The 144,179-nt window shown below is 38.3% G+C and overlaps 1 protein-coding gene across 1 annotated transcript; it reads left to right on the top strand.

Annotated features, from left to right (window-relative positions):
* Positions 1-41,342: 41,342 nt before the first annotated feature.
* On the top strand, positions 41,343-139,970 carry LOC308350668 (membrane-spanning 4-domains subfamily A member 8-like; the record flags this gene model as incomplete). The annotated part of the gene is made up of 7 exons (XM_080816179.1): positions 41,343-41,409; positions 45,840-45,904; positions 133,391-133,504; positions 135,834-135,893; positions 138,268-138,405; positions 139,571-139,684; positions 139,866-139,970. 7 exons carry the CDS (start codon positions 41,343-41,345, stop codon positions 139,968-139,970), a joined length of 663 nt encoding a protein of 220 aa, XP_080672305.1.
* Positions 139,971-144,179: the final 4,209 nt, after the last annotated feature.

Here is a 144,179-nt window from a genome sequence, read left to right as displayed (position 1 = left end):
TATATATACACACACTCTATGTATATCTAGAAAGAGAATATATATATATATATATATATAGTCTCACCCCATCACCTGTCTACAACAAGGTCCCTCCCCTCCCTCAGGGTGGTATCAGGAGGCAGCTAAGTGGGAGGCTAAGCCTTCAACATCTCTCAGCAGGAATGAGCCCCCTATCCCAACCCCCAGGGTCAGTAGAGGTCACATGGAGAGGAAATAATGTGGCAACTCTACCTCAACGAGCCCTGGTGATATCCTCAGAGGCTTAGTGGGGAACCCTAAGGTGCCCCTCTCCCCCACAGTGTCATTGGAGGCTCAATAGGGTATCAAACTGCCACCTAGCAGTGGCCATGGGTGGCCATGCCCCCATATCCTTGCCACACAGTACAAAAGAAGACTTGCTGAATCAAAAGATTTAAGTGATATGTTTTATAAACTGTACTAAAATACATAAACATAAAATTTACCATCTAACCCATTTTTAAGTGTATTGGTTCAGGGGCATTAAGTACATCCACACTGTTGGGCAACCATCACCACTGTCCCTCCACAGAACTCTTCCCATCTTGCAAAACTAAAACTCTATACCTGCTAAATAATAACTCTCCTATTCCCTCTCCCTCTCTGTAGCACTTAGCAGTAACAATTCTACTTTCTGTCTCTATGAATTTGACTGCTCTAGTACCTCAGATACGTGGAATCATGTAGCAAATGTTCTTTTGTGATTAGCTTATTTCAATTAATACAATGTCTCCCAGGTTTATCCATAATGTAGTTTAAGTCAGAATTTCCTTCTTTTTCAAGGCTGAATAATACTCCCTTGCATGTATAACTACACTTTGTTTATCCATTCATCCATCAATAGACACTTGGCTATTGTGAATAATACTGCTATGAACATAGGTGTAAAATGTCTCTTTGAGTCCCTGTTTTCAGTTCTTCGTGTGTGGGTGTGTGTGTGTGTTTGTGTGTGTGTGTATGGAAATGCTGGGTCATATTGTTCTATGTTTAACCTTTAAGAAACTTTCCATAGAAGTAGTAGCATTTTACATCCCTACCTATAGTAGGGTCCAATTCCTTCACATCCCCTTCAACGCTTGTATTCTTTTTTGATGATAACCATTCTAATGGGTATAAAGTGGTACCTTACTGTGGTTTGATTAGCATTTCCCTAATGATTGGTTAGGAGGTTGAGTATCTTTTCCTGTTCTTATTGCCCATTTGTGTATCTTCTTTAGAGAAATGTCAAGTCCTTTGTCCATTTCTTAATTGAATTGTATGTTTTTGCTGTTGTTGTTGAGTGATAGGAGTTCTTTATATCTTCTGGGTATTTACTCCTTATCAGATACGTAATTCACAAATTTCTCTACCATTTTGTGGGTTGCTTTTTCACTCTGCTGATTGTATTCTTTGATGCACAGTTTTAAATTTTGATGTACTTCAATTCATCCATTTTTTTCCAAAAGTCATTACCAAATCCAATGTCATGAAGCTTGTCTCCTCTATATTTTCTACTAAGAGTTTGTTGTGTCATTCCAGCCTATTGTTACTGATTTGGCGGCGGGGGTGGGGGAGTGTACGGTAGGAAACATGTTTTCTGCCTGACTTAGACATTATACCAAGGTCTAGTTCATCATTCTGATATTGTACTATAAGTTACATGAGATGTAACCATTAGGAGAATCCATGTTCAGCACAGGACCTCTCTGTACTATTTCTGAGAATTCCTGTGAATTTATAATTACTTAAAAATAAAAGTTTTTAAAGATCCTATATCCTTCACTAAACTCAGATTTCAGACAAATTCATCATATTCTATGAAACTCCACCACCTATCTACCCCAATGTCCCCTTGCTTCCTTCCCCAGACACAACCTGTCAGAAATGCCACCAAATGCATAGTTATATGTTGCCTGGAAGGCAGAGTACTCTCTAAATGAGAGAAATATCCCACCAACTAGCCACATCTTCATTCGCCTCATCATCACATGCCAGAACAGAAGGTTATTGCAAACTTCAAGTTAAAGTTATCTTGTATGAGGGGATCTGTGAGAAAAAAGTTGTCAGAGTCCCCAGGCATCATAGAAATATGAGTAAGGCAAGAGATGCTAGTTTCTGAACTCCAATATAATTCCTTCAGTTTTTTTTCCCAGGCTAATTCCTGTGTTTGGGTGGTAGGGATACAGGCAGGGGTGGTTTATTCAGCTGTGCCAGCAGGAAGCACACCTGAGAAACATCTATCTGAAAACCAACTCAAAGTCCTTACAGTGAGTTGTCACTTTATGTAGTAAGCTTTTAATCTTCCTCCTCCTTTGACTCAGAAACTACCACAGCTGGTCTGGCTTCAGTGGGCAGAGATCCTCCTCAAATTCCACACCTGATAATGGTTCCTAGAAGAGTTATAGGAAACCAGGAATCCCAAGGTTTCACTATCTTTCTTTGACTCTTCTTTGTAAAGGACAGAAGACTCTGCTATAAACCATAGTTACAAAAGACTTGAGGGTCGGTAGAACAGAAGGAATCAAATTTTGGGAGGACAAGAGAAGGGCAGATAAGGTCAGAAATACCAAGCCTGATAGAAGAGCTGTGTCTGTAGATGTGGATTGTTGGCCGCATAGCCACTGATGAATATTGAGGGAGATCAATTCCTCCCGGGCTCCAAGGCTCATGCCATATGACCTCTTGAACCAAGTAGATAAACAAACCTCTAGTACAGTTTTATGGGGCATGAAAATAGTCACTGAATCTTAAAACTGCTCTGAAATGATAAGAAAACCTCCTCATTTGAATTAAGTGTTGAGAATCTTAAAAAGTTGTCACCTTCCTTCTCCATCTTTACTTTTTCTTGATGTTTGCCCCTTTCAAAGGTTGGGCCTGAAAAGTAGTAAGTAATTAGTGGCATTCTTTTCTTCCAGGCCATAGAAATAATGACTGGTCTGAATATTCATGGCGTGGGACTGCTCTGGACATATTTGTTTCTCTCACAACCTTCTGCATTTGAAAAATCATATCTTCCTCTCTCAGCAGTAACAGGGTACCCATATTGGTCATCTGCATGTGTAAGTGAATAATCTGATCCCTGGTTGTTATTCATTAATTTATTCATCATATTTAATAACTGTTTCTGAAGCAAGTAGTGTGTCAGAACAGAAAAAATTCACAATCCCTATTTTCAATGAATGAATTCTTATATCTAGTTGAAAAGGAATAAATCAGAATGAAAAAAACCTAGATTCTTACCAGTAACATTCTTTCATAATAAGAACATGTCTTTATTAAAGAGACACTTTTTACATGCTCCTTGGATAAGGGGTACAATAGTAAGATGCACAGGGGGCATTTGGGGAAAATAGAAAATGGTTGATGACTGTTCCACTACCCATAGATCATTTATTTTGCCAGTGGGACAAGTAAAATGAGAAAGCATAATTGCTAGGGAAATATGGAACATATAGAATTTAAGTAGGGAAAGAAAAATGAAATCTTTTTGTTCTGTTGGTCCAAGAAGAATTTGGCAGAATTAAAGAGAAATCTCTAAAGAAAATTTTATCTGAGAGTATGGTGGATGATGCAACATTGTCCCCACAAAATCCTGAGTAAAAATCTTAATAATAATAATAATAATAATAATAATACACTTGAAATTTAGTCATTCAGCCAGTACTTACTGAGTACCCACTATGTGTCAGATCCTATTCTTGGTGCCTGAACTATAACAAACAAAACAGATCCCAGAGCTTTATTTTAGCAGGGATAGTGTGTTGGAAGATGATAAGGCTATAGAAGTAAAACAGAAAAAGTAGAGTAAGGGGGAGTGAAGGTTCTGGGAAAGCAGCAAAAGCATACAAGTTATTTTTTTTTAATTGGATGTTAGAAGCAGTCCTCATTGAAAAAATTACTATTAGTAATCTATTGTTATAAAGAAGCCATGACAAAACTCAGTGGCACACAACCAAAAGTACAGTTGACCCTTGAATAATGTGGAGGTTAGGGACACTGACCCCTGTGCATTTTACTCAACATAGTACTGGAAGTCCTAGACACAGCAATAAGACAAGAAAAAGAAATAAGGAGCATCCATATGGGTAACTAAGAAGTTAAACTGTCACATGATGATATGCAGATGATATGATCATATACATAGAAAATTGTAAAGACTCCACCAAAACCTACTAGAAGTAATCAATGAATTCAGTACACTTACAGGATACAGAGTTAATAGCCAGAAATCAATAACATTTCTATATAATAATAACAAAGTAGCAATAAGAGAAATTAACAACACCATTTACAATTGCACCAAAAAAAAACAAAAACAAAAAACATAAACAAAAAATACCTAGGAATAAACTCAGCCAAAGAGGTGAAAGACCTATACTCTGAAAACTGTAAAGCATTGATGAAAGAAACTGAAGACAACACAAACAAATGGAAAGATATACCGTGCTCATGGATCGGAAGAATTAGTATTGTTAAAATGTCTATGTATTCAATGTAACCTAGAGATTCAATTCAATCCCTATAAAAAAACCAACAGCAGTTTTTACAAAACTAGAAACAAGTAATATTAACATTTGTATGAAATAACAAAATACCCTGAGTAGCCAAAGTAATCCTGAGAGAGAAAAACAAAACGGTAGGTATCATAATCCCAGATTTCAAGATATACTACAAAGCTGTAGTAATCAAAACATTCTGGTGGTGGGTATTATGGAGGGCATGTATTGCATGGAGCACTGGGTGTGGTACATAAACAATGAATTCTGGAACACTGAAAAGAAATTTTAAAAATAAATAACAATTTTTTTTAAAAAACAGTATGATACTGGGGCAAAAATAGACACATAGATCCATGGAACAGAATAGAGAGCCCAGAAATAAACCCATGGTTGTATGATCAATTAAGTTGTGGCAAAGGAGGCAAGAATATACAATGAGGAAAAGACAGTCTCTTTAATAAATGGTGCTGGAAAAACTGGGTAACTACATGTAGAAGAATGAAACTGGGCAACTTTTTAAAAATAAAGTCAAAATGGATTAAAAACCTAAATATGAGACCTGAAACCATAACAATCATAGAGGTGAGCACAGGCAGTAATTTCTCTGACATTGGCTATAGTAACATTTTTCTAGATATGAATTCTAAGGCAAGGGAAACAAAAACAAAAATTATTCAGACTACATTAAGATAAGTTTTTCACAGCAAAGGAAACCATCAACAAAACTAAAAGACAACCTACTGAGTGGGAGAAGATATTTGCAAATGATACATCTGATAGGGGTTAATATGCAAAATATATTTTAAAAAATACATGAATCAACACCAAAAAAAAAAAAGCAATTTGATTACAAAATGGGCAGAGGACCTGAATAAAGAAGACATACACATGGTAAACAGACACATGAAAAGATGCTCAACATTACTAATCATCAGGAAGACAGGCTTAATCACACAGGAACATTCCAAGCCCCGGCTTGGCTCACATCTGCTAACATCTCAGCCAAAGCAAATAAAATGGTCAATTTATAAGTTGGGGGACAAAGAAATATAGTCCAACCACCATGAGACCATGGCAAGTGTATGGAGATATGTTACTATCTGGAAGGAAGAATTGGGGCCAATAATTCAAAATACCACAATGATAGTTGAACAAATATTTGAAAAAGTGAGTTTTTGCCAAATCTGGAGAACATTCTAGGACAGGAATCAGCCAGAACAAAGTCTTCAATGACTGATGTGCCTGCAACACTTCTTAAAAAAGTATGGCCAGGATTGCCAAAGTTGAGTGAGAAAGAACAAGAGTAGCAAAAAAACATGTCGGAAAAATAATGGAGGCCAAATAACATGGATTCCAAGAGCCATTGTAAGGACTTTGGCTTTTTAGTGTATGTGAAATCAGACTTATTGTAGTGTGTGATGAGCAGAGTTAAATCATCTGGCTTAAGTTTTAAAAGGATCACTTTGACTGCTGTGTTGAAAAGATAATGAAGGGGGCAAGGAGACTTTTTAGAAAGCTACTGAAGAAATCCAGATGAGACTCAAACTGGGTTGGTAGTAGTGAGAGTGGTTAAAAATAACATAATTTTAAGAGTCAATTGACTATCCTGATGGATTGGTGTGGCATATAAGAGAAAGAAGTTAAGGGGAATGCTCAAGTGTGGGTTTAAGCTAACAGAAGGAGTGGATTGTCATCAACTGATAAGGGAAGACTGTGGGTAGAGCTGGTTTTCAGGGAAAACCTGTAGAGTTTGAAATATCTGTTTAATTCTCAACTGGAGATCCTGAGTAGCTTGTTAGCTATGGACTCTAGAGTTTAGAAGAAAGAGCTAGGTTCCAGGTGTGAGCCTGGGAGTCACTGGCAGGTAGATGTTTGAAACCCATCAAACTGGTTGAGATCACCCAGGAAGTGTGTGAAAATAGAGAAGATGACCCAGGGCTAGAGCTGCACTGTCTAGTACAGCAGCCACAGGTCACAGGTAGCTACTGAGCACTCAAAATGGGCCTAAACCACACTGAGAAGTGCTGTAATATAAAATATATACCAGAGTTCAAAAACTTAATATGCATAAAAAGAATGTAAAATATAGCATAATTTTGAATTGTGAAATGATAGTATTTTAGATCTATAGGATTATATAAAACAAATTATTAAAATAAATTTCACATGTTTATATTTACTTTTTTAAATTTTACTTTTATTCCTTGACATATTTATGTAAAATTAAACCTTTGAAACAATCACTTTATTGCTATTTCTTTACACTTTTGTAAATCTTTCTATTCTTTTATTAGTGAAGTATAATTGACATACAATGTTATATTAGTTTCATGTGTACAACATATTGATTTGACAATTCTATCCATTACTCAGTGCTCACCATAATTGTAGTCACCATCTGTCACCATGCAACATCATTACAGTATTATTGGCTATATTCTCTATGCTGCATTTTTTATCTTTGCGGCTCATTTATTTTATAACTGGAAGTTAGTTTCTTTTAATCCCCTTCATCTGTTTTGCCCATCCCCCACCCAACTCCCCTCTGGCAACCACCAGTTTGTTCTCTGTATTAAAAGTCTGTTCGGTTTTTTGGGTTTTTTTCTTTTGTTTTTTAGATTGCACATATAAATATAATTATATCTATTTTTCTTTCTCAGTATGACTTTTTTCACTTAGGATAATACCCTCTATATCCACCCATGTTGTCATGAATGGCAAAATATACCATTTTATGGCTGAGTAGTATTCCATTGTGTTTGTTTGATGTGTGTGTGTGTGTGTATGTACGTGCACATGCACAAACATATCATTTCTTTATTCATGTATCAATAGATACTTGTGTTGCTTTCATATCTTGGCTATTGCAAATCATGCTGCAATAGACATAAGGGTGCCTGTATCTTTTTGAATTGGTGTTTTTGTTTTCTGTGCGTAAATACCCAGGAATGAAATTACTTCATTCTATGGCTTTTTTTTTCTTTTTTTTTGAGAAAACTTCATACTATTTTCCACAGTGGTTGTACCAATTTACATTCACACTAACAGTGTGCAAAGATTCCCTTTTCTCCACATCCTTGCCAACTCTTGTTTATTTCATTTTACTTTTCTTAGGGTGTACTGGAAAACTTAAAATTCCGTATTTTCCCTGCATCATATTTCTATTGGACAGCCCTGAACAATAGTATTCTGACTGAAGATAGTGCCATGGTTAGATTGTTTTACTGTCATCATTCTATTAGTAGTAAGAGATTAGATCTGAGAAAGCTAGGAGGCCACCATAGCTCAGATAACAAAAATGAGCACCTTAATTCAATTTTAAAAGTACTAAATATTAAGGTTCTAAGTGAAGAACAGTAATCAATTGTAATAATATCTCAAATAATACTACAATCATGAGGACATTAGATCACTAATACTTGCATGAAGTTATTAAAACATTGACTCAAAATTTCAATGAAAGAAAAAATTTTAAGTTTTGTCACTCATTGTAAGATATTCCAAAAGGAAGTTGCTGACAGTGAATTAGATTTGGTACATTAGCATCTATATTAATTCTCTGAATTATCTAAGGCTGTTAGAATTTTTGTGAGTTAGGTGTTATTGTTTGTTATCCTGTTTTTAAATTTTTAACATATAAATAAAACATACATACACCAAAAACTAAAATCTTAATTGTACATCTCAGCTACCACAAAATTGTTATATCAATGTATCAACACCCAGGTCAAAAAAATTTTTTTAGAAAAAATTTTAGGATCTCAGAAGTCCCTCTCATGTCCCTTCTTTCTCCCTCCTATCCTAATCATTAACCTGATTTCAGATATTATATATTACTTTTAAGTGTTTTTAAACTTTATATAAGTGGAATCATAGAGTATGTATTATTTTGTATCTGGCTTCTTTGCACAATTGGGGTCATGAGTCCCATCCTTGTTATTGATACAGTGGTTATTCATTCATTATTATTGTTGATTAACATTCCATTATATTAATCTACTATGTTTAAATAATCTAATGGATGGACATTTAGGTTGCTTCCAGTTTGGAGCATTATAATAGTTCCAGGGGCCACATAAGGAAAGGAAATCTGAAAAATACAGTTCTGAGCCTCAGGTGCAAGCAGTAGGACCAAGCTGGCTATAAATAACTCAGTGAATTCTTCTATATGTAACGAGTACAACAACAACACAGTAAGACAGAAAGGTAGAAAAATACAAATCCCCATTTTACCAATGAAAAAAGCAAAACTAATGAAAGGGTAGGTAATTCCTACTGAGTCACATAGAAAACAAAGTGCAAATAATTCAAATTCAGATCCTCCAGACACTAAAAGGCTACTTAGTATTGACATGTTAGTGGCCGCATTTTTTGTGGGGCAAGAACATTCCTTCCCTTTACTACTAACTGAATAGTTAATTTTTTAAATCTGTGGGAAGTTTCCATGCACGCATAAAGCTTCATCAATGAAAAAAATAAGTTTCTGATATACCCTGTCATGTTTCTAACAAGTTTTAGAAATGATGAAAATTTTCAGAACAAGCTACTCACAGAAGACATTATGTGATCTTATATTTAAATATGTAAAATGAAACTTAAATATTTTCTGAGTTATATTTTCCATTACTAAAATATTTTAACATTATATTAAAAGTACTTGCATGTGAAATCACCAAAATATAATATTGTCTATTAGTAAATCCATTAACTGGATATATTTTCTTGTAATTCACCTTATGGGATCAATAAATTATTACTGACAAAAATCTAGTAAAATTTGACACTCTTTTTGCCCTATGAAGTCAACTTGAGGTGCCCATAGTTCCATTTCCAATGCACGTGTTACATTACTGAACAGAGACTTTATGCCTTCTCCATCTCTGTACTACAGAACCTTTGAATTATTTTCTGAATGATTGTCTCAATGGTCCCACTAAAGAATTAAAATGATATCTTTCATGTTATAGTATTCCATAATTCTCTTACTGTTTATACATAAACATGGCTGGGTATTAACAAACATGATTTTTGTTTCCAGTTTATCTTCTCAGGAGCCCTTGCAGTAATAGTAGAGAGGAGGCGTACAATGTTCCTGGTAAGTCAGAATGTTTGTAACAACTCTAGAGATAACAGTTTTATTTACCAAAAGAAGGAGGATCGGTAAGGAGGTAGCATTATCTCCGAGTCCCTTGAGAAAGAACAAAGCTGGAGGCATCAAACCTCCTGATATCAGATATACTACAAAACTATAGTAATCAAAATTGGATGGTGCTGGCATAATATAGACACAGACCCATGGAACAGAATCAAGAGCCTGGAATTAAATCACTGCACTTACAGTCAGCCAATATTCGATAAGAGACTCAAGAATATTCAACTGGGAAAGAATAGTGTTTCCAACAAATGGTGCTGGGAAAACCAGATACACAACATGCAGAACAATAAAATTGGATCCCCATCTTACACCACTGTTATTTTAAAAACATACTTCTAAGAAGAAGTTGGAAAAGATATATTTCTTGTGAACTTTAACTAAGAGAAGACTATATTAATATTATACAGAGTAGGCTTTAAAGCAAAAATTATCAAAGATTTTTATTAGAAAGGGACACTGCGGGGCACCTGGGTGGCTCAGTGTGTTAAAGCCTCTACCTTTGGTTCAGGTCATGATCCCAGGGTCCTGGGATGGAGCCCCACATCGGGCTCTCTGCTCCGTGGGGAGCCTGCTTCCTCCTCTGTCTCTTCCTGCCTCTCTGCCTACTTGTGATCTCTGTTTATCAAGTAAATAAATAAAATCTTTAAAAAAAAAAAAAAGAAAGGGACACTGCATAATAATAAAAGATTGAGTCCAACTTAATGTATAAATATCCTAAATATCTGTTCACCTATTAATGTAGCTGCAAAATAAGACAATAAAATTGAAGAAATTAAAAAGAAAAAGAAATCTACAACCATATTTGGAAACATTATGCAAATTTCTACCAGAGAATAGAAAAAAGAAGGTAATACCTCCCAACCTATCATGAGGATAGTATATCATTGATCCTAAAACTCTACCAGGATCTTACAAGAAAAGAAAACTACAGACCAAAATCTCTTATGATCATAAATGTAAAAATACCAAAACATATATATGTATATATGCAAATAAAATATAGACTATTGTGAAAAATACAAATAGAGTATTGTGAAAAATACAAAAGAACGATACATCATGTCTAATTCCAGAAATGCAAATTTAGATTAACATCAGTGTGGGAGCACCTGGGGGACTCATTCAGTTAAGCATCTGACTCTTGATTTTGGCTCAGGTTGTGATCTCATGGTTGTGAGATCAAGCGCTGTGCTGGGCTCCACACCTGGTGTGGAGACTAAGATTCTCTCTCTCCCATGCCTCTGTACCCCTCTCTCCCTCTCAAAAGGAAGAAAGAAAGAAAAAGAAAGAAAGAAAGAAAGAAAGAAAGAAAGAAAGAAAGAAAGAAAGAAAACCATTTGTGTCTTCTTGACAGTGATTTTTTTGGATTTGACATCAAAGCCAAAGGCAGAAAAAGTGAAAATAAACAAATGGGACTATAACAAATTAAGAAGCTTCTTCACAGCAAAGAAAACCATCAACAAAGTGAAAAGCCACAATGGTTACAAATCATATAACAGATAAGGGGTTAACATCCAAAATATATAAAGATCAAATATAACTCAATAGCAAAAAAAAAAAAAAAAAAAAGTTTAAAAATGGGCAGAGGATTGAAATAGACTTTTTTTAAAGTTTTTATTTAAATCCCAGTTTATTAACATACAGTGTAATATTAGCTTCAGGTGTACAATATAGTGATTCAAAACTTTCATACAATACCAGGTGCTCACCACAAGTGCACTCATTAATTCCTATCCCCAATTTTTTTTAAAGATTTTATTTATTTATTTGACAGACAGAGATCACAGGTAGGCAGAGAGGCAGCCAGAGAGAGAGGAAGGGAAGCAGGCTCCCTGCTGAGCAGAAAGCCTGATGCGGGGCCCGATCCCAGGACCCTGGGATCATGACCCGAGCGAAGGGAGAGGCTTTAACCCACTGAGCCACCCAGGCGCCCCTCCTATCCCCAATTTAACCCATCTCTCACCCACCTACCCTCTGGTAACTATCAGTTTGTTCTCTAGAGTTAAGAGTCTTTTTCTTGGGGGCACCTGGATGGCTCAGTGGGTTAAGCGTCTGCCTTCAGCTCAGGTCATGATCTCAGGGTCCTGGGATTGAGCCCCACATTGGGTTCTCTGCTCAGCAGGGAGCCTGCTTTCCCCTCTCTCTCTGCCTGCCTCTCTGCCTACTTGTGATCTCTCTGTCAAATAAATAAATAAAGTGTTAAAAAAATTTCTTTAAAAAAAGAATAGTCTTTTTCTTGGTTTGCCTCCTTCTCTTTTTTCCCCCTTTGTTCATTTGTTTCTTAAATTCCACATATGAGTGAAATCATATGGGATTTGTCTTTCTCTGACTGACTTATTTCACTTAGCATAATACTCTCTAGCTCCATCCATGTTGTTGCAAATGGCAAGATTTTATTCCTTTTCATGCCATTATATAAAAAATGTCACATCTTCTTATCCATTCATCAGTCGATGGACACTTGGGCTGTTTCTATAATTTGGCTATTGTTGATAAGGCTGCTATAAACATCAGGGTACATGTAGCCCTTTGAATTAGTGTTTTTGTATTCTTTGAGTAAATACCTAATAAATACCTAATAATGCAATTTCTGGATCATAAGGTAGTTCCATTTTTAATTTTTTGAAGAACCTCCATACTGTTTTCCAAAGTGGCTGCACTGGTTTGCCTCCCCACCAAGAGGGCAAGAGGGTTCTCCTTTCTCCACACCCTCACCAACACCTGTTGTTTTCAAAGGAAACATACAGAAGACCCAGAGGAACATGAAAAGAGGCTCAGCATCTCTAAACACCAAGGAAATGTCTATCAAAACCATAATGAGCTATCACCTCACACCTGTCAGAATGGCTAAAATCAAAATAACAAGAAATAACAAGTGTTGGTGAAAAAGTGGAGAAAAGAAAACTCTCATGTACTGTTGGTAGGAATGATTGGTAAAGTCACCATGGAAAACAATATGAAAGAGCCTCAAAAAATTAAAATGGAACTACCATGTGATCCAGCAATTCCATTTCCAGGTATTTATCTGAAGAAAACAAAAATACTAACTTGAAAAGGTATATGCATCCCTATGTTCACTGCAGCATTATTGACAACAGCCAGGATATGAAAATAACCTACATTCCCATCGGCAGATGAATGGTTAAACAAAATGTGATGTATATATCACCCCCCCACACACACACACACTCAATGGAACATAATTCACTCATGAAAAAGTATGAATTTTGCCATTTGCAACAACATGGGTGGACCTCGAGGGCCTCATCATACGAAGTGAAATAAGTAAAATGGAGAAAGACAAATACTGTCTTATCTTGATCTAGAAAAATCTAAATCTCTCTCTCTCTCTCTCTCTCTATATATATATATATGCACATATGTGCTCACACACACACACACACACACACACACACATAAAACCTATAAAAAGGGGGAGACAAGATGGCAGGGAAGTAGGAGGAAGTGCCTTTTCAACCTGTACCCTAAAGTGAGCTGATTACCTACCAAAGAACTCCGATCACCCATGAAATCAGCCTGAGATCAGAATTATACACGTCTGGATCTCTACGGGGGGCAGAAGACGCCAGTGGGCAGGTAAAGTGGAGTGGGAACGTCGGACTGATATCGGAAGATAAACAAAAGGGGGAGGGAGCCACCAGAGGCGACCGATTGGAAAATAATACCCCAATACGAGAGTGCCCTGCATCTGGGGACCAGCATTAACTTGGAGTCTGGTTGAAAGCACTCAAAAGAGCAAAGGATCGCGGGGGGAAATTGTGGGAATCGGGGCGGCTAGGGACAGGGGCTTAAGTCCCCAGACCCAGGACAGCCTCCCCTGGCGCTGAGCCAGAGAGTGCGGCGGAGAAACCAGGTCTTGGTCCCTGAGCCGCCAGCGTGCCCGAGAACGAGTGGAGTCCGGCTCCCGTGAGGGGCTGGGAGCCACACCAGACGGCAGAAAGTGCACCTTGCCTGAGATGCCCGCGTGCCTCACCCTCCCCTGAGAGAGGTGCAAGAACGCCCAGCCTGGTGTTCTGGGACCCACGCCACGATAGAGCCGATAGAGCCGATAGAGCCAGAGACGCCCGTGCCCCAAACCCTCCCCTGGGAGAGGTGCGTACAAGCCTGGCACTCTTAGACCTGGAAAGACCAGGCAGTCCCAGCCCCGGCCAGCGGGAAAATCTCAGTGTGCGATCGCTGCTTGGAACCTCTCTGGCGATCTGGAGCTGCCCAGACAGCCCTCCCTGCCGTGGTTTTGCATACAAGCAGGAGATCCTGCGTCCCCAGGGACCGCGACTCAGAACCTGCTCTGCCAGCGGCCCAGCGGCTGCAGCACCTGCAGGGGAGCAGACTGAGGCTTCTCTCTGAGAGGGAAGTCGGGGTGCAGTTTGCTTTCCTCTAAACCTCCAAAAACCATCAAAAGCTGTCAAGGCGAGAGAAAAGAAGTGAACAAACATAAAAACCTCCAGAGAACAAAAGCCTGAAAAAACTGTTTTCCTCAGAGCCCACCCCCTTGAGGGGGGCTGGAGGACTTAACTCAGGGAACATCATTGACTGAAAACCCACGTGGCAGCCCCCTCCCCCAGAAAACAAATCAGGAAAGAAAAAAAAAAAAAGAAAAGACTACAAGAGAACAACCACCACTACTTCATAGATACAACTTTTATTTTTCATTCATTCCCACTATTCTGGTTCATTTTTTTTTCTTTTTTTATATAGATAATTTTTTAACCTATTTACCATCACAGTGAGATGTCCAGTACATCAAATTCCATAATAAACTTCTAACCTGAATTTTTTGATACATACACATGTGTTTTTCTTTTGCTTTTCTATTTTTTTAATTTTTAAAAAAAATTTTAGTTTAGTTTGGTCCAGTTTATTTTTTATTTTTATTTTCTAATATTCATATAGAGTTAAACTTGAAGGTAACCCCCTTTCTCCAATCAATGCTACCTCTATAGGTAAACCAATTTTTAATCCCCCTTTTTCTTAGGAAAGTTGAGTCCTTTAACAAAGATATCAAGATACATCCAGGAAGAATCAAAATAACCTTCCTCGCCCACACTGAGAATCTATAACCATGCTCCCATATTTTTCTTCTGCCAGTGTCTCTGTGTATTTATGTTTGTCCTGATAGTATATAAATATACTTGGGGTTCTTTTTGATGAGGTTCTTACTTTTTTTGCATATATATATATATATATATATATATATATATATTCTCTCATCATATACTTTTATCAGTCTTTTTGTTTGTCTGTTTTTGTTTGTATACATCATAAATCTTACCCTGGGGCCCATTTGGGCTGAACCTTCTCTTTTATCTTCCCTTTTTTCCCTGTCTCTCTCTCTCTCTCTTTTTTCTTTTTCTTTTCTTTTTTCTCTCGTTTGGGTGGAGAATCCTAATCCTGAGTGCTCAGAAGCGTTCCAGGGTGCACCTTGACTGCACCATGGTCGATACATCCAGCTACATCTGTCCAGTCATCTCTCACCAAAATGACTAGGAGGAGGAATCCCCAACAGAAGAAAAATACAGAGGATGGGCCTTCTGCAACAGAGCTAACGGCTATCAACATAGACAATATGTCAGAAAGAGAATTCAGTCTAACAATTATCCAGGCAATAGCTAGATTGGAGAAAGCCATGGATGACCAAATGGAATTGATTAAGGCAGAATTGAAAGCCACCAGGGATGATGTTCATAATGTTAGGGCAGAGCTGAAGGCCACCAGGGATGAGGTTCACAACACTCTCAATGAGTTCCAATCTAATCTAAATTCTCTAAAAGCTAGGGTAACTGAGACAGAAGATAGAAGTAGTGATCTGGAGGACAAACAGATAGAAAGGATCAGGAGGAAGCCTGGAACAAACAGCTTAGAAGCTACGAAAACAGAATCAGGGAAATAAATGATGCCATGAAACGTTCCAACATCAGAATTATTGGAATCCCTGAAGGGGAGGAGAAAGAAAGAAGTCTAGAAGATATAGTGGAACAAGTTCTTCATGAAAATTTTCCCAATCTTGCGAATGGAACAAGTGTTCATGTACTAGAGGCAGAAAGGTCTCCCCCCAAGATTATAAATTCCAAAAAAACATCCAGGCACCTCATAGTAAAATTGAGGAATCATAATTGTAGATACAATCTCTTGAAAGCCACTAGGACAAAGAAGCTCCTTACGACCAGAGGAAAGCCCATCAGAATAACGTCCACAGAGACCTGGCAAGCCAGAAAGGGCTGGCAAGATATATTCAGGGCACTAAATGAGAAGAACATGCAGCCAAGAATACTTTATCCAGCAAGACTGACATTCCAAATGGATGGAGAGATAGAGTTTCCAAGACCGGCAAGGCTTAAAAGACTATGCAACCACCAAGCCGACACTGCAGGAAATATTAAGGGGGGTTCTATAAAAGAGGAAAAATCCTAAGAATAGCACTGAACAGAAATATAGAGAAAATCGACAGAAAGAAAGACTTCAAAGATAACACAATGTCAATAAAAACATATCTCTCAATAATCACTCTCAATGTGAATGGCCTAAATGTGCCCATAAAACGACACAGGGTGGCAGATTGGATAAAACGAAAGGACCCATCCATATGTTGTCTACAAGAGACCCATTTTGAACCTAAAGATACACCCAGACTGAAAGTAAAGGGATGGAGAAGCATCTTTCATGCCAATGGGCCTCAAAAGAAGGCCAGGGTAGCAATTCTCATATCAGATAAATTAGATTTTAAACTAAAGACGGTAGTCAGAGATACAGAAGGACACTACATAATTCTTAAAGGGACTATCCACCAAGATGATCTAACAATTGTAAATATCTACGCCCCCAATATGGGAGCAGCCAATTACATAAGAAAACTATTAATCAAGATAAAGAGTCATATTAATATGAATACATTAATAGTAGGAGATCTTAACATGCCTCTCTCAGAAATAGACAGATCATCGAAGCAGAAAATCCATAAAGAAATAAGAGCATTGAATGACACATTGGACCAGATGGACCTCATAGATATATACAGAACTTTCCACCCTAAAACAACAGAATACTCATTCTTCTCAAGTGCACATGGAACCTTCTCCAGAATAGACCACATACTGGGTCACAAATCAGGGCTCAACCGATACCAAAAGACTGAGATTATTCCCTGCATATTCTCAGATCACAATGCTTTGAAACTGGAGCTCAATCACAAGGAAAAGTTCAGAAGGAACTCAAACACCTGGAAGCTAAAGACCACCTTGCTTAAGAATGCTTGGATCAACCAGGACATCAAAGAAGAACTTAAACAATTCATGGAAACCAATGAGAATGAAGACACTTCACTCCAAAACCTATGGGATACAGCAAAGGCGGTCCTAAGGGGGAAATACATAGCCATCCAACCCTCTCTCAAAAAAATTGAAAAATCCGGAATACACCAGCTGTCTCTACACCTTAAAGAACTGGAGAATCAACAACAAATCAAACCAACTCCACACGTAAGAAGGGAAATAATCAAGATTAGAGCAGAGATCAATGAGGTAGAAACCAAAGATACAGTAGAACGTATCAATGAAACTAGAAGCTGGTTTTTTGAAAGAGTCAATAAGATCAATAAACCATTGGCCACACTAATCCAAAAGAAAAGAGAGAAAGCCCAAATTAATAACATTATGAATGAAAAGGGAGAGATCACAACTAACACCAAGGAAGTAGAAACAATCATCAGAAGTTATTATCAACAGTTATATGCCAATAAGCTAAGCAACCTAGATGAAATGGATGCATTCCTGGAAAACTATAAACTCCCAAAATTGAACCAAAATTGACAACCTGAATAGACCAATATCTAGTAATGAGATTGAAGCAGTGATCAAAAACCTCCCAAAAAACAAGAGCCCAGGACCCGACGGATTCCTTGGGGAATTCTATCAAACTTTCAAAGAAGAAATAACACCTATCCTCCTGAAGCTGTTTCTAAAAATTGAAGCAGAAGGAAAACTTCCAGACTCTTTTTATGAAGCCAGCATTACCATGATCCCCAAACCAGGCAAAGACCCCACCAAAAAGGAGAATTTCAGACCAATATCACTGATGAATATGGATGCTAAGATTCTCAACAAGATCCTACAAAACAGGATCCAACAGCACATTAAAAAGATTATCCACCATGACCAGGTGGGATTCATCCCTGGGTTACAAGGATGGTTCAACATTCACAAATCAATCAATGTGATAGAACAAATCAATAAGAGAAGAGAGAAGAACCACATGATCCTCTCCATTGATGCAGAAAAAGCTTTTGACAAAATCCAGCATCCATTCCTGATTAAAATGCTTCAAAGTATGGGGATAGAGGGAACATTCCTGAACTGCATCAAATCTATCTATGAAAGACCCACAGCAAATATCATCCTCAATGGGAAAAAGCTTGCAGCCTTCCCGTTGAGATCAGGAACACGACAAGGATGCCCACTCTCACCACTCTTGTTCAACATAGTATTAGAAGTCCTAGCAACAGCAATCAGACAACAAAGAGAAATAAAAGGTATCCAAATTGGCAAGGAAGAAGTCAAACTCTCTCTCTTCGCAGATGACATGATTCTTTATATGGAAAACCCGAAAGACTCCACCCCCAAACTACTAGAACTCATACAGCAATTCAGTAATGTGGCAGGATACAAAGTCAATGTCCAGAAGTCAGTGGCTTTCTTATACACTAACAATGAAAATACAGAAAGGCAAATTAGAGAAACGATTCCATTTACTATAGCACCAAGAACCATAAGATACCTCGGAATAAACCTAACCAAAGAGGTTAAAGATCTGTACTTGAGGAACTACAGTACACTCCTAAAAGAAATTGAAGAAGACACAAAAAGATGGAAGACCATTCCATGCTCTTGGATCAGAAGACTAAATATCGTTAAAATGTCTATACTGCCCAGAGAAATCTATACTTTTAATGCCATTCCAATCAAAATTCCACCAGTATTTTTCAAAGAGCTGGAGCAAATAATCCTAAAATTTGTATGGAATCAGAAGAGACCCTGAATTGCTAAGGAAATGTTGAAAAACAAAAATAAAACTGGCGGCATCACCTTACCTGATTTCAAGCTTTACTACAAAGCTGTGATCACCAAGACAGCATGGTACTGGCATAAAAACAGACACATGGACCAGTGGAACAGAGTAGAGAGCCCAGATATGGACTCTCAACTCTATGGTCAAATAATCTTCGACAAAACAGGAAAAAATATCCAGTGGAAAAAAGACAGTTTCTTCAATAAATGGTGCTGGGAAAACTGGACAGCTATATGTAGAAGAATGAAACTCAACCATTCTCTTACACTGTACACAAAGATAAACTCGAAATGGATAAATGACCTCAACGTGAGACAGGAATCCATCAGAATCCTCGAGGAGAACATAGGCAGTAACCTCTTTGATATCAGCCACAGCAACTTCTTTCAAGATATGTCTCCAAAGGCAAAGGAAACAAAAGTGAAAATGAACTTTTGGGACTTCATCAAGATCAAAAGCTTCTGCGCAGCAAAAGAAACAGTCAGCAAAACAAAGAGGCAACCCACAGAATGGGAGAAGATGTTTGCAAGTGACAGTACAGACAAAAGGTTGATATCCAGGATCTATAAAGAACTCCTCAAACTCAACACACCCAAAACAGACAATCATATTAAAAAATGGGCAGAAGATATGAACAGACACTTCTCCAATGAAGACATACAAATGGCTACCAGACACATGAAAAGATGTTCATCATCACTAGCCATCAGGGAGATTCAAATCAAAACCACATTGAGATACCACCTTACACCAGTTAGAATGGCCAAAATTAGCAAGACAGGAAACAACGTGTGTTGGAGAGGATGGGGAGAAAGGGGAACCCTCTTACACTGTTGGTGGGAATGCAAACTGGTGCAGCCACTTTGGAGAACAGTGTGGAGATTCCTCAGGAAATTAAAAATAGAGCTTCCCTATGACCCTGCAATTGCACTACTGGGTATTTACCCCAAAGATGCAGATATAGTGAAAAGAAGGGCCATCTGTACCCCAATGTTTATAGCAGCAATGACCACAGTCACCAAACTGTGGAAAGAACCAAGATGCCCTTCAATGGATGGATGGATACGGAAGATGTGGTCCATGTACACTATGGAGTATTATGCCTCCATCAGAAAGGACGAATACCCAACTTTTGTAGCAACATGGATGGGACTGGAAGAGATTATGCTGAGTGAAATAAGTCAAACAGAGAGAGTCAATTATCATATGGTTTCACTTATTTGTGGAGCATAGCAAATAACATGGAGGACAAGGGTAGATGGAGAGGAGAAGGGAGTTGAGGGAAATTGGAAGGGGAGGTGAACCAGGAGAGACTATGGACTCTGAAAAACAACCTGAGGGTTTTGAAGGGGCGGGGGGTGGGAGGTTGGGGGAACCAGGTGGTGGGTATTAGGAAGGGCACAGATTGCATGGAGCACTTGGTGTGGTGAAAAAACAATGAATACTGTTATGCTGAAAATAAATAAAAAATTTAATTAAAAAAAAACCTATAAAAAATCCAGGATTTCTAAAAATCTAAAATCCAAAACACACAAACACACACACCCCAATAAACAAACATTATACACCCAGGAAACAGATTGGTGATTGCCAGAAGTGGAGGTTGAGGGTGTGTAAAATGAGTGAAGGGAGTTCAAAAGGTGCACACTTCCAATTGTAAAACAAGTCATAGGGATGTGTGATAGGGCAATTACATTATTACTAATACTGTATTGCATATTTGAAAGTTGTTAAGAGAGTAAATCTTAAAAGTTCTCATCACTATAATAAAATTTTTTAAACATTTAAAATTCTTTTTCTGTGTATACACAGCACATTAATTACTTATATAAGCAATCACTGGCTGTCCAAAAACTGAGGGAAGCTTCATTCTAAATATAGCAACAACTGTTTATTCATTGGTAATAAATTGACACCCTTTATCAAAACTTGGAATCCAGCACTTGTACAAAAATCACCATGCTGGCCTATAAAATTTTAAATTAATATATATGATAAAATTTTTTGTAACTATGTATGATGATGGATGTTAACTATACTTATTGTGGTGTTCATTTTGTAATATATGCAAATATAGAGTCATTATATTGTATACCTGAAAACAATATAATGATGTATGCTAATTATATACCTCAATTTAAAAGCTGGTATCATATTTTCTATATTATAACATGTATGAGTAAAATATTTTACAAAATAACACTAAGGCAAGAATTAAAGTACCATAAATTTGTTACATTCTATATGAAGTGGGATAATATTAAGTAAAATGTGAAAAATTAAGGATATATACAGTAGAACCTAAAATATTCAATAATACAAAAATATGCAGATAAAAAAGCCCACAGAAGAAATAAAAATTTAAAAACTATTTTAACCCAAATGCAAACAGACGCAAATGTTCATGGATGGAATGAACAAAAAAAAAAAAAAATAGGACAATAATCGTATCACATGTAAATAGACAAACACTCCAATTAAAAGTCCAGACTGGATAAAAAATAATGCCCAACTATTCACTGTCTGTAAGAAGCTTGTTTTTAATATAAAGACAAATGTAGATTGCAATTAATAATAGGAAAAAGTACATGAAAGAATGTATATACATGAGCATAAGGAAGCTCATGTGGTCACAATAATCAAAGACCAATAAATGTCAAGACATAACATGTAACTAGAAATAGAGGCATTTTAGTGTAATAAATGTTAATTCATCAGGAATACATAACTCCCAAAAATGTATATGTATCTAATATTAGAAACTTAAGATAAATGGTGCAAAAACTAAGGAAATAAAAGAGGAAATAGAAAAATCCACAATCATAATAGATTTTGACATGTCTCTCTAAGTAATTGATAAAACAAGAGGGCAAAAACCAGGAATAGAAAATTGAAACATTTGACCTCATTTACCTTTGTAAAACACACTACACAAAAGGACTGTAGAACACATGCTCTTTTAAACTGTACATAGTATATTCATCAAGATATGACATACACTGAACCAGAAAAAAAGAAACAACAAATTTCACAAGATTGAATGAAATATTGTAGAATAGGTTTACTATTCTTACTACAGGCAACCTATTGAATGGAAATAGAAATGACTTAAGAGGAAATAGAATTAAATTAAAAATCAATTATTAAATGTCCAAAAAGAATCTAAATATTTGGAAATTACACAACACATTTAATCACAAAATTTAGAAAATATTTTGAACTGAATGATGAAAACACTATATATCAATATTTTTGAGATAAAGCAATGCTTGAAGGAAATTTACAGCATTGAAAGTATATATTAGAGGGGTGCCTTGGTGGCACAGTTGGTTGAGAGTCCAATTCTTGGCTTTGGCTCAGGTCATGATCTCATGGTGGTGAGACTGAGGCCCACGTTGGGCTCCGCGCTCAGGGAAGAGTCTTCTTAGGACTCTTTCTCTGTCCCCCAGCCCCTCCCCCCCCCACTTCCTGCACGCGCGTGCACACATGCTCTCTGTTGCTCTTTCTCTAAAAAAACTGGATAAATCTTTTTTAAAAAAACACATAGAACTATATATTAGAAAAGATGAAGTGTTTAAATCCAATTTCCAACTTAAAAAGCTAGAAAAGAAAGCACATATTTAATACAAAGTAAATAGTAAGAAATAATAAAGAGCAGATGTCACTAAAATGGAAAATAAATAATAAAGAAACTAGCAAAGCTGAAAATTTGTTCTTTGAAAATATTAATAAGTTTGATAAACCTCTGGTAAAACTAATCAGGAAAACAATAAAATACAAATTACAGTATCAGAAATGAAAGATGGAATATCACTACAGGTGATATTTACTAGAGACAGTAAAAAAATAAGGAAATGTTACAAATGACACTATACTAAGAAATCGTGAAAAATGAACTTACAAAACAGAAACAAGAAGAGTAGAAAACATAATTATCTCTGCATTTGTTAAGGGAATTATATTAATCATTAAAAATCTTTCCATGAAGAAAATTCAAGACACATATGTTAAGCAATACATTTATCAAGGATTTAATAAACAAATGATATCACATGGTATGCAAGAGATTTCAGAAAAGAAAGGGGAAGGAACATTTCCCAACTGACTTTTTAGAGTCCAACAAGATCCTGACACCAAAAATTTGCAAGAACCTTAAAGGAAAAGAGAAATAGGAGATCACTATCTGTAATGAATGGTGATGTCAAAATGCTTAAATATCATAAATCATGTTCAGTGATATTTTTAAAAGCAAAATGGACTGGAATTTATTCCAGGAATGCAAGCTTGGTTCAACATTCAGAAAACAACAGATAGAGAGATGAAGGAAAATCACTTGAAATGTTTGAGAGTTTTTTTAGGGGTACCTGAGTGACACAGTCAGTTAAGTGTCTGATTTTTGGTTTTGGCTCAGGTGGTGAGATCTTAGGGTCATGGGATCAAGCCCCACACTGGGCTCCAAGCTGAGCATGGAGCCTTCTTGGGATTCTCTCTCTGTCTTCCTTGCCCCTCCCCCTGCTCTCATTCTTTCTCTCTTTCCCTCTCTATTTCTCAAATAAATAAATCTTTTAAAAAAATTTTTAAAGCTCTTATGAACTATTAATAGAGAGAAACATCCTCAACCTGCTAAAGGACACCTACCAAAAAAAAAAAAAAAACTATAGTTAGTATTATATTAATGGTGAAAGACTAAGTGGTTTCCCTTTGGATCAGAAGCGCTGCAAGAAATTATTATTTCACCAAATTTTTAATATTGTGCAAGAGTTCTTTTTTTAAGGTTTCATTTATTTATTCATCAGGGGGAGAGAGAAAGCTATTGTGCAACAGTTCTTGTCCAGTGCAGTAAGTCAAGAAGAAATAAAAGATATAAGTTTAAAAAGTTAACAGTAATTCCTACTTTAATCATAGACACCCTTATACCATCCTAAGAAATCTGTGGGAAAAAAAATTCAACTAATAAGAATTTATCAAAATTGAGGAATCCAAATTCATATAAAAATCTATTGTATTTCTATGTATTGGAGATGAAATTTGTAAAACACCTTTATAGTCACACTCAGAAATTATACACTTAGAAATTATTTTCCCTAAGCATTAACAAAATATTTCCAAGACCTCTCCATAGAGAACTACAAAACATTGCAGAGAGAAGCTGAACAGTATCTAAATAAATGGGTATGTTCATGGATGGAAAAAAAATGTTTTCCAGATGTCAGTTTTTCCTCAAATCAGTTTATAGACTCAATATAATCCCAATCAAAACTTTAGAAGGATTTTTTTCTCAGTATTGGTAAGTTGATTTCAAAATCCATTTCAAAATAGCCAAAAAGGAAGAGAGTATAAAACTTTTATTACTTGATTTTAAGACTTACTATATAGCTACCACAATCAAGACAATATTACTGAGTGCATGTGTGTGTGCACATGTGTATTTAATCCAGCATGTACACTGGGAAATGTATACATATACATATACGCTGGGATATACATATACGTGTGTGTGTGTGTGTATATATACATATATATATGGATGGATATATATATACATAAAGGTCAATGAGGTCAAATGTTTCAATTTTCCACTCTTCGGTTTTGTCCACTTGTCTTATCAATTACTTAGAAAGACATGTCAAAATCTATTATGATTGTGGATTTTTCTATTTCTCCTTTCAATTCTTCATTTTTTGCTGGTAGAACTCTGTGCTGCGCAGAACACCTGCTCCCCGTGGCCTTACCTATGTATTTCATCAACAAGGGTGTCTCTTTTTCTATATACTATTATTGTCCACGACCATTTGTTCATATAATTAAAAATCTATGAAATATCTCATTTGAAAGATAAAATTACATTTAGATACTACAATTTACTAACCAATGATGTTGGATGTTTAGGTTATAAAAATGAGCTAATGAACATTTTATTTTAATGTGATTATCTCTCTTTAAGGGAGAATTATTAAAAGAATAAATGAAGATCACTGTACAACAAGGAATAGCATATAGACAAACATATGATTTATCTAGGGAAATAGGTTTCAGAATCCAGTTTAAGTTTTCTTATTTATTATCTAATTCATGTAAGATAGAAAGAATTCTACTGGTGCAAATGAGAAAAAGGAAATAAGTATAAGACAAGGATGTCCCCGAAAATCTCCGCTCTGACATCATGTATGGACGAAGTGTAATTATGCAACAACATTATATGTATGTGTTGTCCCAAATACATAGCCTGACAGGAGTGTGACCTAAAAATAGAGCAGGCATTGCCAGCAATGTTGTTCCCCACCATCTTCAAGATAAAATCCTAAATATTTACCTAGATATCACCTGTCTCTCCAACAAAGTTCCCTATGACTCCCCTTCTTGCACTGTTAAATGAGCCATGGCAAACTCCTAGAATATTAGGTCTCTGATGACCAGAACTTGTACGGCACTGTGAATTTGCCTATATTGTTAGCATGTTTGTTTTGTTGCTGTTGTTAGCAATTTTTTACATTCTTTTCGTATTTTCTTTAAAATTTTTATTTATTTATTTGACAGAGAGAGAGATCACAAGTAGGCAGAGAGAGAGGGGAAAGCAGGCTCCTCGCTGAGCAGAGAGCCCGGTGCGGGGCTCGATCCAAGGACCCTGAGGTCATGATCTGAGCCAGAGGCAGAGGCTTAACCTGAGCCACCCAGGTGCCCCTTCTATTTCTATGTAGTATGCACTTGCTTGCCTTCCCCAGTAGTCTTCCTTGAGTGCAGAGACCATTTCTTTTCTCCCTCTTCATCTAATAAGACAGATGAGAGTTTGCATGGTACAGAATTAACATTTAATAATTATTTGTCAGGGAAGGAATAAACATATGCATGCTACATCAAAAGTCTTATTTTTTTCTGAAATTGTTTAGTTCTCTTGGGCTCTCTGACGGTCGTTTTAATGACCTTACTATTCAGAAAAGGTCAGAATATACATAAATCTTCTACTTGAATATACTTGGCAGTGATATATATGGATAACTTGCAGTGACCAGGTGACTCTTTTTATCTATTTTAGCTATCCTATACCATAATACTGAACATCATAAGTGCCTGCATGGCAGTGAGTGGTCTGCTTTTACTATCAATTGAGTTTATTATATATAGTCTGAGTACATACGCTCCTATTTGGCCAGAGGTAAGTACCAGGTTTCTGTGAAAATCTCACCACAAATTTAGAATTAGATTTAAATTATTTGATGAGTGATCCAAGTATTTAAGTATTATGCAAGATATGACAGTGGCCTTTATCACATCCTTGTGACCTTTAACATATCTGGTGCATGAACATACTACAAATGTGGTTCAAACTAGAAGTCGTATTTCTCAACCTAGGATCGCCCAAAGTAAGCCAACGGAATGTATTATAAATATTAATAGATATATTTTGAGTGATTTAGCATTTTTTCAGTTCCGGTCTCACCTGGTATCCAAGATCTTTTTACAATAGGCAGGTCAGTTCTCTCAAGGTCACCGCACCTCTGAGGCCAGTTTTCCCAGGCCTTAATTGATCAATTTTATTATAGCATGATTTGATTTTCAAAGAGGGAGAAAACATCCTTATGTACTTGTGACACCTAGGGCTTTATGTTCTTCGGGGATGTAATCGCCAGAGCGAATAAATCTGGACTCCATAGAGGTATATAATTTGGAATGTATGTATATCCAGATCTGTATACACATGACTATACAGACATTTTTGGACTACCTGCTTTGGGTCTGTCAGTCTGCCCGTCAGCAGGTCTGTGTGAGTCTGTTTAAGTGTGTCCGTGTTTGTGCTTCAGAATCTGTATATATTTCTGTTTCTGTCCATGTGGAACTGTGGATATCTGTGTACTTCACTATATAGGTTTGTTCATGTGCAGGGGAGAAGAAGCTAGGAAGTCAAGGAGATGAGAATCAGTGCTAAGCAAGTCGAGTAGAAATTAAGACCATAAGTTCTAAAGCCTTTACTGTGGATTCCTCTCTTTCTGTTCTATCTATCTACCCAATTGCTTGACAAAGGTCGAAAGAGCTGGGCCTTTGACCAAGACCTGGAAACCAACTTTCCTTTCTCAATTTCTAATTGAGCCCTTTGGAGGTTGCCGGTTTTTAAATTCTTAGCCTAATACCGCAAGCTCCCCTTCCTTCAACATCCCGAACTCTTGGTCAATTAGCTTGTTCCAAAGCATATGTTGGTTTGCATTTTGCTGATTTTTTTCTTATTTCTACATAGCTTTGAGAATGATTTTATAGCAAGTGGGATTGTAAACTTCCCCAAGGAATGATTTATGTCTCTGACCCAATTAAAGAAATAAGCTAAGAAATGTTAAGCTGCTTGTTCAGGGTCAGAGCTATTTACTTGCAGAACATTCATTTTAGTAAAAAATGCTCTAAATTTCAAGTTATTTCACTACACAAAATTGAGTTCTAACAGAAATCCGTTATATGACACAGCAAAGAGCCATCTTACTGCTGCAGGGAATGCTAATATTTTAGGACACGTACCCTGAAGGATACCTTAAAGTAAAATCTTAAATAAAAATAAACGTCTAGATATTGCTTAAGATTATATTTGCATAACAGGAATGTCTCATCTTACTGGGTTGGAGTGCAATTATAATCTTGATTCTTTCATTTTTCCAATTTATCTCTTAAACCACCAATGTTCGTATTAGCAAGAAATCCGAGGTCTTCCTCCTGAGGTCATTTCTTTCCTGGTGATCCTCTCAAGTTACTCAAGAACACTAAGAACCAAAGATTCCATATGGACTTCAGACCCCTAGTTGCTACAATCCCAGAGCATCTCAATGGCCTACCAGCATACCCATAATTTCACTTACTATTATATGGTGTCAGGATTGAAAACTGGTCCCAGTAGCCCTTGGTGGCCTTGTCACAAAAGTGCTTTGGGTGTTGCAGGCTTCCAGTATTCTATCCTGCAAATATCCAGCTATCCTGCAAGGATATAGGTCTATTGGGGCGTATAGTCAGAGGCACAATCCCAGGAGGAAACCACCTCCCCAGAAGACGTGTAAGCCCTTCGTTGAGCCTGAGTCACAAACCCAGACTTTTTTTCCTTCACTGTAAGTTCTTCTATATGGCCCTTTCCCAGAAGAGGCCTAATTCTGAACATCTCTCTGTTAGATTAGTTCTGTAATACTTGACCTCAAAAGTATCTAGGTTCCACCTTCTCCAGAGGCTCATTGGCCTCAGTGAAAATTCGCTTTCCTTATCCACAACAACACCCAGGAAAACACAGCTGATGATTCTCATTATCCATTTGGCAGAAATTTGTTGGCCTAATCTAATTGTCAATAATTATCAGTTACCATTATGATCAAGGAAAGTATAAATAAATACCCATGGCGTTAGGGGATGGGGATCTATTGAGTAGTTTTTCTCTTTTATTTTTCATCTTCCTGCAATTGTACAATTCCTTATTATTTCTAATGTGTTAATATATAAAGATCTGTAAGGAATGTATATTTTATTTTTGGAAACAGAGAAGTGGTAAAATTCTTTCAGAATATCTGTTCCTATTCACCTTCCTCGAGTTGATTTTGACGTGTACAGTGGTCCATTGGGGATACAAAGCAAAATATCACAGATAATAAAGACTTGGTGAGTATCTCATTTCTCCCTTGGTGAATTAGAAGATAATGGCTTCTGTTATGAACCCTGTTTGAGGAACTGAACTAAGGTTTTGATAAGAATTTAGTGTCCTCTCAAAGCTGTGTTATAGGTAGCTGAAAACACCCTGCACTCCTGTGTACTACATGGGTTTCTCTACAATTGAGGGCAAATAATTTGCTCTAGACAAAGGTGTATCATATTACATAATATTTTTATGTTCACACCTCATGAAAGAACAAGATAGAAGATGTGTGATTTGCCGGCTCGAGTCTGTTTAGTCTGAGAGACATTTCCACCGGAAACAAAAAAAAAAAAAAAAACAAAAAACTTTGTGGAGGTTGTGACCAGGTGCAGGAATTTGGGATGCTAAAAAAAAAAATCACAGTTTTCAAAGTTTGAGAGAATATGTTGGGTAGCAAAGTGCAGAACCTTAAGTGTTTTCAGAAACCGTGATTTTGACATAACTGGAAAGGTGCAAAAGATGGTATAAATGCCATTTTTAGTAAAAGCCATCCTCCTACTTCCTCCACATCAGCTACTTCAAGTCTAAAGACAAGCTTTATCTCCAACTGATGTCAACATCACTGAATCTGAGAACTTTAGTAAAAGATACATCTGTCCTTTCCTCCCCAGTGCCCATACCAAAGGTCCAGGCTTCAGGATTAATACAATTATAAGAACAACCCAGAAGGAGCACTGAGTTAATTGTAAAGGAGAGAGTAATTTGTCCATAAATTCTAGACCAGATACATAGAGAGATTCAGGAAATGACAAGCAGGAATCAGAATGTCTAGGACCTGGGGGTCTTGGACAGATGTAGAGAAAATATTTGAGAAAAAAGAGGGAAGGAGACCCTTACAGATTCTGTTTTCAAATATTCTTGGTCCTAAGACTTCATAAGTACTTGGATGAAGCCACTGCTACCCAGATAATATCACCCTCCACTTCAAGCATCTGCTAAGGATAGGCACTGAAACAATCATACTGAAGTACAAATGACTGAGATCAAGTCAACCATTGTTCTGATAGAAGTACAGAAATACAAATTGCCCAAATAATGTGGGAAAAAAATGGAAGAGTCCCAAGGAAACATTTGATCTAAGCTATGAGGTGAGGAAGAATGATATGGGTAAAGCCCAGCTTTGAAAGTTATACCCAAGACTGTTAAGTTTTATTCCTAGCAAAAGTGTCCTGTGTGGAATGTACGATGATGGAAATTATAGAACACCAGAATATGCGAAAGCTTCCTCAAGCAACATGTTTCTTGGGATATCAAAAACTAACAATGGGGAGGAAAACTTTACAGAAAATTTACTGAAAGGAAATCAGGGACCCAGCTATCAGGTTTTCAATACCCTAATTTCTGTGGAATGACATCTTACTCACATATTCTCAAAAGGAATTGCCTTTTGCAGTAAAAATGGAGATGTAGCCTCTGAGTATCGAGAGAGTAGAAAATCCAAAGGGAGAAGTTTTTGCAGATAATCCCATCTCTGTGCCTAATTATCAGATTAATTCAAAATAGAGATTATTTTAGATATTTAGATAGATATTATTATAGAGATTATTTAAGCAAAGCAATCTGCAGATTCAGATGATAAAACAAGGCATATTTATGGAATGGTAAGTAGATTAATGTGTATGGAGTATGATCTGTGTGGCAGTCAGTGGTGGGAAATGGGAGACAAGAAAGAATCTACTTTCTTGAGTCTAAATTCTCTAATTCTCTAATTTATTATTTTTATATCTAGATATCTATATCTATACAGATCTATATTGATATAATAATATATTGATATATATCTAATAATAATAATTAGATATATACCGATATAATAATATATATTGATATATATATCTAATAATAATTATTATTATATTATATTATAATATAATAATATAATATATAATATAATATATAATATATATAATATAATAATATTATATAATAATAATAATAATTAGATATATATCAATATAATTGATATATTGAAATATCAATATAATAATATATATTGATATAGATATCTATATGTATATATCTATATAGATATCTAGATTTAGATATCTATATCGATATATTATTATATTGATATTTCAATATATCAATTATTATATTGATATATATCTAATTATTATTATTAGATATATATATCAATATATATTATTATTTCGGTATATATCTAATTATTATTATTAGATATATATCAATATATTATTATATCGATATATATATATCTAATTATTATTATCTAATAATTATCTAAATTATTACAGAAATGAATGTTGTGCTATAAGATCAAACTCTCATTTTGTAAGTGTTGCCTGCCTAAACTTTAATTTTGGGAGATGGAGGAAAGGAGGATATATATATAGATAGATAGATATAAATATCTATCTATTTATCTATAAATATCTAGATATTTATATCTATCTATCTAAATATCTATATATCTATATATCTATATCTATATATATCTATATTTAGATATAGATGTAGATATCTATCTATATAGATATAGATATATCTATATCTATATATATAGATATAGATCTATATATATCTATATATCTATATATCTATATCTATATAGATATAGATCTATATAGATATATATATAGATATATATATAGATATATATAGATCTATATCTATATAGATATAGATATATAGATATATAGATATATATAGATCTATATCTATATATATAGATATATCTATATCTATATCTATATCTATATATCTATATACCTAAATATCTATATATCTATATATAAATATCTAGATATTTATATCTATCTATATATATATATCTCATATCAAAATGATTGTCAATTTTTTTTTTCCCATTTGAGAGAGCTTCTCAGCAGCCTGGCCAGGGCAGTTGGGTCATGATTGTGCTCTTAAATGGAAGAAACGACAAAGAAATGATTTTGTGGGTGAGATGATAAGTTCAGTTTGAAAAATATTTGAAGTGCTTTGGGATCATATAAGTTGAAACCTCTAGTAAAAGCTGGAAATATAAGCCTAGAACTAGAGTGGTCTAGGATGAAGATTCAGCATTAGGATTGCTATAAATTTATAGGTGGTTGACCAAGCTGTAGGTATAAATGCTGTTGCCCATGGAGAAACTGTAGATCTAAAGCTGGAAGAGTCAAGGGTCAGAATAGGAGCATAAGAAGATTAAGGCCCAGGTAAAAAAGCCAAGTTAAAGGTCAAGTTTGTGGGACCAGAAAATGATGGCCAAGTAGTAAAATGGGGAACCATAAAATGAGGAGAAGTAAAATGGGAATGCCTTTTGTTTTCTCTAAAACCATTCAAACTAAGAATTTAAAAAAGAAATTATGGTTCTAGCCAAAATGAAGATAAACAGACACACACATGCACATACGTGTGCACACACACATCAAATTCATAATTCTCTTATGAATAAATTGGAGGGAAAAAAGAGGAAAAAGTACAAATTGAACATGTAAGAATGGATAATTTTCTATTCAGAATTTAAACTGGTAGGTATTCAACAGTACACTAAATAATGCAATTTAGTTTGAGTAGAAAGCTCTATGTTCTTACGTGATCAATCAGTATTTAGGGATCTATCTATTCATGTAGCATTGTTTTTGGCTATCAACCTAAAGAAACAAAAAAGAAGGAAGGGAGAAAGAAAAGGAAGAGAAGGAGAAAGGGAGAGAGGAAGAGAAGGAGGAAGGAAATTTTTTTAAAGCAGCAAAAGCACATGGATTAATTTTTAAAACTCAAGGATAAGAACTTTCCAACGAGCATTCTTTCTAAATTCTACTCAAAGTCCTGAAGTTCTTTATTTTGGAGTATGTTAATGATTCAACTTACTAACATCCAACTTACCTCAGGTTCATGGCAGAAGGGGATCCTTTTCCTACATATTAAAGAACCATTATGACCTCAGTCAAGGAGAAAAGTTTAGTGGTGAATGAAGAACTTCATTTTGTTCAAGAGACTTCTTGGAAAATGCATTTTAATTAAGTCCACCTCAGCATATCCTTTCCCCCATTTCATTAATAAAAATTTAAATTGATAAATATGGTTTTCCTTCTGTGTGGGGTGGTGAGTATAAATTAATCTCAAGTTGAATCTGGTCAGAGATTCTCCCATACAAGAGAAATTCTAAAAATGGATACATGTTTCTGGAGTGAGATTTAGATCTAATATTATAGGATGATATGCTAAATGCTGACTCAAGGAAATCATTTCATTGTGAAAAGGAAATTAAATTATAAAAAGTTATCCCATTGCCTTTGAAGGTCTCTCAACAGATTAGCTAGAAACACAAATTCTAATTATTTCTTACCAGATGTTGCTGAAATTTGCATAGCCTACCTAGAGCAGAGAAATATATTATAATTTAAAATCTCCTTACATTATTGAAACTACACAAATGAACATCTCCTGGATTTTAGTTTTTCTAGGAAGTCCAATTCCCAAAATGTTACACATTTTTGTCCACAAGTTTACTTTATGTTTAATCACACTTTGAATTTTATAAACATTTTAGGTGCATTATCTTATTAGAAATTTTTATGTCTGTAAGGATTCCTCTACTTTTAAAAAATACCTTACCCCATATCCCATACCCCACTCCCACTTCCCTCCCTCCATGAGCAACTGTCCCATTGTATATAACGTGCATATTTTTAAGTATTTCTGGACAATGCATGGTATTGTACTGTAGGCATGTATTTGTAATTTGTGGAGCTTATACACATACACACATGCACGCATACTTTTTTTCTCTCAGCAGTATGTTTTTAAAATCCATCCACGTTGCTATCAGTACATCAATCAATGGATTTTAAATGCAGCCCAGTAGTCACAGCATGCATCCAGAGCATTTTACACACTCACTTTCCCAGAAATAAACATCTATATTGCCTACAATTTCTTTGGGAAATGAGTGGAATATCTGTGTGCTATATGTATACATCATTTGCTCATGAAGTGCAAGAATTTCCACCATTTAGAAGAGTCCTCTGTTGCAGAATCTTTAAGTTATGCACTGTTTCTTCAGTTCCTTAGGGATTCACATATTATAAATCGACAATAATGTCACTTCCTATTTTCCAGTGTCGCAAGGGATTTTTTTTTATTGGAGTTGATATGAGGAAGAAGGTTCCTCTGTTCAGCCAACCCTCATGAACTAGAAACTACAACTATTGGAGAGACTTGAGTACATGCATAGGTTAAGAGGAAATGTAAAATAGGGAGTAAGGGGTGAATATACTGGGAAGAAAACAGTAATTGTTGGGATAAAGATCACGAGCCCATGAAAGGACATGAGGCCAATAGGACAGGGATATGTAGACATACACTTTAGAACAGAGGGAGAATACCTAATTCTCAGCAAGTGAACATGGAATAATTGTCATAATTATAATTAGTAATTATAACTGTTATAATGGCGAAATACATATATTGTGGAGAGATAAGGAAAGAAAGTGATAGGCTTTATTTTCGCTTCAAAAAAAATGGTGAGGCAGTCATCTAAGAGAGAAGGGTGGTAGTTAGTAAAGTACTTATTTGGGTTAAGAGGTATAGGAATTAGATACAGAAATGATCAAATCAGAGTCAAAGAATTGATGAAAGGAAGAGGAAGCCAGTGAGATTTGAGACCATGGTCAAGTACAATTAATTACATATGTATGTATATATGACTATAGATATAGATATATAGACACATATGTCTATATGTTCCTGTCCTATATGTACTTACATGTAAATATAATATATTTAGTGTTATATTGATTTCAGGTATACGATATAATGATTCAGCAATTCCATACATTTCTCAGTGCTCATCAAGATAAATGTATTCTTAATTCCCTTTATCTCACCCATCCCTCTCTGTATTTAAGAGTCTGGTTTTTAGTTTGTCTTTTTTTTTCTTCATTTGCTCATTTGTTTGTTTTTTTAAGTTTTTAGGAGAATTTATACTGTTTTCCAAAGTAGCTATACCCACTTACACTCTCACTAACAGTATGCAGATGTTCCCTTTCCTCCAAACTCTCACCAACACTTGTTATTTCTTGTATTTTTGATAACAGTCATTCTAACAGATATGAGTTGATATCTCATTGTGCTTCCGATAGGCATTTCCTTGATGATTAGTGATATTGAGCACCTTTTCATGTACCTTTGCCAAATTTTTAATTAGATTTTCTTTTTTATTGTTCAGTTGTAAGAGTTCTTTACATATTCTCTATGCAAGTCCCTTATCTGATATATTATTTGCAAATATTTTCTTCCATTAAGTGGGCTGTCTTTTTGCTCTCTTGTTGGTGTCTTTTGCTACATAAAAGTTCTTAATTTGGATGAAGTCAAATTTATCTATTTTTTTTCTTTTATCACTTGTGCACTTAGTGTCATATCTAAGAATCTGTTACCCAATTCAAGGTCATGGATATTTGTACCTATGCTTTATTCTAGGCATTTTAGAGTTTTAGCACTTCCATTTAGGTCCTTGGAAAATTTTGAATTAACTTTATATATGTTGTAAGATAGGAATCAAACTTCATTCTTTTACACATGGATATCCAGTTTTCCCAGCATTTGTTGAAAAGCCTATACTTTCTTCCATTGAATTGTCTGAATAGCATTGCTGAAAACTGAACAGCCATAAATGTAAGGGTTTATTTCTGGAATCCCAATTTTGTACCATGGATTTTTATATCTGTCTTTATGCCAGTATCACACTTTCTTGATTATTGTAGCTTTGTAGTAAGCACTGAAATCAAGAAGAATATAAATCTTTTTTTTTTTTCAAAATCACTTAAACTATTCTGAGTCCCTCATATTTCCCTAATTTAGGATTGGCTTGTCAGTTTCTGCAAGAAATTCAGTTGAGATTTTGATAAGGATTATCAATGTGAGGATTCCTATCCTCATAAATAGTAAGTCTTCTGATCCATAATGTATGTATATAAATGCAGTTAATTTTATGTATTGATGTGTTTCCTGCCAGCTTGCTGAACTTATAGTTTTAATCATTTTTGTGGATTTTTCAGAATTTCCTATATACAATGTCTTTCTATATATAATATCATCTGTGAACAAAGGTATTTTTACTTCTTTCTTAGTTAATCCAATGCTTTTTATTTCTTTCTATTGCCTAATTTCCCTGGCTAGAACCTTCAGTATGACTTCAAATAAAGAGGGGAGAATAACCGTCCTTGTCATCCTTGTCATCTTCATCTCTTAAGGAGAAATAATTTAGTCTTTCTCCATTAAGAATGATGTTGGTTGTGGATTTTTCATAGATGCCCTTCACCAGGTTGAAGAGTTTTTCTTCTAACCCTATCTTATTTAGTATTTTTATCATAAGTGTTTGTTTGTGTTTGTTTCAAATGCTTTTTTTAAAATTTTTTATTTCTTTTCAGCGTAACAGTATCCATTGTTTTTGCACCACACCCAGTGCTCCATGCAATCCGTGCCCTCCCTAATACCCACCACCTGGTTCCCCCAACCTCCCACCCCCCGCCCCTTCAAAACCCTCAGGTTGTGGGGCGCCTGGGTGGCTCAGTGGTTTAAGCCGCTGCCTTTGGCTCGGGTCATGATCTCAGGGTCCTGGGATCGAGTCCCACATCGGGCTCTCTGCTTGGCAGGGAGCCTGCTTCCCTCTCTCACTCTCTCTGCCTGCCTCTCTGCCTACTTGTGATCTCTCTCTCTCTCTCTGTCAAATAAATAAATAAAATCTTTAAAAAAATAAATAAATAAAACAAACCCTCAGGTTGTTTTTCAGAGTCCATAGTCTCTCATGGTTCACCTCCCCTTCCAATTTCCCTCAACTCCCTTCTCCTCTCCATCTACCCTTGTCCTCTATATTATTTGTTATGCTCCACAAATAAGTGAAACCATATGATACTTGACTCTCTCTGCTTGACTTATTTCACTCAGCATAATCTCTTCCAGTCCCATCCATGTTGCTACAAAAGTTGGGTATTTGTCCTTTCTGATGGAGGCATAATACTCCATAGTGTATATGGACCACATCTTCTTTATCCATTCGTCCGTTGAAGGACATCTTAGTTCTTTCCACAGTTTGGCGACCATGGCCATTGCTGCTATGAACATCGGGGTACAGATGGCCCTTCTTTTCACGACATCTGTATCTTTGGGGCAAATACCCAGGAGTGCAATTGCAGGGTCATAGGGAAGCTCTACTTTTAATTCCTTGAGGAATCTCCACACTGTTCTCCAAAGTGGCTGGACCAAGTTGCATTCCCACCAACAGTGTAAGAGGGTTCCCCTTTCTCCCCATCCTCTCCAACACACGTTGTTTCCTGTCTTGCTAATCTTGGCCATTCTAACTGGTTTTTATCTGTTAAGATGATCATTTGCTTTTTGTGCTTTATTCAGTGAACAAGTGTATTATACTGACTGATTTTCAGACATCAAACCAACCTTGCATTCCTAGGATAAAACCTGCTTGGTCATAGTATATAATCCTTTCTATATGTTGCTGGATTTGTTTTGTTGAGGATTTGTGTATATATTCATAAAGCATGTTGGTCTTTAGTTTTCTTTTCCTTGACCAATGAATTCTTTTAGTTTTTATATGCCTGGGAATTTTTTAAGTTACTTTTACTTTTGCTGGATATAGAATTCATTTTGATATTCCTTTTCTTTCAGGACTTTGAGGATACCATTCCATTGTCTGCTGACATCCGTGGTTTATGATAAGTCAGATGTTTTTGTTTGTTTGTTTGTTTGTTTGAGATAAATCAGATGTTAATCTTACTGAAAATTTCTTGAACATAACTTGCTTTTCCTCCTGCTACTTCCAAGATTCTCTTTCTGTGATGGCTTTCAACATTTTGACTTTGATGTGTCTAGATATTGATCCCCTTGAGTTTACTTGGAATTTGTTGTGATTCTTGGATTAATATTTTTTCATCAAACTTGGGAAATTTTTGGCTATTAGCTTTTCAACTATTCTTTATGTCCCTTTCTCTCTCTCTCTTCTTCTCACTTTCCCATTATGCCTATATTGGTATGTTGGATGTTATACAGATCACTGAGACTCTGTTCATTTTTCTGTGTTATTTTTGTTTCTCCTCATTGGACTGAATAGTTTCAATTAACCTAGTATCACGTTTTCTAATTCTTTCTTCTGCCTGCTCAAATTTGTTGTTGAGCTTTTCTAGGGAATTTTTCATTTCATTTATTGTACTTTTCCACTCCAGAGTTTCTATTTGGGTCTATTTTTACAATTTCAGTTTCTTTACTGATATTCTCTATTTCATGAGATGTTCTCATACTTTTCCTTTTACTCTTTAGATATCGTTTTCTTTAGCTCCTTGAATATATTCACAATAGCTGATTTAACTCTTTTCTTTTGGGCTTATCATCCTCAGGAACACTTCTGTTATTGCCTTTTTCCCCCCAACTATGGCCCATATTTCCCAGTTTCTTTGTACATCATAATTTTTTGTTGAAAACTGGACATTCTAAACAATATGAGACAGCTTGGGAAATCAGCTCCTGAGAGTTTTTATCAGAGTTCTAGTATTTGTTGTTGCTGTTGTTTAGTGGCTTTCCAGGGCTAATTTTGTAAATTCTGTATTTGTCATGTGTAATCACTGAATTTCTGCTTGATTAACTTACTGGTCAGCTGATGACTGGAATGAGACATACTTAAGTTGCTTGAGGCTACAGGTTTCCCACTCCTTACTGAAAGGATCTGCAAGTTATCAGAGAATGCCTTCAACATTTTGGGATCTTAAAACTCTGCCTTAGCCTTCACTTCTTATTCACACACAGCCTCAAGGTCATCCAGAGATTAGAGCTTTCTTAGGTCTTTCCTTGGCACTGCACAACCCTGCACATGCATGAGGCCTACTAGATGTCAAGGGATATATCAGATCTTTACAGCATCCTAGATTTTTACTTTCAAGTTTTTCATCCAATCTGTTTTGCTGATATTATTACTTGTATTGCTTCCAGGTAGCTGGTGTTGACAGTTTTAAGAAAGCTACCTATTAGTTTCACAAACACCCTGGAATAGAGCTTTTCTCATTGAACAAGCTCTGGGCCAGGTCAAATAAAGATAAGCACTGTGAAAAGGGTTTTTCAAAGGAGCTGCTATACTGATCAAGTAGTGGCAATTCTATGGGAGGAGGACTTTTGAGAAAATTCTGCATCTGTTCTGCCCTCTCCAATGGCTGTTTGGCTGCTGGTTTTCACAGTCACCATGACTCTGAAACTGAGTTTTTAAAAGCTACCAGGAAAATGAGAGTGGAAACAGGTAAAATTAAAATACCACAAAGGTTGTTACCGAAAGTCAGACATTTTTCTTGAATAAACACTTTTCAGATTGTTGCAAGTCTTTGATTAATTTCCAGAATTCTGAAAAGTTGATTTTGACAATTTTTTTTCCAGTGTCTTCATTGCTTTTATGGAGAAGCAGATTTTTGGAGGTCCTTACTATGACATTCCAGAATGCCTTTGACCTTCGACTTTCTTATACGAACTACTTTTGGAGAATCAAATAATTCCTCAAAGGACATTACTCTTTTCAGAAGAATATCAGACAATAAATTAAGGAAAATAATAAGATTAAGAAAACCATGATTGTGGAATCTCCAATGGTATATGAATCTAAGTAAATATCTCAATAGATTACCCCTGAAACAAATAATACATTATATGTTAATTTAAAAAAATTAAAATAAAAAAAATTTTTTTAATTGATGAGCAAATGTGTAGTGGGTAAATCAAGACAGAACCTAATTGCACTGGTCAATTTTTATCACTAAAGCAAGGCAATCAGTCAATCAACTGTCTCTCATGGTGATACAAAGGAAGTACATAGCTCCAGCTATCCAGCATTTTGCCAGAAAATCTGAACCTAAATCTAGTGAAGCCTCTACATATGACTCCTAGTTTATAGGATATATGAAGAATAGAGAAACAAGTTAAATGACACCACCTAGAAGCAATTAGATAAATTCAGAATGTGGGAAATTATAAGGGCCAAATGATCTAGTTACTTTTTTCAGTAAATACACAGCATTTTAAAAGGGAGGAAAACTGAAAGTTTTTAGAAGACTTAAAACATAAAGCAATCAGGGGCGCCTGGGTGGCTCAGTGGGTTAAAGCCTCTGCCTTGGGCTCAGGTCATGATCCCAGGGTCCTGGGATCGAGCCCCGCATCGGGCTCTCTGCTCAGCAGGGAGCCTGCTTCCCCCTCTCTCTCTGCCTGCTTCTCTGCCTCCTGTGATCTCTGTCTGTCAAATAAATAAATAAAATTTATCTTTTAAAAAAAATAATAAAGGAATCAGATGCAGTAAGTAGACCTTATTTGAATAGTGATTCAAACTAACCAACTACAAAAAGACATTTTTAAGACAATCAGTGAATTTCAGTATGAATTAGATATTAGATAAGATTAAGAAACTATTAATTTTATTGGGTTTAATGATGATATTTTCTTTTTAAAAAACTCAACTATTAGAACACACACTGAAATATTTAAAGGTGAAATTATATGTTGCCTGGACCAGAAAAAAAATAAACAACAAGAAGGGTTGATAAAAAACAAGGTTGCAAAGTATAATTGTTGAGGCTGGGTGATGGCTCTGTGAGAGCATCATATTTTTTTTCCTACATATTTGAAATTTTCCATGATAAAATATTAAATGTAAAACTTTCAATAGTATCTCATCCTTCTCACGGGTAAAGCCAAACTCCTAATAAGGCCCTGTATGATCTGGCTTCCTTATCTCACTCCCTCTTCTAGCCACACCGTCTTCCTTGAGCAGTGTCAGACACTATCCTGCTGCCTTTCTTTATCCTGGACACCTTCTCTTCCAGATATTTACAAGGTTCTCTCCTTCACTTTCTTGGAGCCTTTGATCAAATGTCCTATTCATAAGGAGGACTTTTGTGAATGCCCTACTTTACATTTCCATCTATACACATACCCTATTTTCCTCTGTACTCAATTGTTCTCTTTAGCTTGGTTAATTTTACAGTATAAATTTTCCTTATAGATCTTGCTTATTATTGGTTTCCCCCTTCTTAATACAAGACCCCAACTGGGCACGGTACTTCAACTGTTTTCTTCATTGCTGTATCCCTCGCATAGAGAACAGTGCCTGGCACATACTAATGCACAGTGAAACCTTCTTGAATTAATTAACTGATAAAACACCAAACATAAAGGAATTTGACAAATATTAGTCCCGTCTGCTATTCATAATTAGCCATGTGATGCAAATAATTTAACAATTTAGGCTAGACTTGGTAGTCATTGATTTGTTCCTATCATGTATTGGGACAGTTGTTAAAACACTGAGCATGAAAAAATAATCTATCGAGAAATAATCTATCGGGTCCAGCATGAAAGTACACACACACACACACACACACACACACAAACACACTTATTCTATGTTTGTAACAATGGAATATGTCTGTAAAACAACTTGGTCTTCAACGCTGTATGTGATGAGCCTGTGAGGTACCTGTGCTGATATTATCTACACTTTACAAAAGAATAAACTGAGGACTATAGAAATTGTATGCACCACATCTTAGAGAAGATTCTTGGTTGCAGGGGGCTTCTGATGATGAGGCTTCTTCCAAGGAGGGATCTCTGCAGTTAGGGATAGGACCACCAGAGGATCAGTCTGTGCATAGCTTCAACCACAACCACTAAAGACAGAGTATAATGTTGACACAACCAATGAGGAACGGCATTGCTGTCATCCCATTACCCCGCCCTCATCGTGGGAACTTGCAGCCTTCGTGAAACTGCAGGGATCTTACCACGGCTGTGGGCGTCCACGCGGGGCTCCTCGCGCAGTGGCCCCTGACGCCGAGCTCTTGGCCACAACCGCAGAGTTGGAATCTTGCGACGGAGGGCGAGGGCCTCAACCGAGGAAGTAGCGCCGGTCCATATGTCGGAGCTACGAGACCCTGAATCAAGGACACGGCTCATCCAGATGTCGGAGCTGCAAGGCTCTGAACCAAGGTCACCACATGGAATAATACGAACCAATAAGCCTACACGTGAGTGTAGGGAGCCTTAGCCAGGTTGTCGCTGTTGCCAAGAATAAAACTACCCTAGGGGGCAGATATTCCAATGACCCCTTAGTCAGAGTGCTTCCCAAACACAGTTGGGAAGAACCCCGATTAATACACTATTCTACTTTCTGTGTATTCCTTTCAATACCCCTTCCTCCACTGTGTGTCTCCAATAACTGACCTGTTTTACACACACAGCATCCTCTCAGAAGAAGGTAGGTTGACTAATTTACAGAAGGAGAACATAGAGTGTAGTGACTTGGGGATCCCAGGGTCATGGAACAAGTAGTGGCAATACTGACTCCTGCCCTCCACCTTTTGCTCGTATTCCCATATTCCTTGTGGTTTAGTAGGAGATGTGCACTAGATTTTGCTACAGAAAATATATAAACATCATATTCTTAATGATAGGAATGATTGATTTTCAAGAACTGTGAGTTAAGAGTTTCTCTGTTTGTGTATCCTTTCCTGGCTGGGTTGGCAAGTATTACTTGGGAGAATGTTTAATCATGATTAAATAAGTAAATTCTTCCTTTGCTCACCTGGAGCAAGCCACAGAGAGTTCTCCATGTGAGAAGTGACTCTTCTGGGAATCACTTTCTGCAATCCTTATGCTCTGCCCATAGAAATTCAGTCTGACCCTCAACATCAAAACCAGAGCTCATTGTCCATACCTAACATCCATATGCCCTGAGCAGCCTGTTCTTTTTTTCTTGCATTCCCATGCTCTGGAGAATGACTCTATTTTTCCGATAAAATTAACTCAATAGGGACGCCTGGGTGGCTCAGTTGGTTGGGCAGCTGCCTTCGGCTCGGGTTGTGATCCCGGCATCCTGGGATCGGGTCCCATATCGGGCTCCTTGCTCGGCGGGGAGCCTGCTTCTCCCTCTGCCTCTGCCTACCACTCTGTCTGCCTATGCTCGCTCTCTCTCTCTAACAAATAAATAAATTAAAAAATAAAAAAAAATTAACTCAATAAAAGCCAGAGAATCTATGCTTTAAGGCTGACTTCCCAAACATATGTGACATGACTGATGTAAACAAATATGTCCACTTATACATAATATGGTTGTGTGGTTGATCAATAGATAGAAATTTAATCTTATTGGCAGATAGATTTAGCAAACAACTATCAAGTTCCAACAATTTAAAAATACATTGCTAGAGCCAGACCTTTTGACACTGTGAGGTTTTATAGCAGCAAAGATGTATATGGGAAGACACTTTAAAAACATGAGTTAAAGCCACATGATAATAATGTCAGTGGTCAAGAATGGATGGCATACTATGTGGGGAGAAGGAAGTTGAGGCAAATCCTACCCAACTCTAATGTGCCACATAAAAGCATGTTCACTGAGGCCTGAAGGCAATAAGGAGCCAGTGAAAGATTTTGAACATGTGATTTCCACATTTCATTCTCAGTTTAGAAATGTCTTTTTGGTCACAGTATAGAGAGTGGACTTAAGGATTTAAGTTCCTCAGTTGTGTCTGAGTTGTGTCTGGATTATTGTTTTGTATTTTTTTATTCTTTAGCAAGTTGTAGTTATGGGGGGATTTCCAATTTCGACCATTGGACAGTTGGGGGTCATGAAGCTGCCACAGTTGCACGGAGGGCTCAAGAGAAGCACCTGCTCGAGTTGTAAGGCAGATGCAGGCAGACAAAGCTCAATCTCCCAGCCTGATAGAGCCATAAAGATGGCAGAAGCCACTACAGTGTTTGATGGGTTGTTGTTTCTAGACACTTCCCATGAGTTGGATTAATTTGGAGGCATGCTAGAATTGTCCATGCTAACCTGTACTAAACTCAAGAGGTGAGTACCATATCTTTGAACATTTTTTTTTCTTATTCATTGCTAAATTGTGAAAGCTACATTTTCAAAGTTGAATCCAAAGAAGTTATATTCCCCAGCCTCCCCTGCAGTCGGAGGATGGTCATGTGGTCTACACTGCAAATCACTTACTCTTGCACTAGAGTTCGATTTGGAAGAGAATAACAAAATAGACCCTACACTGAACTTCAATTTTGCCTACACAGATGTTGGCCCAGGGAGGCAGGAAGGTTTGACCATCTGCAGTAGAGTGCTGGGGTGGGAAGTAGCAAGGACACCTTTTCCTCAATCTAGATCAGTGGTTTCCCTCTGGGCATTGACTTACAAACTTAACTTTACCAGTGATTCTTTGAGCTTACTAATATCTGTTTTGCTTAAACCGGCCAGATTAAATTCTGTTGTCTGCCTCTAAGAATCCTAAGGATTCTCAGAGTGACTTTAAAGTTCATAAATGATGGATAAAATCTAATAAGAGCATTCGAGTTCTTAAGAGGCCATTAGCTATATTCAAGAGAGCATATCAATGGGTTTATTTTAAATTATTTCAGAGAATTGTTGAATTGTTTCATTGTGAAAAATTAGAAAATGTAAGAATAAATTTCTCAATAAATTTTAAGTGCCTTATCCAACAAAGTAATTATTTATTCTTTTACATTTTGTTCTAAAAATATATTCCATTCATTCTCTCTATGTTTATGCTGTATTTTAGGTCATATGACATCATCCCACATTGTGTTGAAAGAAGAAACCAGAATGTTGGGGGTAAGGACTAAGTGCTACTTAAGTGGATAAATTACTTTGATATTGCAAGTTCCAAATATTTTTAAAAGAAGACAGTGACTCCTCTGCCTCAACATCCTAATGAAAGAAAACTGATGGAATGAGTTCCAACAATCCTACCCCTATAATTTTCTTTTGTCTAAGTATGCTTATGATTTAAAGTAAATCTGAGACTGTAGGTCCTAAAGAAGATGATGAGGTTGGGGGTATATTCAAGAGATAATCTAGATCACAGGGCTTTGTAGACATTGATCATCTCACAGCATTGCGTTCTCGGCACACTTGTACATTTATCTTGGGGAAAGTGATATTCTGGAGCACTATTCCTACTCCTCTGCCCCAACCACACCTAGCATGCTATATCTTTCTCTATCAATTACCTTACCTAGTGGACTTTTGAGTCATTTTAAAAACCAGGACTGTAAGTTAAATCTTGGTTTAGGAAAATGCCAAAGACCATTGGGACCAGAATCTTAGGATTCAGCAGGCATGGTTGCAAGTGATCCTCTCATGGTGCCAAAAGTCAAAATTGCTAATGGAAGAAAATCATTGTCACATTATCTGGTTGAGGGGGATGGAGGTGGTAGAAATGTATCAGAAAAAAGAACTGGCACTGAGAGTACCCAAGAAGAGGAGGCAGAATGGCCTGCAGAGACTACTGCTCTCTCAGAACTAGAGGGCGCTACGTATCTGCATTCATAAATAAGTCCCTAGACACCTTCATTTACTTGAAAACAACCACACCTCCACAAATTGCTAGGAAATCCTCATGAATAACCCCTGTATGAGGGTACCTGTAGAGAGTCCAAGCACTTCTATGGCTGCTACCTTTCTCCATTACCTTGGCTTCTCCCCAGTTTTTGTAATTTCTAGAGCTAAACAGAAGTAGTGGCAGAGACCCCCTATGATTCAGAAACACAGAAGCTGTACTCCACCCATGCCCTTTCTATCATCCAATTTATAACTCTTTTGAAATTTTATATGTCTGGGTAACTGATTGTGACATTCTTTTCTTACAGGCTGCCCAAGTAATGATTGGTCTGATCCACTGTGTTCTGGGATATTTCTGGATATACTTATATGTCAGAGAACTTGATTCAGTTTCAATAAATTACCTGCCTATAACGTTGATGTCAGGATACCCGTTTTGGGCATTCTTGATTGTGAGTAAATTATCTCACTGATGATCATGCATTCATTTATTCAATGTATTTGTGCCAGTTTCTGCAGCCAGGTAGAGATACCACCTATGAAAATATACAATTCTTGCTGTCAAGAAATTCATTCTACTAAAGCTATTTTAAGATGATAAATTTATTTATAAAATTCTTCTATACAAAAATTCTATTTAGTTGAACGAATATTAGGGACAAGGAATGGTAAGTTTCCTCAAAGGGCATTTAAGATAGGTAGTAAATGTTTATTTATAAAACTCATGTTTGCCTATAATATAGGCAAGCTGAGAGCCAGAACTTAATGGTTGGGGCAATAGAATGAACTTTGAAAGTAGTTTGGCAAAAAGGTAAAGAAAGAGCAGGGGGCTATTGACCCAAGAGGAATTTGGAAGACTTCAACAAAGATTTCCGAGGAATGTATATTTTCTTATAGCATGGTTTAAAATGTTCCATCTCCTTCTGTTTTCCCACAAACTTCCAGAAAATACCTGCCTATATCACAGAAATATTTTTCACTCACTTGGCAAATATTCACTACCTCATGGAGGCTAAGCTCTGTTCTAAGTATGTCAGTTACAGTAGTGAATGAAAGAGACCAAGAGTCCCTACCCTTGTAAAGTTTGCCTTCTAGCAAATGATAATGTATTGAAAGAAGAAAAGGACTGTGGGAAAAATGATGTAGAGGAGGAGAAAAAGGTATAAAGTTGCAATTTGTATAGGATATTCAAGCTTCATTGAGAAAAGATATTTGAACAAAGACTTGAAGGAGATGAAGTGAGAAGCCACAAAGGATGTCTGAAGAAAGAGTGTACAAGAAGAGCAGACCCTAGGCTGAGAGCAAGCATGGACCATTTACTGAGCAAATGGCCAGTTTGGATGGAGAAAATTGAGCTAAGAGAGATTGGTAGGAAAAGAGGTCAGCTATATGATAGGAAGTATGTTAATCTAAGGACCCGCAGTCATTGTATGTAGTATTACTCCAAATAACACTGAGAGCCATTGCAGGGTGTTGCAGGGTGTTGAACAGAGGAATGACTTAAATATTAAAGAACCATTAAAAGATCATAAAGGAGCAAACTTTCAAGCAAGGAGCCTTTTAAAAGATCTGATTATAGTTATGCAGGTGAGAGAGTATAATGGCTCAAACCAGACGGGTAATAAAAGGAAAAGTTAATTCTGGATATATTTTTATATTAGAGCCCCCAGAGATTTCCTGATGGGTTGGATATGGGATGAGGGGGCAGGGGGAATAAAGGAATCTTCAAAATAGTGAGTCAAGCAATTAAAAGAATGGATTTATCATTGACTGAGATGGGTAAGTCTCTGAGTTTAAAGTGGGTGGAATTTCAGGTGTTCCGTTTGGGGTATATTGGGTTTGAAATCCCTTTTAGGCATCAGAGATGTCTTAGACATTAGAGATACCAAGTATCCTGCTTGTACACATGAGTCTGGAGTTTGGGGGGAAAAGTATAAATATAAGGTCATTGGCATACTGATAGTAGGCAATGAGACAAGATGAAAATTCTAGCAAGAAGTTGTTCTAGCAAGAAGTTATCTTATTTGTGGAGAGGAGGACTATGGCCTACTCAGGCCATCTGATACTGGGGCATCTCCAGCATTAGGAATTCAGAAGAAGAGGGGCAAACAAAGAAAACTGAGAAAACAAAGAAAACTGAAGTCAAATGAAGAAGGTAGAGTCAAAGAGGGAGCTGTCAACTCTCAATGACTATAGATAGGTCAAGTTGGATGAGATAAGAGCTAAAATTGCCATTGGCTCTTGCAACATTGAGGTCATGAGTGATCTTGACAAGAAGAGGTTCATTGTCAGGTGGCGCTAAAAACCTGATTGAAATTATTTTTAAAAAGAATCAGAAGACAGAGCCTAAGTTTAGAAAACTCTTTCATTGAGTTTTCCTGCAAAAAAGAAAAATAATGTGGTGTTAGCTGATGGAGCAAGTGCAGTTTATGCTTTTGTCCTGATACAGTGATTAATTGAGTCTGTCCTCAGAGTTATGGTGATAATCCAAGAGGAGGTTGAGAGCATTGGTCACCCAACGTGGTGAGCCATGCTTGATTTACATATAATTACATGCCCTATTATTATGTTACCACACAGTAAGAAAGCCGCCACTAGCTCAGAGTCAAGAGTGAAGACGAGTTCTGTCCAGTCCTTTGATTGTTCAGAGACCCACACTAGAATTTCACTGGACTAAAATTACCCCCGGCCTCAGCTGATTAGGTACTCTTTCTATCCCCAGTGTCTTTACCTACCAATGATTTGTTTATTAATTTTTAAACCTAATGCCTGCATTTATGCAAGTTATCTAAATTCAATTTTGAACTAAGGGGGGTTTAAATAAATAAAGAGGCAAATGAATAGGTGTGTATTTTTTTTTCAGCATATTTGAGAGTTATTAGGGAAACATGGACCATAGGTACTTACAGTATCTGGCCATTAACAACTGGGAAAGATGAGGGAGGATTTGCAGAGTGAAGTGCCCTTGCACTGAGGGTTAAGTCCTTTGCAGGAGCAGTTTCTTCTCCTAAAGACAATCATCCCCCAAGTTTTGATGCTTATTGTCAGCTTCAATGTCACCTTCTCTAAGAGAGTTTTTTGAAAAACCTCTTCAAATTCACCCCCAAGGTATCCTCTATCATATCATACTATTTTATTTTCTTCGTATTTTGATAAGACATGAAAGTCTCTGATGGTCAAAGGCCCCATGTTTCTGAGGAAGGAACATGCATGGCTGCCCTCATTACTGACTGTGGATAGACTTTTTTTAGAAAGGTTGCATGCATACATGCAGTTTATACCAATGAGGGGGGAAAAACCATTCTTGATGCACAACTATGCACAACAACTATCTTTTTAAAAATTATTTTTAATCAAGTATAATTAACATACAGTGTTATATTAGTTTCAGGCGCACAATATAATGATTCAACAATTTGATACATTACTCACTGCTCATCACAATAAAGGTACTTTTAATCCCCTTCACCTATTTCACCCACCTCCCCTCTGGTAACTACCAGTTCGTTCTCTATAGTTAAGAGTTTGGTTTTTGTTTTTCTCGCCTTTCTTCATTTTGTTTTCTTAAATTCCACATCCTTTGTGATGTGAAATCATATGATATTTGTCTTTCTCTGACTGACTTATTTTGCTTAGCATTATGCCCTCTAGATCCACCCATGTTGTTGCAAATTGAAAGACTTCACTTTTTGAATGGCTGAGTAATATTCCATTATATGTTACACACCACTTCTTTACCTCATTCTTCTATGGTTGAACACTTGGGTTGCTTCCATACCTTGGCTATTGTGAATAATGCTGCAATAAATGTAGGGGTGCATATATCTTTCCAAATTAGTGTTTTCATATTCTTTGGATAAATTCCCAGTAGTGGACTTATAGGACCATATACTAATTCTATTTTTAATTTTTTGAAGAACCTATGTACTGTCTTCCACAGTGGCTGCATCAGCTTGCGTTTCCACCAACAATGCACAAGGGTTCCTTTTTCTCCACATCTTCACTAACACTAATTGTTTCTTGTGTTTTTTATTTTAGTCATTCCGACAGGTGTAAGGTTATATCTCATTGTGATTTTGATTTGCATTTCCCTAATGATGAGTGATGTTGAGCATTATTTCGTGTCTATTGGCCATCTGTATTTCTTCTTTGGGACAATATCTGTTCATGTCTTCTGCCCATTTTTAATTGGATTACTTGTTTTTTGGTGTTGAGTTGTGTAAGTTCTTTATATATTTTAGATATTAGCTCCTTCTTGGATATATCATTTACAAATATCTTCTCCCATTCAGTAGGCTCTCTTTTTGTTTTATTGATGGTTTCCTTCACTGTGCAAAAGATTTTCAGAAACAACTGTCTTTCCAACCAATGTCAGAAAATAATAAGATATTCAGGATAGGGGGCGCCTGGGTGGCTCAGTGGGTTAAAGCCTCTGCCTTCAGCTCAGGTCATGATCCCAGAGTCCTGGGATCAAGCCCTACATGGGGCTCTCTGCTCCACGGGGAGCCTGCTTCCCTTCCTCTCTCTCTGCCTGCCTCTCTGCCTACTTATGATCTCTCTCTGTCAAACAAATAAATAAAATCTAAAAAAAAAAAAAATATTCAGGATAGGTGACTTTGGGGTGTTTCTTACATTTCAGAAATTAAACTGCAGATTAAATGCTTTTTAAATGATATTTTCTGTTAATAAAATAGTTTTTAATAGCATTCTATTAAACATTCATGTGAGTGGACTCACTATAACAGTGTGTATTTTCTAGTAATAAAAGCTCATGCACTCAACAAGAAGTTTCTTTGTTTTTTAGCATGCCAAGCCTTTTATTATGGAAAATTTCAAACATTAAAGAATATTTTTAATAACATTATTAAAAATAACAGTATATTGACACCTTGGTATCTAGTTTAGACAATTATCAGCTCATATTTAGTCTTGCTTCATACATCCTTCCATTCACTTTCCCTGTTTTACTCAGATTATTCTGAAGCAGTTCCTAGACATCACATAATTTTATGTGTAAATATTTCAGCATGCTTCTCTAAAAGACAAAGACTCTTAAAAATACAGATAACTTGGGGCACCCAGGTGGCTCAGTGGGTTAAAGCCTCTGCCTTTGGCTCAGGTTGTGATCCCAAGGTCCTGGGATCGAGCCCCGCATCATGCTCTCTGCTCAGTGGGGAGCCTGCTTCCCCCTCTCTCTCTGCCTCTCTGCCTACTTGTGATCTGTCTCTCTGATAAATAAATAAAATCTTTTAAAAAAAATACAGATAACTTTGCAATGACCTGGATGGAACTACAGTATATTATGCTAAGTGAAATAAGTCAGTCAGAGAAAGACAAACACCATACAATTTCATTCATACATGGAATTTAAGAAACAAAATAGAGAAACATAGGTGAAGGTAAGGGAAAATAAAATAAGATGAAAACAGAGAGGGAAGCAAACCATAAGAGACTGTTAACTATAGGGAAAAAACTGAGGGTTGCAGGAGGGGAGGGGGATGGAAGGATAGGGTAATTGGTGATGGGCATGTTATATGCAACTAATGAAACATTGAACTCTCCCTCTGAAACTAATAATACAGTATATGTTAACTAAGTTGAATTTAAATTAAAAACTTTTTAAAAATCGACAAGAAGTTCTAAATGAAACCAGTAAAATTGTATCTATCCTTCATGACATAAATCACATTAAAAAAATATTCCTTTATTCCATCCTAAACACAAATGTAACATTAACCCAATAATGGTTCCCTCCCTCTATCTCTTTAATAGAAAACCACGGATTTATTACTACATGATTTTTCCAGGGACTACCATAGGACTATAATAGGAATTTTGGTGTTTCAGCCAAATTATTTTCAAACTTCAATTGCTCTTTGGATGAGAAAATAAAAAAGGAAAGAAGAAAGGAAGGGAAAGAAAAAAGAAGAGAAAAGAGAAAGAAATTAACCCAGGTTCCTCAAGAAAGAGGAGGACTTTTTTTAAAATATTGAAAACTACTTTGCTCTTTGAGGAATCTAAAAAATAATTGGGACAAAAGTGGGGAGAGAGCCCCCTGATGTATAATAGAGAATTTGGCTGGCTTTGACTCCCTGACTCCTGGGAAATTTCCCAAGTGATATGAGTGTCTTGGTTATTCCTGGGCCCCTTGCACCATACCTGGGTGTTCAAGAGCTGGTTATGCCTGAAAGACCAACCACAGAAACATAATGTAACCCCATAATGAAACTGCAGAAACTGACGCTCAGGTAGGTTTCCTGGTTGATGATATACATTGATGTGCCAAGGAGGGTGATGCGTGCTGAGAACATGGAAGCTTCATGCTTCAGACCATTCTAGACCTCACCCTTGGCATCTCTTTCATTTGACTGGTCCTGATGTGTACCTTTTGTGATAATATTGTAATTGTAAGTACAGCACTTTCCTGGGTTCTATAAGTCACTCTAGCAAATTCTCAAACCTGAGATGGGTAGTGGGAAACCTTGTATTTGTAGCCAGTTGGTCAGAAGTCCAGGTGGTCTGGAAATCCCCAAGCTTATGGCTGGGGTCTGAAGTGAACGCAGTCTTATTGGAAACTGTGCCCTTATCCTGTGAAGTCTGAGCTGACTCTGGGTAGTTGGCATTACAACTGCATGACACTTGTAGAGACCACCAGAACATCACCAGGAAAGTGAAGGAGCTGAAGGCACAGGAAACGTTTAGGAATTTTAGAAATTCGGGGATTTTGCCTCACACCTCATCAAACCTACTTAAATGGTCTCATATCCCCATATTAAATATCATTTTGCTTTGAAAAATTAAAAGTCTTCTTATGATTCTGTTTTTAGAAAATTATCTACAAATAACTCATTTAATGTGTTATCAGATATACCTTCTCCGCAATCATTGTGGATACTTGGAAAATCCAAAGTACTGAAAAATATCTAACTTACAAATTATTTTCTAATGTAATAAAGTTGTTATGGATTCTAAATTTAGCAGTAATGAAGTAAACATAATTACATTTTATAGACCTTTCATTAAACTTATTATTAATTAAAAGTTGTCAGAGGAATTTCTTGGGTGATAACAAAGTTGCTTACGAGTGCCTCTTTTTTTTTTCAGTTTATCATATCAGGAATTTTTGCAATAGAAGCAGAGAAGACACGTTCCCCAAAATTGGTAAGAATAATTGAGGCAATTTCAAGGATAAAAATTTACCTTGTCAAAAACAAGGATACCGGTAAGGAGAGGATATCACTGCCTCTTAAACAGTAGAAATTTATTCAAAATACTAAAATGTAGGGGCACCTGGGTGGCTCAGTGGGTTAAAGCCTCTGCCTTCAGCTCAGATCATGATCTCAGGGTCCTGGGATCGAGCCCCGCATCAGGCTCTCTGCTCAGCAGGGAGCCTGCTTCCTCCTCTCTCTCTCTGCCTGCCTCTCTGACTACTTGTGATCTGTCTGTCAAATAAATAAAAATCTTAAAAAAAAAACTAAAATGTAAAATATTGTCTTATGATACTTCACAATTTTTTTAAATGGATGGACCCCAATAAAATTCTTTGTTAATTTCATAAAACATTAAAATAACACAGAATGCATGAAGCAAACCAGGAAATCAGAAGTGAAAATTTAAATAGGCTATGTTATTTTTTTCAAATTAAATATCAAAGATGATAGAAAACTTGTAAATGGATACTTTGAAGCAGTGTGAGAAAAAAAAAATGTGATTAAAACAGTGTTAAGATGTTTTAAATGGCTTCTATGTCCCAGATGCCTCACTCAGAGTTTTTCTCTATGACCTCACAACAAACCCTATCAGGGTGGATTATATTATATACCAAGAGTATCCACAACCATCTCTAAAGATAATTGACTTTCTATGCTTGACTTTTTTCACTTAGCAAGATCCCCTCCAGTTCCATCCATATTGATGCAAAAGTTGAGTGTTCATCCTTTCTTGTAGCTGAGTAATATTCTATTGTATATATGGACCACATCTTCTTTATTCATTCATCTGTTGAAGGGCATTTCAGCTCTTTCCACAGTCTGGCTATCATGAACATTGCTGCTATGAACATTGGAGTTCATGTGGCCCTTCTTTTCTCACTTATTTGTGGAACATAAGGAATAGCATGGAGAATATTGGGAGAAGGAAGGGGAAAATGAAGGGGTGGGGAATCAGAAGGAGAGATGAACCATGAGAGACTATGGACTCTCAGAAACAAACCAAGGGTTTTGGGGGGGGGTGTGGCTAGCCTGGTGATGGGTATTAAGGAGGGCATGGATTGCATGGAGCACTGAGTGTTATATACAAATAATGAGCCATGGAACACTACATCAAAAACTAATGATGTATGGTGACTAACATAATAAAAAAAAAAAAAAACTACCTCTAAAGATCTAGATTTATTTTTAATTTTTTATTTAAATTCCATTTAGTTAACATATACTGTATTATTAGTTTCAGAGGGAAAATTCAGCGATTCATCAGTTGCATATAACACCCAGTGCTCATTACATCATGTGCCTTCCTTAATGCCCATCACCCAATTACCCTCCAAAATGGATTACATTATCCATTACATCATATAACATATATTGCTATAAACATTGGGGCACATGTGCCCTTCAAATCACTGTTTGTATCCTTTGGATAAATACCCAGTAGTGCAATTGCTGAGCCATAGGGTAGTTCTATTTTTAACTTTTTGAGGAACCTCCATACTGTTTTCCACAGTGGCTGCACCAGTTTGCTTTCCCCCCGACAGTGTAAGAGGGTACCCCTTTCTCCACATCCTCACCAACATCTGTTGTTTCCTGACTTATTAATTTTAGCCATTCTCACTGTGGTTTTGATTTGTATTTCCCTGATGAAAAGTGATGTTTAGTGATTTTTCATGTGTCTCTTGGCCATTTGGATGTCTTCTTTGCAGAAATATCTTTTCATGTCTTCTACCCATTTCTTGATTGGATTATTTGTTTTGGGTGCGGGGGATGTTGAGTTTGATATTTTCTTTACATATCTTGGAAACTAGCCCTTTATCTGACCTGTCATTTGCGAATATCTTCTCCAATTCAGCAGGTTGCCTTTTAGTTTTGTTGACTGTTTTCTTTGCTGTGCAAAAGCTTTTTATCCTGATGAGGTCACAGTACTTCATTTTTTGCATTTGTCTCCCTTGCCCCTGGAGAGGTGCCAGTAAGAAACTGCTGTGGCCAAGGTCAAAAAAGTTTCTGCCTGTGTTCTCCTCTGGGATTTTGATGGATTCTTGTCATTTTGAGTTTATTTTTGTGTATGGTGTAAGAAAGTGGTCCAGCTTCATTCTTCTGCATGTGACTGTCCAATTTACCCAACACTGTTTCTTGTCTTTTTTCCATTGGATATTCTTTCCTGCTTTGTCAAAGATTAGTTGACCATAGAGTTAAGGGTCCATTTCTGTTTTCTCTATTCTGCTCCATTGATCTATATGTTTGTTTTTGTTCCAGTACCATACTGCATGGTGGTTCACAGTTTTGTAATACAGCTTGAAGTCCAGAATTGTGATGCCTCCAGCTTTGGTTTTCTTTTTCCACATTACTTTGGCTATTCGGGGTCTTTTCTGGTTTCATACAAATTTTAGGATTGTTTGTTCCAGCCCTGTGAAAAATGCTGATGAGGATGGCACTGAATGTGTAGATTGCTTTGGGTAGCATAGACATTTTTTAATGATGTTCATTCTTTCAATCCATGAGTATGGAATGTTTTACCATTTCTTTGTGTCTTCCTCAATTTCTTTCATTAGTGTTATATAGTTTGGGGGTTTTTTTAAGATTTTTATTTACTTATTTGAGAGAGAGAGAATAAGAGAGAAAGAGAGAGAGCAGGAGGAGCAGGGAGGGGCAAGAGGGAGAGGGATAAGTAAACTCTGCTGAGCAAAGAGCCTGATGCTGGGCTGGATCCTAGGACCTTGGGATCATGACCTGAGCCAACCAACTGAGCCACCCAGGTGCCCCAAGTGTTCTATAGTTTTCAGACTACAGATCCTTTACCTCTGTGATTGGGTTTATTCCTAGGTATCTTATAATTTTTGGTGCATTGTAAATGGGATCAATTCCTTGATTTCTCTTTCTTTTGTCTCATTACTAGTGTATAGAAATGCAACTGACTTCTATGCATTGATTTTATATCCTATGACTTTGCTGAATTCCTGTATCAGTTTTAGCAATTTTTTGGTGGACGCTTTGGGTTTTCTACATAGAGTATCATGTAGTCTTCATAGATTGAAACTTTGAATTCTTTACTGATTTTGATGCCTTTTATTTATTTTTGTTGTTTCATTGCTTATGCTACAACTTCCAGTACTATGTTGAAGAACAGTGGTGAGAGTGGACATCTTTGTTGTGTTTTGTGTTTCTGACCTTAGGGGAAAAGCTATCAGTTTTTTCCCAGTGAGGATGATATTTACTATAGGTCTCTTGTATATGGCTTTTATGATATTGAGGTATGTTCCCTCTATCCCTACAGGGCAGAGAGTTTTTATCAAGAAAGGATACTATATTTTGTCAAATGCTTTTTCTGCGTCAATTGAGAAGATCATATGGTTCTTGTCCTTTCTTTTATTAATGTGTTGTATTACACTGATTGATTTGCAGATGTTGGACCACCCCTACAGCCAAGGAATAAATACCACTTGGTCATGGTGAGAAATCCTTTAATTGTACTATTGGATCCTATTAGCTAGTATCTTGGTGAGAATTTTTGCAGCCATGGTCATCAAGGATATTGGTCTGCAATTCTCCTTTTTAGTGGGGTCTTTATCTGGTTTGGGGATCAAGGTTATGCTGGCCTCCTAAGAAGAGCTTGGAAGTTTTCCTTCCATTTCTATGTTTTGAAACATTTTCAGAAGAATAGGTATTATTTCTTCTTTAAATGTTTGGCAGAATACCATAGGGAAGTCCTCTGGCCCCAGACTCTTGTTTGGTTGGAGATTTTTGGTTACTGCTTCAATTTCTTTGCTGATTATGGGTCTGTTCAATTTTTCTATTTCTTCATGTTTGGGGTTTTGTAGTTTATAGGTTTCTAGGAATTTACCATTTCTTTCAGATTGCCTACTTTTTTAGCATATAGTTGCTCATAATATTCTCTTTATTGTTTGTATTTCTTTGGTGTTGGTCATGGTCTCTCCTCTTTCATTCATGTTTTTATTTATTTGAGTCCTTTCTCTTTTCTTTTTGATAAGTTTGGCTAGGAGTTTATCAGTCTTATTAATTCTTTCAAAGAACTATCTACTAGTTTCAGTGATCTGTTCTACTGGTTATTTTTAAATATCTATATCATTGATTTCTGCTTTAATCTTTATTTCTCTTCTCCTGTGGATTTAGGCTTTACTTGCTGTTCTTTTTCCAGCTCCTTTAGGTGTAAGATGAGGTTGTACATTTGAGACTTTTCTTGCTTCTTGAGGAAGGCCTGTCCTGCTATATACTTCTTTCTTAGGACTGTCTTTGCTGCATCCCAAAGATTCTGAACTGTCATGTTTTCATTTTCATTTACTTCCATGTATTTTTAAAATTCTTCTTCAATTTCCTGGTTGACCCATTCATTCTTTAGAAAGATGTTTTTTAATTTCCATGTATTTGTGGTCCTTCCAAATTTTTTCTTGTGGTTTACTTCAAGTTTCATAGCATTGTGGTCTGAAACTATGCGTGGTATGATGATTTCAATACTTTTGTACTGGTTGAGATCTGGTTTGTGACCTAGTATGTGATCTATTCTAGAGAATGTTCACTATGATTTTGAGAAGAATGTGTGTTTTGTTGTTTTATGATGAAATGCTTTGAATATATCTGTTAAGTCCATCTGATCCACTGTGTTATTCAAAGTCCTTGTTTCCTTGTTGATCTTCTGCTTAGGTGATCTGCCCATTGCTATGAATGGGATGTTAACAGTCCCTGCTATTATTGTATTATTATCAGTGTGTTTCTTTAATTTGTTATTAATTGGTTACATATTTTGCTCCTCCCACATTAGAGGCATAAATATTTAGATCTTCTTGTTGGCCAGACCCTTTTTTTAATTTAATTAAAATTTTAATTAAATGAAAGCCTAACAGCATTTCCATGATAAAATACAACCACAAGAGTCTTTTAACTAAACTGAGGTTGCTGGAGAGGGAGATGGGAGGGGGAAGGGGTAATTGAGTGCCCAGCATTAAGGAGGGCACAGGATGTAATGAGCACTGGGTGTTATATGCAACTGATGAATCACTAAATTCTACCCCTGAAACTAATAATACACTATGTGTTAACTAACATGAATTTAAATAAAGTCTTAAAAAAATACAAGTATTTCATGTTTAGTCATCTTTTCTTCTGTTCTTCATTAACTTATCGCTGTAGATGTTTTGTGTTTTAATAATAGTCTGCCCGTGGTATTGGAATGAATGGAAATAACACAGCAGCAGGGAAAAGAGTAGGTAAGCTGCTGATAATTTTGAAAATATAAGCCTAACAGTCATTTCATTATGCATGCTGTTGTATTTTCAGAGAGACATAAGAAAAGAAAAACATTCTTTGTGGTATGTATGGAGTAAACTCTCCCTAAACTTTGTTCCACTTAAGAAAATGCTTATGAAAACTGACTGTAGGACATATTTGAAGAATAAAACAAAAATTAAATTGAGGTCTCTGTTGCCTGGGAAAAGATACGGTCCATGTGAAAAGACAAGAAGAATGAAGAACTAACATGTAGTTCCCAACCCTCTCAGTTACTGGCCACTCTGCAGCCATTCTGGGCTGCTGGGTGGGCTTTGTGAAAGTATCCTAGAGAGGTGTCTTAAAGGCCAGACCCTTTTGTTATGATATAGTGTCCTTCTTCATCTCTTATTACAGTCTTTGGTTTGAAATACAGTTTTCTGGCAAGGATGGTAACTCCAGCTTTGTTTTGATGTATTAGCATGATAAATGATTCTTTACCCTCTCACTTTCAATCTGGAGGTTCTTTAGGTCTAAAAGAGTCTCTTGTAAGCAGCATATTGATGGGTCTTTTTTTTTTTTTAATCCATTCTGATACCCTGTCTTTTGACTGGAATGTTTAGTCCCTGAACATTCATAGTAAGTATTGAAAGATATGAATTTAATGACATTGTATTACCTGCAAAATCTCTGTTCCTGTAGATTGTCTCTTAAAGACCTAGATTTAGATGTAGATTGTATGTGATAGAGTTGAACTTTGAACCCAGATAGCTTAGCTCAGAATCCAAAATTGCTTAGAGGATATGGCAGGAGGAACAAATGCTTAGGCTACAAAGGCTGGAGGTAAAAATCAGAAGAGAGAGTGTGAGCAGCAGGTCCTGATTTAGGATAAGATAATATGCAAGAATTCCATCAAAGATGAAATTCTCTACATCTACATCTACATCTATGCAATACTCTACAAAATAATGCATCCTTTTTATTTAGACAGATTCACTTATCTACCCTTTGTTTCTTTTCATTTCTTCTTGCATTTCAACATTTCAGTTTGGAATTCCCTTCCCCCTGGCTGAGAAACTTCCCTTAGTATTATTTCTTTCAACACAAATATCCTGAACAATATATTCTCCCAGCGTTTGTCAGTCTGAAAACAACCTTACACTACTTTTGCTTTGAAAGATTCTTTCACTGCATATGGATTTTAGATTGACATTTTATTTTATTTCAACATTTTTTAAATGTCAGTCATTGTGTTCCACCTTCATTCCGTCTTTGACGTTATGAAGTTTCTGTGAGCCTTAGCTATGCTCCTTTAACATGATGTGTCTGTTTTTCTCACACTACTTTTATAATGTTCCCTTTATCTTCAGTTTCCAACAAATTCTCTATGCTGTACCTAGATGTATTTTGCTTTATATTCATTTTATCTGGGATTAGCCAAAGATATGTATTTATAAGGGCTTGAATCTGAATTGATACTTTTCATCAACTTTGGGAAATTGTTGGCCTTTTTGTCTTCAAATATTGCTTTTGCCAAATTGCCTTCCCCTTCTCTACTTTTGGGACTCCAGCTAAAGGTAGATTAAGTATTTTCACTATGCCCACATGTTTCTCACAATTTTTTTCCTTTTTCTTTTATTATTTTTTCTCACTCTACTTTTGTTTCATCATTTTCTATTGCCCTTCCCTCCAGGTCACTGATGCTGTTTACTTCTGTGTCTAATATGCAGTTATGGAGTTTTCTCTTTCAGTTACTATATTCTTCAAATATAGAGCTTCCATTCAATTCTGTTTTTAGGTTCTAATTCTTCTGTGAAATTCCCTGTTTATCTGTCTGCTCCATTCATTCCTATTTTCTTGAACATATTAATAGTTGTTTTAAAAATTGTATCAATAATCCCAATAACTGAATTACTTATGAGACTATTTCTATTGGATTTTCCTAGTCTTTAAAAAAAAAAAAAAGATAGGATCCTGTCTTTTAACCTATCTAGTAATTTTTTATTGAGTGCCAGAAATTGTGTATAGAAAAGTATAACAATGTCAAGTGATGTTCAGTCTTTCCAGAAGGGTTCACCCATTCCTCCCCTCAGCTGATAAACAGTACTGAGGCTGGATGGCAATATGGATAAGAATACATATACCTCTCAATCATCTTCTACTTATGGTGTAAAGCCCTCCAGGCTTTGCAGTAGAGAACCTGATATGTTTATGAGAAATTGTCTCCTAGAAGTCCTAATCCATGTTTTGACAGCACAATTACGTGGCCAAAAATTCTTCTCTACTTTTCAGATGCTTTCTTCTTATGCAACTTACTGACCAGCAAAACTTCAAAATCTGACTAACATCTTTTTTTTTAAGATTTTATTTATTTATCTGACAGAGAGAACATGCGCACAAGCAGGGGGAGCGATAGGCAGAGGGAGAGGGAGAAGCAGACTCCCCAGCTGAGCAGGGAGCTGGACGTGGGGTTTGATCCCAGGACCCTGGGATTATGACCTGAACCCAAGGCAGACACTGACTAGCATCTTAATAGAGTAATTGGTCACATAGCTGGCTCATTTCTTTGGCTTTCTCTTTCCCACAGAGGCTGCTTTCCTCAGTTTTACAATTTTATCTTTCCAGTCTGCAAGAACACCAAAAGCTATGATGATTCCTCTCTACCCTGGCAATAACGTTCTGCTCAGGCAAAATGTGAAACCTCAGCCTCTTGCCCTAACAAATGCTCCCAAGGAAAAATTATCTGTAGAACATCTACTCACCTCTCTGTGGTCTTCTTTCTCAGCATTCTTGGCCCCTTTATATTCTTCAGTGCCTAAGCACTGGTGGTTTTCTTATGCTATTACCTAGACAAAATACTTGAAGTATCGTATCCTCTTTTTCTAGCTGTTGTCAGAAGGAACATTCATCTGCCAGAGCTTTATCATCATATCAAAAGCAAAAATCTTCTCAATGTTTTGAGGTTCATAAGATCTTATTTTCTTGTATTTCCAACATTGATCATTTTGTCGTCTCTTTTTCTTAGCCAATCACACTAAAGTTACATTAAGTTTTTTATTTCAAAGAACCACATTTTGGGTTTTTTATGTATGTTTGTTTTCTATGGCATTACTTTCTATTTTTGTCTTTATATTTCCTTCTATTTTTATAGCTTCATCAGATTGATGCTACATCAGATCTGTTGCATCTCTCAAAATTTAATATGTGGTAATTTCAGCATTATTCAGTTAAAATATTTTACAATTTTCAACGTTATTTTTCCCCAAATATTACTTTGTTGTTTGACTAACCAGTGTTTCCTGAAGTTCAATAATTTATTTTTTTGTTTTTAAACTGTTAAATTGAAATTTAGCACAAATACAGAAAACATATGAAACATAACTATCCATATCAATGAATTATCAGAGGGAATGTCCAAGGAACTCCGTTTGAAACCAAACATATCAGAAGCTCCCTTCACGTCTTCTTTCAGAAACTTTACCCTCTCTTCTTTCTAAAGTAAATTGTGGCATATAAATACAATACTGCTGTATTAGAGTAAAAAGGAATACACAATAGTGACTACACTACAGTAAGAATGAATAAGACAGTGTTGAATGAATGAAACCAGAAAGATAATAATTAATACACATTGTATTATATGTGTATAATTAATTATATTTAAATTTTTATATAATACATACTGCATAATTTTTTAAAGTTTAAAATTTACCTCACTGTCAGAAATGGAAGTTTTTACAGGATTTTAAAAATTTCATATGGGACATCTGAGTGGCTCAGTCAGTTAAATATCTGACTCTTGATTTCAGCTTAGGTCTTGATCTCAGGGTCATAAGTTCAAGACCTGTATTGGGCTCTGCCCTGGGCATGGGCATACTTTTTTTAAAAAAGTCATTTTACATGTATGGGCTTAAATAATTAATTAATTAATTAATTTTGTTTTTCTATAATGAAGGTATATTGGTTTTTGTTTGTTTCATGTTTTTATTTAAATTTCAGTTAACATATCATTTAGTACTCATTTAGTGGTAAAATTTAGTGATTCATCACTTACATACAACACCCACTGCTCATCATAAGTGCCCAGGTTAAATTTATTTAAAATGTTTTGTCATTGATGATGAAAATAGAGAAAATTGGCAGATTTGTAGGTATACATAAATGAATAAGGATTCTATATGACACTAAAAACAGCATTTTCTAAATTCCAAATTATACAAAGGAGCTGAAAAATAATGAAAATAATGATAATAAAAAATAATTAAAAAATAAATAAATAAATAAAATAATGAAAATAAAACACAAAAATAATGTATAGGCTGAAATAGATGTAGAGGGAAATGGTCTAAGGTCTTTGCATTGTCTAGAAAAATATTAAATTACCAATCATTATTATGCTTCAGCATTTAAGAATTTTGTACTAATGGAATGAATGAAATGCATGCATGCAACATCAAAAAAAAAAAAACTGAGTCCTATTTGGATCCTGGTAAATTTGGAGAATAGGGAACCATAGAGTAACGTGAGATTCTGGAAAGGTTAGAAATGATAATAAATCGTCCCCTTTAACATACTTGCCAATAAAGCAAACTAACTTCATTCCAACTTGTTTGTTCCACATATAACTAGTTGGCATTTTGTATCTATTCCAGTTGAGGTGCACCATAAGGACAAATACCTACAGTTCTACCCTTGTAATGATTGGCCTATTTCTAATTGGATTTGAAATTACATTCTTTTTAATGAAACATGAAAAAATTGTATGGATCCAAGTAAGTACAAGATTGTATAAATTTTTTTTCACAATCAGAGATTTATACGTTAAGTTTGTTTGTAAATGAGCTGAGAATATTTTGGTTTTGGACAAATGTGGAAGTGGTAGAAATTATTTACATTCGGTATGACCACAAATGTGGATTCAAATCACTGAATAGGGCTCTAACCCTATGACCACCAAAAATTCAAGAAATCAAATAAAGGACATTACATAAAGTAAAATAACTAATATCTACATTAATAAGATTCAGATAAAGGATACTGGTGAAGACAGAAAGACCTTAAATAAGTAGATAGCTTTTAAGGATAGATCTGAGATTGATAGGCTCATTGACTCCATGTCCTAGATATCTGTGTCTCCCCAATGCCTATTACAATGCCTGGAAATTAATAGATGTCTAATAAATGCTAATTGAATGAATGAATGTTCTTTATTAAATATTCATCTGATGGTATTCCAGGTTAGCATATAAAACATTCCTGAGAACTGATAATCAGAAGTTCTCTAGACACAATAATCAGATAAGTCCCAAGTCCCCTGAATATGCCATAAATTCACCTTTTCCTGACACAGCACTAACCATTTACTTTTAAACTAAATATACTGGAAATGTAAATTGAAATGGAAGAAAGACCAACATACTGATCATTGGCTAAATTTGCATAGGATTCCCAGTTTCTTAAAGTTCTAGAAGTATTTGTATTAGTACACTAACTTGTCAGGATTTCAAAGACCTGGTGAAATTAGAAACAAAGAAAGAAGTCTGATTCTTATTCAGCAAATTTTCAAGATGACAGGATAGTCAGGGCAAATAGTCACAATCCAAGATTTTTCCTATCATAAACATTGTTAGCGTTTTTGTCATCTTAGGGCTTGATTTACATTTTATGACACCATGTGTATAATATCCCTTAAAGAATAGGAACAAGTCTTTAAGAAGTATACCTGGGGCCTATCAGGTGTTTATATTTCTTTTTCAGTGTCCTGCCGACATATATGTCAGTTCAGTACATACACGGAGGTTCTGTTTTTACTAATAGGAATAAATAAGAACATTTTAAAATATGTGATCGAGAACCTGGTTGATAGGTCTTAGAAGGTACCACTTGTATGTGCAAAAGCGCAAAAGATCTGGGGCAAAGCTGTAGAGCATGGTACACTCAGAGGTCAGCCTACCACACCCCCTGGAAGTCCATTAGGTTTTACTCATGGTGCCTGAACCCTGTGAAGAAAATTAAAGACAAGAATGTTTGAGATCTGGTGGCTTTTTATGCCTAAAACTATTATAGAGGTGTTGTAGGAACCGAAACCCGGTAGGGGCAGACAGGGCATAGAAAAACCTCTAGTGTGAGTGGTCAGATGTTTACCCCTGAAAGCCTTCTTTCACTACTGATACAGAACATGCCATACAGGAGGTCATAGGGTGTGTTCTCAGTTGCTAGCATCAACATTTGTGCACAATAGATTCATTTCCAAATGCCTGAAGTCGCAGACTTCATAAATATGTTTGTTGTTCAGGGCTGCTGCGTCAGACTTGCAAGCTCTGAGGCTAGGAGCAACCGCCGACTTTCCCTTAGGGCAGACCCATTTGGAAACCACAGGGTCTCCTCTCCTCTCCCAGGAGGCTTCCCTATGAAAACTTGCCCACATTATCCCCAGCAATCAGCTCTGATTACTGGAAGCTACCAAAACAAGCAATTTTTGTTAGGCACTCTGCACTTACTCTCCTAAAGAAGCCATTCAAATGTTCCAACAAAGAATCAGAAAATATCAGTAACTTACTGACTTTCTAGACAAGGAAAGGGCAACAGCTTGTCTAGGTAAAAAGTTTCAGTTTCTTTTCTTTCTCCATAGGCACACAGCTAGATATTTTTATACTATTTTTGACTGAAGATGTGTATATAATAATATATATAATATATGTAACAAATTATAAATGAATTACTTACTTTTTAATATTTGATTCGATTCCACATAGGATTTGAAAGCACTTAAATAATATGTATAGAAATGTAATTAAAATAAGTTTAAAATGAGTATTACAGAAATATGTACTAGCCTTCATTGCTATAACTATATAGTATACTCATATATTAGTTTGAACTGTATAAAATTGCTATTAGGCTGTTTCTGACCTAAAAAATGTCAGTTTCAAATGGTTAAATCCAATATATTAAGCTATTCCAACATATGCAATTTGGAACATGCTCATTATGAAATCGTTAGGAAAATAATGATGTTAATATGTAGGTTTTAGGATCCTCTGAATTACCAAAATTGAGTCACAGTTTTTGCTCTAAGCTTTCTAATGAGCAAATGTGAAAAGGAAACTCAACCATTACATGATTATAATGACAGAATGGCCAGGCAGAAATGTTTCAGTGTGTCATAGATAAACTGATTCCTAGAAAAGTACTTTGCTCTGAAATCAATTGCTTGTGTAGTGTTTGGTAAAATATTCTGGAGTTCAGTATAATAGACCTTATGTCATGAAGTGGAAAGATTCATGAAGCCTATAGCGGTGTTTGCCTCAAATAATGCTGCATCCCCAGCATCTGGGACAGGACTTGGTACAAAAGAGGCACTCATTACATGTATGTTAACTATACACTAGCTGTGAATAGTCAACATTCCTACAGCAAAGGCTAGACCAACTTCCATAAAGCTATATCTTATTTTTTTAAAAAACTTATAAAGAAATACTAGGGAAAATCTGTAAGAACCATTTCTGTAAAGAGCCAAGAAATTGTGAGCCAAGAATGGTTCAGGCTATAAACCTGGGGGTTAATGAGATTGCATACACCAAGAGTGAGACGCATACAGGCTATAGACCTGAGGGTTAATGAGATTGCATGTATCCAATAGTACTTCATAAATAAATCTTAGCTCATTGGTAAGAATTGGTTATCACCCCATTCTCAAGTATATGTTATTCTGGAATTACTGAAACTTGAAGATATTTGTAACAGCATGAGGACTGTAAAAATTAAATAAGCAGATAATAAGTGTTATAGTCTTTAATCTTACTTGAAGACCAAGATTTTCATACAGGTGAATGGCCAGGCCTCATTCACTCTGAAATAGTTACAGTTATAGCTGAGACTTTTTTTTTTTTAAGTCTACTCCAGCACATAAATCAGGCTCCAAATACTTTACACCATAAATCCTGTTTGAAAATGTTTTAACTGGAATATTTAGGGAAAATTATTTTGCCCAAACCAGTCTTAAGGAAATAAAAACACTCTTTAAAAATTTTTTTTAAATTTAAGGTTCATAACTTGCTAATCATCTCACTGGGAAAACTGATTATTAATTAATCAAGATTAGTCAAATTTTTAAAAATTAATCAAAATTTAACTAGAGAGTGCTCATTTCATTAGCACATATACTAAAAAACAGTAACTAAAGAAACTGATACTTGGGAAATGTTATGAGATTATTAAATAAGAACAATGAATTTGAGGAACATTTAGTCAAATTAATCTTCTTGTTTTAAAATAATTTATATCAAGTATTCTTAGTGGTAGTTGTTATTTAATACAACTAGTTATCTATGGAGGCCACTCCTACTTTGTAACAATTGAACAATGTCATTTGCATTTAAGAGAATATCTGTCCTCTGCTCTAGGCAAATTATGCCTGGAGATCTTCCAGAAGGTATTCCAAATAGAGTATCACTTGAAACCCAAGAGAGACTATATACAGCCCATTTTATGACAGTCCGTATCAGATCCTGATTACCTATTTGTCAGAAGATCAACTTCTGCTCATCCTTATCTCCATATTCCAATGAAATTTTTTCATTAGGATCACTAATTGTGATAAATACATGTATAATCCATATTTGCTCCAATTCACAGAGAATGAAAAGAAACCATAAGTAATTCTCTTCAATGTTAGCTCTGATAGAGTGACATGAGAAATACACGTGGAAAACAATTTGTTGGTATTTTCCATAAACCAGGTTTCTGGAAATCCACTTTAATCTTCTGAAAGATGGAAAGAGTTATATGGACCAAAACTGTGTAGCAAACTTAAATAAATTGTATTTCCACTTAAAGATTATGTAGACATTGAGTATTATAATTATAAAGATTACATATAAATGTAAAATAACATTTGATTTTAAATGAGATGAATAGAATATACCTTTTACAAATATAACAGTATTATAGAAACACATGTTGGAGAAAACAGAGATCATGAAGCTGGGAGTCTGTCGGAACTCAAATGGAAGATCCCAAGAGTCCAAGACCAAGAGTGGGGTAAGAGAAGAAGGGGGACCAGGAAGCAAGTTCTGAGCAACTCTAATATTCAGTAATACTAACTTTGTTATTTTTGCCATCCCAAGTCCATTTTTCTCTATTCTAAGATAAAAATAACAACACCACCTGCACAAAATGTTGTTGAGTGGACTCAATAAGATAATGTATATAAAACATTTAGCACAAATGCCTAGCCATAAAGTAAGTGCTCACTAAATATTTGTTGTTACAATTATTATCATGTAAACAAGTAAAAATCATCACAATTTTATTATTAAGATGGTGGGAAATTATAGATAGTTTTCTACTTTCTAAACGGTTTGCAATTTTATATTATCTTTATGATGCTAAGAACTTTAGAAGTATAAAGATCTGTAAGACATGTAGATTTCTTTTTTTTATTTAGCAAAGTGGAATGATGCTTTCTGGGTATTTGTGGCTATTCTCCTTGTTGGAACTCTTCCTGGCAAATATAGTGAACAGTTGGATGAACCAAGCATTTTATCATGGCAGTAATCTCATATAATGTGAGTATTTAATTTCTCTGATGAATTAGGAAGTACTGTATTGGCTTCTGTTGTGAACCCATGCTAAAGAGATTAAAGTTTCAGTAGTAACTGGTTTTAGTGTTGCCTCTACACACTGAATATGAGTTCAAACAGTTTGGACAGCCTATGTCTATGTGCAAATGCAAATAATTCTCTAAAGATAAAATTTTAGGATTAAAGAGATATATATTCATATCCTCATGAGAAAATACAGTAGGAAATAGATCATTTTCTGGCTCAGGTCTATGTCATTTAAAGGATAATCCTATGGAGATCAATCCATTAGGTCTCCAGCCTCTAGTTATCAAGTAAAGTATAGATCCCTTGGATCTGGGAGCCTTGGAGCAGCAGGAAGATCAAGGATGCTGGGAGGAAGGAGAAATGGGTCATGACACATCCTGTTATCAAACACCACTGGTCTTGGAAGAAACCAGTGATGCCCAAGTAATTTTCCAACCATGGCCTGTGAAATAGGCCAACAGCAGCCACAGCATTAAAACTAATTCACAAATGACTTAAAGTGGGTTAACCTTTGATCTGATAGGAGAGAAGGAAAGGAAATAACTGAAATTGGGTGAATGAGAGAAGTGCAGGGAGCCTCAGGTCAGAGGTGTTTATGGGTGGCTGGAATAGAAGGAGTAAACCCTGGGTCTCAGCATAACCAAACCCCACCCAAGACCTCTGGAGTTTGACTGATGCATATTAAAGTAAGCTGAGAGAAAGGAAAACTTCTCGAAGGGACACTTAGCATATGACTAGAAAAATTATTGACAGTGAGGATAAAAGTTTAAATAACTTAATTTAAAAACCCTCAGTGAGCAAGAGATCTTGGATCTCGAAGCTCCATGGTCTCTGGAATGAAATTCAATCCACACATTCTGAGAAGAGAAAGTATTTTTTGCTGCGTAAATGAAGATGCAGCCTCCAAACATCAAGGAAAAGGGGGAAATAGCTGAGTCCCTACCCAGAAACAAATGTTAACGTCTGACCATTTTTTCTCTACCTACATTTACCAAATATATCAGGTTAACTCAAAATGGAAATGATTTCATTTTTAAAGTATTAATAACAGAGGAAAATCTAAACAGGGTAAGGAGTTTTGTGAGGCTGAATCCCAGTGTTTGGAGGGAATGAATGAGAGGAAATTAGTCTGAGTAGTCACATGTTGTGCTAGTGTACCAGAGACTCTCACACTATACATGATTTCTGCCTCAACTAGATTAGGTGGGGGTGGGGGGGTGGGGGAATGGGATGGAGAAAAAGAAAAAAGAATTTAAAAATGTTTAGGATATTGCATCTAAAGAATTCTTTGGTCATTTCAGTTTGAAAGTAGTTTTCAACTCCCCGGCCACAGAAATCAAGTGATGGGTGATGGTGCTCTTTTTTTTTTTTTATTAAAATATATTTGACATATAACGTTTTGTAAATTTAGGTGTACAACATGTTAATTTAATACATTTAGGTACCCTATGATTGCCATTGAAGCAAAAATTAGCACCTCTATTTCATATCACATAACGATCATTTCTTTTTTGTGGCTGGACTAATTCAAAGGTAGTCTCCATAGTCATTACTCAAACAGTCAAGGGCAGAAATCATGCTCTTGCCAAGAGCAAAACAAACAGCATATACACAGCAACAACAAGTGCCCAAGTCTGCCAGCTAATTTCAGTCTGTGGGTTCCTAAGTCTTGACCCTCTGCTGAAAAGTTGACCTTCTGGAAGGAGAGGACCAACAGAGAATGGAATGTGGGAAAGAAAGGAGAAAAGAGTCATCAAGAAAACTTGGGACATGAAATTATGTTTTGTGTATCACTTACAGACCTACCATAGCAAATGACAGTGGATAAAATACAATTTTATGTCAACCATAACGAAGTAATAACCTACTTCAAATGTATTCTAAATTCTTTCATCACATAGTAACCCATTAAGCATAGGTTTAAATTTTTAAGTCTGAATTGTATTAGTTTCACTAGAAAACAAAACATTCATGTTTGTTTAGTCTGGGTGCTTAGTGTTTATGAAGCATTGTCACTACTTTCTAAACTAAAAAAAAAAAAAGAAAGAAAGAAAGAAAACATCAAAAGCAAATGTGTTGTTGATTCCTGAGGGGAGGAAGTAAGATGAGGAGGGTCCTGGATGGTGAGAATATTCCTATTAACATCCCTTCCAAAATACCCACTCAAAATCCTGTGGTCTGACATAGCCAGGGCTCTTTGATCAGTTTCTCAGATACAACTTGTCTGCCTAGAGAAGAGATGACTCAAGAAGAGGTGTGATATCTCTCAGAGTCCAAGAATTAATATCCTTATTCAAGAATAACCTGGGAGGGGCACCTGGGTGGCTTAGTCAGTTAAGCGACTGCCTTTGGCTCAGATCATGATCCCAGTCTCCTGGGATCGAGCCCCATGTTGGGCTCCTTGCTCAGTGAAGTCTACTTCTCCTGCTCCCTCTGTGTTCCCTCTCCCTTTTTCTCTCTGTCTCTCACTCTCTCAAAGAAATAAATAAAATTTAAAAAAATAACCTAAGAGAAGAGTAGAGAAGAAAATATGCCAAAATGAGGAATGTTTATTTCAACCTGATTGTGTCCTTTCTCTGAGTCCCTGCATGTTATGTCTCTACCTACCAAGTCAGAGTAGGTCTTTAACTGGGAAGATTTTGGAAAGTCATTTAGTAGAAAAATTCAATGACATAGATAGAATAAGACCACTTTTTAAAATGCATTAATGATCAATTTACTAATGCTCCACTTATCTCAGGTTCATGATACAAGAGAATGCTTTTATTACATGTTAAAGAACAGAACCATCATGGCCTCAGCCCAGAATGAAAATTTTAATGGTGAATGAAGGAAGAGCATCATCATTTTGTTCAAGCAACTTTCTAGAAACACATTTTTGTAAAGTTTGTCCCAATGTTTCTTTTTCCCAGTTCTGTAAATAAAAATTAAAATGAATGACTCTGGCTATATTTTCTGTATGGAGGATTTTGAGTGTAAAGGGTCCTCAATTTGGATCTGGTTGTCTTGAGTTAAGGAATTATTTTACTTCTTTATTTCAAGAAAACACAAGGGGCCACTGCCCAAGGTGTGCCCAGGACCTTCCCCCAACAGGAGTCCCAAAGTGAAAAGCAGATACATCTGGAAAAGATGCATTTAGAAGACCCCACCAGATTCTGTCCAGAGGAAGAAAGAGAAAGAACAAATATCTTTCAGCAATCAAAACCCCAGGTAGGACCAGAAAGGAGGCTTTCTCCTTCTGCCTCCCCACCTCCACTCCTGCTTTCACTCATTCTCTCTGTGTCTGTCTCTCAAATGAATAAATCTTTTTTTTTTTTAAAAAGAACCTGTTTCTTGGTTTGTCTTTCTCTCTTTCTCTCTCTCTGTGTCTTCTGTGTGTGTGTGTTTTTTTTCCTTTGTTCATTTGTTTTGTGAATGAGATCTTGCCATTTGCAATAACATGGATGGAGCTAGAAAGCATAATGCCAAGTAAAATAAGTCAGTCAGAGAAAAGACAAATACTACATGATTTCACTCATATGGCAAATTTAAGAAACAAAACAAATGACCTTATTCCACTTTTTAAAGGTTAATTTAGTATTCATGAGCCTTTACTCCTTATACAAAGTTTTGAGTTAATTTATCAAGCTTCTCAAAAAATTGAACTAAAATTTTTCAATAAATTAATATATTAATTTTGGAAGAATTGACATCGGTTTTATATTGAGTTATCCCATCCAAGAGCATGGAATGTCTTTCCCTTCATTCAGGTCATCTTAATCATCTTCTGTGTCTGTTATTGAAGTTTTAAAGTTTTCTTCATAAAGATTTTATATATACTTGTTTAAATTAATCCCTGGAAGATTTATAGCTTTTATTGTTATAAATGTTGTTTTATTCTTACTACATTTTATAGTTGGCTATTAGTGGTGTAGAAAAATGATAATGGTTTTTGTAGGCTGATTTTGGACCTGAAAACCCAGATAAACTATTTTCTTAGCTCTAATAGTCTTTTTGGCAGATACAATTGCCTTTTCAAAGTAAATGATCATATCCTTCATATCATTTAATCGTCTTCATTATGAACTTCGCTACTTAATATTCTTTTCTTTTAGCATTGACCAGTTCAATGATAAATAATAACAGTAATAGTGGACATCTTTGGATTCTCCCAAACTTAAAGGGAATAAACCTCAAGTTTCCCCATGTTGTATAATGTTTGGTGTAAGTTATGGTTTTCACTGTTAAAAAAATTTCCTTTAGACTGTAAAGACATGTCTTGGCCAGAGTCTGGAGAACATTCCGGAAATATAGGAATTTATTAGGTCAGCTTCATTGGCAAGGGGTGACTTATCCCTAAGTTAAAATGATGTGTTAGCTCAAGCACCTGGGAATGACTTCCTAGTCTGTCATTTACTAACTGGAGCCTGGCTTGCAGATCAATGGCATTTGATATATTAGAACTTTCTTTGCGTATGTTAGAAGAAGGAATCTGAAGATTCAGGAAAATGGGGACATGCAGTGAAGCTATTCTATACAACAATCCATCCTAATGACATCCTCTAAGAGGTTTCAGAAGGCACCATCTTCACCAGGGTATTAAGTCACGCACTGGTGAAAAAGCAGTGACATACGGAAGAGTTCTGAGGTGGCTGTCATTCGTAAGCCCAAGACCTCAGTGGGGAACATAGCAACAGGCTCAAGTACCCTGATCTCAGTGGGAATTATGAGATCCCCAAGTGGCAGAGGGCTAATGTTGTCCCTTAACTATCAGAGACACTGTGGGTAAAATTAAATTCCCTTCCCACACACGTTCCCCAAACTCCTGCCAATACAGATTGTTGCAGTCTTACAAGTTCTCAGTGAATAGACTAACTAAAATTAGAGAGATGAGATTAAGAAGGATGTCATCTTGTGTTTGACACGAGGCTCCTGTGCTGCCATTATTTTTCCTGAGACCAAACTTGGAAGTCTTGCACGTGTACTTCTTCAGTTTAATAATAAAAGATATATTATGGATATTGGGTGGGGGGGGTGCTGTGGTGAGTGCTGTGAAGTGTGTAAACCTGACGGTTAACAGACCTGTACCCCTGGGGCTAAAAATACATTATATATTTATAAAAAAAAATTAAAAGTAAAAAATAAAATAAAATAAAAGATATATGTGTATTCACCACTTATTGGGCATTAACTGTGTGCTAGGGAAGTGCTTTACCTGCATGCATTCATTCTGTCCTTTCTTTTCTTGGAAAATTATGCAATAGGGAGTCTATTCTACCCCCAAAACAATCTATACTCTTCCCCCTGGGTGTTCCCAAGTGGACAGAGTATGATGCTGACACAACCAGTTAAAAGTGGCATGCTGTTAGCCCACTCACCACCCCGCCCTCATCCTGGGAGCCTGCGCCCTCAGCAGAACTGCGGGGGTCTCACCACACCCCAGGGGTCCGCACGGGGCTCCTCGCGCAGCAACCCCCGCAGCCGTTCTCTCGGCCACAACCACCGCGTTGGAACCACACGCACGAGGCAGGGGATGAGAGCCACAACCAAGGAAGCAGTGCCCACCCGGCTGCCCGGGCTGGAAGGCCCCGAATTGAGGGCACCCCTACAGGATCACGCTCCTCTGGCCGTGCGCCCAGGGCATGACATCCGTGTAGGGAGCCTACGCTGGGTTGTATCTAGGACTCAGACCCGGTCACCCTGAATCAGAGGTTGCCGGGCCCTGGCTCCCCGGATGGCCTCATCCTGGGTTCTCCCATCGCTAGGAATGTTTCACTGGTAACAATACTTGAATTGAGAAGATCCATGCTCATTCTACGCGTTTCAGCCCAATTCAGACGGCTGGGTGGCTTACCAAGCATTGCCTGGGAGAATCTTGTATCACCTGAAGTAAGGAACGGCCTGAGGGAAAGAGGACCTTGTAAGTGACAGCCTCATTACAAACCCAAGCCTGAGTTCTCAGCATCCCCCCAGCTCGGGTTCCTATTTGAAACCGTTTTCTCTTTTTATCCTGATGCTTCAAATCTCCATGTGAGATGGTCTTGAGTGTGGATTTCAGTTATTTTGTATGATCAGTGTTTATTACCTTGGGGTGTGTCTCCAGGGTCCCCAAGGGGAATTTTGTGTATTCACATAGCTTCGATTGAAGTCATTCCGTTCCAGACTTTCCATCCAAATTTGATGAAAGGCTATCTGGAATTTGAGTTTGCTTTTTAGGACTGCAGTAATAATAATGCAATCATGGCTATATTTATTGTATACTTACTGCATACCATACTTTTCTAATTTCTTTCTCTTTAATATTGACTTCATGAAAAATGAAACAAGATGGGATCAGGAGGGAGGCGAACCATAAGAGACTCTTAATCTCACAAAACAAACTGAAGGTTGCTGGGGGCGGATAGGGATGGGGGGATCTGGGTTGTGGACATTGGGGAGGGTATGTGCTGTGGTGAGTGCTGTGAAGTGTGTAATCCTGATGATTCACAGACCTGTACCCCTGGGGCAAATAATACATTATATGTTAATAAAAATTTTTAAAAAATATTGACTTCTTGAATGGCATAGCCCCTGTATTGTATACTGAGAACTATCACCTAAAATACCATGAAATGAAAGCCAATTCAGTTATGTTTGACGAACACGTAGAAATTTGTTTGTATTATACCCTTATTCAATAATCATTGAGCTCCTAAAATGTGCCTTATCCTGTGCTTAAAGTCTATAGTTAAAAGGTCAGTATGATACAAACACACCAAAAATATATATATATATATGGCTTATTGATGGAACTGAAACTAATCAGAGATAGCTGGATTGTTCTTTGAGAAATCCACGTAGTTGCAGATAGCAAGATTTTTTTTTCTTTTTATGACTAAATAATATTCCATTCGTATTGTGGTATTGTGGTATTATGGTACTGTGGTATGTGGTATTGTGGTAAATGTATATACCACATCTTCTTTATCCATTTATCTGCTGAAGGACATTTAGGTTGTTTTTCTCCATTAGCTTTTGTGAATAATGCTGAAATGAACGTGGGAGTGCAGATATCTCTTCAGGATTGTAAAGTGGGATGGCTGGATCATGTGGTAGTCCATTTTTTATAATTTTTTTAGGAGCTCGCATACCGTTTTCCATAGAGGCTGTACCAGTTCACATTTCCACCAACAGTGCGGAAGAGTCGCCTTTCTCCATTTCCTCACCAACATTTATTATCTCTTGTCTTTTTGATAAGAGATACCCTAACAAGTGTGGTGTGGTATCTCACTGTAGTTTCAATTTGCATTTCCGTGATGGTTACTGATGTTGAATATCTTTTCATATATCTGTTTGCCATTTGTATGTCTTCTTCAGGAATATATCAGTTCTGGTCTTAAATTGAGTATTTTAAATTGAGTATTTGTTTTTTTGCTATTGAATTGCAAGCTTTCCATATATAGTTTGGATATTAACCCCCTGCTGGATATATGGTTCCCAAATATTTTCTCCCTTGTTGTAGATTGTCTTTCGTTGATTGTTTCATTTAATGTACAGAAATTTTTGAATTTGATGAAGTTGCACTTGTTTATTTTTGCTTTTATTGCTTGTGCTTTTGGTGTCAGACCCAAACAACTCATTGCCAAGACAAACATCAAGGAATATTTTCTCTATGTTTTCATCTAGAAATTTTGCGATTTGGGATTTTATGTTTAAACCTTTCATCCATTTTTATTTGATTTTTTAAATATAGTGTAAGATAAGGGTCCAATTTTATTCTTTTATATGTGAGTATTTAATTTTCCCAAAACCATTTATTGAACAGAATATTCTTCTCCTATTGTGTATTCCTTTGTCAAAATTGCATAGATTTATTTCTAGGCTCTTTATCCTGTTCTATTCATCTATGTGTCTGTTTTTATGCCAACACCATAACGTTTTAATTATTATAGTTTTATAATACAATTTGATATCAGGGACGATGACGTTTCCAGCTTTGCTCTTCTGGTTTAACATTGTGTTAGCCATTCAGAGACTTTGGTAGGTCCATACAAATTGTTTTGTTCTGTTTCTGTGAAAAAAAAGTCATCAGAATTTTAATAGGAGTTTCACTGAATCTATAGATTGCTTCGGGCATTATGTAATTTTAACAACACTAATTCTTATGATCCATGAATATAAGACATCTTTCCATTTATTCATGTCTTCTTAAATTTCTTTCACCAACATCTTGTACTTTGCTGTATATAGATCTCTCACTTTCTTGGTTAAATTTATTCCTAAATATCTTTTTATACTACTGTAAGTGGGATTGTTTTCTTTATTTTTTTCAGATACTTCATTGTTAGTGTATACAAACAACTGATTTTTGTATGTTAATTTTTAATCCTCTGACTTTACTGAATTCATTAATCAGTTTAACAGTTTTTTGATGGAGTCTTTAAGGCTTCCTATATGTAAGATCATATCATCTGCAAACAGGGACAAGTCCTCTTCTTCCTTCTAATTCAGAAATCTTTTCTTTCTTTTTCTTGCCTAAGTGCTCTGACTAGGACTTCCACTACTATGTTAAATAGAACTGACAATGTTGGGCACCCACGTCTTATTCCTGATCTAAAAAGTTTTCAGCTTTTCACTATTAAGTACATTTGCTATGTGCTTGTCATATGTGGTCTTTATTATGTTGTGATACATTCCTTCCATACCTAATTTGTTGAGAGTTATTATCATGAAAGGATGTTGACTTTTGTCTAATGCTTTTTTGCATCAATTGGGATTTTTTTAATCCTTCATTTTGTAAATGTGATGTATCATATTTATTGATTTTTTTAATTAAATTTAAGTTTTTTCAGTGTTCCAAAATTCATTGTTTATGCACCACACCCAGTGCTCCATGAAATATGTGCCCTCCTTAATACCCACCACCAGGCTTACTCAACCCCCCACCCTTCCCCCCTCCAAAACCCTCAGTTTGTTGTTCAGAGTCCACAGTCTTTCACGGTTTGTCTCCCCCTCCGATTTCCCCCAACTCACTTCTCCTCTCCATCTCCCAGTGTCTTCCATATTATTCCTTATGCTCCACAAGTAAGTGAAGCCATATAATTGACTCTCTCTGCTTGACTTATTTCACGCAGCATAATCTCTTCCCGTCCCGTCCATGTTGATACAAAAGTTAAGTATTCATCCTTTCCTTTTTTTTTTTATTTCTTTTCATTGTTCCAGAATTCATTTTTTATGTACCACACCCAGTGCTCCATGCGATACGTGCCCTCCATAATACCCACCACTAGGCTTACCCAACCTCCCACACCTCTCCCCTCCAAAACCCTCATTTGTTTCTCAGAATTCAGTGTCTCATGGTTCATCTCCCCCCTCCCAATTTCCCCCAACTTACTTCTCCTCTCCATCTCCCATTGTCCTCGTGTTGTTCCTCATGCTCCACAAATAAATGAAACCATATGGTAATTGACTCTCTCTGCCTGACTTATTTCACTCAGCATAATCTCTTCCAATCCCATCCATGTTGCTACAAAAGTTGGGTATTCATCCTTTCTGATGGAGGCATAATACTCCATAGCATATATGGACCATATCTTCTTTATCCATTCATCCATTGAAGGGCATCTTTGTTCTTTCCACAGTTTGGCAACTGTGGCCATTGCTGCTATGAACATTGGGGTACAATGGCCCTTCTTTTCACCACATCTGTATCTTTGGGGTAAATACCCAGTAGTGCAATTGCAGGGCCACAGGGTAGCTCTATTTTTAATTCCTTAAGGAATCTCCAACTGTTTTCCAAAGTGACTGCATGAACTTGCATTCCCACCAACAGTGGGAGGGTAAAAGATGGTTCCCCTTTCTCCATATCCTCTCCAACACGTGTTGTTTGATGTCTTGTTAATTTTGGCCATTCTAACATTTATTGATTTTCATATGTTGTATCATTCTTGCATCCCAGGGATAAATCCCACTTGATCATGGGATGTATTTCTTTTAATGTGCTATTGAATTTGGTTTGCTAATATTTTGTTGAGAGTTTTCACATGTATGTTCATCAGGGATATTGGCCTATAATTTTCTTTTCTTATAGTGTCATTATCTGGCTCTGGAAATAGGCAAATGTGGGTTCATAGAAAAAGTGTGGAAGCCTTCCCCCCTCTTCCATTTTTTTTTTTTGAAAAATTTTGTATTCTTTAAATGTTTGGTAAAATCAACCAGTGAAGCTATTTTGTCCTGGACTCTTTTTTTTGGGGGGGGGTGTTGATTACTGATTCAATCTACTTATTAATACTCTATTTATATTTCCCTCTTCTTTATGATTCAGTCTTGGTAGATTGTCTCTAAGAACTTGCCATTTCAGAGTACTATCTCATAGGGTTACTGAATAGTCTATAAGAGTTAATAGAGGTATAGAACATCTGCCCAAGTAAGCACTCTGTCATTTTTAGCTTCCCTTTTCCTTTATATTTTCTAGGGTAACAACAGCAGTTTTAACAGATCCTGTAGTGGTTTTTTTTTTTTAATTTTTATTTTAGTAATCTCTACACCCAGTGTGGCGCTTGAACTCACAATCCCAAGATCAAGAGTCACATGCTCCACCAACAGAGTCATCCAGGTGCCCCCAGATACTGTTTTTTTTTAAAGATTTTATTTATTTATTTGACAGACAGAGATCACAAAGAGGCAGAGAGGCAGGCAGAGAGAGAGAGAGAGGAAGCAGGCTCCCCGCTGAGCAGAGAGCCCGATGCAGGGCTCGATCCCAGGACCCTGGGGTCATGACCTGAGCCGAAGGCAGAGGCTTTAACCCACTGAGCCACCCAGGCGCCCCCCCCCCCACTGATACTGTTTTTAAACATACTAAGGTTGCAAATAATCTTATCAGACCCCCCAAAAAAATGAATTTTCTCATTCCAAGCAAGTTTGCAGTATATGGGTTGTCTGATCCATGGATTGTTGGTGGAGTTTTAGAACCTGGTTCATTCAGCAAACCAAGTTACTCGTATTTGAGCACTGGTCATCAAACCGAGTCTCTTTGGAAACTGAATCTCTGTTACATCACAGAACATTTAGTTCTTTTCCTCTCACATGAAAAAGAAAGGTTTTCAGTTTTGCCTAGCCAGCACCTCTTACCTACTCCTTTATCCCAACATTACAACATAATGACCTGGCTAACTAGAATTATTGGAAATGCGTGAATTCCTCCTTAAACTTTTAGTATAATGGGGTTTACATTGAATAAGTGATGGCAGACTGAGTCTGAGCAGTTAATTCTCCTCTGTGGGACATTTGGCTAATTGGTCATCCTGAAATGTAGTGTGGACCAATCTTTAAATTAGTGATTGTTTGCACATAACATTCAGGGCCAATAGCTACCTGTATTTTCTACCTGGCAAATGAGTGAAACCTGTAGTGCTAATCAACTCTTGGCTGCCCCTTATACCAGAAATAGCCACCAGTGGACCATAGAACTTACTCGTAATATTTAAGTCCATCTTTCATATTTATTCCTGTAAATATCCATATCTTTATACACTTATTTATCCTTTACAAATGGATATCCACTTAAAGGAAGAAATGAAATACACATATGCATATTTACACTTTCCTACCCTTCAAATCAATGAAAAATAAAATACATCCTAACATGTTCACATTTCATGGGCAGTATAATCACCATTATTAACATTTCAAGTCTTCCCTTTCGTGTATCATGATGAATTCATGGCTTTTCGTAGACCAATCATTTCAAATGGTCATGATTTTTCTTCTTTTTTTGGTTATTCTACTTGTCTCAACTCACCCAGTGAAGACCCCATTAACCTGGTTTCTTTGTCCTTTGTGCACTGTATCTAATATTCTCGACAGCATTCTTGCTTTCTTTCAAGAAGAGGGTGTCCATATACGTTATGCTTTTCTTCAGTAACTACCCTCCTGCTTCCTTGTGAAAGAAAAGACAATTAGAGAACCAAGCATGGACACCAGGGTTACACAGGAGATTTAATAGTGAGGAAAAGCTCTACTTCTGTTGGGCAAATTTTGGGAACCAAGCTAGAAACATTTATTTTGGAGGGGTCTGAGTTCACATGTATTCTTATGGTTTGAGACTTTTGACTATCAAAACTCTCTACTCTATTGATTTCATCTAAATTCATAGAATCCAGCCATATTCCTAAATAAAGGAAGAGAGAATAGGAGAGAAATTACATGGAGGGAGTGATTGCTTTAAAAGGGAAGACCAGTCTACAGCCATACCACCCTGAACACGCCTAATCTCATCCGATCTCGGAAGCTAAGCAGGGGTGGGCCTGGTTAGTACTTGGATGGGAAAAAGGGAAGACCATGGGGTGTCTGGGTGGCTCAGTTGGCTTAGCATCTGCCTTTGGCTCAGGTCATGATCCCCAGGTCCTGGGATAGAGCCCAGTGTCGGCTGCCTGGTCTGTAGGGAGTCTGCTTCTCCCTCCCTCTCTGCCTGCTGCTCCCCTTGCTTGTGCTCTCTCTGTCAAGTATATTTATTCTTGTTTGATGCTACAGGTCAGCTATGGGTGTGCCTCCATGTGTCTTCATTCTGGACTCTACACTAAAGTACAGCAAAATCCTGGGAAATGATATCCTCACAACAGAGGAAAATGATAGAAACTTACAATACCTCATCAGGTCTTGGCTCAGGCTTGGCATGTGTCATGTTCCTCACATTAGACCGGTGAAAGCATGGTCCAGGGTCACATCCAATATCAGCAAGATATAAAGATATATTCCTTCCATGGAGTGGAGGGAGGACACTGCAAGTCACAAGGTGACATGTGAAGGTGTAGAACTCTGTAACAGAGAAAAGGGCAACAATAATCGGGGATAGTAATTCAACTGACCATAGCTACTTCTCAGAACCCTCATCTACCAGTAAGCCCTTGGAGAAAGTTACTAGGCACAACCTCTGACAATTTTATCAACTTAAGGTACAAAATACTGCCTTTTGTCCCAAGTTTTTTTAGTACCTAGCCATTATTCTGGAACATTATGAAAATTCCCACTTGACGTACATCCTCTTACACTAGTTTTAACTGAAATAAAGGGGAATTTGTCTTTAAAAATGCAGACAGATGTGGCTTGTAGATAGGTCTGAAAAAGCAACTAGAGTCAGAGAAGTGAGAACCATTAGAATCTTTAGGTAATACTCCCTCCATCTCTATACTCCAGGGGTTCCATCACTCTTCTTTTCAAGTCCAAATTGGGACTATATTGTCTTAGTGCTAAATATAATTTATTGGGAAGGGAACTATGATTGCCTCAATTACATAAGATGCCCACAACTTTTCCAAGCAACTGTGGCTAGATTGAGAGATATTCTTGTGAAGACCAAACACGGCAACCAGGATCCCAAACTTGGGTGACCCTAGGGATTTATGGGAGGAGGTAATTCTTGGAAAAAGTGAAAATAATGAGAGTGGGGCACTTATATCAAAAGATAACTACTCAGTCTCATTTAAAGATCATGATGGCATCATAAAACCTGAGAAGTAGCTCTTGGTTTTTGACAGAACGTTATTGGGTATGTAACAGAGTGTAATATCAGTGAGTTGACTCAAATCTTCTTTCAAGGAAAGTAGTGGAAAACCAGACGCTGCAATATAAAGTGTCTTATCTCAAAAATAATCAGTTTAACTTTTCTCTGTATTTCTCTACAGAAAAAGGAGTCCATTTGTTATCTACAATTTCTATACCATATCTTAATTAAAATGCCAAGAAGTTATACCCTAAGACTGGAGACCAGAGCATTGGGGGTAAGAACTAAATGCTATTTAGGTTAATAAATGATGAGCATTGCATCTTCCTAACATAAAAGGGAAGGCACTGGCCACATCTACAGTGAACTCCCCAAAAGAAGGAAAGTTGATGAAAGTACTCTGAGTCGATAGTTAATTGGACACAAATTATGGATCCACAGACTATTTCTGAATAGTTCAATAGCATCACAGTCTACCGAGGGTTTTAACAAATACATTCAGACTGGTTATGAATCTCATAGGCAATGAGAAGGTCCATTTTCTTCTTTTGTTAGTAAACAGTTTGAAACAAGCCTATAGATCATAAATGAGGTGGTCAGGCTCAAGCAATGGACCCAAAACCAGAAGGGGATGGAGACCCTGGGGCTCTGTGGCCAGTGGCCATTTGATAATATTGGGCTCAAAACATGCTCCCCCCATATTTATCTCTAAGATCATATTCCATATCAGTGTTCTCCCTCTCACCTCTCCTAAACCTTAGAATGCTGTACCGTTTTGTATTAACCACTAGTATTTGTGGGGGCTTGATGCACACTTCAATATAAGCCAGCAAAACTAAAACTTGTCCTCAGAAAATTCCCAATATAACAAATCTATGATTATGTCCTGCTGGCTGGTAGCTATTTGGTCCATGGCTAGAATTCAAGGCACAACATCTTGCAACAGAGCCTCAAGTAGAGCAGGGGCAGGACACTGGTATTTTTCTACCTCATCCCCCATCGCCATGGTATTTTACAGATGGATTGCTTTATCCTTGTCTCTTTCTGTGCCCTGGACAACAGTCATGGCAGTGTGTGTGTGAAAAGGGGTAGGCCAGGGGCGCCTGGGTGGCTCAGTGGATTAAAGCCTCTGCCTTTGGCTCAGGTCACAATGGCAGGGTCCTGGGATCGAGCCCCGCATCGGACTGTCTGCTCAGCGGGGAGCCTGCTTCCTCCTCTCTCTCTGCCTGCTGCTCTGCCTACTTGTGATCTCTGTCTGTGAAATAAATAAGTAAAATCTTAAAAAAAAAGAAAAGAAAAGAAAAGAGGTAGGCCTGTCACTGGCCATCCACAGGCCTACCACTAAGATCCACCACCTCAGAAAGGATGAAAGGTTTAGGATCTCCTACCGAGTTCCTCCTACTAAGCCCTGCTGAGTCCTCTGCTGAACTCAGAGTAAGTCAGTGGATTCATGGCCCAGAGTTGACTCTGAAGACTGTGACAGTAGTGAGCAAGTCCATTTGATCCCATCCCAAATGGCCATCCCCCATGTGCCAGATCACAGCATGAGTAACATGCCTTGTAATAAATGCATGCTTTTGTGTTGCCTCAGTGTTAACTTTAAGGGAGAGGAGTCTTATCACCCAATAACCACTTCATGTCTCTCTGTGACAATTAATTTTATGTGTCAACTTGCTTGGACCACAGGGTGCCCAGATAATTGGTCACATTATTTGGGGTGTTTTTGTGAATGTCTTTATTTTATTTTATTTTATTTATTTTTATTGAAGTGCAGTTGACACACAATGCTACATTAGTCTCAAGGGTACAACATAGTGACTGGGCAAGTCTAGACCTCATGCTATTCTCACTGCAAATGGAGCTACCACCTGTCACCATGCAACACTGTTATGATACCATACATGGTATTCCCTATGCTGTACCTTTTATCCCTGTGACTTACTTATCCATAACTGGAAGCCTGTATCTCCCATCCCCATTGCTCCATTTTGCCCATCTTCCCACCCCCTCCTGTGAAGGTGTTTTTGAGAGGAGATTAACATTTAACTCAGGGAACCTGAGGGAGGCAGACTGTCTTCTATAATGTGGATCTCCCTCATCCAATCAGGCGAAGCCTTGGCTAGAACAAAAGACTGACCTTCCCTGCCTGCTTCAGTAGTTGCAGACACCCTTGTCACTGGTGTGTGTCTGTGACTCTATCCAATCTGGAGAGTAAGGCCCGACTCCTACTGGAGAGTCTTCCTTCTTGCTTTTTTGAATAAAGTTTAGGGCTCTGGTCCAGAGTAGAGTTACAAAAGACAGAACAGAGAATGATAGTGGGCAGAGCAAAAGGAAACTGAAACTCAACTCTCAAGACAAGAGAGGATGAATGAAGGCAAGGTCCAAAAGTACCTTTTTGGGTCAGTGGTATAGAATGAGAACACACCTGCTGGCCAGAGTTGATCTCGCAGATCCAACAGTATGAAGGAGAGGGATGTCAAGGCAGAGCCTGAGTGATCCTCAGGGCCAATGGCCCTCCTTTGGGTCATGTGTCCTCCTGAACCAAACAGACAAATAGGCCTCTGCTTTTTATTTAACCAGAGCCAACTAGAAAATTAGATATTAAACATCTCTGTAGATGTCAACGAAACAAAAGCACATATTCTCTGCTTAAATAAACGTGGAGACCTCACCATCCATTTGTGGCTGCCCTTTCTTTATCCATCTTGATTCTTCCCTGACATGTAGTTCTTTCATCGCTGCTTCAGAAGTAACCAGGATAAGCTGGATATGGCCATGACATTTCAGTCACCATATTGTAATCATCTGTGATAGATTTTACTTGAGTAATCACGATGGCTCTCTCTTCTCACAGACTGCGCAAATCATGAACGGAGTGATTTACTATGCGTTGGGGTATCTCTGTTATGCATTATTCCTCCAAGAAGAGAACCGAGAAAGTACCGGTTATATCCCTGTTATTGTTACACTAGTTCACATATTTTGGTCATCGCCGTTTGTGAGTAAACCATGGTGTTATTGATTTTAATTTATTTTTTTTCTAACTTGTCCAGTAAATTACTCAAGAGATCAAGCAATGGGTAGAGACCTAGTGTCTGAGTCTATGGAGCTCATCTTGCTATGGAAACAGCCTTCACAAAATGGTGGGTGGGGGGTAGAGAGTATATACTTAGGAAAAGTCTTTTTATGTTCATTGCATACTTTGATGAGTTCCTTGAGAAGGTGAGGTGTTCATGCAGAAGTGATTTTGAGAGTGTATGCTTGAAGAGCAGTAAAGAGAGTGGCTATCTGGATAACTGCAAGGCTTTCTCTTTTTCTTTCCTTCTTTCTTCTTCCCTTCTTTCTTCCTTTCCTTCCTTCCTTTCTTTCTTTCTCCCTTTTCTCTTTCTTTCTTTCATTCTTTCTTTTTCTTTTTTTCAGAGTGAAAATCCAAAGGCTTGACTGAGCTTAATGTCTGGGGCTATAGTAGTATTTTTAGAGCAGTTACATAATGAAAGAGAAAAGAAAAGACATGAGAGGGCAAACAGGAATTTGGAGAAATGAAACCAAGATTTCTGAAGTGGATATTTCAAGTAAGGATATTATAGTAATTCCATAGGCATAGTTGCAGAGGTGCGGTGCCTAATAGGGACATACCCAATTATAAGGCACTACACTCAGGGAAGCCCAAAGCCATGGCTTCCCACAAGTTATTATTTTCTCATAGTTACATCCAATCCAGAAGCAAATTGTCCATCAAGGGTCATTATATTCACAAGCAATGTGACCTAGTACACAACTGATATTCCAAGTGTCCAACTGAACATAGCTAGAAAATTAACCCAAAGCCAAATGTCTCTTTGGGGGAGAAAGGGTTTTATTAGTTCCTTACCCACCCTTTTGCACTCCTCAACCAAAAACAGGGCTTCAGGGAAGAAAAGACTTAAATGTAATAACTTTTTGTGAAAGGGCTCTGACACATAGTAATAAGTATTCTGGATGGGAGACATTTCCTTAGAGGCTTTCTTACAGTGTGAGTCAGGTTGAGGGCATTTACCAACACTGAGAAATTTCTGGAAAGAATTGTATGTCATAAAGAGAAATGCTTTGAACTGAAAGGGTACAATGAATCACCCGTTATAAGGCACCGAGAAAGGATCCAAGTCCAAGATACAGAAAAGAAGCTAACAGCAGAAGTTAGCCACAAATAGTAATTATTCAGTTTCATACTAATGTGTATCGGGTACCTTCCAAAAGCACTTTGGGTTTGTTGCCACAGCAACTCCATGATCGCTATTATTGATTCCCATTTTACAAATTAGGAAACCGAGACTTAGAAAATATATGTAACTTCTACAAAGTGACCCAGACACAAAGTGTCCATGAAAGGAGGGGTTATTTTCCTGGACTGCAAGATTCTCAGTCCCCTTCAGATGAGTCATCTTTTGTTAGGCTATGGGCAGATAGAAGGCAGGTATAAGGTATACCATTGGGGAAAATAATTAAATTCTTGATATATCAGAAACAATGATTCTTTCCACTGTTGCCAGCTGGGGATGTTAGTGCTCAGGACAGGATGTTTGTGGAAGACAACCTTCATTCTTCAGATCAAATGCTTTCCTATTGATGAAATCTTCTTTCTACAGCATTGGGGGGGGAAGTTCCTGCAAGTGAGAGCTGCCCCACTGGCCAGTGGAGGTTACTTTCTAACAATTTATATCATGAGCAAAATAAATGACAGTCCTAAGAAGTGATCTACCTACTGGTCATTCCTCATAAAGTCATTGTGAGGTGGCTAAGTCCCATCACCAGCACGAAGGCTCCTTAATGACCAGAGAGGTTAAAAACGTCTTCTCATCTCTGTAACGCCGGTTAACAGAGAAATAGTGAATCCATTTTGTAGAGCGTCAGCTACTGGTCATCACAGAACTGAAGTAATTAAAACCTCTTTCTTCTGAGAATTCTGTGATACCTTAGATCTCAAGAATGTCATTGGCATTGCGAAAGTGCTTGTGTAGGGGACCATGAACAGGAGTGGGTGTTTACAAATGCCTGTTTCTTTCTCCAGTTCATCGCCTCAGGATCCACCAGCATACAGGCAGAGAAGCATCCCACAAAATACATGGTACGTTGAAATGCTTTGGAGCAATGCCAAAGATAAAAAAAAAAAAAATCACCTGGCATAAACTGAAGAGAAGAAAATATTACTTCTGAGCCAGCTTTTTGCAGGGGGGGAGGATAAAATTTTTCCAGATGTTTGTATAGGAAAGAAGTCATTTAATTTTTACAGGGAGGCACTCTGATGCGTATTTTAAGAATGGGTGTTGCGGAGGGTGCCATGTGAAGAACAAGGTTTCTCAGGTGTCAGGTGTGAGGATTTTCATGGAATAAATTATTTCTAGCTATCTGAAGGAGTATATATAACCAAACAAAACTGACCTGGGAGTCAGACCTGAGCAGGGAGGAACGGCAGATAGGGCCAGCTTAGGATACCCACGTTACGTTAGGGAAAGGGCATAGGACAAAATGATGTGTGAAAAGAGAATTGCTTTTGGCAAACCCAGGGCTAGAGAATATCACTGGAACACAGATCAGGCCTTACTAAAATAACATCCAACAGAGGAAGCACATTCCCCTTTAGAACTTCTCCCACTGTGGTTGGGATCACAGTTCTAGAGGTCCGTTGCCTGAATTCAAATTCTGACTACCCTGCTACTGACCGCGTGAACTGGGGCAAGTTCCTTTCTGCTCTGTGCTTCACTTTCCGCCTCTGAAAAACATGGGGCTCCTCCAACCCCCCACACCCCGACCTCGAAGGATTGTGGGGAGAATTAAAGGAGCCAATAAGCAGCAGCCCTGGCCACACAGTGAGTTCAGTTAGTGTTAGCTCCCGCTCACTAAAATCTACCGAGGAGGACAAGGTTCTTCAGGGGCTGGAGACAGAAGAAACTGAAGACATATTGTTCCATAATTCAGCGAAATGTCGGCCTACCTTCCCACCACCTCCCAAAGCAGCTTGGTGGCTCTAACTATGGGCATTAAGTTTTTATACCTTTTTTTTTTTAATGTCTACCTCTGTTAACATCGGTTTTTATCCTATGCTTTTTCTAAGCTTTTCAATGTATTTCCAGGGTGTACACGTGACCCAGATGTAACATGGCATTACTTTTACCGCAGGGATGTAAGTACAGGTTGACCTCAAAGCCCGTGAAGTGCCCTTAGTTAGGATTTTGCAAATCCCTGGAACAAACACTCTCCTGCCTCGGTTTCTGTATTTGTGCATACTGACTCAATTTTGCTCCACAATATCAAAACAAACAACAAAAAAACAAAACAAACCAAGAAAACAAAACCAAAACCAAAACCAAAATAAAAAAAAAAAAGCATGTGTAAACAAAATTGGCCTCTTGCTTGGTTGTCACAAAAACTCACAGAAGGTTTTTTGGGTGTTTGTTTGTTCGTTTGTTTCTTTTTACTTGAGGGATGGTGGGGTAAGATTATGACTCTATTTTCTAAGTTCTAGCCATGATCTGACTCCTGCTGTGACTCTTTACCCAACCTCTAGCCTTGCTGTTTTCTGCCCTCCCTGTCCCTCACCTCACTCCACCTCGAAAAAGCAAAAATGAACTCCTCTTCCTGTCTCACATAGAGCACTTGACATCACTCCTCACAGAAACACAGACTCATCTACCTCAGGGATACTTGTCCAGGAATTTCCCAAGCTAACGTGTCTGAACTTCACAAGGAGAAATCAAATCGTTACTTATCAAGTCATGAAAAAAATGCTTTGGAAAAACTGTTTTAGTGGCAACACCATATTCTGTCTACTTAGGTGACAAAATGCACCTAACACACCCGATACAGGGTGCTCAAATTCCAATAATTCAATCAAAAGTATTTTCTGAGTTTCGGGCATGTCCTGGGTGTGTAGGGTGTATCAGTGAACACACAGACAAAGATTGATTACCCTCATGGAGCTGATATCCTAACAGGGGACTAAAGACAGTAAACATGACAAATAAGGAAATAATATGGTGTGGTTCACAAGGTGAAAGCTAGCATGGGAAAAAAAGAAAAGGTGAAAGGGGCTCCACTGGGGGCTGTATAAGCAAGATTTTCCAAGTTAAGTCTTATTCAGTAGGAGGCATTGGAGCAAAGGCTGAGGGAGAAAATCAGCCATGCAGATAGCAGCACATGGAACAGCGTTCCCACCAAAGGGATCAGCCATCAGAAAAGGCAGAGTGAAAACATGTCTGGCATGTTCTGGTGTGGAGGCCAGTGAGGCTCAGCTTCGGAGCTCCGGATGTGGAGCCCTGATCCTGTAGGGCCTCTTAGACAGGCTTTCACCCTGAGGAAAACATGGAGAGACTGCAGTATTCTGAGGAGTGACGTGATGAGGGTGTGTCTTGAAAGGATCATTCTGACTGAAATTCTCTGACAACAGCGTGTGGGAGGCACCAGGTTAGAGGTGGGGAGGAGAGTTCCAGGGCTCTTTCAGTCAGCCAGGGAAAAGGGGACAGTGGTTTGGACAGAGTAGACCAAGTGGAGGGGAGGGGAGGTGTTTGGCTACTGGATGTGTTGGAAGGTGATGCCAACAGGGGTTCCTGATGGGTGTAAGGTGTGAGAGAAAAAGAGAGGAATCAGGAACTAAAGCAAAGCTTTTGTCTTGAGCAATTAGAAGGATAGAATTGGGAATCTTAGGTATGAAATAATATTTAACATGTTGAGACTTGTTAAGGTCTCCAGTGGAAAGCCTAGCAAAGAAGAAAAGAGAAACAGGACCGAGCCCTAGGGTGTTTCATCCTGAAGACTAAGAAGAGGAGAAAATGATATTTTTAGTAGAAAAGTTTCTATGTTTAATGTTACTTCCTAAAGAATGTCAATGTTCCTTATATTTTATTCATGTGTATCCTTTTGATTTAAAGCAAAAAAAGAATGTGGGGTATATGTCTTCTGCATGAACATTTTTTTTTAATGAAATGCTTTAAGTGGCCCCCTCATTCAGGTCCAGATATTTGAGTTCAACAATTTTTTATTTTCTAAAAACATACCTATTCATTTTCATATTAACCTGGAAAAGTCTGTAACTGCTTGGGTAAATATATACCACATTCATCAATTCTGGTTTTTTTAAGTGTAATTCAATTTTTTTAGTGTATTCGCAGATATGTGCAACAATCACCACAGTCAACTTTAGAACATTTTCAATACCACAAAAAGTAATCATGCACCAGTTAGCTACTGCTTCCCATACCACAACGCCCCATTCTCCTCAGGTCAAGGAAACCACTAGTTTATATTCTGTCCCTGTAGATTTGCCTATTCTGAACATTTTATTGAAAAAGCAATCATTAAAAAAAGGCAATCATAGAATATGTAATTTTTATGAATGGCTTCTTTCACTTAGCTGAATGTTTGAGTGAACCTTGCAAACATTCAGCTAAGTTATTATAGTGTATGATATAAGAACTTCGTCCTTTCCATGGCTAAATAATATTGCATGGCACAGCTATGCTCTATTTTTTTTATCCATTCATTGGTGATGAACATTTCGGTTGATTCCACCTTTAGCCATCATGAAGAGTGCTGTGATAAACACTTGTGTGCAACATTTTATTTGATATGTTTTTAATTCTTTGTACTATATAAGTAGGAATGGAATTACAGGGTTGTTTGGTAACTCTGCACAACGATAGAGGAAATGACAGACGATGTTTCCAAAGAGACTCCACCATTTTATATTCCCACCAACAGTGTGTGAGGATTCCTACTTGTCCATATCCTTGCCAACACTTATTATTACCTGACCTCTGACGCTAGCCATCCTAGTGGGTCTGAAGGCTACACATCATGCATCTTTTCATATACTATTGGCCATTCATATGTCTTCTTTGGAGGAATGTCTGTTCAAATCTTCTGCCCATCTTAAAATTAGTTATTAACCTTTTATTATCATTCAGTCATAAGAGTTTTTATGTAGTCTACATACAAGCCCTTATCAGATATATGATCTGCAAATGTTTTTCCATTCTATAGATGGTATTTTCGCTTTCTGAATAGTCCTTTGAAGCACAGGAGCTTTAATTTTGTTGAAGCCTGAACTACTCTATTTTTCTTTTGATGTTCTTGTTTTGATGTCATGTTTAAGAATCAATTGCAGAAACCAAAGACATGAAGATTTATGCCTGTTTCATATAGACATTTTACAGTTTTAGCTCTTATATTTAGGTCTTTGATCCATTTTGAGTTAATTTTTGTTGATGATGTAATGTAAAGGCCTTCTTTCACTTTTTGCATGTGAATATCCAGTTGTCCCAATGTCATTTTTGAAAAGACTATTTCTCCCCCATTAAATTGTCTTGGAACCCTTGTGAGTTTGTTTCTGGACTTTGAATTCTATTTCATTAGTCAATATGTCTATTCTTAGCACAAGTACCACAAAGTTTTGATCACTTTGTAGTACATTTTGAAATCAGAAAGTGGGACATAGGGAGATGGAGAGGAGAAGGGAGTTGAGGGAAATTGGAAGGGGAGGTGAACCATGAGAGACTATGGACTCTGAAAAACAACCTGGGGGTTTTGAAGGGGCGGGGGGTGGGAGGTCAGGGAAGCCAGGTGGTGGGTACTAAGGAGGGCACGGATTGCATGGAGCACTGGGTGTGGTGCAAAAACAATGAATTCTGTTATGCTGAAAAGAAATAAAAAAAAAAGTGAGAGTCCTTCAATTTTTGCTCTTCTTTTTCAAGATTTTCATTTGCTATTCTGTTCTCTTTCAATGCCTATGAATTTTAGGATCAGCTTATCAATTTCTATAAGGAAAAACAGCTGGGATTCTGATAGGGATCACACTGAATCTGCAAGCCAATTTGGGGAGTATTGATCTTAACAGTATTAAATCTTCACATCCATATGAACATGAATATTTTTTCATTACTTTTTCACAAATGTTTTTTAGTTTTCAGGGTATAAGTTTTGATCTTTATAAATTCAACTTATTCCTAAATAGTTTATTCTTTCTGATGCTATTATAGATGGAATTATTTTCTTAATTTTACTTTCAGATGGTTCACTTCCAGTGTAAGGAATGCCATTGATTTTCGTACATCAATCTTGTACCCTGTCATTTTGCTGAACTCATTTAGTAGTTCTAATAGTTTTCAGTGTTTTCCTTAGGATGTTCTGTAGAAAAGAACATGTAATCTGTGACTAGATCCTTGACCAATCTGGATGACTTTTGTTTCTTTTTATTGCCTAATTGCCCTGGCTAGAACCACTAGTACATTGTTGAGTAGAAATTGTGAGAGCAAATGTTCTTATCTTTTTCTGATCTCAGGAGGAAAGCTTCCAGCGGTATGCAGTAAGTAAGCAAACCAATAAGTATGTTCGTTATGGGTGTTTCTTAGATACCCTTCCCAGGTTGAGGAAGATGCCGCCTAGTCTAGTTTCTTGAGTGTTTTAAACATGAAAGTGTCTAGGATATTTGTCAAACGCTTTTTCTGCATCTATTGAGATGATCATGCAGTTGTTTTTTATTGTATTGTGGTGTATTACATTAATTGATTTTTGGAAATTTTGGCCTTCCATTGGTGGAATAAATCTCATTTGGTTATGGTTTATGATGCTTTTTATACGTTGCTGGATTAAGTTTGTTAGCATCTTGTTGAAGGTTTTTGCATCCATGTTCAAAGAGATGTTAGTATACAGTTTTGTTGTTGCTGTTGTGATGTCTTGGTCTGGTTATGGTATCAGGGTAATACTGGCCTCCTACAATGAGTGAGGAAGTGTCCCCTCTTATTCTATTTTTGGAAGAGCTTGTGAAGAATTGATATTAATTCTTCTTTAGATATTTTGTAGAAGAGATCATTGAAGTCATCTGAAACGGGGCTTTTTTTAAAATTTTATTTATTTATTTGAGAGAAAGGGGGAGCGTGAGTGGAAACAGAGGGAGAAGCAGAATCTCCACTGAGCAGGGAACCTGATGCAGGGGCTCCATCCCAGGACCCTGAGATCATGACCTGAGCTGAAGGCAGACACTTAGCTGACTGAGCTGCCCAGGTGGAACTGGGCTTTTTCTTCACGGAAACTTTTTTATTATTATTCCAGATCTCTTGGTTTGTTACAGATCTATTCAAATTTTCCATTTCTTCTTGAGTCAGTTGTAGTGGTTTACCTGTTGCTTAAGAATTTGTCCATTCCATGTGGGTTATCTAACTGTGGCCATTAAATTGTCCCTAGTCAGGCAGACCTTCCTTTACTTGTTTAATCATTTACTTTAGATATATGGCATATTTGTAATGACTACTTTGAAATCTTTGTCTAATAAAGATTGCATCTGGCCACTCTCACAGTTTCTGTTACCTGCTTTTTTTTCTGGTGTATGGGTCAAAGTGCATAGTTGTATACACACTTCTGTTTCTTTGTCTCATAAATTTTTTGTTGTGGAAACTAGACATTTTAGATAATATATTGTAGCAACTCTGGGCCCTCATTCTCCACCCTACAGCTTGTTTTTTTATTTTTTTTAAGATTTTATTTATTTATTTGAGAGAGAGGGAGAGGGAGTTGGAGCAGGGGCGGTATGGAGGGGCAGAGGGAGAAGCAGGTTCCTGGCTGAGCAGGGAGCCCAATGCAAGGCTTGATCCCAGGTCCCTGGGATAATGACCTGAGCTGAAGGTCAACACTTAACTGCTTAACTGACTGAGATACTCAGGTGTCCCTAGGATTTGTTACTGTTATTAGATTTTTTTTCTTTTTAGAGGCTGGCTGAAATAATTTAGTGGAGTCTATTTCTCCCCCTCCGTGTCAAATTGCTTCTCAGGGGTGGGTGCAGCTTTAGGTATACCCACAGTCCCCCTAGGATGCCTGTTTCTCCCCCAGACAAAATCTCTGAGCCAAAGCTCTGGTGCTAGGATGGAGGTGGGCACAGGGACAATGGAGTGCTTCTCTCTGGGTGACACCCCTACTTTAATAACTGAGGGCTTAGAGCTGCCCCAGGTCTCTGTTTGCCTCTCATGCTGTGGAACGCCTACCCCTTAAACAAGGGCAAGGGTGATCATGGTCTAGTACTCTCACTGGCCCTGCAACCAAGATCGGCCCTCATTCCACAAGTGGGGGCTAGGCAAAAGAAGAGAGTCCCCCTCTCTTGGCTGCACTCACTGCAACTTGGCATCAGTTGCAAGGAGCTGGAAGCAAGATTAGAAATGCTCACTAGATGACCTGCTCCTCCAAGGGCGAGAACACTAGCCAGCTCTCTGAGTGGGATCTGGTGGGAAAGGATCCTGCACAAACCCAGACTGGTCTTGCTCACTGGGAAGGGGGCAAGTGGGCATGGCTCTTGGTCCAGATACCACAGATCCCTACGGTTTTGATGGAGCTTTAGTAGATTTTCTTGAATAGGTGTTTCTTCATTTGTCATAGGCCATTAGGACTATTTCCAGAAATTTTTAATGTCAGGGTGTTTGGTTTTTGTTTTTTGGGGTTTTTTTTAGTAATTTTCACAAGTTTCGCTGAAGAGTTGATCCATGGAGTTCCTCACACTATCATGACAAAGGCAGAACGCATCAAAAATAATAATGTTGTAGATTTAACTCAAATGCTTGACTCATTTTTGGAATATAAGAAAGAGCACAGAGGATCATAGGGGAAGCGAGGGAAAATTGAATGGGAAGTCATCAGAGAGGGAGACAAACAATGAGAGACTCTTAACTATAGGAAATAAACTGAGGGTTGCTGGAGGGGAGGTAGATGGAGGGATGGGGTGATGGGCATTAAGGAGGTCACGTGATATGATGAGCTCTGTTATATACAACTGATGAATTATTGAGTTCTACATCCGAAACAAATGATGTAATACTATATGTTGGCTACTTTAAATTTTTTTTAAAAAGGAAAAAAATGCTTGATTACTATTTTTTTGGAACATAAATATCTTTCTCTAGGTGATCCTGGTTCATAAGCCACTCTGACCTCATAAACGGTCATAGGGTAAGTGTGCAGAGACATTGTAAGTGTGCATTTGCTTGAGTGTACCACACCTGGCTTTGTACTAAGGAGGGGCTCTTCTAGCCGACACATTCAGTGATAGTGTTCTGCACTTCAAAAAGATAAAATCGGAATTCTTAGCACAGCATACTAGATTCCTCGTAATCTATCCTCTGCCCACTCCTCCAGCCACACTATATCCAACTCCCCTTCAAGCCCTGCGTTCCAGCCACACCGAAAACTTCATTTTCCTGAAGACCTGCTTTCCCATGCTTCTGAAGTTTTGTATACACTGTTCTCTCTTCCATAATACATTTTTTCAATTTTGTTCACCACAGTGAACAGAATCTGGCTATATCAAGGAAAGACAGGATCTACTAGAAAGAAGCCAGGGCCATAGCATCTAGGAGGTGAAGGATCAAGCTTAGAAAATACACAGGATCTGAGAAAGTTCCAAAGGCCAGAAACAGAAAGTCCAAAGTATCACAGCTATTTCTTTCAGCAAAGAGAGTCTGGCCAGGTTGTTACCTTCACTAGACATCATATTTTCTGTCTAACATCCAAAGGTCCCACTGCCCCCACTACATGACATCCCACCTGCCAGTGATAGGAATGAATTCCAGTCTTTTGTTCATCTTTAAATTACTTGCTCAAGATTCACAACCCTTAGGAGTAACATTTCACTGCCAATGTCCTGGCTCTGCCTCCTATGGATTGAAGAAAGGGAGGTAGGTCCTTCCTCTTCTGGCCATTGTAGTAAAGTCTGATAAACTTCTTTTATAAAGACCAAACCTTGATGTAATGAGCTCTGGGCATCATACACAAATAATGAATCATTGAACACTACATCGAAAACTAACAATGTACTATATGTCGGCCAATTGAATTTAAATAAATAAAAACTACATCAATTGAGAGGACCATGTGGTTCTTCTCTCTTCTCTTATTGATTTGTTCTATCACATTGATTGTTTTGCGAATGTTGAACCATCCTTGTAACCCAGGGATGAATCCCACCTGGTCATGGTAGATAATCTTTTTAATGTGCTGTTGGATCCTGTTTGCTAGGATCTTGTTGAGAATCTTAGCATCCATATTCATCAGTGATATTGGTCTGAAATTATCCTTTTTGGTGGGGTCTTTGACTGGTTTGGGGATCAGGGTAATGCTGGCTTCATAAAAAGAGTCTGGATGTTTTCCTTCTGCTTCAATTTTTTGAAACAGCTTCAGGAGGATAGTTGTTATTTCTTCTTTGAAAGTTTGGTAGAATTCCCCAGGGAATCCGTCAGGTCCTGGGCTCTTGTTTTTGGGGAGGTTTTGATCACTGCTTCAATCTCGTTACGAGATATTGGTCTATTCAGGTTGTCAATTTCATCCTGGTTCAATTTTGGGAGTTTATAGTTTTCTAGGAATGCATTCATTTCATCTATGTTGCTTAGCTTATTGGCATATAATTGCTGATAATAACTTCTGATGATTGTTTCTACTTCCTTGGTGTTAGTTGTGATCTCTCCCTTTTCATTCATAATGTTATTGATTTGGGCTTTCTGTCTTTTCTTTTGGATTAGTGTGGCCAATGGTTTATCGATCTTACTGATTCTTTCAAAAAACCAGCTTCTAGTTTCATTGATACGTTCTACTGTATCTCTGGTTTCTACCTCATTGATCTCTGCTCTAATCTTGATTATTTCCCTTCTTACATGTGGAGTTGGTTTGATTTGTTGTTGATTCTCCAGTTCTTTAAGGTGTAGAGACAGCTGGTGTATTCCGGATTTTTCCAATTTTTTTGAGGGAGGCTTGAATGGCTATGTATTTCCCCCTTAGGACCGCCTTTGCTGTATCCCATAGGTTTTGGAGTGAAGTGTCTTCATTCTCATTGGTTTCCATGAATTGTTTAAGTTCTTCTTTGATCTCCTGGTTGATCCAAGCATTCTTAAGCAAGGTGGTCTTTAGCTTCCAGGTGTTTGAGTTCCTTCTGAACTTTTCCTTGTGATTGAGCTCCAGTTTCAAAGCACTGTGATCTGAGAATATGTAGGGAATAATCTCAGTCTTTTGGTATCGGTTGAGCCCTGATTTGTGACCCAGTATGTGGTCTATTCTGGAGGAGGTTCCATGTGCACTTGAGAAGAATGAGTATTCTGTTGTTATAGGGTGGAATGTTCTGTATATATTTATGAGATCCATCTGGTCCAATGTGTCATTCAATGTTCTTGTTTCTTTATTGATTTTCTGCTTCGATGATCTGTCTATTTCTGAGAGAGGCATGTTAAGATCTCCTACTATTAATGTATTCATATCAATATGACTCTTTATCTTGATTAATAGTTTTCTTATGTATTGAAGAGACTGTCTTTTTTCACTGGATATTTTTTCCTGTTTTGTCAAATATTATTTGACCATAGAGTTGAGGGTCCATATCTGGGCTCTCTACTCTGTTCCACTGGTCCATGTGTCTGTTTTTATGCCAGTACCATGCTGTCTTGGTGATCACAGCTTTGTAGTAAAGCTTGAAATCAGGTAACGTGATGCCGCCAGTTTTATTTTTGTTTTTCAACATTTCCTTAGCAATTCGGGGTCTCTTCTGATTCCATACAAATTTTAGGATTATTTGCTCCAGCTCTTTGAAAAATACTGGTGGAATTTTGATCGGAATGACATTAAAAGTATAGATTGCTCTGGGCAGTATAGACATTTTAATGATGTTTATTCTTCTGATCCAAGAGCATGGAATGGTCTTCCATCTTTTTGTGTCTTCTTCAATTTCTTTTAGGAATGTTCTGTAGTTCCTCAAGTACAGATCTTTAACCTCTTTGGTTAGGTTTATTCCGAGGTATCTTATGGTTCTTGGTGCTATAGTAAATGGAATCGATTCTCGAATTTGCCTTTCTGTATTTTCATTGTTAGTGTATAAGAAAGCCACTGACTTCTGGACATTGACTTTGTATCCTGCCACATTACTGAATTGCTGTATGAGTTCTAGTAGTTTGGGGGTGGAGTCTTTCGGGTTTTCCATATAAAGAATCATGTCATCTGCGAAGAGAGAGAGTTTGACTTCTTCCTTGCCAATTTGGATACCTTTTATTTCTCTTTGTTGTCTGATTGCTGTTGCTAGGACTTCTAATACTATGTTGAACAAGAGTGGTGAGAGTGGGCATCCTTGTCGTGTTCCTGATCTCAACGGGAAGGCTGCAAGCTTTTTCCCATTGAGGATGATATTTGCTGTGGGTCTTTCATAGGTAGATTTGATGAGGTTCAGGAATGTTCCCTCTATCCCTATACTTTGAAGCGTTTTAATCAGGAACGGATGCTGGATTTTGTCAAAAGCTTTTTCTGCATCAATTGAGAGGATCATGTGGTTCTTCTCTCTTCTCTTATTGATTTGTTCTATCACATTGATTGATTTGCGAATGTTGTAATTGGCTGTTCCCATATTGGGGGCGTAGGTATTTACAATTGTTAGATCATCTTGGTGGATAGTCCCTTTAAGAATTATGTAGTGTCCTTCTGTATCTCTGACTACAGTCTTTGGTTTAAAATCTAATTTATCTGATATGAGAATCACTACCCCAGCCTTCTTTTGAGGCCCATTGGCATGAAAGATGCTTCTCCATCCCTTCACTTTCAGTCTGGGTGTATCTAAAAACTAAACCAGTGAGGAGAGTACCTGGAATGAAAGGAGGCTGCCTGCTAGACAATCAAAAATGAATATGCCCACTTAAGTTCTTTCTTTGGTTGACCGGCATCAAATCACCTCCTTCCTCCCATTATTAAAAAAAAAAAAAATCCTCTTTTAAAAATCCCATGGAGCCCCTTTCAAAAGAGCAGAGTTTCTCTTCACAGGTCATGCAAGTTCCACAGTGCCGTTCTGAAGAGAGCAGATGCTATTTTGAAGGCAGTTGGGAACTATGGAAAGGTATTTGGTAGTAAGGTGACCTTACTGGGGTAGGAATGACACTGGCAAATCCTGGACCTGAGGCTAATTCATAGCATGACATTTATGAAATTTTATTGAATGAAACTGTCATCTTGTCTCCTCCGTTTGATTGTGAGATGTTTGAGTAGAAGCCTGGGTTTACCCCTAGCACAACATTTAGCATGTTGCAGGCACTGTTTAATTATTTGTTGAATAAACTTTAAAAAAAAGAGTTTTTTCCTGTTGGGTTCCAGACAAATTTGAGACAAAGTCCTGATATCAACCACAGTAAGATTCCAGAGAATCAGATAAAAAATTTCCAACTTGAATGCTCTAGGGCAGACAACAGACTGATTGCTTCATCAAAACCTGTTCATACTGCCCATGACCAGTATTCTTTGTCTTTTACAGCTTATTTATAGCCTTGTTATGAACATCTTAAGTGTTTGCTTTTCTATACTTGGTATAATAATACTAAGTATTGCCTGTTTCACGTATCATGCAGACACCAACGAATACGTTTGGACACATGTAAGTACCAAGTTTAGTAACAACAGGATCCAAATTTTAGATATAAATGAAAAAACTATGGTAAGTGATGTATGTTGCAGTTGGCAAGGTATGGAAAAGGCAGCCAAATTTGACAATCATCTTTGGTATAGAAATATACAAACAAACTGTGTCTCCTCCAAATTTTTACCGTGGGAATATTAAAAAATCACTTTTAGTCCAGCTAAAGAAACACTAGAAGCCTCAGAGAAAGATCAGAACTATCATTATGTGAAGATAAAGAGATAGGATACCTAGAAAACTCTGAAGACTCAGCTAAAAAACCACTGACACAAAACAGTTTAGGAAAGTATCTGGGTAAATAAAAATGTAGACAATTAATACATTTTTTTAGAGAGAGAGAGGGAGAGAGAGAATCTTAAGCAGACTCCATGCCCAGTGCAGAGCCCAAAGTGAGGCTTGATCTCACGACTCCGAGATCATGACCTGAGCTGAAATCAAGAGTTAGACGCTTAACAAACTGAGCCATCCAGGCTTCTAATACATTTTCTTTGTACTAGAAATCACCACTTTAGATACTGAAGTAGGAAAAACAATAAATGCCTAATCAAAATAATAGCAAAGCTATAAAAACATAATGGGGACTATAAAAAGGAACTGAATACTATTGAGAAACTACACTCTTGAACACAAATTCATATCATAAAATTGCAAGATTCTGCAAATTAATACATAAATGTGGTGCAATTCCATTTAGAATCCCAACAAAGGGGGCTCCTGGGTGGCTCAGTTGTTAAGCGTCTGCCTTTTGTTCAGGTCACGATCTCACGGTCCTGGATTCGAGCCCCACATTAGGCTCTCTGCTCAGCGGCAAGCCTGATTGTTCCTCTCTCACCCCCCCTGCTTGTGTTCCCTCTCTTGCTGTGTCTCTCTCTGTCAAATAAATAAATAAAATTTTAAAAAAATAATAGAATCTCAACAAAGCTTTGGGAGGGAATACAATAAAACTACTGTAAAATGTGTATGGATGGGGAAAAGATTGTGGGAAAAGTGCCAAGAAAGTCTGGAAGCCACACAATGGTTGGGGAGGGACAAACAACTTGCTGAACCAGATATGAAAATATGTGATTAGGCCATTATGATACAAATGGTATAGTATTTATACACTAAAAGAAAAACTGATCAAAGTACAGAGAGCTGAGAAATAAATCCTAGTATAGGCAAAAAATATTATTTTATGGGAGATCATTTTACCGGGCAATATGGAAAAGGTGAAACTTAATAAAGTAACATTAAATCAATGAGCTCTCCATTTCAAGGAAAATAGTAACGGGCTCTATTTTCCCAATGTGTAAAAAGAAATCACAGATTACATGAATGAGCATAAATAAATAAATAAATAAGCATTGAAAACCACTGAAAATGGGGACATGGACATTGGGGAGGGTATGTGCAATGAAGCGTGCTGTGAAATGTGTAATCCTGGCGATTCACAGACCTGTACCCTTGGGGATAAAAATACATTATATGTTTATTAAAAAAAAAAAACACTGAAAAATGGTGTAAAATATAGAATTAGTACCTCAGTTACAAAAGCAAAAAAAAGAAAACCAGGAAGTGTTCCTGGGTGGCTCAGTCTGTTAAGTGTCTGCCTTTGCTTGGCTACGGTCATTATCCCGGGGTCCTGGGCTCCCTGCTCAGTGGGGAGTCTGCTTCTCCTTCTCCCTCTACCCTTCCCCTCCATTCATGTTCTCTCACTTGCTCTCTCTCTCAAGTAAATAAATAAAATCTTTTTTAAAAATTAAATAAAATAATAAAAAAGAAAGCCAAAAATTAAAAAGGAAAAATAAATGCCTTTCATGTCACAAATATTTACATCTTTCATATGCTACAGTCTGAGATAAGAATAGTCTAAAGAGCGGGACCTCAGCAGGCCCTGAGGACACAGCATGGTGCCACACACGATTATTCTCAAGCCTTGAAATCTAAACAGTTGCCCGGTTGGGTTTTGAGCTTGCTTGGAGCCCATGACCCTTTTTTCCTCCTTATATCTCCCTTTTGAAATGGAAATATCTATCCTGTGTCTGTCCCACCAGTTATGTCTTAGAAGTAGATAGCTTGTTTCCTGGTTTCACAGGTCCACAGATAGAGAAGCATTTTGCCCTGAAATGAACAATTCTATGAGTCTCATCCGTAGCTAATTAAGATAATTTAGATGATGAGATTTGGGGCTTTTTGACCTGAGGACATTTAGGTCATTGGAGTTGATGTCAAAATGGGTCAAAACTTTTGTAGATATTGGGATCAGGTGAACATATTTTGTACATGGGAGGGACATGAATGTAGAGGCAGGACAGAGACAGACTGTTATGGGTTGAAATGTGTCCCCAAAAAAGATATGTATTAACCCACAGTACCTCAGAAAGTGACATTATTTGAGAACAGAGTCTCTGCAGGTGGAATTAGTTCAGATGAGGTCATGCAAGAGTAGGGTAGGCCATTGATCCAATATAACAAGTGTCCTTATAAGAAGAAAGAAATCTGGACATGGAAGGAAGATGGCCATATAAACATAGCAGCAGAGGTTGTAGTAATGCTACTACAAGCCAAGAACACTTGAGGCTACCAGAAGATGAAAGAGTCAAGGAAGAATCCTCCCCTAAAGACTTTGGAAAGAGAATTCTCTTGCTAAGGCCAATGCATTCTTTTTGGATTTCTACCGTCCAAAACTATGAGACGATAAATTTCAGTTGTGTTAAGCCACACAGATGTGATGCTTTATTACAGCAGCCCTGGGAAACTAATATAGCAGGCCAGTGAATAGCCACCCACTTTTCTCCTTTCATGCTCCAAACCAACTGAGATAAGATACAAGAAATCAAGCAGATGTAGATGAAACTATCAGCTTTACTGTGATTATTATAGTTGGAGAGTAAGTCTTAAATCTTTGACCAAAATGAGCCTGCTGATACCTCCTTCCATGAATTAAACTTATCAACCTAACTGCAAATAAATGATAGGTCTCCCGGTGCTGGAACCAGACAATTCTCAGAATCTGGGGTCATAAAGACAAACAGTCCTGAAAAAAGAACCCAGAAAGGATAAAATCACCAAGTAGATAAATCTCTGCTTCTCAAATGGGGAATTTTAAGTAATAAGCACTGAGACACACTAGAAGCCACTCTTAAAGCTGAAACTCCTACTTCAGGCCATAGTAGAAATGTGGGAAGGGAGGGAGATTGGCTCCACCTAATACATGTAATAATGCCTACAACATGGGGCTCAAAAGAAAATAGAACATGCAAATTGTATGTGCACTAAATGGAAAAGCATAAAACACAAGTCATGCCATCAGTCTTACCAAAAGAGAAAGTATAAAGAGAGAAAAGATGGGCATTCAGTACCAAACCCTGAAGAATGCGGAATGTGGACCACCCCACAGTACTAAGGTAAGGTCTCTGCTTTTCAGTCTTGTCATATGTAGAAGAGAAATGAAAGTATCCAACTTATAGGGTTGTTGCTAGAAGAAGTACTTAACAGAATGCAAGGTACATATATAAGCACTTCATAAATTTTGTTCTTATGAAAAATACACAAAAGTAATCATGATTATGTAAGACTGATATGATGAATGGTATTTATTCCCTCTTACTAAGTATTGCTCTTGTATAATTTTTAAATGGCTAATTAATATGAGAAATTTTTCTTTTCTTTTTAATTCAGATGGCTGGTAGTATGCTTTTACAATATTTACTCTTCAGCACCATCTCAGAAGTGATCTGTGCATGCGTAACTATCAGATGGATTTCAGTAGCCTTAAATCATCCAAAATACAATGAAAAGGGTGAGTAATTTTGCTTCTGGAGGGCTGATCAGGATAAAACAGTTTCTGTTTTGAAACATCAAAATCCTACAGGAGAACACAGGCAGTAACCTCTTTGCCATCATTGTAGCAATTTCTTACTAGATATGTCTCCTGAGGAAAGAGAAACAAAAGCAAAAAGTAAACTATTGGGACTTCATCAAGATAAACATCTTCTGCACAGAGAAGAAAACAATCAATACAACTTAAAGGTAACCTATGGAATGGGAGAAGATGTTTGCAAGTGACATACCTGATAAAGGGTTTGTATCTAAAACATATAAAAACTTATAAAACTCAACACCCAAAAAACAAAAAATCCAGTTAAAAAATGGACAGAAGACACGCATAGATATTTTTCCAAAGAAAACATACAGATGGCCAACAGACACATGAAAAGATGCTCAACATCACTCATTATCAGGGAAATACAAATCAAAACCATAATGAGATAGCACCTCAGACCAGTCAGAATGGCTAAAATTAACAACACAGGAAACAACAGATATTGGCAAGGATGCAGAGAAAGGGGAACCCTCTTACACTGTTGGTAGGAATGCAAACTGGCTCATCCACTCTGGAAAACAGTATGGAGTTTCCTCTAAAAGTTAAAAATGGAACTACCCTATGATCCAGCAGCTGCACTACTAGGAATTTACCCAAAGGATACAAAAGTACTGATTTGAAGGGATACATGCACCCTGATGTCTTTTAGATTTGCATCACCCAGGAGATTAATAAAGGAAATAGATAGACTGAAGAGGTTTTACGGGTCATACTAGTAATATGGGGGCACCACATGCTATAGACTCTGAAATTCAAATTTAGTTATAAATTTTTGTTTCCATAGTTTGAGATCTTCCTATCCCTTCAGATAATAAAGATTTTAGAGGATCCTGAAGAGATTACTTCTGGAATAGAAACATAAGACTCTCTAAAAATCTATTCCTCCATTAAATATATATGAGAACACTGGCAAAATTTGCCAAAATTAACATTTCATAACTCTGGAATTTACTCAAAAATTTGCAACAACTCAGGAAGCATTCATGCAAGAAAAAATGGCTGACTCTTGGTAAGAACAGTGAGTTTTGTGATTATAATTTGCCCTGTTCCCACCCTCCTTGCTCCATCTCCACAGCAGCCTTTAAATGAAATAAACTTGCAGCCACAGTACCTGTGAGAAACACCACCTTAACACCACAAGAGGAGGAAACCTGAGATTGGAGTTCCCCAAAAAAGCCCCATTCCCAGAACATTGTTACTGATTTGTCGGGCAGCTCCCTGGAAATGTCCAATGGCAAGGCCCTCCTTATTGACCTCAGAGCTCAGTAACCATGAAAAGTTTTTCTGGGATGTTTGTCAGAACAATCAATCGTATTTAACATTGCCTTTGCCTAAGTGGTGATAACAGTTGGGGAAAACAGGAGACTTACCAAAAATCTTAATAGAAAAAGTGAGGAGTAAGAAGTCCACTGGAGACCTTGAAACTATGGCAGTACCCAGAAATAAACAAGACCACATGCATATGCAGAGATGTGTGCCTGCCAAAGAAAGACCTGTCAATAATCTAATCTCCCACCTCTGGATGACCTGAAGCTGTCTCCCAGTAGTAAGTGATAGCTAAGGTAGAGTTTCAACCTGTCTTCCAAGGCTTAAAGACTTACCCCAACATACACACACACACACACACACACACACACACACACAGAGCATCTGAGCTAAGACTGAGAGATTTCTTGGTTTAAAACAATTAAGGAAATTATTTTAAATATGCAGTTTTTAACAAAAGAAATAATGAGATACGCAAAGAAACAGAAAGATGTGACCTAAACACTGCGCGGGGGGTGGGGGAAGAGCAATAAAAGTTGCATCAAAGAAAGCCTAGGTATTGAACTTACTGGGGTGGGGGGGACTTTAAATCAGCTATTATAAGTATACTCAAAGAACTGAAGAAAACATGTCTAAAAGATCTAAAGGAAAATATGAGAGCAATGTTTCATGAGAAGGAATATAAATAAAGACATAGAAACTATTAAAAAGAATCAAGTAGAAATTCCAAAGCAGAAAAATACATAATAATTAAAACGATAATATCACTCAAGGAGCTGAACAGAATATTTGATCTGACGGAAGAAATGATCCACAAACTTAAAGATAGGTCAACTGAAATTATCTACTCTGTGGAACAAAATAATAACAAGTGAAGAAAAACGAAAAGAGTTCAGACACTTTTGAAACATCATCAGTCATATCAAAATGTGCATTATGGGAGTTGCATAAGGGTAAGAGAGAAATACAAAGCTACACAAAGAATTTTTTAAAGTATATTGGATGAAAACTTCAAAAATTTGATGAAAAACATTACACATCCAAAAAGGATGAACTAAAAAAGATCCAAAACATAGGCACATCATTAACAAAATGCCAAAAGGCAAAGACTAAGAGAATATCTTGAAATCAGCCAAAAACAAGGAATTCATCCTGAAAAGCTAATCTTCAGTAAAATTCCTCATCAGAAATGATGGAGGCCAGAAGACAGCAAGTGGGATGACATCTTCAGAACACTGAAAGAAAAATACTATCAACCAAGAATCATATAGAATATTATAACAGTATCAATAATAAGACAATATTGACAATAAATTAAAAAATAATTCAAAAAAATGAAAATAAAAATGTAAAATGGTATAAAAGAAAAATAATTAAATAAAATGGCATGAAAGAAAACATTCAAGTAACATAAACAAGAGCAATACTGGACAAACAGAATAACAAAGATATATGATATAGAAAACTGCAAAATAACAGAGGTAAACCCTATCTTATCTGTAACTACATTAAACATATATGGATTGGACACTAATCACAAGGCAGAGATTGGCAAAATGGATTTTTAAGATGTATTCCAATTAAATGCTATATACGAGAGACACACCTTAGATTCAAAGACACAAATAGGTTGAACATAAGTATGGAAAAATATATGCTATATAAACAGAAACGAAAAGAGAGGTGGAACAACTATAACAACATCAGACAAAACAGACATTATGACAAAAGTTGTTACTAGACATGAGGAAGGACATTCTTATAATGATTTTTTTAAAGTTCAGTCCACCAGGAATACATAGGGATTGTAAGTAAATACACACTAACAAGAGTCCTGAAATACATGAAGCAAAAACTGGCAGATTTGATAGGGGAAACACAAAATTTAGAAACAACAGTTGGCAACTTCAATACCCCATATTCAATAATTTATAGGAATTGTGCAAAAGGGAAAGGCTATAGGAGAAATTGAATAACACTATTAACCAACTAGACCTAATAGATATCTGTACAACATTCCACCCAATAACACAGAGCACATGTTCTTTTCAGGTGCACATAGATTATTCTCCAGGATAGACCATATTTTAGGTTGTAAAACAAGTCTCAATGAATTAGAAGAATGGAAATCATGCAAAATATGATTATAATGGAATTAAATTAGAAATCAACAAAAGAACGAAGTTTTAAAATGTCACCAATATGTGGAAATGAAACAACACATTCCTCAATTACCAAAAGGTCAGAGAAGAAATTAAAAGGAAAAATGGAAAACATTTTGAGATGAATAAAACAAAAACCAAAGGGGCACATGCACCCAAGATGTTTATAGCAGCAATGTCCACAATAGCCAAACTGTGGAAAGAACCTAGATGTCCATCAACAGATGAATGGGTAAAGAAGCTGTGATATAGATATAGATATATATAGATACACACACACACACACACACACACACACACACACACACACACAATGGAATACTATACAGTCATCAAAAGAAATCTTGCCATTTGCAACAACGTGGATGGAACCAGAGGGTATTGTTTTTAGCTAAATAAGCCAATCAGAGAAAGACAATTATCATATGATCTCTCCGGTATGAGGAATTTGAGAGGCAGGGCGGAGGGTTGTGCAGGGTAGGGAAGGAAAAAGTGAAACAAATGGGATCAAGAGGGAGACAAACCATAAGAAACTCTTAATATCACGAAACAAACTGAGGGTTACTGAGGGGTGGGGGAGGTAGGGATAGTGTGGCTGGATTATGGACACTGGGGAGGGTATGTGCTACGGTGAGTGCTGTGAGTGTTGTGTAAGCCTGATGATTCACAGACCTGTACCCCTGGGGCAAATAATACATTATATGTTAATTTTTAAAAATATACAACATATGATGACTTATTTGATGTATCTAAAGTACTGCTTAGAGGGAAATCTATAGCTATAAATACTATATATTTTTTTAATTTTTTATTTATTTTCAGCGTAACAGTATTCATTGTTTTTTCACCACACCCAGTGCTCCATGCAATCTGTGCCCTCCCTAATACCCACCACCTGGTTCCCCCACCCTCCCACCCCGCCCCTTCAAAACCCTCAGGTTGTTTTTCAGAGTCCATAGTCTCTCATGGTTCACCTCCCCTTCCAATTTCCCTCAACTCCCTTCTCCGCTCCATCTACCCTTGTCCTCTATATTATTTGTTATGCTCCACCAATAAGTGAAACCATATGATACTTGACTTTCTCTGTTTGACTTATTTCACTCAGCATAATCTGTTCCAGTCCAGTCCATGTTGCTACAAAAGTTGGGTATTCGTCCTTTCTGATGGAGGCATAATACTCCATAGTGTATATGGACCACATCTTCCTTATCCATTCATCCGTTGAAGGGCATCTTGGTTCTTTCCACAGTTTGGCGACCGTGGCCATTGCTGCTATAAACATTGGGGTACAGATGGCCCTTCTTTTCACTCCATCTGTATCTTTGGGGTAAATACCCAGCAGTGCAATTGCAGGGTCATAGGGAAGCTCTATTTTTAATTTCCTGAGGAATCTCCACACTGTTCTCCAAAGTGGCTGCACCAGTTTGCATTCCCACCAACAGTGGAAGAGGGTTCCCCTTTCTCCACATCCTCTCCAACACACGTTGTTTCCTCTCTTGCTAATTTTGGCCATTCTAACTGGTGTAAGGTGGTATCTCAATGTGGTTTTGATTTGAATCTCCCTGATGGCTAGTGATGATGAACATTTTTTCATGTGTCTGGTAGCCATTTGTATGTCTTCCTTGGAGAAGTGTCTGTTCATATCTTCTGCCCATTTTTTAATATGATTATCTGTTTTGTGTGTGTTGAGTTTGAGGAGTTCTTTATAGATCCTGGATATCAACCTTTTATCTGTACTGTCATTTGCAAATATCTTCTCCCATTCCGTGGGTTGCCCCTTTGTTTTGATGACTGTTTCTTTTGCTGTGCAGAAGCTTTTTATCTTGATGAAGTCCCAGAAGTTCATCTTTGCCTTTGTTTCCTTCGCCTTTGGAGACATATCTTGAAAGAAGTTGCTGTGGCTGATATCAAAGAGGTTACTCCCTATGTTCTCCTCGAGGATTCTGATGGATTCCTGTCTCACGTTGAGGTCTTTTATCCATTTCGAGTTTATCTTTGTGTACGGTGTAAGAGAATGGTCAAGTTTCATTCTTCTACATATAGCTGTCCAGTTTTCCCAGCACCATTTATTGAAGAGACTGTCTTTTTTCCACTGGATATTTTTTCCTGTTTTGTCAAAGATTATTTGCCCATAGAGTTGAGGGTCCATATCTGGGCTCTCTACTCTGTTCCACTGGTCCATGTGTCTGTTTTTATGCCAGTACCATGCTGTCTTGGTGATCACAGCTTTGTAGTAAAGCTTGAAATCAGGTAACGTGATGCCACCAGTTTTATTTTTGTTTTTCAACATTTCCTTAGCAATTCGGGGTCTCTTCTGATTCCATACAAATTTTAGTATTATTTGTTCCAGCTCTTTGAAAAATACTGGTGGAATTTTGATTGGAATGGCATTAAAAGTATAGATTGCTCTGGGCAGTATAGACATTTTAACGATGTTTATTCTTCCCATCCAAGAGCATGGAATGGTCTTCCATCTTTTTGTGTCTTCTTCAATTTCTTTTAGGAGTGTTCTGTAGTTCCTCGAGTACAGATCTTTAACCTCTTTGGTTAGGTTTATTCCGAGGTATCTTATGGTTTTTGGTGCTATAGTAAATGGAATCGATTCTCTAATTTGCCTTTCTGTATTTTCATTGTTAGTGTATAAGAAAGCCACTGATTTCTGGACATTGACTTTGTATCCTGCCACATTACTGAATTGCTGTATGAGTTCTAGTAGTTTGGAGGTGGAGTCTTTCGGGTTTTCCATATAAAGAATCATGTCATCTGCGAAGAGAGAGAGTTTGACTTCTTCCTTGCCAATCTGGATACCTTTTATTTCTCTTTGTTGTCTGATTGCTGTTGCTAGGACTTCTAATACTATGTTGAACAAGAGTGGTGAGAGTGGGCATCCTTGTCGTGTTCCTGATCTCAATGGGAAGGCTGCAAGCTTTTTCCCATTGAGGATGATATTTGCTGTGGGTTTTTCATAGATAGATTTGATGAAGTTCAGGAATGTTCCCTCTATCCCTATACTTTGAAGCGTTTTAATCAGGAACGGATGCTGGATTTTGTCAAAAGCTTTTTCTGCATCAATGGAGAGGATCATGTGGTTCTTCTCTCTTCTCTTATTGATTTGTTCTATCACATTGATTGATTTGCGAATGTTGAACCATCCTTGTAACCCAGGGATGAATCCTACCTGGTCATGGTGGATAATCTTTTTAATGTGCTGTTGGATCCTGTTTGCTAGGATCTTGTTGAGAATCTTAGCATCCATATTCATCAGTGATATCGGTCTGAAATTCTCCTTTTTGGTAGGGTCTTTGCCTGGTTTGGGGATCAGGGTTCATAAAAAGAGTCTGGAAGTTTTCATAAAAAGAGTCTGGAAGTTTTCCTTCTGCTTCAATTTTTTGAAACAGCTTCAGGAGAATAGGTATTATTTCTTCTTTGAAAGTTTGATAGAATTCCCCAGGGAATCCGTCAGGTCCTGGGCTCTTGTTTTTTGGGAGGTTTTTGATCACTGCTTCAATCTCGTTACTAGATATCGGTCTATTCAGGTTGTCAATTTCTTCCTGGTTCAATTTTGGGAGTTTATAGTTTTCCAGGAATGCATCCATTTCATCTAGGTTGCTTAGCTTATTGGCATATAACTGTTGATAATAGCTTCTGATGATTGTTTCTACTTCCTTGGTGTTAGTTGTGATCTCTCCCTTTTCATTCTTAATTTTATTAATTTGGGCTTTCTCTCTTTTCTTTTGGATTAGTGTGGCCAATGGTTTATCGATCTTATTGATTCTTTCAAAAAACCAGCTTCTAGTTTCATTGATACGTTCTACTGTATCTCTGGTTTCTACCTCGTTGATCTCTGCTCTAATCTTGATTATTTCCCTTCTTACGTGTGGAGTTGGTTTGATTTGTTGTTGATTCTCCAGTTCTTTAAGGTGTAGAGACAGCTGGTGTATTCTGGATTTTTCAATTTTTTTGAGGGAGGCTTGGATGGCTATGAATTTCCCCCTTAGGACCGCCTTTGCTGTATCCCATAGGTTTTGGAGTGAAGTGTCTTCATTCTCATTGGTTTGCATAAATTGTTTAAGTTCTTCTTTGATCTCCTGGTTGATCCAAGCATTCTTAAGCAAGGTGGTCTTTAGCTTCCAGGTATTTGAGTTCCTTCTGAACTTTTCCTTGTGATTGAGCTCCAGTTTCAAAGCATTGTGATCTGAGAATATGCAGGGAATCATCTCAGTCTTTTGGTATCGGTTGAGCCCTGATTTGTGACCCAGTATGTGGTCTATTCTGGAGAAGGTTCCATGTGCACTTGAGAAGAATGAGTATTCTGTTGTTTTAGGGTGGAATGTTCTGTATATATCTATGAGGTCCATCTGGTCCAATGTATCATTCAATGCTCTTATTTCTTTATTGATTTTCTGCTTCGATGATCTGTCTATTTCTGAGAGAGGCGTGTTAAGATCTCCTACTATTAATGTATTCATATCAATATGACTCTTTATCTTGATTAATAGTTTTCTTATGTAATTGGCTGCTCCCATATTGGGGGCATAGATATTTACAATTGTTAGATCATCTTGGTGGATAGTCCCTTTAAGAATGATGTAGTGTCCTTCTGTATCCCTGACTACCGTCTTTAGTTTAAAATCTAATTTATCTGATATGAGAATCGCTACCCCGGCCTTCTTTTGAGGCCCATTGGCGTGAAAGATGCTTCTCCATCCCTTCACTTTCAGTCTGGGTGTATCTTTAGGTTCAAAATGGGTCTCTTGTAGACAACATATGGATGGGTCCTGTCGTTTTATCCAATCTGCAACCCTGTGTCGTTTTATGGGTGCATTTAGGCCATTCACATTGAGAGTGATTATTGAGAGATACGTTTTTATTGACATTGTGTTATCTTTGAAGTCTTTCTTTCTGTCGATTGTCTCTATATTTCTGTTCAATGCTATTCTTAGGATTTTTCCTCTTTTATAGAACCCCCCTTAATATTTCCTGCAGTGTCGGCTTGGTGGTTGCATAGTCTTTCAAGCCTTGCCGGTCTTGGAAACTCTTTATCTCTCCATCCATTTTGAATGTCAGTCTTGCTGGATAAAGTATTCTTGGCTGCATGTTCTTCTCATTTAGTGCCCTGAATATATCTTGCCAGCCCTTTCTGGCTTGCCAGGTCTCTGTGGACAGGTCTGACGTTATTCTGATGGGCTTTCCTCTGTATGTAAGGAGCTTCTTTGTCCTAGCGGCTTTCAAGAGATTGTATCTACAATTATGATTCCTCAACTTTACTATGAGGTGCCTGGATGTTTTTTTTGGATTTATAATCTTGGGGGGGGGGACCTTTCTACTTCTAGTACATGAACACTTGTTCCATTCGCAAGATTGGGAAAATTTTCATGAAAAACTTGTTCCACTATATCTTCTAGACTTCTTTCTTTCTCCTCCCCTTCAGGGATTCCAATAATTCTGACGTTGGAACGTTTCATGGTATCATTTATTTCCCTGATTCTGTTTTCGTGGCTTCTAAGCTGTTTGTTCCAGGCTTCCTCCTGATCCTTTCTCTCTGTTTGTTTGTCCTCCAGATCACTAATTCTATCTTCTGTCTCAGTTATCCTAGCTTTTAGAGAATTTAGATTAGATTGGAACTCATTGAGAGCATTGTTAACCTCATCCCTGGTGGCCTTCAGCTCTGCCCTAACATTATGAACCTCCTCTCTGGTCGCTTTCAATTCTGCCCTAATCAATTCTGTTTGGTCATCCATGGCTTTCTCCAACCTAGCTATTGCCTGGATAATTGTTAGCCTGAATTCTCTTTCTGACATATTGTCTATGTTGATAGCCGTTAGCTCTGTTGCAGAAGGCCCATCCTCTGTATTTTTCTTCTGTTGGGGATTCCTCCTCCTAGTCATTTTGGTGAGAGATGACTGGACAGATGTAGCTGGATGTATTGACCGTGGTGCAGTCAAGGTGCACCCTGGAACGCTTCTGAGCACTCAGGATTCCCCACCCAAATGAGAGAAAAAAGAAAAGCAAAAGAAAAAAGAGGGAGAGAGAGATACAGGAAAAAAAGGGAAGATAAAAGTGAAGGTTCAGCCCAAATGGGCCCCAGGGTAAGGTTTATGACGTATACAAACAAAAACAGACAAACAAAAAGACTGATAAAAGTTATATACTATCCGGACAAACATAAATACACAGAGACACTGGCAGAAGAAAAAGATGGGAGCATGGTTATAGATTCTCAGTGTGGGCGAGGAAGGTTATTTTGATTCTTCCTGGATGTATCTTGATATCTTTGTTAAAGGACTCAACTTTCCTAAGAAAAAGGGGGATTAAAAATTGGTTGACCTATAGGGGTAGCATTGCTTGGAGAAAGGGGGTTACCTTGAAGTTTAACTCTATATGAATATTAGAAAATAAAAATAAAAAAGGAATAAACTGGACTAAACTAAATTAAAAATTTTTTTAAAAATTAAGAAAATAGAAAAGCAAAAGAAAAACACATGTGTATGTATCAAAAAATTCAGGTTAGAAGTTTATCATGGAATTTGATGTACTGGACATCTCACTGTGATGGTAAATAGGTTAAAAAATTATCTATATAAAAAAAGGAAAAAAATGAACCAGAATAGTGGGAAAGAATTAAAAATAAAAGTTGTATCTATGAAGTAGTGGTGGTTGTTCTCTTGTAGTCTTTTTTTTTTTTTCCTGATTTGTTTTCTGGGGGAGGGGGCTGCCACGTGGGTTTTCAGTCAATGATGTTCCCTGAGTTAAGTCCTCCCGACCCCCTCAAGGGGGTGGGCTCTGAGAAAAACGTTTTTTTTCAGGTTTTTGTTCTCTGGAGGTTTTTATGTTTGTTCACTTCTTTTCTCTCGCCTTGACAGCTTTTGATGGTTTTTGGAGGTTTAGAGGAAAGAAAACTGCACCCCAACCTCCCTCTCAGAGAGAAGCCTCAGTCTGCTCCCCTGCAGGTGCTGCAGCCGCTGGGCCGCTGGCAGAGCAGGTTCTGAGTCACGGTCCCTGGGGACGCAGAATCTCCTGCTTGTACGCAAAACCAAGGCAGCTGTGGCTGTCTGGGCAGCTCCAGACCGCCAGAGAGGTTCCAAGCAGCAATCGCACACTGAGATTTTCCCGCTGGCTGGGGCTAAGAGCTCAGGTCTTGCGCGCACCTCTCCCAGGGGATGGTTTGGGGCGCGGCGCCTCCAGCTCTATCGGCTCTATCGCCGCGTGGGTCTATCGTCGCGTGGGTCCCAGAACACCAGGCTGGGCGTGCACCTCTCTCAGGGGAGGTTGAGGCACGCACGCATCTCCAGTAAGGTGCGCGTTCTGCCGTCTGGTGTGGCTCCCAGCCCCTCACGGGAGCCGGACTCCACCCGTTCTCGGGCGCACTGGCGGCTCCGGGACAAAGACCAGGTTTCTCCGCCGCACTCTCCGGCTCAGCGCCAGGGGATGCTGCCCTGGGTCTGGGGACTTAAGCCCCTATCCCTATCCGCCCTGATTCCCACAATTTCCCCGCTCGAGTCTTTGCTCTTTTGAGTGCTTTCAACAAGACTCCAAGTTAATGCTGGTCCCCAGATGCCGGGCACTCTCGTATCGGGGTATTATTTTTCAGTCGGTCGCCTCTGGTGGCTCCCTCCCCCTTTTGTTTATCTTCCAATATCAGTCCGACGTTCCCACTCCACTTTACCTGCCCACTGGTGTCTTCTGGCCCCCGTAGAGATCCAGACGTGTATAATTCTGATCTCAGGCTGATTTCATGGGTGATCGGAGTTCTTTGGTAGGTAATCAGCTCACTTTAGGGTGCAGGTTGAAAAGGCGCCTCCTCCTACTTCCCCGCCATCTTGTCTCCCCCCTATAAATACTATATTTTTAAGAAGGATGAAAGTCTCAACTCAAAAACCTAACTATGGAAACTAGAATGGGGTTGGGGAGATAAGTAAAATAAGTGAAGGGCATGAAAGAGTACAGCTATCATGACAAGCCCTGAATAATACACAGAATCGTTGAATCACTATATTGTACACTTGAAACTAATATAACACTGTATGTTAACTATACTGGAATTAAAATTAAAACTTATAAATATTTAAAAATTAGACTAGAAGAGAAGAGAAAACTAAACCCAAAGTGAGAGGAGAATGGAAATAATCAAGACTGTGATGGAAAAAATGAAAAAAAGAATAGAACAATGACAGAGAAAAACAATTAAACCAAAAGTTGATGCTTTCAAAAGAACTCCAACCCCCAAAAGACAAATCTTTAGCTATGCTCAGCAAGGAAAAAAGAGATTTGAAATCAGTTACTGAGGGGCGCCTGAGTGGCTCGGTTGGTTAAGCGACTGGCTTCCGCTCAGGTCATGAACCTGGAGTCCTGGGATAGAGTCCCTCATCAGGCTCTCTGCTCAGCAGGGAGTCTGTTTCTCCCTCTGACCATTCCCTTCTCATGCTTTCTCTCTCACTCTCAGTCTCTCTCTCAAATAAATAAATAAAATCTTTTTTAAAAAAAGAATTCAGTTACTGAAATCATAAATGAAAGGAGGGATATGACTAACAACCTTACAGAAATAAAACAGACTAAAAGAGGATACTGTGAATAATGATATGCCAACAGTTTAGTTAAACTACGTGAAATGGACAAATTCCTACAAACATACAAACTACTGAAACTGTGTCAAGAGGTAATAAAATCTGGCCTCATCAAATGAATTTGGAAGATTTCCTTCCATTTCTATTTTTTGAAACATCTTCAGTAGAATAGGTATTAATTCTTCTTTAAATGTTTGGTAGAATTCTTCTGGGAAGGTATGTGACCCTGGACTCCTGGTTTTTGGGATGTTTTTGATTACTGCTTCATTTTCCTTGCTGGTTTTTGGTCTGAACCCAAAACCAAAGACCCCATCAAAATGAAGAATTACAGACCAATATCCCTGATGAGCACGGATGCCAAAATACTCACCAAGATACTAGCCAATAGGATCCAACAGTACATTAAAAAGATTATTCACCACAACCAGGTGGGATTTATTCCTGGGATACAAGGGTGGCTCAACATTTGCAAATAAATCAATGTTATAGATCACATTAATGAAAGAAAGACAACAACCATATGATCCTCAACTGATGCAGAAAAAGCATTTGACAAAATATAACATCCTTTCTTGAATAAAAGTCTTTAAAGTGTAGGCATAGAGGGAACATACTTCAAAATCATAAAAGCCATCTACAAAAGCCCACAGCGATATCACTCTCAATAAAGAAAAACTGAGAGCTTCTCCCTTAAGGTCAGGAACATGACAAGGATGCCCACTGTCACCACTATTGTTCAACATAGTACTAGAAGTCCTAGCCTCGGCAAGCAGACAACAAAAAGAAATAAAAAGCATTCAAATTGACAAAAAAGTAGTCAACTCTCACTCTTTGCAGATGACATGATACTTTATATGAAAAACCCAAAAGACTCCACCCCAAAATTGCTAGAACTCATACAGGAATTCAGCAGCATGGCAGGATACAAAATCAATGCACAGAAATCAGTTGCATTTCTATACATTAACAATGTGACTGAAAAAGAGAAGTTAAGGAATCGATCAAATTGCACCAAAAACCATAAGATACCTAGGAATAAACCTAACCAAAGAGGTAAAGAATCTGTAGTCTAAAAACTACAGAACACTATGAAAGAAAATGAGGAAGACACAAAGAGATGGAAAAATATTCCATGTTCATGGATTGGAAGAACAAACATTGTTAAAATGTCAATGCTGCCCAGAGGAATCTACACATTCAATGCAATCCCTATCAAAATACCATCAACACTTTTCACAGAGCTGGAACAAATAATCTTAAAATTTGTATGGAACCAGGGGAAAAAAAAAAAAACAAATAGCCTAGGTAATGTTGAAAAAGAAAACCAAAGCTGGGGCCATCACAGTGTCTGACTTCAAGCTATATTACCAAGCTGTGATCATCAAGACAGTATGGTACTGGCACAAAAACAGACACATAGATCAATGGAAAAGAATAGAGAGCCCAGAAGTGGCCCCTCAACTCTGTGGCCAACTAATCTTCAACAAAGCAGGAAAGAATATCCAATGGAAAAAAAGACAGTCTCTTCAATAAATAGTACTGGGAAAATTGGACAGCCACATGTAGAAGAATGAGACTGGACCATTCTCTTACACCATACACAAAAATAAACTCAAAATGGATGAGAGATCTAAATGCGAGACAGGCAGCAACCTCTTCCACCTTGGCTGTAGCAGCTTCTTGCAAGACATGTCTTAAAGGCAAGGAAAACAAAACAAAAATGAACTATTGGGACTTCATCAAGATAAAAAGCTTCTGCACCGCAAAGGAAACAACAAAACTAAAAGGCAAGTTACAGAATGGGAGAAGATATTTGCATATGACAAAGGGCTGGTATCCAAGATCTATAAAGAACTTCTCAAACTCAGCACCCAAAAAAAACAAATAATCCAGTCAAGAAGTGAGCAGAAGAAATAAGCTGACACTTCTCCCAAGAAAGACATACAAATGGCCAACAGACACATGATAAAATTCTCAACATCACTCGGTGTCAGGGAAACAGAAATCAAAACCACTCGATATACCACCTTACACCAGTTGGATTGGCTAAAATTAACAAGACAGGAACATCAGATTTTGGCGAGGAAGTGGAGAAAGGGGAACCCTCTTACACTATTGGTGGGAATGTAAGCTGGTACAACCACTCTGGAAAACAATATAGAGGTTCCTCAAGAAGCTAAAAACAGAGGTACCCAAGGACCCAGCAATTGCACTACTAGGTATTTATCACAAAGATACAGGTGTAGTGAAGAGAAGAAGCACCTGCACCCCAATGTTCATAGCAGCAATGTCCACAATAGCCAAACTGTGGGAGGAGCCAAGATGCCCTTCAGGAGATGAATGGATAAAGAAGATGTGGTTCATGTATACAATGGAATATTACTCAGCCATCAGAAAAAATGAATACCTACCATTTATTTATAACAACATGGATGGAACTGGAGGAGATTATGCTAAGCAAAATAAGTCAATCAGAGAAAGACAATTATCATATGGTTTCACTCATATGTGGAAGATAAGTAGTAGAGCAGGGGATCACAGGGGAAGGGAGGGAAAACTGAATGGGAAGAAATCAGAGAGGGAGCCAAACCATGACAGACTCCTGATGCCGGGAAACAAGCAGAGAGTTGTGGAAAGGGAGGTAGATGGGGGAATGGGGTAACTGGGTGATGCGCATTAAGGAGGGTACATGATGTGACAAGTACTGGGTGTTATACCCAATTAATGAATCATTGCATCCTACACCAAAAACTAAGGATGTACTATATGTGGGCTAATTGAATTTAAACTTTTAAAAAGAGGTAATAAAAATCTGAATAGATTCATCACAGGAGTCTGAATTAATAATCAAAAAATTTCTTGTAAAGAAAAGCCCAGTCCCAGGGGGCTACATTGTAAATTCTACTAATTTTTTTAAGAGAGAGAGAGTATGTGTGCACATGCATGCAAGTGGGGTGGGGTGTGGGAAAGGGCAGAGGGGAGGGAGAGAATCTTAAGCTGTCTCCATCCTCAGTGCAGAGACCCAACATGGGGCTCAATCTCACAACCCTGAGATCCTGACCTGAGCCAAAACCAAGAGCTGGTTGCTTAATTGACTGAGCCACCTAGGCACTCCTCTACTAAATATTTGAAGAATTAACACTAATCTTTAACAAACTGTCCCAGAAAAGAAGAGGAGAGAATACTTTCTGACTCATTCTATGAGGCTAATATTACCCTGATACCAAAAACAGACAAATACATCAAACAAAAGAAGAGTATATGATGTACTGTATGGTGTCTAACATAACATAATTAAAAAAAAAAAGAGGAGAGTATAGATCAGGATCCATTATGAGTATAAATGTGTAAACCTCAAAGAAAAAAAATGCTAGCAAATGGAATCCAGCAACATAACAAAAGTATCATGCATCATGATCAATTAGGATTTATCTTAAGAATTCAGAGGCTGGTTGAACATGAAAATCAAATGTAATACATGCTGAGAAACACCCTGTTGATAAAATAAGAGACAAAAAAAAACCACATGACTATCTCAATAGGCATAGAAAAAGCATATAACAAAATCCAACACCCTTTCATGATTAAAAAAAAAAAATCAACAAACTAGGAATAGAAGGGAATTTCCTCAACCTGAAAAGGAGCATTTAGTTGTGGGGGGAAAAAATCCACAATTAACATCATACTTGATGGAGGGATACTGAAGTCTTTTGCTCTAAGTTCTGGAACAAGACAAAGATTACTGCTTTTGTCTTTTATACTTAACATTGTACTGGACATTCTAACCAGGTAAAGTAGGCAATAAAAAGAAATGAAAGTATCCAGTTTGGTTGGTCAAGGAAAAAGTAAAACTACCTCTCTTTGTAGCTAATATGATCTTGTATATATAAAATGCTGAGAAATCTACACACACAAAAATCTAGTAGAACTAATAAACAAGTTCAACAAGTTGGTAGGCTATAAGATTGCTGTATAAGAAAATCAGTTATCAGGGTGCCTGAGTGGCTCAGTGGGTTAAAGCCTCTGCCTTCGGCTCAGGTCATGATCCCAGGGTCCTAGGATCGAGCCCCATATCTGGATCTCTGCTCAGTGGGGAGCCTGCTTCCCCCTCTCTCTCTCTGCCTGCCTCTCCACCTATTGTGATCTCTGTCTGTCAAATAAGTAAATTTAAAAAAAATCTTAAGGAAATCAGTTATCATTTCTATATATGAAAGCACAATTGCAATAACATCAAAAAATAAAATGCTTATATAATTTATATTCAGGAATAAACTTAAGAAGAGGAGTGTAAGACCTGTCCAGCACAAACTAGAACACATTATATAAGAAATTAAAGGTTTAAACAAATGGGAAAATCCCATATTCATGGATGAGAAGATTTAATATTAAGATGGCAATACTCCCCAAATTAAATCTGTAATTCAAAATCCCTACCAAATTCTCAGCTGTTTTTTATAAGCTTATCTTAATATTCATATGAAAATGGAAAGGACACAAAATAGCCAAACTAATCTTTAAAAAAGAAAACAAACCTCTACACACATATTAAAAAGACCAAAATCTGAAACACTGACAACACCAAATACTGGTGGGAATATGGAGTAACAGCAACTCTCACACATTGCTTTACTAGGAATGAAAAATGGTACAACCACTTTGGAAGGCTGTGGTTTTGATGGTTTCTTACAAAACTAAACATACCATCATACAATCTAACCATTATGTCCCTTGGTGTTTATCCAAAAAAGTTGAAAACTATGTCCACACAAAACCCTGCACACAGATGTTTACAGAAATTTTATTCATAATTGACAAAACTTAGAAGCAAGCAAAGTGTCCATCAGTAGGTGAATGGAAAAATAAACTGGTTCATCCAGACAATGAAATACAATTCAGGGCTAACAATAATCAGCTATCAAGCCATGAAGAGACATGGAGAAACTTCAAATGCATTTTACTAAGTGGAAGAAACCAATTTGAAAAGTATACATACTGTATGATTCCAACTATACAACATCTGGAAAGGGCAAAACTATGGATATGTTTACTTTTTATGGAGTAAAAAGATCAGTGGTTGCCAAGGGGCAGGGGACATAAACCGACAAAGCATAAATTTTTAGTGTGGTGAAAATGCTCTGTATATTTTAATGATAGATATATGTCATTATACGTTTGTCCAAACCATAGAATATTCAACACCAAGTGTTAATCCTAACATAAACTATGCACTTTGGGTGATTATGATAAGTCAATGCTGATTAATCTTTGATAACAAATGTACCATTCTGGTGACTTATGTCAATAATGTGTGGGGACAAGGGATATATGGGAAATCTCTGTACCTTCTTCTCAATTTTGTTGCAAACCTAAAACTGCTCTACAAAAAAAGGGGAAAAAAGGAAAATAAAGTTGGAATACTCACGCTTCTTAATTTCAAAAGTTATTACAAAGCTCTAGTAATCAAGACATTGTGGTACTGTCATAAGGATAGAAGTAAAAATCAGTGCAGTAGAATCAAGAGTCCAGAAATATATCCTGAATAAATCTGAAAAGGAAATTACAAAAACAATTCCACTTACAATCTCATCAGAAATAATAAAATACTTGGGAATTAATCAAGTAGGTGAAAGACTTATACAATGAAAACTAAAAAAAAAAAAAAAAAACTACTGAAAAATCTAAAAAGACATAAGGAAATGGAAATATATCCCATATTCATGATGGGAAGAATTAATGTTGTTAAGATGTCAATGGTACTCAAAGCAATCTATAGATTCAATGCAATCCCTATCAAAATCTCAACGCCATTTATGCAGAAATAGAAAAACCTATCCTAAAATTCATATGGAATCCCAAGTGAGCCCAAAAAAACAAAACAACCTTAAAAAAGAAGAAGGTGAATCTTGGAACACTACATCAAAAACTAATGATGTACTGTATGGTGACTAACATAACATAATTTAAAAAAAGAACAAAGCTGGAAGACTAACACTTCCTCATTTCAAAACTTACTACAAAGCTACAATGATCAAAACAATGTAAGTATAGACTTTTCAACAGGTAGTATTGGGAAAACTGGGTCTCCACATGCAAGAGAATGAATTTGGATTCCCTACCTCACACCATATTCAAAAATTAACACAAACTGGATCAAAGGCATAGATGTAAGACCTAAAATAATAAATCTCTTAGAAGAAAACATGGGCAAAACTCCATGACATTGGATTTGGTGATGATTTTTTGGATATGATACCAAAAGCGCAGGCAACCTAAGTAAAAACAGACAAATTGGACTTCATGAAAATTAAAAATTTTGTGCATCAAAACACAATACCCACAGGTAAAAAGGTAACACATGGAATCAGATAAATATTTGTAAATCATATATCTGATAAGGGGTTAATTCCAGAATATATAGAGAACAACAGAAATTAACTATTCAAAATTGGGCAAAGGATTTGAATAGACATCCCTCCAAATAAAATATACTAATAACAAATAGGCAAAAATGCTCAGCACCACTATCATCAGGGAAATGCAGATTGGAGTCACAATGAAATACCATCTTAAACCCATTAGGATGGCTACTATCAAAAAATAAAAAACTAGAAAATAACAAGTATTAGCTAGAATGTGGAAAAATTAGAATGCTTGTGCACTCTTGGTGGGAATGTAAAATGGTACAGCTGCTATGGAAAACAGCATGGTTATTCCTCAAAAATTTAAAAATAGAATTATCATAGGATCCAGAAATTCCACTTCTGGATATGTACCCCAAAGAATTGAAAGCAGGATCTCAAAGAGGTATTTGTACACCCATGTTTAGAGTAGCATTACTCGTAACAGCTAAATTGTGGCAACCCAAGTGTCCATCAATGTGGTTGAATGGACAAGCAAGATGTGGTATATCCCTACAACAGAATATTAGTCTTGAAAAGGAAGAAAATTCTGACATATGCAACAGCATAGATAAACCTTGAGGACAGTATGCTGAATGAAATAAAGCAGTCACAAAAAGGCAAATCCTGTGTGATTCCATCCCATAGCAGAGAGTAAGAGTGGTCAAAATCTTAGAGGCAAAAAAGAGAATGAGGGTTGCCAGGGGCTGGAGATGGGGGAGTAGGGAGTGACTGCTTAATGGGTCTAGAGTTTCAGTTTTACAAGATGTAAAGAACTATGAAGATGGACGTGGTGGTGATGGTCACACAACATCCTATGTGTATTTAATACCACTGAACCAGGCACTTAAAAATGGTTACAATGATAAATATTATGTGTATTTTAATACAGTTTTTATAATGGCAAAAAAACCCATCAATATAATACACTACATTAACAGAATAAAGGGTAGAAACAATCACTAAATAGTGATGGAAGGAGCTTGGTTGTAATGACTGATAATCTTATCACCTTACCTATATGGTTTGTCTAAGTTCTTCCAAAATAGGTTATTAAATCCCCCCACAAAACCCGCATATGGATTAGTCAGCCTAAAAACCAGGGCCACAAGGGCAGGTTCACAGAATTCTTGTAGCATAGTATTTAGAGGAAAGTGATGGAAAATGAAGCTGGAGAGGCTAATTGAGGCCAGATCCTAATAGGGCTCAACCACCCTACTAAAGAATTTGGAATTTAACCTGCAAGTACCCTGAGGCTACTGAACGGTTTCTAGCAACAGGGTTTCTTAGTTAGACTTTATGGTCAGATACAGTAGTTCCCCCCCACCTTGTTCATGGTTTTGCTTTGCAAGGTTTCAATTACCCTCCGTCAACCACATCTGGAAGTGGATGACCCGCCTTCTGATGGATGGTCAGAAAGTCAGTGGTAGCCTAATGCTACCTCACGATGCCTACTTTGTCCACCTCACTTCATCTCATCACGTAGGCTGCTCCCATTAGAATGCCTTCTGCAGCAACTCCCCCAAATCCGTTAGTGGAAGCCCGGCAGCTCTCCGCTCCATGGGTTGTTCGGCTCTTGCTCCTCCTGACCTAGAATATGAAGTAGAGGGTCCAAGAGGAATCTTAGCACTCAACCCAAGCCAGCTGAAGGTCAAAGTCATTTTCTGAAGAGTAATATTTTAGTTTAATGCGGTGGTCGTAATTCACTGAAACGCTGATGGGCCAGAGGTCTCTTGCCGCTCTACGGCTCCCCCGGGACGGAGTGGGTGGTTTCACCTGGTCACATTCTAGGTTTACATATACTAGTTTGTTTGTGTTTTGTCTTGTTTTGTCTTGTTGGAACTCGGTGGCTCAGAACGAGGCTCTTATTCTATGGTATAATAGTGATTGATCTGCTCTCACCTAGGTTCTTCACTGTTGGAATCCAGCATCCCCAAAACACCAGCATGACTCCAGTCATGAACAAAACATAAACTGAATTAGGGAAGAACAGTCATTTTTTTTTCAAGAGCCCTCATGGAAAAGACATGCTAAGGAAGTCCTTTCTGGTACACCTTCTCCCTACTTCTTCAATAAAGGATGTGCTTTGATCCCAAGTTGATTCTACCCTTTTTCAAAACAATCTGAGTTAACATAGACAATACAGCCAGTCCAGGGGTGTCACAGTAGTAACTACAAGACTCTTGACTTCCCTGTGCTTTTATTTCCTCACCTGTAAAACAGAAAGAATAGTTCCTAGCCCACAAAGTAGATGCAAATATTAAATTATAATACATCATTAAATGACTTAGAATTCTGAGCTCCTAGTTTATGCTACTCCCTCAATAAATTATGATTACTTGTCATTTATTAGCTTTTATCATTATATCTGTAGCATGATGATGTAGGAGGCTGGATGGAATTTTTGTTTTCCAAGAATTAGTGACCAGAGTCCTCCTGTGAAAGCAGAAGACATACCCAACATTCTAAGTCCAAAAAACCACTTAAGAGTTTGCTGGGCTGCCATTCTGAGGTCACATTGTGCCCCCCAAAAAGATATGTTGGAGTCCCAGTCCCCAGTACCTCAGAATGTGACCTTATTCAGAAATGGGGTCTTTTGTAGAGGTAATCAAGTTAGAGTGAGACCATTAGAGTGGGCCCTATGCTGATGACTGGTGTCCTGAGGGTAAGGAGAGATTTGGACACAGAGGCACGCGTACCCACAGGGAAGACAACGTGAAGGCTCACGGAAACACCATGTGAAGACAAGAGGATTGGAGTGACGTGTGCATCTACAAACCCGGAAACGCCAGATTGTTGGGAAATCACCAGAAGCGAGGAAGAGGCAAGGACGGATCCTTTCCTAAAGGTTTCAGTGGTCACATGACCCTGTCAATGTCCTGATTTTGGACAGCCAGATCAGGGAGGCAATAAATTTCTGTTGTTCTAAGCCACCTGCTTTGTGATACTTTGTTACACTAGCCTAGAAAACTAGCACAGGCATCTTTTCACCAGAGTGAGCACCATCTTGGCCACACTGCCTAGAGCATGTTAGTTTTAGGAAGGTTTATCCTCTGACCTCAGCGTCCCATGGTAGGAGTGTGGCATTTTCAGGGCTCTCCTCTCTGAAGCTGAGGGAGCAGAGAGGCAGCTGTAAGGTTTGTGGTTGTCTACAGGAAGAACTCCATTCCCTGCTGAGAGTCTTTGAGACCTGGATGGAGTTGGCTGAGCTGCTCCAGAGCAATGTTAAGAAAAGGCATGGCTATGTGAAGCATGCAGAGGGCCATGGACCAGCCCTGGAGTTCAGAGTATGCAAGAGGTAAAAAGAAGGACCCCACCACTGCCAGCAGTCCCCGGCATTGGGGGCCCTGGAGAGAGAGGAGACCGGAAGTCCTAGGTCTCCCAACAGTTGCTGCAGCATGGAGAACAATACCAAGCAAAGCACTTCCATAAAATGCTGCCCCTGACATCAGCAAGGAAGACGAAGTCAAGTGGCAAGAGAGGCCACCTCCGCCTAAAAAAGCCGCTCAGAACTGAATAGCTTGTTGCTGTAGACAAGCCATTGTAGAAGCCTCCATGTACCCACCTAGTTTGAAGACAGAACCTCCAGAAGGAGGACCACATCCTGACATGGGATTCTACACATAGGGAGTAGCGCATGTAGCAAACAGGGAAGACGGTCACCTCTCCATGAGCAGTCGTGGCTCAGTATGTCCTTGGTGTCCACTACCAATAGAGGAATGACCGGGGGGAGGGGGAGAGGGCAGTCCTCAGCCCTCCCGCCAACCATCCTACATGTGGTAGGAATCAAAAGACTGGCCCGTCCTCTTTGGGGCAGGGGGCAAACTTGGATGCAGATGTGAAACTGAAGGCTTAAAATCATCAGTTCTGAGACTTCAGAGCTTAAATGAGGATATGTTAATAACCACAACTGGAACACTACAATGGCAGGCCCATCCACTGGCCTCCGCTCACTGTGAGAAATCCTCATTGGTTCCAATGTGTGAAACTGAGGGCCCTTTTGGGGTCCCACTGCCTGGCCTTCCCACACCAGCTTCACACTACCTTGTGTGGTCACGATTCTCTGCCCTCTCATGAGTTGTCCTCTCACGTGAACAGGTATTCCTAAAAAAAAAAAAAAAAAAAAAAAGAAGAATTTTTTTGTTGTTATGTTGGTGAACATAACTGCTACTTTGTGATATGTAACACATTTTCCAGCCCACGAATTTCTGCCAGGGTGCCGCAGCCAGAGGGGGAATCAGTAACCACATAGGCCTGTTTATTGACATTTCATGTGGGGAGAATTTCAGTGTAATGTTTGCCTCTGATCTCAAAGTCATAAGAATGCAGGCAGAGCCTCTAGACGTTTTAGGTCACATTCTGCACACATTCTAATTACCTTTTTTACTCCATTTGCATGCTTTACTGCCCCCTCTAATCCTCGGTGGTGTGCACAGTTGAAAGCATTCTTGAATCTCTGCAGTTCTACAAACTTCCTTTAGCATCTTCCTAAAAAGCGTGTGCCTTGATTACTGTGAACAGAAAACGGTAGACCAAACCTAGGCTAGACTTTCAGAAGTGTTTTGCTGCCTGTCATGACGGGCATGCTTCCACTCATCTGAAAAAGGCACACTGCAGCCATTCTTCAGCAAAGGAAGTACCATCCTGTCGTGGGATTCCTGTGAAATTTTGAGCATGTCATTTGTGGTCCCAGTGAGGGAAGGAAGTGACAAGTCAATAAAAGCATTTAGAAAAGATATCCAGGAATGCTAGATTTTCTGTAATGTTCAGGACAGTTCCAGACAATGATGAATTTTCTCTCATGACTTTTGAATGTTCCACCAGAAATTCATGAAGAAGATAAACTTATTTATAATTATCTAAGCCCAGAACTTAATGAACGACTTTCAGGCTTTATCCTAGGTCACAGTTCCCAGGAATGGAGCTGCCATGTACTTTGCTTGACCTGGGACTTCACCAAGAATGATTAACCATGTAAAGTAATAGAAGAAAAGGTCAAGTCACCTGTGACACTTAAGTCACCAGTAGGACACAGCTGTATCAACCTACATTTCTAACTGTCTCATGCAAACATATCACAGAAGAGATCTAAGACAGCTTTAAGATAAAATGAATCAAACTGGAAAAAAAAAAAAAAACATGAAATACAGGGAGCTAATATAATTTCGTTTAATTTTTTTAAAAGCAATAACCAAGGTTGATCAAAAATTGGTTCATATTATGGCCACCTGTGGTGGTAAGTTTTATGCCTCCACTTGAGTGGGCCATGGGAAACCAAATGATGTTTCTCTGGTGAGACATCCTTGCTGGGTATGTTGTAAGGGTGTTTCCAGAAGGGAATGGCATTCGAGTTGGTGAACTATGTGAAACAGACAGCCCTCCCCAATGTGGCTCAGCATTGTCCAATCCACTGAGGGCTTAAATAGTATGAGAGGACACAGGAAGGTTGAATTTGCTCTCTGTCTGACTGACTGAGCTGGGACATGGGACTTCCACCCTTGACTCCTGGTCGTCAGGCCTCTGACTCTGAGGCCTTCAAACTACACCCCCAGATTCCCTGGGGCTCCAGCTTGCAGACAGCAGATGACGGGACTTCTTGGCCTCCACGGTCTTATAATCAATCTCTTATAATCAATCTCTTTATAAATATGTCTGAAATATAAAGAAATATAGACACATGCTCAGTTTTTCTGGAGAACCCTAATGCATCATCCTATATGCATATTTTAATATTTTATGACACTATACAAAATGTCTCTGGGGAACATCCCATATTGAAGTTATGTGTCTGGTTTTCTGGGTTGCTTTTCAATTGCTCCCTGATGCTATCTGCAGGGATCCTCCACCAAAACTTCCACAAAGCCTCTTTTTTTTTTTAATTTTTATTTATTTTTTCATTTCTTTTCAGTGTTCCAGAATTCATTGTTTATGCACCACACCCAGTGCTCCATGCAATACATGCCCTCCCTAATACCCACCACCAGACTCACCCAACCTCCCAACCCCTGCCCATCCTTGTGTTCTAGAACAAGGAAAATTGACTTAGCTTTATATCTCAATATTTAAGTTGAATTTCATGCAATAAAACTGTACTCAATAACTATATATATCCACACACATACGTACACACACTACAGTCACCTGTGTTTGTCTTCTTTTTTAATTTTTTTATAAAGATTTTTTTTATTTATTTATTTGGCAGAGAGAGAGAGCACAAGTAGGCAGAGGGGCAGGCAGAGAGAAGGGGAGAAGCAGGCTCCCTGCTGAGCAAAGATCCCGACGCAGGGCTCGATCCCAGGACCCTGAGATCATGACCTGAGCCAAAGGCAGAGAGATTCAACCCACTGAACCATCCAGGCCCCTGTCTTCTTTTTTTAAACTTATTATTTTTATGAGCACAAAGTTTTAGCAAGTTGTCAATTTGCAAACATTTGTTTTTTATAACTAGGAGAAAGGCAGACGCTCATCCATCTGAGTCACCCAGGTACCTGGAGAGATTTTCTTAAATATATTTTTTTACTTTTTCTTCTTAGGGGTTTTTTAATTCCTCTACCCCTTTTTATATAGAAAAGCTAAATAGTTTCTCAAAACCAATTGAAATGGAGCTCCAGTGTCTTGAGTACTGTATTCTGCCATGTGCTCCAAGGATGGTCCACCAAACCCTTCAAAGGAAACCTTCTAAAGGAGATGTTTCCTTCATCACCCTTCATAAGTCTAACATAACCTTGCAGAACAGGTACCTTTTACAATGGTATTGCTTCAGCATTTGAAACTCCACCACTCCTTTGGGGGCGATGGAATCTAGGCCTTTCTTTAAACTTGAGAATTCTAGAAATCTATAAACCTAACTGATTAACCTCTGTATACTTTGGCTCTCTTCGATGTTCTTTTCTTGGAAAATACGCAGGTCCTGCAGATATGATGCTTTTGAATCAAAAGACTAAAGTCCCTACTGGCATTCTAGCTACTCTTGGATTCCTCACCCCCAGATTTCAATCCTTAAGGGCTTTCACTAAAGGGAAAAAAATATGCTCAGACATTGAAAAAACAATTTTTGATTTTTAGCCAAAGAAAAAATTGAAAAAATATATCCATTACATTTTGTAAAAAATCATATTCACGTAGTTGTTCTCTTTCCATAAGCCAGGCCTTCTCCAAGAGAGGACAAGTTATCCTGTATTTACTGGGAACCTTGTGTTAACTGGCATGAATAGAACTCCAAATTCAAAAGTAGAGTCGTAGGTATCATGCCTGCCTCCCTTTTGGGGTATACAGGAGACCAAAGACGGAGACAGTCTCCACTTGCCCATCCACATCCATTTTCTGCCCTTAGAGCAGTTAGGTAAATGGTAAGATGAGCTAGAACATTCCAGTGGGATAATTTGAAGACATTTAATAACAGGGTCTTTCTATAAAACATGGGTAGGGTATAGAGAAGCCACAAGTGATAGGATAATATCCCAAAGCCATTAAGATCAAGAGCAAATCCTAATTCTGGAAGCCTGAATAGGCAAGTGAGACAAGTGGTCTCAGGAGAAGAGAGTCACACGGAGAGGGACATTGAGACAGTTGTGACCCATGGTCAAGGGACCCACCAGGCCTTGGCAAAGCACAGGGAGGAAACTAAGACAATAAATCACTTGCCTTTTCTCCCCTCTGATTTCCTAACAGAACAGCCTGTGGTTTGAGATCAGTCAGAAGCCAGAGAGCAAGGGTGACTGTTGATGAAATCTGTATAAAGATTAGTCTCCAAGGACACAACAGAATAGAGAGGGATGGAGAGGAGGTTTGGAGAAGCAGGTGAAAGATAGCCGGCAGAGCCCTCTGCCCAGCTCTGTACCCTGGGAGGCTGCCCTATGTGGACTGCATCGTCTATACTCGCTTGTTCTTGTCCTTCTGATGGTGTTCAGCCAATGAAATTGGAAGTCCAGAGGAAGGGGAAATCAGAGTTCACCCTCCCCTTTTCTTCTTGGTTTTCGCAGTAGCTGTGACAAATTAGGCAGCTCACATCCTTGGCTGTAGCTCTTGTGGCCACAGTTACACTGTTCCCGCCTCTTGCCTCTTGAGGCCTTAGGGAAAGTAACAGCTTCCCAAGTGTGTCAACATCCCCTTTCACTCCCCATAACTCTGCCCACATTTCTGTAAATAGTCCCTTCATTAATATACAACTGAACACTTTAAGACTGCTGTTTGTTTTCTTTTGGGACCCCATATGGTACAACAATGCACAAAAATATGCACAACGATACACAAAAGACATCAGCATATCCAGAATGGGTAGGATCAGTGTAAGGAGACTGAATCTTTTATTTTTTTATTTTTTAAATTCTAGTATACATAATACAGATATATTTAGTGTAACTCTATATTAGTTTCAGGGATACAATATAGTAATTCAAAAATTCTATACATTACTTAGTGTTCATTGTGATGAGTATACTCTTAATCCCCTTCACCTGTTTCACCCATCTCCCTCCCCTCCCTGGAGCCACCTCCCTTCTGGCAACTACCAGTTCTCTATATTTATATTTGTTCCTTTTTTCTGTGTCTTAAATTCCACATATGAGTGAAATCATATGGGATTTGTCTTTCTCTGACTGACTTATTTCACTTAGTATTATACCCTTCAGATTCTATCCATGTTGTTGCAAATGGCAAGATCTTGTTCTTTTTTATGGCTGAGTAATATTCCATTGCATATGTATATACCACATCTTCATCCATTCATCTATGGATGGACAACTGGGTTGCTTCCATAGTTTGGCTATTGTAAAATAATGCAGCAATAAACATAGGGGTGCACGTATCTTTTCAAATTAGTGTTTTCATATTCTTTTTTTCTTAAGTTTATTTTTTTAAGTAATCTCTATACTCCATGTGGGGTTGAACTTACGACCCTGAGATCAAAAGTCACACACTCTTCTGACTTATCCAGTCAGGTGCCCCAGTGTTCTCATATTCTTTGGGTTAATACCCAGTAGTGGAATTATAGGATCACATGCTAATTCTATTTTTAGTTTTTTGGGGAATCTATGTACTGTCTTCCACAGTGGCGGCACCAGCTTACATTCCCACCAACAGTGCACGAGAGTTCCTTTTTTCTCCACATCTTCACCAATACTTACTGTTTCTTGTGGTTTTTTTTTTTTTATTTTAGTCATTCTGACAGGTGTGAGGCCGTATCTCATTGTGATTTTGATTTGCATTTCCTTAATGCAGCCATTGAAATGAGCACATGGTCCTTATTCTTTCTCTTGTTGATGTGATGTATCACACTGATTCATTTGCAAATATTGAACCACATTGCACCCGGAATAAATCCCACTTGAATATGTGAATGATTTTTTAAATTATTGTTGGATTCAGTTTGCTAATGTTTTGTTGAGGATTTTTGGATCTATGTTTATCATAGATAATGGACTGTAGTTCCCTTTTTTTGTAGTATCTTTATCTGGTTTTATGTCAGAGTAAATGCTAGCCTAAAGAGACAATCTTTTAAGGATACTCAGTTCTCTCTAGGTAGATAGGGGAAGGTAATTCATTCACTATCTTTTCCTACCAGGTGATGGATATTAAGGAGGGCACATGAGATGATGAGCACTGGGTGTTATATGCAACTAATGTATCATTGAACACTACATCAAAAACTAATGATGTACTATATATTGGCTAATAGAACATAATAAAAATAAAGTAATTAATTAGTTAATTAATTAATTTAAATATAGAGCTACTCTATGACCCAGTAATAGTCCTACTAGATATTTACCCCAAAGATACAAATGTAGAGACCTTAAGGGGCACCTGCACCCCAATGTTTAAAGAAACATTGTCCACAATGGCCAAACTATGGAAAGAGCCCAGATGTCCTTCAACAGATAAATGGATAAAGAAGATGTGGTGCATATATTTACAGCAGAATATTACTCAATCATCAGAAAGGATGAAATCTTACCATTTGCACTGAAGTAGATGAACTGGAGGGTATTATGTTGAGTGAAATAAGTCAATCAGAGAAAGACAATTATCATATGGTTTCAATCATATGGAGAATATAAGAAAGAGTGCAGAGGATTATAGGGGAAGGGAGGGAAAAACGGAATGGAAAGAAATCAGAGAAGAAGAAAACCGTTAGAGACTCTTAACTATATGAAAGAAATGGGGTTGCTGGAGGAGAGGTGGGTGAGGGGATGGGGTAACTGGGTGATGGGCATTAAGGAGGGCACACGATGTGAGGAGCACTGGGTATTATACTTAACTGATGAATTACTGAACTCTATATCTGAAACTAATGATGTTCTCTATGTTAATAATTTAATTGAAATTTAAAAAGAAAATGTAAAAAGCTAAATCACATATTCTACTATTCATAAAAACAAAATTGGTAGTTTGGGGGAAAGAAAAAAATTAGTAGGAAAAATGTACTTTGACACCAAACACTTAACTGTCAGAGGGTAAAATAAAGCCTATTTGGATTATCTAATGAGTGGTGTTTGTTTTTTAATTAAACCATTCAAGTGCTAGAAGAAAACACAGGTGAATTCCTATTTAATCTTAATGTTGGGAAGGTTTTCTAATAAAAAACTCAATTCCATAGGTCATTTTCTTACCTTGTTTTGGCTGCTGTAACAAAAATACCATAGACTGGGTGGCTTAAACAACATGTATTTATTTCTCATGATCTGGAGACTAGGAAGTCCTATATAAGGCACCTGCAGATTTAGTGTTTGGGAAAACCCGCTTTCTGGGTCATAGATGGCCCATCTCACTCTGTTCACATGGCAGAGGAGCTAAAGTGCTCTCCGAGGTTATAAGGTACTAATCCCCTACACGACAGGAACAGGAAGTACGAAGCCCATTCATGAGGGCTCCACCCTAATCACTTCCCAAAGGCCCCGTCTCCAAATATCATCACTTAGGGAGTTACATTTCAATATACGAATTGGATTACAGGATAGGGATAGGAACATTCAATCTATAGCAGTAACAAAAAGTTGATAAATTTTACTACATACATTTTTTTAATTTACATAATTAAAAACCACCATAAACGAAGACAAAAGACAGTTGTCAGACTTGGAGAAAAGATATTCCCAGATGAAAAGTTAATATCCCTGATACATAAAGGACTCTTGAAAATTAAAAGACAAAGTTCCAGAAATCTGATAGAAAAATGGGTAAAGACATGTAGTTCAGCTCCATCTACTCTCCGTCTCTAAATACCTGTTTCCTTCCCCAGATTGCGAAAGTTCTCAGCTATGATTTCCCATAAGATAGCTTCTGCCCCTCTCTCTCTTCGTTCTCTGGGACACCAATAATTCTAATATTGTTTCACTTTGTGGTATCACTGATTTATCGAAGCCTCCATCATGGTCCATTAGTTGTTTTTCTCTCTTTTCCTCAGCTTCCTTCCTTTCCATCATTTTGTCTTCTATGTCACTGACTCTCTCCTGCCTCATTTACCTAGCTGTTAGAACATCCATTTTAGACTGCATCTCAGTTAAAGCATTTTTAATTTTGGCCTGATACTTCTGCACTAAGAGATTCTCTAGTGTCTTTTATGCTTTTTTCAAGCCCAGGTAGTAACTTTATAGTCATTATACTGAATTCTAGTTCTGACATTTTACTTATATCCATATCAATTAGATCTATGGCAGAGTATTACCTCTGATTCTTCCTTTTGTTGTGAATTACTCCCTCTTATCATTTTGTCCAGAGAAGAATTAATGAACAAGAGAACAAATTTAAAAATATCACAACGACCCCAGCAAAATACACACTAGACAAATCTGAAGAGGTCAGAAACCAAGAAAGAAAAGAAAAAAGATGGGGGAGAGAAATATAACCTCATAGCTGGACAAAACAGGGTGACCTACTTGGTCCTGAGTATATTTTTGTCTCTTTGTTAGAAGACACTAAATTCCAAACTTGTGAAGAAAGCAGAACTGATAATCTACAAAAAATAAAATTGAATACAGTGAAAGGAAGCCAAAAATGAAGAAGATATCTATAAAATGTAAATGTAGACATGAAAATTATAGAAATACTTAAAAACAAAGAGTCAATAGAATAAGAATCTAGTTGAAAGAGGGAAAAAAAGAAAAAAAGGAAAAGAATATTTTAAACTGAAAGACTAAAGACTCCTGAGAAAAAAACTTCAAATTCTATATACTATTTTCCCCTAGGACAAGAGTTTCTTAGTCCTGTGTGTTCTGTAAACTTGATATTCACCTGAGATCCTTCTTGTCTTCTGGGGAAGGGACCCACTGCACTGATTCTCAGGTATCTTTGCTTGGGCAGAGTTGTGCCATCCCTTGCCAGGGAGCCAGGCTCATTGTAAGCTGCTTGGGGTTGCCCTATGTGAGTTTTGTTCCCTGAAGGTTTTTCATGCCATTTTAGAGGATGAAAAAAAATGGTGGTGTCCCGAACTCCAGCCCTGGAGCTGATTGATCGCTGTCCGCACTCTTCAGGGCACCCTCAGGGAAATGCAGTCAATCCCTTTTGTGTGTTCTAAACTCCATAGACTCCTGCAGGGCACACCTACACCAATCCTCCAAGGGGAGGAAGGGGGTCTCACTAAGGCCCTGCCACCTTCTGGGCCCCTGCTCCAGGAGGAGTTGCCTCGTCCTGGTGGGGTCTCCCAGAAGTTGTTGCTTGCTGGGCCTTGGCTTGGAGAACAGTCACCCAATCATGTCGTGGCTCAAGATCTATGGCAACACTGAGCTCAGAGACCACTCAGGGGCTCACTGATTGTGGCCAGCCTCCCACTCCAATGCTTGGGAACTCAGTCTTTCTGTAACCCTGGAGATCCTGAGACCACATGGTCCCACCCAGGATTCTGCCCCACTCCACCACCTGAGCACCTTTCAGGCAGTGATGTCCCTTACAAGAGCAGACTTCTGGAAGTTCTGATCTCATGCTCCACCTCAATATCACTTTCCCATAGCCGACTTACACAGGTTCCCTCCTCCTGTGGTTTATCTTCCAATATATCCCCTCAGACTCACTTCTCCACACCTCCTACCTTGCAAAAAGTGGTTGCCTTTCTATTTGTAGAATTGAAGCAATTCTTTTCTTAGATCTCAGGTTGAATTCACAGGTATTCAGAATGATTTGATAGATATCTAGCTGAATTCAAGGGAGATGAAATGCAAGTCCCCCACTCTTCTGCCATCTTCCCTCTCCCTCCCAGGACCATCTTGTGGTATTGGTATATACACTTGTAAAGAATAAAGGAAAGTTATACACCAAAATGTAAGGGGGATGTTTTCTTTGAATAGAAGGTAATTATGGATGTTTTATTTCATTTTTATATCTTTCATATGACTTTTTAGAGTAGGAAAATGTAAGATTTATTAAAATAAAAAGGAGGTAGAAAGGGGAGACAGGATCCCACCCCAGAAACAAAGCCTTCAGATTTTGGCTCTCCTGACAGGCTGCCTAGATCCTGATTGGCCTGATACACATCGGCCTCGGCTCCATCATGGTCACCGTCGTCTCTGGGGGCTACTCAGCTATCTCACTCTTTGGAGGCTTTCCCTTCTGGGGAGGCATCTGGGTAAGTAATGAGTCACCCCACCCAGCGAGTGAATTCCCAGAAAGTGCCAACACACTCAGGGCCGTCTTGTCAATTTGTGTGGCTTGTACTCCACAGCAGGTTCCCAGTCAAGAGAACAAGCAAGGTGTGAAGCTGGCCCAGGCCTTGCTTACCAGGCATGTTAGTTTGCGAGAGCTGCTGTGACCAACAGCACAGATTAGGTGACCTACACAACAGAAATGCATTCTCTCACAGTTCGGGGGCTGAAAGTCTAAGATCAAGGTGTCGCCAGGGTTGTTTCTTCTGAGGCCTCTCTCCTTGGCTTGCAGACAGCCGCCTTCTCCCTCTGTCTTCATGTGGTTTCAGTGTATCTGTGTCCTATCCCCTCTTCACATGAGAACACCCCTCATATTGAATTAGGGCCACCCTAATGATCTCACAGAGAATTGGTCACCTCTTTAAAGGCCTCATCACCAAACATAGTCACATTCTGAAATACTGGGGGATTAGGACTTCAACAGATAAATTTTGAGAGGACACAATTCAGCCATAACACCAAGTGACAGACCAACAAGGTGTCATTCACCCAGAGTGGGCGCATTTTCTAAATGGTTCACCCCAGAGGTCAGGGAACTTTCTTCTCATTCATCAACCCAGGGGTGGCACCTTTTTCCAATTCACACAACAGTGCCAATGTGTAAAAGGATGTATTGGTAATAGCCTTCAAGTGTTGTTCAACATAGGCCCACAGCCTGAGCTCCAGGAGAACACTTCCACCAACGGTTGAGAGTGACTACTGAGACACAGAAGTCATTAAAGGATGGGGACTCAACCTGGAGTCCACAGATGGGCTTCGGAGTCTCCATTCTGGCAAAATATTTGGTGGGCTAGATGTGTATTTTTTTTCCTGGAAAAGTCCATAGCTTTCATCAGATTCTCAGGGTGACCTACGACTCCATAAAATGTTAAAAACCACAGATCCTTTCTCTTCTCCAATTTACTGCCTGTTTGATTCTTTTGCATTCTCCTTTAATGTCCTCTAAGCTACGCACGCGCACGTGCACACACACACACACACACACACACACTCTCTTTCTCTCCTTTCTTCCCCTTCCTCTCCTCCCTTCCACATCCTTTTTCTCTCTATTGTTACATAGTCTTTGTCTCTGGACTCACACACCTATCTATGATTCAAATACAACTTTTCTCATAAATAGCAAAACTCCAGAGTAACCTAGATAAGGAAAGTCCCCCCTTATCCCATGACATTTAAATCATTTAAATAAAATAGCCTAATGTTACCCCCCATCCTCGTACCAACAAAACACCTGCAAAATGGCAAGGCTCATGTTCTTGGGAGGATCTTTCCCTGAGTACCTGCTCTTTCTTGTTTCCATCTGGGTCTCATTTACTGAGGCTGTGATCTTCTCCTGCCATGCATGGACCCAGAGTTGGAACTCAGTCCCTATTCCTCTCCCCCAGTGCTGCACCTGTATAACCCGTTTTAATGGAGTTTGGGACAATGGAGAGGCTAACACCATGGCCACAGAATGGCTTGCTATTGAGCATTAGATGCAACTGAATACTGTTACCCAGACATCTTCCTTTCTGCCAGGTTGGTCAGCTCTCATGACCATCCCCCCTCCTTATATCTGCAGGCAGTTTTGATCTTGGCTGCTGTTTAACTCCAGGACTATGTATTCCCTAAAGATCATTAATGTCCTCTTCCAAAACAAAGACCCATCTCCTCTGGCATCTTAAAAGGACCCAAAGGGACCTCAGAAGGCCAGCCCCTTGTTCCCTTCCCTCCTTATCAAGTCTCTATATACTATATATATAAGTTTAAGAATGAGATTTATTTTCCCACATACAGGAAAAAATACCATTCCCTTTAAAAGGCATAGGAAGCTAGAGTAACTTTTCATTGTAAAACTGTTTCCACCCCATGACACATGCATCTACCTGGAGTGGGAGGGTATGTGGGGTAAGGGTTAAGAACATAGGGTCTGGGGATGCCTGGGTGGGTCAGTTGTTTAGGTGTCTGCCTTCAACTCAGGTCACGATCTCAGCGTCCTGGGATCCAGCCCTGAGTTGGGCTCTCTGCTCAGCAGGGAGTCTGCCTCTCCTTCCCCTTCCTGTCCTTCCTTCCCCCACTCCCTCCATTCTTTCTTTCCTCCCTCCCTCCCTCCCTTCTTTCCTTCCTTCCTTCCTTCCTCCCTCCATGTTGACTTGGAGGCCCCAGCACAGGAACCTAGTATGTATGAGAGAATGTGTGTGACCAGAATCCCGGGAGCTGGAAGATGGGACGCAATCTGGGGCATCTTTCTAAAACCCCCCTCTTCTGTGCCAGTTCATTGTTTCAGAATCCCTCTCAGTGTCAGCAGAAAATCAGCCACAATCTTCTTGCCTGGTAAGTCACCTCCTGACACAGGCTCTCCCAGCAGAGGCCTATAGGAGACACCCTCTGGGGAAAAGAAGGTTAACACACGATCCCTCCCTCATCCCTACATCTAACCAGACTCGGGGCACTGATACACATGCTCACTCATACTCACAGGCAGGACTCCACAAACCTGGCCAGAGTCATGATAGGAAGGAGCCCAGAGGATTCTGGGGAGGGAAGAGCAACACAACCACCTGAATTAAGGTAGAGACAGAACAGTGTCCCTAAGAGGTGACTACAGGAGGAGACACAAAGCCCCTAGGGGTGCCAGCTCCACTCCAGCAGAGCAGGCACTGATAGGGCCTGTGGCACACAGAGTAGGCCTCCAGCCATTCCTGTGGGGAAGCGAGGGGAAGCTCAACTACCTGCTTCCCGAAGAAATCCAGCCAAGTGAGCTCTGCTAATCACAGAAACAAGGTCCCCTGGGCACAGACCAAGAAAGTACCTTTGTTTCTCTCACAAGCAGGTTGTCTAGGGTGAAGGGCCTCAGGATGGCCAGGTCCCTCTACCACATGAGATCTATCTGAAAATCTCCAAAGGGAAGCTCTAAATTCTGGGCATGTCCTTCTGCACATGGCCCAGAATCATAGAGGATCAGAGCCTGTCATATCTAAGACATAGGGGCTGAGCATCCTATCTGTCTCACATGGGATAAGCAGGTTGAGTGTTTCCCAAATATTTGTCCTAGGGACACTTGTCCCATGTGACACTCTGTGAAAATGAGTAGGTAAACTTGGGGAAAGCTCTATTTAGTAGTCCCCTCTCTGGAAGATCCATGATCCTGGAGTATCTGGGTGGCTCAGTTGGTTAAGTGACTGCCTTCAGCTCAGGTCATGATTCCAGAGTCCCAGGATCAAGTCCCACATCAGGCTCCCTGCTCTGCAGGGAGTCTGCTTCTCCCTCTGACCCACCCCCATGCTTGTTCTCTCTCTCTCTCTCTCTCTCTCAAATAATAAATTAAATAAATAAATAAATAATAAACAAAATAAAAATAAATAAATAAATATGAAATTTTAAAAAATATCCATAATCCTTGTTAAAGGCTCTGACAAGTCCTGCAGCAAAGACCTATTTAACTTAGTTCAGCCCAGCTTTTTTCCAACGTTAATTTACCTGCACACTTTTTTGTACAGAACAACTCTTTCCTTGCTACAGAACTAAAGTTCTAGGGATTCACATTAAGAAGCACTTGTTGAAGATCAAAAGCTTTTGCACAGCAAAGGAAACAGTTAACAAAACCAAAAGACAACTGACAGAATGAGAGAAGATCTTTGCAAACGACATATCAGATAAAGGGCTAGTATCCAAAATCTATAAAGAACTTATCAAACTCAACACCCAAAGAACAAATAATCCAATCAAGAAATGGGCAGAGGACATGAACAGACATTTCTGCAAAGAAGACATCCAGATGGCCAACAGACACATGAAAAAATGCTCCACATCCCTCGGCATCAGGGAAATACAAATCAAAACCACAATGCGATATCACCTCACACCAGTCAGAATGGCTAAAATTAACAAGTTAAGAAATGACAGATGCTGGCGAGGATGCGGAGAAAGGGGAACCCTCCTACACTGTTGGTGGGAATGCAAGCTGGTGCAATCACTCTGGAAAACAGTGTGGAGGTTCCTCAAAAAACTGAAAATAGAGCTACCCTATGACCCAGCAATTGCACTACTGGGTGTATATCCTAAAGATACAAACATGGTGCTCCGAAGGGTCACGTGCACCCGAATGTTTGTAGCAGCAATGTCCACAATAACCAAACTATGGAAAGAACCTAGATGTCCATCAACAGATGAATGGATAAAGAAGATGTGGTATATATACACAATGGAATACTATGCAGCCATCAAAAGAAATGAAATCTTGCCATTTGCGATGATGTGGATGGAACTAGAGGGTATCATGCTTAGCGAAATAAGTCAATCGGAGAAAGACAACTATCATATGATCTCTTTGATATGAGGAAGTGGAGATGCAATGTGGGGGGGCTGGGGGGAGGTAGGAAAAGAAAAAATGAAAGAAGATGGGATTGGGAGGGAGACAAACCATAAAAGACTCAATCTTAAAAAACAGACTGAGGGTTTCTGGGGGGAGGGGGGAAGGGAGAGGGTGGTGGGGATACGGACATTGGGGAGTGTATGTGCTATGATGAGTGCTGTGAAATGTGTAAACCTGGCGATTCACAGACCTGTACCCCCTGGGGATAAAAATACATTATATGTTTATTAAAATTAATTAATTAATTTTTTTAAAAAAGCACTTGTTGAGTCTCTATTCATCTCAGCTACAATAATTTTTCTCTCCCACCCTGACCCTCTGTGTCTTCTTCAGCTGAATGGCAGCTTGGGCTTGAACATCATCAGTGCAATCTGTTCTGTGGTTGGAATCATACTCTTCATCACAGATCTGAGTCTCATCCCGTCCTATAACTACTCTGTCTCTTATCCCCACTATTACACCTGGGGTGTGGTGAGTATCCCTCTAAACCAATGTTCCTCTGAATTCCGAGTTAGCTAGGTTTACCGAATTATTAGAAGGCCCAAAACCAAGCTTCTTCACCTAGCACTGTAGAAAAGAATCAGAACAGAGTGTAAAGTCCCTGACCTATGGCTTTATTGCTGTGTTACTTTAAGCATGTGACTTTTCTTAGTCTTAGTTTCTACCTTTATAAAACAGTACCTACCCATGACATTATTGGCAAAATTAAATGCAATTATAACACACAGATGCCTCCCACTGCACCTCTGCTTGTGACTATGGACAAGGAGTCAGCAAAGATTTTTTGTAAAGGTTCAGAGAATAAATATTTAAGGCTTTGCAGGCCCTCTAGTTTCTGTTACAACTACTCATCCCTATCCTGTAGTGGGAGAGCAGCCATCGAAAATAGGTATCTGCCTTCAACTCCAGCCCTGAGTTGGATCCCAGTGAGTATATGCAGTGAGCATGGCAGTTTTCTGATAAATCTTTATTTATGAAAATAGGCAGCAGCCAGGATTTGGCCCATGGACAATAATGTACCAACCTATGCTGACCCGTAGAAATATAATGTGAGCTGCATGTCTGATTTTAAATTTTCTAGTCACCACCTTAAAAAAAAAGAAGAAGCAAATGAAATTAATTTTAATAATATATCTTATTTAACCCAATATATCCAAAATGTCATTTCAACACGTAATCCATGTTAAAAAAAAATGATCAGTTTGATATTTTGCATTTTGGGTACTCAATCTTTGAAATCCTGTGTGTCACACACATCTCACTTTGGGACTAACCACCTCCGAAATGTCCAGCAGCCACACGAGACTCGTGACCCTGGGACTGACAAGAGAGCACAGCACAGACAAGTCCTTGTCCACTTGGTCCCTCCATCTGCCTGGCAACCCATCCTCTCCTTCCCAGTCATGTGATGGAGATGTTTTCCTAAAGGATGACCACCCCTCCCCTTAGAGGAGTACCTGTAGTGTTAAAGTAACAATTCTTTTATGAACACACTTGACCCTCACAAAAACCTGGTGAGACAAGGTTAGGGGACTTCCTCAAAGCCATAGGGACAGGCCACCACAGAGCCACACTTGGAGCCAGACCTTGGACGCCTAAACTAGCCCTCCTAACAACCCACTCCCTGTGGTTCCAGAGCCCCGGCGTGGCTATTTCCAGTGTGCTGCTCATCTTCTGCCTTCTGGAGTTCTGCATAACCTGTGTTTCTTCCCACTTTGGCTGCCAACTGGTCTGCTCTCAACACAACTACGTGAGCCCAAAGGCTCCTCAGTGGGCGGGAAGGTGCCCCAAAGAGGGTGGAGTCTAGAGGGATCACCATGCTTCCCTTCCTGCCCAGGAGCAGAAGTTTCGCAGGGTGTAAAGGCCTCTGTGCCTGCCTGGTCCTTCTTACACCCTTACTAGGACACCTCCTGTGCACCTGTGTTTTCCAGGTGGGCGTGGTCCTCCCGAATGTCTATGTGGCAAACCCAGGGGTCATCCCAGAACCAGTGAACTTGCCACCGACTTCTTCCAACCAGTTCCAGGGCTCCAGATAAGCAAAGCCAAAGCTTCTAGAAGCATCTTTCAAAGAGACAGAAAGAAGACCTCCCCTTTCTGGGCTTCTGAAACCCAGGATCCTCCTTCCTTGACAATCTAAGGGATATGTTTCTCTACCTGCATGCATCTTGACTTCATTCAATTCGGCATGGAAAACTTTGCATTTCCTCTATTTAAAAGGAGACAGAAATTTAAAGTGGCTTTTAACAAAGAGATCTTCCCTAGGGCATTTGCACCTGGGGCTTTGCGTGCTTACCTGTGTGAGCTCATGGGTTGGAAGACCCAATGTCTAGACAACCCAACCTTCCTTCTCTCAATCATTCGTTCATTGATTAAATATGTACTGAGCCATGAGAGACTATGGACTCTGAAAAACAATCTGAGGGTTTTGAAGGGGCGGGGGGTGGGAGGTTGGGGGAGCCAGGTGGTGGGTATTATGGAGGGCATATATTGCATGGAGCACTGGGTGTGGTGCATAAACAATGAATTCTGTTACGCTGAAAAGAAATTTTTAAAAAATGTACTGAGCATTTGATATGTTCTAGAAAGGTTAACAACAAATTCCCTGACTTCAAGGAACTTTTGGCCTCATAGGACAAAAGCAATTTTCTCTAACACAGGGCAGAATGTGGGGACTCACAGAGAGAGAACAGAAAAGGATATGATTTATTCTAATAGTGATGGGGAAAGTAGAGAACAACCCTGGTTAAGGAAGCAACATTTGAGTGGGGCATTAAAGGGGGTTTTTTAGTGCAATAAGGAACCACCCTGCTGGGGAGATCTTGGGAGACAGTGAGTCACCCACTAGCAGGATTAATCCTATATGCTGTTACCACTGATGTAGCAGTATTTGTGAATACACATTGTCTTAAGAGAAGGTATCTCCCCACATTCTGAGGCTAATATATCTTTATATATAAAAGGATAGAGACTAATTCAAAGAGAAATGGCTATGTCTATAACTTCTAGATCTACCCACGTCAATTTAAATATTGTTATACATGACGGCAACTGGCTTCAAGAAGGTTATATGCTGGCAACAATCTCTGACATCCAGGTGCCATCCAATTTCCCTTCGCTACAGAAGCCCTGCAAGGATTCCTTGTTGTTGTTGTCACTAAATACAGAACATGATTTTACTCTTGTAAATATGTTTAGCCTCTGACTTTATCCAAGAAGTTTCCTCTAAATGCTTGCTGTTTAGAGTCCCATCTCCTGGATCTGCATCGTCTCTGACCAGCGATCCTCTGGATGCCCATCAGCTGATCGGGCATGGCTGAGGTTCCAAGACCACGGGTGGGTTTTCATTTACTAGAACTGAATAGGTCTTAGGAAATGATGGACAATAAAAATGTAATGTGGGATATGTAGTGCCCTGGTTTTAGACCAGCCCTTCACTCATCTGTTCTGTAAGCTGAGATATTAATATGTTGGGCTCCCCAAAATGGACAGGCCTAGTGGGACCACTCTTGGAAGTTAGAGGGACAGAGCAAGTCTGGCCTTATTTCCATCCTCGTCCTTACTACTTCCTCTCACTGCCCCATCTGATTCCACACCTTCTCACTTCACAGAACTCAAACCCTCAACTACAATGTCCCCCTTGGTGTTCAGAGTCTCCTTCCTGACTTGTCCAACCTGTGAGTTAGCTCAGACACTCCTGATGAGTCCCACCTCCTACCGCATGGGTCATCATGGAGACTGTATCTGCTCACACACCTGGTGTTTCTCTGGATAGATGGCATCTGCCACCTGCCACCTGAAATCACTCTGGGGCTTGTTGCAATGGAGCATCTTTCCTATCCTACCACCTGCCCTGTTAGTCCTGGGTGCTAGACCCGTCATTCCAGATGGCCCGTTCACCAGCCTGAAGAACAGCTCACTGCCTCCTGTGGGCAGCAGGTTGTCCTTGCTCTGCGCCATTCCAAAAACTATTCATCTGCACAACTCCACTCACTCCCAGCCTCCCTAGAAGAGCGGAGCATAGACACCGGAAGAGACCTTGGAGAGTTAGCACCATCAGCCCAGCCAGGAGCACAAACAGGACTAGAACCAATACTCCAGATGGCCCATCCAAGTCTCCTTGCAGAAGCAGGGACACATCATAGGACAAAAGGGTGATTACAGTCACCTGTAATCTGACCCCTGAGTTGCCACCACACTCCAGGCTTTCTCTCCCAACTCTCCAGCCAGTGACAATTTTGCTGTCACCAGATTCACCAATACCCTCCAGTAGCTCTGTTTCCATGCTCATCCTACTTGCCCTCTGTAGGATTTAACCCAACAAACCACTCTTTCCTTAAAACACTAAGCTAGTTCTGCACTGGCTTCTCCAGATGCTCTCCTCATTCTCCCATGTGAGTTCCTCTCTCTCCCCTTGGGCCTTGAGCACTGCTCTCTAATAAGGCACTACCCTGGGCCCCTTTTCTCAACTCAGGTACTCAAACTCATCTCCTGGGAACTTGAGATTCTAATCTCGAGGGAGATGGAGAGTCAAATGTGCTAATCCATGCAGAAAGGGCTATAAAGTGTTTATACTGCTTTCCAGTCAGGCCTTGAGTCCCAGGGCTTGTCATTGCCCGGTTAGGGAATTCTTATGAAAAAGGTCATTCAATGTCCTAGTTGATATATGCCTGCCCCCATCTCCTCCTTCAGCAAGTTCAATGGCCACTTTCACAGGGAAGCTGTCTTAGGTTCCCATGGCCACGAGCATCCAAGGAAAGGCAGATCTGTGGTGGGAGCAAGAGGGATGTGTACAATGTGACCTGGCAGTGGTGATGCTCAGGGTTTAACCTTGAGGATTTTTTTTTTTTTGCCTGAAAAAAAAATCTGATTTTTGTGTTACAGTTGGAAAAAAAAATAGAATTGTGGCTATGTGTCCCAGTAGCAACTTCTCACTTGCAACATTTACAGCTCCCCTCAACGACCCAAAGAATTTTGGGACATTCTACTGGGGAGGGATGCTCAGTCTTTGGAAGGTACATTACAATGTCAGTAGGTGTGTCATGACAAGGAAAGACCTGTTCCCCAGGACCCCAGCCCCAGTGTCATGCTAAAGCCCATACTTGCCTGACTTTTCCTTCCCAGGACTCTTGCTACCCACAGTTTACACCATTCATATGGGGTCAGTCTTCCTGGGTACAGACTGAACATCTTCAGCAGCTCCTAACTCTCTTGCCAGGCTCATGATAAGACTTAGCACAGAGCAGCTGTCACCACATACTTCCTAGAATGAAAAGTATCCTCTTGCTTCCAGGAATGAATCCCTTACATACCCACTCACTCAATCATCCTGTGATAGGAAGTACCTGCTTTATGCCAGGTGCTGTTCCATTCTGCACAGTGATGAATGAAGCAGGTGTAGTTCCTGCCCTCCTGGAAAGCATATGCCCGAGTGTGTGACAGGCAAGTCACATGGTCAGTTAAATGATGGGGACACAAACATGGTGTTCATCTAGACGTTACTGGGGAAGGGGAAGAGGGCAGGTCCTGAATAGTAGTCCCCTCTAAAGATATGTGAAGAATAAGAATAACTAGCCACACAGAAAGTGAAGTCAAAACCAATCCAGGCAGAGAGAAGAAGCCATGCAAAGCCCATGAGGGAAGGAGCCTGGAGTGTCCAGGAAACTGGAAAGAAAGCCAGTGCAGCTGGAGTCTAGTGAAGGAGGTGGAGAGTGTCTCAAGAAGGAGCTGGAAAAGCAGGCAGGGGCCATAGAGGCCGCTGGATTTTATTCTAGGGCTAAAAGCCATTGGGTGGCTTTATGCAGGAGAGTGATGTAATCCAACTTACAGTTTGAACGCTCATTCTGCCTGCTTTGTAGGGAAGGGATAGGAGAAGGGTGAAGGCAGGAAGCAGGGGGTCCTGGAGGAGATTTAGTGATAGTGTAGGACAGGGGCTGGCCAACTAAGGCCTATGGGTGGACCATTTCTGGCCCACCACTTGTTTTTGTAAATGAAGTTTTACTGGAATACAGCCAGGCCCATTTGTTCACTGGTTGTTTCTGTGCTACCAAAGCAAGTTTCAGTAGCATGACAGAGACCAGACAGCCTGCAAAGCCTAAAATATTTACTATCTGGTCCTGTGCAGAAAAGTGTGCTGACCCTAGAGATAAGAAGAAGAAGAAGACGACAATGACGATGATGATGATGATACAGTTATTGTCCTTTGTGGGCCAGAATCATGATGTTCCAAACTATTCGCTCACGGTGGG

Source organism: Martes martes, assembly GCF_963455335.1.
Source record: "Martes martes genome assembly, chromosome: 10".
NCBI classification, from domain to species: Eukaryota; Metazoa; Chordata; class Mammalia; order Carnivora; family Mustelidae; genus Martes; species Martes martes.
This window is presented reverse-complemented; position numbering and strand designations above follow the sequence as displayed.